At 41.8% G+C, this 144,179-nt stretch overlaps 2 protein-coding genes and 1 non-coding gene across 4 annotated transcripts in view; all 3 read left to right on the plus strand.

Moving 5' to 3' along the window:
* Nucleotides 1–34,155: 34,155 nt before the first annotated feature.
* On the plus strand, nucleotides 34,156–114,838 carry LOC125721158 (gamma-aminobutyric acid receptor subunit alpha-2-like). 2 transcript variants are annotated; one of them, XM_048997185.1, is made up of 11 exons: nucleotides 34,156–34,161; nucleotides 34,334–34,360; nucleotides 34,694–34,772; nucleotides 37,789–37,904; nucleotides 43,941–44,008; nucleotides 62,143–62,363; nucleotides 68,226–68,308; nucleotides 68,943–69,086; nucleotides 80,055–80,207; nucleotides 97,257–97,459; nucleotides 114,299–114,838. In XM_048997185.1, the coding sequence occupies exons 3-11, from the start codon at nucleotides 34,696–34,698 to the stop codon at nucleotides 114,596–114,598; spliced, it is 1,365 nt and encodes a 454-aa protein (XP_048853142.1). In that variant the 5' UTR covers nucleotides 34,156–34,161; nucleotides 34,334–34,360; nucleotides 34,694–34,695; the 3' UTR covers nucleotides 114,599–114,838. The 2 variants fall into 2 exon arrangements, with proteins under 2 accessions (XP_048853142.1, XP_048853143.1); XM_048997186.1 differs by lacking the exons at nucleotides 34,156–34,161; nucleotides 114,299–114,838 and adding an exon at nucleotides 109,568–109,672 and having other exon boundaries at nucleotides 34,224–34,360.
* Nucleotides 39,590–39,753, plus strand: LOC125721224 (U1 spliceosomal RNA). The gene has a single exon (XR_007385739.1). It is a non-coding gene; the product is annotated as a U1 spliceosomal RNA (small nuclear RNA).
* Nucleotides 114,839–131,738: 16,900 nt separating the features above from the next.
* Nucleotides 131,739–144,179, plus strand: part of LOC125721192 (gamma-aminobutyric acid receptor subunit gamma-1-like) — a 13,952-nt gene continuing 1,511 nt past the window's right edge. Inside the window, exons 1-9 of the mRNA XM_048997255.1 lie at nucleotides 131,739–131,842; nucleotides 135,539–135,703; nucleotides 136,613–136,676; nucleotides 137,333–137,553; nucleotides 137,884–137,966; nucleotides 138,839–138,976; nucleotides 139,181–139,333; nucleotides 139,844–140,043; nucleotides 142,202–144,179. The exon at nucleotides 142,202–144,179 is cut by the window's right edge and continues 1,511 nt beyond it. Of these exons, the coding sequence (XP_048853212.1) occupies nucleotides 131,754–131,842; nucleotides 135,539–135,703; nucleotides 136,613–136,676; nucleotides 137,333–137,553; nucleotides 137,884–137,966; nucleotides 138,839–138,976; nucleotides 139,181–139,333; nucleotides 139,844–140,043; nucleotides 142,202–142,480 (1,392 nt within the window). The 5' untranslated portion in view covers nucleotides 131,739–131,753 and the 3' untranslated portion in view covers nucleotides 142,481–144,179. The remainder of the gene's footprint in view (nucleotides 131,843–135,538; nucleotides 135,704–136,612; nucleotides 136,677–137,332; nucleotides 137,554–137,883; nucleotides 137,967–138,838; nucleotides 138,977–139,180; nucleotides 139,334–139,843; nucleotides 140,044–142,201) is intronic.

Genomic DNA, 144,179 nt, shown 5'->3' on the forward strand with positions numbered 1-144,179 from the left:
CTGCTCATGGAACTGTCTGCATGTAGAACCTCACGGGACGTGGAGGGAAGAGGAAAAATCAATCATAAAGGTCTTCAAAGGCTGGTGCAAACTGTGGGGAAAAGACCATGTAAAACATCGACAGAGCTTAAGGCAGCCCTGGAGCAATCTGGGGTGATGGACTTCAGCCCGTGCCATACGGCTTTATGAGCAAGGCCAAGGCGTAAAAGAAACGCGGTCCTATCTCACCCAGGAGCAAAGCGGCGTCAGACGCCTTGGCTAGCATGAGCCACACACGGCTGTCGTTTTCTCATCCAGTACCCATCCGCTCGTAGAATGTGGTGGAGTCAGGGGCAGCGTTGGCGCATTGCTATTTTGAGAAAGCGATTGCACTTCTGACCAACGGACACCAGGCCAAACATTAACGGGACACTATTTCACCACTATTCTAAGGGAGCTTTATCAAGCGGGTTGTAAGTTTCAATCTGCTGACTAAGTTAGTACAGGATGTAAGCCATTAAACACCCACAAAAATGTTTTTTTCATAAATTTCTCTCATTACAGGTTATGTAAGGTACATGATACAGTATTTTTTACTGTAACATGGGCCTATGTTTTTCATTCGTTTGTCATTTGAGAGATATAAAAAGCATGATTTTCATTGGCTAATTGCACATTTTATTTCCCCTATTCCTCCTGAGGTACCTGGAGATCCCAAATTTTCAGGATATCCTGCCTACTCTGCTGCCTGCGATGTCCCCACTACATGTGACGCCCTTCCGGCCTGCTCGCGCTTCTGCCTGTAGTGTCTTCCCTGTTTACCCTGCTGCTGTACTACTGTCATCTAAAGCAGCTACAGCACTTGTGTCTCAAATATTAAGAATAGGAAAATGTGAATTGGGACTTTGACTTTCCCTGCCAGCCCCAGGAGGATGGGCCCCCCATCTGAGTCTGGTTCCTCCTAAGGTTTCTTCTTTCCATGGAGATTTTCCTTGCCCCTGTCTACTCTGGCTTGCTCACTGCGGGGCACTGGGCTGGGGAAAAAAAGCACTGTAAAATGATGTAAGCCAATGGTTGTTGTGAGAACGTGTCACAACTAACCAGAAAAGCAGGAGCAGGGAGATGGAGAATCAGGGAATACAGGATTTATTGGGAGTCAATTCTGCACAGGGCAAAGGAAACATGTAACGTCAATGACAGGACTGGGGAAAAAAATACTGGGACGCGGGCTGAAATACACAGGACTAATTAATAGCAACAAGAAACAGCTGGTAAACGCAGAGATTCCACAAGGGGTAGATGAGGGGGCAGGGCACACGGGAGGATTGGACGAGCGGGGCACGACAGAACGTGCTATACAAATAAAATTGAATGATATTTTTTCAGCGCAATATCATCTTTTGAGAATTAGGCTAAAATGTCAGATTTCCTTTCATTCAAGAGTACAGTACTGTAAATTATATAATACTGTAGTATTACTTTAATGTTGTATTGTGCATAATTTATCAATTAAACCATACGCATGCACAAGAAAATTACACTATATATGGGGTTCATATATCTACAGTTTCAGCTATGTCTGTACTAGGTCTTGGAAAGTATCAAGGAGGGAGCTTTGGTGGAATCCTGCTGTTGATGTAGATGGTCTGTTTCTGCACATTCACTTCACGCATGAGCAGATCCATTTCCTCTGCAGAAAAGCACTCTTTTCTACTACCTGGCAAGTCCACCATTATAATAGCAGTTTGCCAAAGTGCAAGTACACCTGGGTCTTAAAGGGAATAGGAGATGATAAACCCATGACTAAATTACAAGACAAAGACATCCCTTTTGGGCCGTGCGCCTGGTGCTGCAATTAAACCGGCAAAAATGGGTTGAACAAACCCTAAAAGAACTTCAGTCGTGCACTTCAATTGATAAAATATGGCTTAAACACAAAATCTTTCCTAAAACCTACCTACAGAAACCAAAATCCTTCCACTACGTTCACTGAGCAGATGAAAACAAAGTAGAGCTCCTTGGCAACAGACCAGCAATTTGTTTATATTAATGAATGTTACATTTATGTAGCATTTTAAGACCCTCAAAGCTCTAAAGAACCAATAAAAGTACTTCAACCAGCACCGCTGCATAGCATCCACTTGGATAGTGCAACAGCAGTCATTCTGCAGCAGTGCGCTCAGCAGACAGTAGCGACAAAATGTAGACAACGAAATGAACACCCTACCTACAGTTATACCTGATGAAGAATGGACAATCCATGTTGAGGCTCACAAGGACAGGACATTAAATTAAAAACAAACGGACCACAAGGTGTCAAAAACAATGCAAGTAAACCCAAATTGAAGTCAGGGGGCAACACAGGAACAACATTAGTAGACCAGCAGTAAGCACAGGGCAAGAACAGCTGCAAACACACAACGATCAACTAAGGAACAATGGTAAGTCTAAGCAGATATATACAGTACACAGGTAACGAGGGTAAGACGAGGGACAAGAGTCAGCCAATTACAATCAAACACAAAGGCTTGGAACAACAGACACAGGTGAGTAATGGATTCAAACACTAGGAAAGAGGTGACCAGCAACACCTGCTGGCCAGGTAGTGATTGATACTGGCACAAAAGAATAGTTGGAAAAAAAAGGACTGTTTTAAACTGGCCAACGATGAGTCCTGACCTCAATCAGATTGAAAATTGAACAGATGAAATCTCCCATTGAGAAAAGAGTCCTTCAAGCATTTAAGAGCTGGAACAAATTGCAACTGAAGAGATTACCAGAACACTGGTGCACAGTGTTAATTTTGTCAAAGAAAATTTTGACCATAAGTATTCGTTGATGACCTTTTATTTCATGACTAAATTGGATCGCCAACGTAAATGAAAAAATGGTTGACAAAGAAAATTGCGAAATCCCCGTTTGTTCTGATGAGTAAAGATTAGACTAAATTGCTGCCTCTGTTTTGGAAGACAATCTAGATCACAGTATCCATCTCAAAGCATTGGTTGTTATCCTTTTTAACCAATCACTTACATATGCTTAAATCTGCAAGTGCATGTACCAGTTCTCACTGTCTCCATTCCTCTTTCTCATTGGATAATTTGTTTTTCCCACATGTTACATGTCTGCGCAAATGCCAGCTTCCAGTATAACTAATGCTACATGATTTTGGCCCCGATATTCCACCCGGAATTTTTGGAAATTGCGGACAAAACACCCAGATCTGCGGCGAATCGGTGCGCGATCGCTATGTGTAAACTATCTACAAAGCGACCGAACGGCGTAGCCAGTGTGTCGCAGATGCCCGTCAGATACTTAGCAGGCTATGCAGGTGTGAAAGGCACTGTGGCAGGCGATGAGTGCAGCGACCAGCCTCAGGCAAGGAGAGCGCAAGATACGAGGTGAGGCGACCCCAAGAGTGGAATTTAAAAAGCTGTAACAAGTTCAGTTTGTTTAGGAACTGTTCTTAGTGTTCAGTGATACACACTCACACACGTGTGCAAGGGGAGAAGTATCCTGCTAAAACTAAACCAGGATAAGTAACCTGTATCTATTAAACAGAAGGAAAGACACATAAGATTAATCCTAGTCCTAAATGCCACACTTATATCCCTTTTTTTGTCATTTCAGCAATTTCACTGTATTATGTACTTTATTATAAGGATTATTATAAGTTGTGAAGACAGGTTTTGCACATGGTTAACCGGGTGTTTGATAGGTGTTTAGATGCCATAAAAACAAAAAATATTACAGTATAAAATGACCAAACAGTTAAATTTGATGGGTGTTTTAATGCCATAATAACAAAAATGAAACAGGGAAAGGTGTGTGTTTCTGATGTATGCAGAAAATAAATACGACCTGTGAAGGAAATATGATTGAATTGCACTTTACTAACAAGCTTTCGCCATTAATTTTTATATATGAAAGAAGTGCGGTAAGTCAGTAACACATTCCCAGCCTAGATGACTAATAGTCATAAGGTGTGCTTGCTTCTGAAGAGAATTTATACAGGCAGGAGAAATATTCTTCAGCAAAACCCATTTCAGTATCATTAACCTGTCTGAGAAAATTATGCCTAAAAAGGTGACTAAAATTAGAGTAAAATTAGCATATACTAATAATCCCATTGACTAATTCTTAACTAATACAAAAATATTAAAATGTGGCTAAAATCCAAATGCAATTTTCAGTAAGTGACTGAGACTAACGCTGGATTAAAAAGTCTTACCAAAATTAACCTTGCTGGTGCTGGAAGTTTACAGACAGCTACAAGAAATGTCTGGAAGCTCTCATTGTTACCAAGGGTTCTGCAACCAGACATGAAGGAGAGGTACCTTTAATGATGTCCAGCTACTTTGTTTTCTATTTCTGCAATCACTCACTACCTTTAAGTTGAAAAGACATTTCTTGTTAAATAACTTGTGCATACTATTGAATATGGTGATACAAAGCTGGTACATTTCAAATTATTTAAGAATATATTATACTATATGATATGCAAGAAAAATCAGAATTGCCGTCTGTTGTCCACAACTGTACATGGTAAGTTTCATAAAATCAATGAGGCATTTATGCATGTGCCTTGTTACAATTTTTTGGTTTTCTTTTATGTATTTATATAAACTTTGATTTGGCATAATAAGATACCAAGTCATATACTGTACAGGCAGTACTTGGGTTAAAAATGTCAGACTTATGGACAACTCATACTTACGAATGGACTACCATGAAGCCTATGTACTGTATGTTGTAATGTGTATCATCACTGTACAATAATAATAATAATAATAATAATAATAATAAAAATAAAATCTAATCACGTGACGCATATAAGAGAGGGATTCTCCCCCACTGAGAGAAATAAACTTTAAGCCATGCTAATTAGCAAGATAACTGTCTGCCCTCCACTAGCTAACTATTGCAAGGGTGTCCTCTGATGGTGGGAGGAACCATCAACTGGCCCAATTACGGAATCCAATTGGACACCCGAAGGCTTGGAATGCGTGTAGGTCCTTCCGAGCGCTCCTATGAAGTTAATTACCCTATAAGGTAAATCCGAATTATATCTGACTCCGGTTTAATAAAAGACCTTTTATGATGTTTTAGTCATGACATTTCTCTTATTCAGGTTACTCGTGGGCTTTTCTTTCTATTGCAGAAATTCCATTAATCCCGGACAGTGGAGTCCTGCTATGTAGATCTGCTATGTAGGACTCGCTTCAGAGGCGGGAAAATCACTACGGCTACAACTTAACACAATGTCAGCCTAGATGACCGTTCAGGACCGGCGACTCCTGAGGCTCAGTCGACGCCTGAGCAGTATCTGAGCTTGTGAGTGCCTCATAGGCTGAGCCGGTGTTTCCCGTAAATCAGCATGTGCGCACCTCAGAGGCCGAGCCGGTGTTTGCCATAAATCAGCATGTGCGCGCCTCAGAGGCTGAGCCGGTGTTTGCCATAAATCAGCGTGTGCACGCCTCAGAGGCTGAGCCGGTGTTTGCCGTACCTCAGTCTGTGCGTGCCTCAGAGGCTGAGCCGGTGTTTGTGGTAACTCAGCATGTGCGCGCCTCAGAGAATGAGCCGGTGTGTGTCATTACTCAGCGTGTGCGCGCCTCAGAGGCTGAGCCGGTGTTTGTGGTAACTCAGCATGTGCGCGCCTCAGAGAATGAGCCGGTGTTTGTCATTACTCAGCGTGTGCGCGCCTCAGAGGCTGAGCCGGTCTTTGCCGTAACTCAGCGTGTGCGCGCCTCAGAAGCTGAGCCGGTGTTTGCCATAACTCAGCGTGTGTGCGCCACAGGGACTGAGCCGGTGTTTGCCGTAACTCAGCATGTGTGCGCCTCAGAGGCTGAGCCGGTGATTGCCACAAATCAGCGTGTGCGCGCCTCAGAGGCTGAGCCGGTGTTTACCGGAACTCAACGTGTGCGCGCCTCAGAGGCTAAGTCAGTGTTTGCCGTAACTCAGCGTGTGCGCGCATCGGAGGCTGAGACAGTGTTTGCCATGACTCAGCGTGTGCGCGCATCGGAGAATGAGCCGGTGTTTACCATAAATCAGCGTGTGCACGCCTCATAAGCTGTGCCGGTGTTTACCACAAATCAGCGTGTGCACGCCTCAGATGCTGAGCCGGTGTTTGCCGTAACTCAGTGTGTGCGTACCTCATAGGCTGAGCCGGTGTTTGCCGTAGCTCAGTGTGTGCGCACCTCATAGGCTGAGCCGTATGTTTGTCATAACACAACGTGTGTGTGCTTCAGAGGCTGAGCCGTATGTTTGTCATAACACAACGTGTGTGTGCTTCAGAGGCTGAGCCGGTATTTGCCGCAACTCAGCGAGTGCGTGCCAAAGGGACTAAGCGGGTGTTTGCCGTATCTCAACGTGTGCGCGCCTCATAGGCTGAGCCAGTGTTTGCCGTGACTCATCATGTGCGTGCCTCATAGACTGAGCCGGTGTTTGCCGAAACTCAGCGTGTGCGCGCCTCAGAAGCTGAGCCGGTGTTTGCCGTGATTCAGTGTGTGCGCGCCTCATATGCTGAGCCGGTGTTTGCCATAACTCAGCATGTACGCGCCTCAGAGGCTGAGACAGTGTTTGCCATGACTCAGCGTGTGCGCGCCTCATAGGCTGAGCCGGTGTTTGCCATAACTCAGGGTCTGTGCGCCAGAGGGACTGAGCCGGTGTTTGCCGTAACTCAGCGTGTGTGTGACTCATAGGCTGAGCCGGTATTTGCATTAATTCAGCGTGTGCGCGCCACAGGGACTGAGCCGGTGTTTGCCGTAACTCAGTATGTGCACGCCTCAGAGGCTGAGCCGGTGTTTGCATTAACTCAGCGTGTGCGCGCCACAGGGACTGAGCCGGTGTTTGCCGTAACTCAGCGTATGCACGCCTCAGAGGCTGAGCCGGTGTTTGCTGTAACTGATCATGTGCGCGTCTCAGAGGCTGAGCTGGTGTTTGCCATAACTCAGCGTGTGCGTGCCTCATAGAATGAGCCGGTGTTTGCCGTAACTCAGCGTTTGCGCGCCTCAGAGGCTGAGCCGGTGTTTACCGTGACTCAGCGTGTGCGTGCCTCATATGCTGAGCCGGTGTTTGCCGTAAGTCAGCATGTGCGCGCCTCAGAGGCTGAGCTGGTGTTTGCCGTAACTCAGCGTGTGCGTGCCTCATATGCTGAGCCGGTGTTTGCCGTAACTCACCATGTGCGCGCCTCAGAGGCTGAGCCGGGGTTTGCCATAACTCAGCATGTGCGCGCCACAAGGACTGAGCCGGTGTTTGCCGTAACTCAGCGTGTGCGCGCCTCAGAGGCTGAGCCGGTGTTTGCTGTAACTCAGCATGTGCACGCCTCAGAGGCTGAGCCGGTGTTTGCATTAACTCAGCGTGTGCGCGCCACAGGGACTGAGCCGGTGTTTGCCGTAACTCAGCGTGTGCACGCCTCAGAGGCTGAGCCGGTGTTTGCCGTAACTCAGCGTGTGCGCGCATCGGAGGCTGAGACAGTGTTTGCCATGACTCAGCGTGTGCGCGCATCGGAGAATGAGCCGGTGTTTACCATAAATCAGCGTGTGCACGCCTCATAAGCTGTGCCGGTGTTTACCACAAATCAGCGTGTGCACGCCTCAGATGCTGAGCCGGTGTTTGCCGTAACTCAGTGTGTGCGTACCTCATAGGCTGAGCCGGTGTTTGCCGTAGCTCAGTGTGTGCGCACCTCATAGGCTGAGCCGTATGTTTGTCATAACACAACGTGTGTGTGCTTCAGAGGCTGAGCCGTATGTTTGTCATAACACAACGTGTGTGTGCTTCAGAGGCTGAGCCGGTATTTGCCGCAACTCAGCGAGTGCGTGCCAAAGGGACTAAGCGGGTGTTTGCCGTATCTCAACGTGTGCGCGCCTCATAGGCTGAGCCAGTGTTTGCCGTGACTCATCATGTGCGTGCCTCATAGACTGAGCCGGTGTTTGCCGAAACTCAGCGTGTGCGCGCCTCAGAAGCTGAGCCGGTGTTTGCCGTGATTCAGTGTGTGCGCGCCTCATATGCTGAGCCGGTGTTTGCCATAACTCAGCATGTACGCGCCTCAGAGGCTGAGACAGTGTTTGCCATGACTCAGCGTGTGCGCGCCTCATAGGCTGAGCCGGTGTTTGCCATAACTCAGGGTCTGTGCGCCAGAGGGACTGAGCCGGTGTTTGCCGTAACTCAGCGTGTGTGTGACTCATAGGCTGAGCCGGTATTTGCATTAATTCAGCGTGTGCGCGCCACAGGGACTGAGCCGGTGTTTGCCGTAACTCAGCATGTGCACGCCTCAGAGGCTGAGCCGGTGTTTGCATTAACTCAGCGTGTGCGCGCCACAGGGACTGAGCCGGTGTTTGCCGTAACTCAGCGTATGCACGCCTCAGAGGCTGAGCCGGTGTTTGCTGTAACTGATCATGTGCGCGTCTCAGAGGCTGAGCTGGTGTTTGCCATAACTCAGCGTGTGCGTGCCTCATAGAATGAGCCGGTGTTTGCCGTAACTCAGCGTTTGCGCGCCTCAGAGGCTGAGCCGGTGTTTACCGTGACTCAGCGTGTGCGTGGCTCATATGCTGAGCCGGTGTTTGCCGTAAGTCAGCATGTGCGCGCCTCAGAGGCTGAGCTGGTGTTTGCCGTAACTCAGCGTGTGCGTGCCTCATATGCTGAGCCGGTGTTTGCCGTAACTCACCATGTGCGCGCCTCAGAGGCTGAGCCGGGGTTTGCCATAACTCAGCATGTGCGCGCCACAAGGACTGAGCCGGTGTTTGCCGTAACTCAGCGTGTGCGCGCCTCAGAGGCTGAGCCGGTGTTTGCTGTAACTCAGCATGTGCACGCCTCAGAGGCTGAGCCGGTGTTTGCATTAACTCAGCGTGTGCGCGCCACAGGGACTGAGCCGGTGTTTGCCGTAACTCAGCGTGTGCACGCCTCAGAGGCTGAGCCGGTGTTTGCTGTAACTGATCATGTGCGCGTCTCAGAGGCTGAGCTGGTGTTTGCCGTAACTCAGCGTGTGCATGCCTCCTAGACTGAGCCGTTGTTTGCCGTAACTCAGCGTGTGCGCGCCTCAGAGGCTGAGTCGGTGTTTGCCGTGACTCAGCATGTGCGTGCCTCATATGCTTAGCCGGTGTTTGCCATAACTCAGCATGTGCGCACCTAAGAGGCTGAGCTGGTGTTTGCTGTAACTCATCATGTGCGCGCCTCATAGACTGAGCCGGTGTTTGCCGTAACTCACAGTGTGCGTGCCTCAGAGGCTGAGCCGGTGTTTACCGTCACTCAGCGTGTGTGTGCCTCATAGGCTGAGCCGGTGTTTGCATTAACTCAGCGTGTGTGCGCCACAGGGACTGAGCCGGTGTTTGCCATAACTCAGCGTGTGCACGCCTCAGAGGCTGAGCCGGTGTTTGCTGTAACTCATCATGTGCGCGCCTCATAGACTGAGCCGGTGTTTGCCGTAACTCACAGTGTGCGTGCCTCAGAGGCTGAGCGGTGTTTGCCGTCACTCAGCGTGTGTGTGCCTCATAGGCTGAGCCGGTGTTTGCCGTAACTCAGCATGTGCACGCCTCAGAGGCTGAGCCGGTGTTTGCTGTAACTCATCATGTGCGCGCCTCATAGACTGATCCGGTGTTTACCGTAACTCACAGTGTGTGCGCCTCAGAGGTTGAGCCGGTGTTTGCCGTGACTCAGCGTGTGTGTGCCTCATAGGCTGAGCCGGTGTTTGCTTTAACTCAGCGTGCGCGTGCCTCATAGGCTGTGCCGGTGTTTGCCGTGAGTCAGCGTGTTTGCGCCTCATAGGCTGAGCCGGTGTTTGCCATAACTCAGCGTCTGTGCGCCAGAGGGACTGAGCCGGTGTTTGCCGTAACTCAGCGTGTGTGTGACTCATAGGCTGAGCCGGTATTTGCCATAACTCTGCGTGTGCGCGCCACACGGACTGAGCCAGTATTTGCCATAACTCAGCGTGTGCGCGCCTCAGAGGCTGAGCCGGTATTTGCATTAATTCAGCGTGTGCGCGCCACAGGGACTGAGCCGGTGTTTGCCGTAACTCAGCATGTGCACGCCTCAGAGGCTGAGCCGGTGTTTGCATTAACTCAGCGTGTGCGCGCCACAGGGACTGAGCCGGTGTTTGCCATAACTCAGCGTATGCACGCCTCAGAGGCTGAGCCGGTGTTTGCTGTAACTGATCATGTGCGCGTCTCAGAGGCTGAGCTGGTGTTTGCCATAACTCAGCTTGTGCGTGCCTCATAGAATGAGCCGGTGTTTGCCGTAACTCAGCGTTTGCGCGCCTCAGAGGCTGAGCCGGTGTTTACCGTGACTCAGCGTGTGCGTGCCTCATATGCTGAGCCGGTGTTTGCCGTAAGTCAGCATGTGCGCGCCTCAGAGGCTGAGCTGGTGTTTGCCGTAACTCAGCGTGTGCGTGCCTCATATGCTGAGCCGGTGTTTGCCGTAACTCACCATGTGCGCGCCTCAGAGGCTGAGCCGGGGTTTGCCATAACTCAGCATGTGCGCGCCACAAGGACTGAGCCGGTGTTTGCCGTAACTCAGCGTGTGCGCGCCTCAGAGGCTGAGCCGGTGTTTGCTGTAACTCAGCATGTGCACGCCTCAGAGGCTGAGCCGGTGTTTGCATTAACTCAGCGTGTGCGCGCCACAGGGACTGAGCCGGTGTTTGCCGTAACTCAGCGTGTGCACGCCTCAGAGGCTGAGCCGGTGTTTGCTGTAACTGATCATGTGCGCGTCTCAGAGGCTGAGCTGGTGTTTGCCGTAACTCAGCGTGTGCATGCCTCCTAGACTGAGCTGGTGTTTGCCGTAACTCAGCGTGTGCGCGCCTCAGAGGCTGAGTCGGTGTTTGCCGTGACTCAGCATGTGCGTGCCTCATATGCTTAGCCGGTGTTTGCCGTAACTCAGCATGTGCGCACCTAAGAGGCTGAGCCAGTGTTTGCCATGACTCAGCGTGTGCGTGCCTCATAGACTGAGCCGGTGTTTGCCGTATCTCACCGTGTGCGCGCCTCAGAGGCTGAGCTGGTGTTTGCCGTAACTCAGCGTGTGCGCGCCTCATAGGCTGAGCCGGTGTTTGCCGTGACTCAGCGTGTGCGCGCCTCATATGCTGAGCCGGTGTTTGCCATAACTCAGTGTGTGCGCGCCACAGGGACTGAGTCGGTGTTTGCTGTAACTCAGCGTGCAGATTCTTCTAAAAAGGTTTCAATTATTGATTTGCATATAAAAAACAATGCAATGCAAAATTTATACCTAGAGACAAGAGAAACTTCTGGAGAACCAGGCTTTTATCATTTCCATACATGTCTGCACTTTATGCCCTTCATACAGATTCTGTTGCACTCTACCTATATGTACATATAAAAATGCCCAATGTACTTAATCCACATAAATTTCATAATGCCCACTGTTAAATAAGGATGTACTATGTAACATCTAAATGGTATCAAATGTTACTGCTTTTTTCTATTACAAATAACAGACTTTAAACTGTTGATACTCTTTTTTAGTACCTCTTTTTATTATTTGATACATTTTATACCTCTTTTGTTACTGTAACTATTTTTTAAATCCTCTTTATATCTGTATGCCTGTTGCTGGATAACAGGAATTTCTTCCCTGAGGGGCTCAATAAAGTCTCTAAGTCTTTTCAACAGATAGATGAACCACTTTTCTGCTTACATCCCCCCAGCAGGCCTCTGGCCTGGGTAGCTGATCCTCTCACCTTCACGCCCAAGACTCAGCCATCAGCCATTGCTTGTTTTGTTGTTATTGGCCTGAAAACATATTGCAAGTTTGAATGATTGTATGATGTTTTACTCTCATTCTCACTTTACGAGAGCTCAGAAGCTTCCATACCTTTCCTGGTCAGATGATTATGGCCACACAGTGTGTACTTCATAGACGTGTAATTATGTAATTATATATAATTTGGATATCATTCATAGATACTGATGTTAGATACAATAAATTGTTAGAGCCTTTGGTCAGTGGTAGTGCTTTGGTCTTGGTTAATTATAACAAATGATAGTTGAAATTGTAGAGCAAAACGTTGTTGGAGATGTGGTTAAGTAGCATGTAGATCTGTGCCTGAGCAAGGCTTTGCGGCCAAACAACAGAGCTTTAATTACGGTGCAGAAGAGGACAGGGTGACTCATCTATTTGCAGCAGGGAAGCACGCCTGAGCTGACCTGAGGTCATTTTTATCTTCTTTTAAAGTCTCTTGTTCAAACGCCCTGTGTTTTGAATTAGTTATGAATGAGGCATAGTAATACAGGTAAAATCTACAATGTTGCTTCACATATGACTTAAACTGAATTCAATCTGCAGGATTAAAAATGATCATTGTTACATAAAGCAGCCACATTTGACAGATATTAATAAAAATGCTGCTCATGAATGTTATATGAATGCATTATGAAAGACATGGAGGTACGGCATAATGTAAAGCATTACCCAATATTTAATCTGCCCACTGTTGATGGAAGAGAATACAAATAAAGGATTAAAGTATGTTAGGATCTTAAGGTGTACTTACATACTGCTCATGAATGTTCTATGAATGCAGTATAAACACATTATGAAGGTGCACTGAATGTTCTATGGATGTATAATGAAAGCATTATGAAAGTGCACTGAATGTGTCATGAATGCATAATGAATGCATTATGAAGGGGCCAGGGTAAATATGAAGCGTTACCCTTTATTATCTTATACAGCTAAGGAGACAATAATGGACCAGCTGTAAAAACTATTTCAATACCAAGGACAAAATAACAAAATCTTACTACTTGATTTTACATAAATACACAGTGACTGCTATAGCCAGTTGTTGTTCTTCTACAACTCTCATATAATTACATATGTAACAACTACAAAATGATAATGAACCTACATGCAAGTTTCTATGTTATTTTCCTAGAGTTCCCCAGGAAGTGGCCTCCATTCCAGCCCATTTTGATACCTTGGATCTCATTATAGTTTGTTCGTTGCTCCCTACAGGAGAGTCTTAAACAGCAAAGGAAGGGAAAATCGGCAAAGGGCAAGTCTGACATGTTTTATGTTTTCATCAAGGCTACGGCTTAATTCATTCACAGTCTCATAAAATCCGACACAGCGAGAATAAGGCTTAATTGTCACGCATCCGTGGAAAGATAAAATAAATAACCTTTTGGAAACCATAGTATAGTTCAGTAAGAAGCATTTCGACTGTAATGCACACACATCAGCACACAGTACAAGGAGCACAGCAAATGTTTAATACCATGCAAACTATGGGCATAAATTACAGCAGGGATGGGGGGGTTGTAGCCCCTTCAATAATCAAAACCAACCAGTACAACTCCCTGGACCCCCTCAAACGGGTGGAGACCTCAACCTTCTTCAATGCTCAACCCAAAGTTATGCCCTGGATGCCAATAAATTATTGACGCAGTCTAAAACACAAATATGAAGTATGGGGCACTTTCTATACCCAGTAAACCTTCTCACTGATACATGAGTCAAACCAAGATGAGTTATACGGTGATGATTCTGCTTTAATCCCTTCAATATCATATATCAGTGCTCAGTGTTCAGGCCCACAGAACTGGCCTGTGTTCAGTAAGGATGACTATATAACCTCATACATTTCCCATACATCTCTAGGTTGACTGGGCAATACAGTATGATCAAAACGGTTGTGTCTGACAGGTGTGTGTGTGTGTGTGGTTAGATAAACTGAAGGGAAAGTGCTGTTGAGAGAAAGATTTTTCCTTCACTTTCATTCATTTGGTCTTAGTAATGCCAAGGGTCATTAAAAAAAACTGAAAATATGTAATTGCATCTGTAGCACGATTTTATCACCAAGTGCCCCCTGATTTTCTGTTGGCCCACCCATGCTGGTAAGCATGTTTCTAAATAGCTATGGATGGAACTGAGTGAATGACTTTCTGTATCATTTTTTGCTAGACAGCAAAACACTGATCAGGAGGAGTGTATTACCCAGATGGCAGATGTAAATTGAATCAATGTTGATTTGTGATCGCAGTTTATCGTTTAATGTTGATGATTGAAAAATAACCTAAATTCACACCAAATGAGAATTAACGTAGATCACAAACAGGGTTGCCAACTGGTCAGCTGGCTGGAGTGAGATTTTCAATTTGAGACAAGTCTGCACACACATGCACATGCATTTAAATGAATGTAAGTTTCATTATTTTATAAATAGTCTCTAGGGTTTGCAAACTGCCCTAACGTTTTTGATGTAGCTAATTTTAGGTTTACGATGGAATATTATAGGTTTGCCATGAGATTTCTTGCATGAGAACCTGAAAGTGTGAGTGTCACACCAGATGTGTAACAGTTGGCAACCATTTGCTAATGATTCCTAATTCAGTGAAATAAAAAGTCAAATGGTGAAGATCAGTGTTTTCTGCAGACATGCACTTAGTTATTAGTTAATGTTCCTCATGCACAGTTTATCGAAGTTTCTCATGGCATCATTTAAATTTTATATGACAATAAGTCGTAATATATTGAAACATGGCAGCCACCAGTTGATTTCTCTGCCCTCAATCAATCCACTCCCCCTAATTTTAGCTACATCTGTAAACCTCATCCTATGGGACAAGGTGGCGGGTCTTGCTGTAATTTATAACAACAATCTCAGAATCACTGAAGTTAATCTTATTATGGTTACATCGTTTTAATATCTTGCCTTTAGATTACCCTGTTCTGTTATAGTATTGCTATACTGAACAAAAATATAAACGCAACACTCTTGTTTCTGCTCCCATTTTTCATGAGATGGACTTAAAGACCTACAATTCATTCCAGATACACAATATTACCATTTCTCTCAAACATTTCTCACAAATCAGTCTAAATGTGTGATAGTGAGCACTTCTGCTTTGCTGAGATAATCCATCCCACCTCACAGGTGTGCCACATCAAGATGCTGATCTGACATCATGGGTAGTGCACAGGTGTACCTTATACTGCCCACAATAAAAGGCCACCCTGGAATGTGCAGTTTTTTGCTTTATTGGGGGTCTGGGGACTCAGAACCGGTCAGTATCTGGTGTGACCACCATTTGCCTCATGCAATGCAACACATCATCTTCGCATAGAGTTTATCAGATTGTCAATTGTGGCCTGTGGAATGTTGGTCCACTCCTCTTCAATGGCTGTGCGAAGTTGTTGGATATTAGTGGGAACTGGTACACGCTGTTGTATACGCCGGTCAAGCACATCCCAAACATGCTCAACGGGTGACATGTCCGGTGAGTATGCTGGCCATGCAAGAACTGGGACATTTTCAGCTTCCAAGAACTGTGTACAGATCCTTGCAACATGGGGCCGTGCATTATCTGTCTGAGTGGCTGGTCTCAGACGATCTTGGAGGTGAACCTGCTGGATGTGGAGGTCCTGGGCTGGTGTGGTTACACGTGGTCTGCGGTTGTGAGGCCGGTTGGATGTACTGCCATATTCTCTGAAACGCCTTTGGAGACGGCTTATGGTTGAGAAATGAACATTCAATGCACGAGCAACAGATCTGGTTGACATTCCTGCTGTCAGCATGCCAATTGCACGCTCCCTCAATGCTTGTGGCATCTGTGGCATTTTGCTGTGAGACAAAACTGCACATTCCAGGGTGGCCTTTTATTGTGGGCAGTATAAGGTACACCTGTGCACTACCCATGATGTCAGATCAGCATCTTGATGTGGCACACCTGTGAGGTGGGATGGATTATCTCAGCAAAGCAGAAGTGCTCACTATCACACATTTAGACTGATTTGTGAGAAATGTTTGAGAGAAATGGTAATATTGTGTATCTGGAATGAATTGTAGATCTTTAAGTCCATCTCATGAAAAATGGGAGCAAAAACAAAAGTGTTGCGTTTATATTTTTGTTCAGTGTAATTTACCGTCTACCAAAATGTAGCTCCACATTTCTCTCTGAACTGTCCGAACTCCTTATCATATCTCTCTCTCTCTCCTCACGTCTACTATTTTGTGGTGATTTCAATATTCATGTCAATCAACCTGATTGCAAGACCTCAGGTGATTTGCTTTAACTGCTTGACTGCCACCATATTACACAGCATGTGACTCTCCCTACCCACTGTAAAGGCCACACACTTGACGTGCTGTGCTCCTCTGGTTTGTCTATTTCCAACCTTCGTTCCTCTGTTTTCCCGCTCTCTGATCATAAGACCATCTGGATTTCTTTCCCCCTGCTATTTACTCATCAACTTCATAAATGCTGTATGTCTTTTCATTACATAAACTCTGTTGATTCATCCGTCCTGTCCCAAGTTATTTCTACAGCTCTATCAATGAAATGTATCCCTTCCTCCCCTGATGATCTTGTCTCCACTTTAAACACAATCCTATCTGACTCATTAATTTATTTGCCCCCTTGAAAACCAAACTGGTTTCCTTTGCTAACCCTGCTCCATGATATACTCCTGAGCTGCGTTGCATGGAACAGAAAGGCCAGGAACTTGAGCGACTATTCAAGAAAACTCACCTTTCTGTCCGTGCTGAATCATACAAAGAACATATGGCCTGTTATAAGGATGCCTTACAAAATGCTAGATCTGCCTATTGTTCCAGTGTTATACAGTAAACAACAATAATAAGAACCCACGCATTCTGTTTTCTACTGTCAGAAGATTATTCAAGTCCCCTGACCACAATATTTCTCCCATCCCGGAAATCTGTAATGCCAGCTCCAACAAAATCTCTGCTGCTAATTCTGTCACTTGCTCACTAGACCCTCATCCTACACCTCTAACTAAGAAATGTCTCTTGGTGCTAACTCCCCTCCTGACCACCCTGTTCAATTTATCCCTAGCCCACAGTCAAGTTCCCACTGCTTTCAAAGTAGTGGCTGTCTGTCACCCCCATCCTTAAAAAGCCCGGCCTTGACTCGTCTAACCTTGCTAACTATCACCCGATCTCTAATCTTCCTTTCTTTTCTAAAACACTACAATGTTTAGTTTACTTTCAGCTCCTTTCCTTTTGCAAAACAATAGCCTCCTTGAACCACTTCAGTCTGGTGTCCCCCAATTCCACAGCACAGAAACCGCTTTAGTTAAAGTTCTAAATGATCTACTAGTTGCAACTGATACTGATGCCATAAGCATCCTTTCTTTTACTCGATTTAAGCGCTGCCTTTGATACAGTCTCACACGCCATTCTTACCTAGAGACTCCACTATCTAGGAGTTTGTGGGGCAGCGTTTAACTGTTTTATTTCCTATCTCACAGACAGAAAACATTTCATTACCCTATCCAGTCAAACATCAGACATAACAGCTATCACACATGGTGTTCCCCAGGGTGCTGTCCTGGGGCCACGGCTCTTCATCATTTGCATTCACTTCATAGGCCGCTTAAACCTAATCTATGTTAGTTCCAGCTCCATAAACACCCTTCCACTTGCACATACTGTATAGAATCCTGCCTCTCTGAAATCAAATTATGGATGAGCCATAATTTTCTAAAACGCAATAGATATACGTCTGAATTAATTTTCTTTGGGACAAAATCCACACTTAGCAAAGTTAGCCCGATAACCCTCAAATTGGACCACACTACCATCTCTTCCTCTCCTTTGGTCCGAAACCTTCGTGTCACCTTTGACCCAACCCTCGCATTTGACATACACCTTCGTGTCATAGTAAAAACAGTTTACTTTCACCTCCGTAACATCACCCGTATTAGGCCATACCTTTCAAACTCTGCTGCCGAATCTCTCATTCACTCCTTTATCTCCAGCCGTCTTCACTACTGCAACTCACTACCAGAGGTGGGTAGAGTAGCCAAAAATTGTACTCAAGTAAGAGTATAGTTACTTTAGAATAATATGACTCAAGTAAAAGTACACATCCAAATAATTACTTGAGTAAGAGTAAGAAAGTACTTAGTGAAAAAACTACTCAAGTATTGAGTAACTTAGAGTAACTTTTGATTTATTGTTTCAGAGCATGAATGTAGTCAAATAGACAAAAACAAAATAACAATGCAAATTCTTTAACTAAAACAATAATAAATAACGTTTTCACAAAATGACAAAATATTAACAAACATAAATTAAGGCAAATTCAACCTCAGGAAATGCTAATAACATCGTAACAATAACAACAGGCTCAGCAGGCATAGATTATACGGATTATAGGCTGTGCATTGTGTGTGTTGCTGAAAATTCGTGTTCAACAGCAGTTGGCTCTCAAGGTTCTTCCAGTGAAGCTGTGATCTTTTAGCCGTGAACAGGAGTCCTGCATGACTAAAGAGTCTCTCACAGGCTGCAGATGCTGGAAGACTGGTGTTGACTTTGAGTGAGAGGTTCTTGATTTGAGGAAAGGAATGTAAGATATCCATACCTCCATTGGTTGAACATGAAAGGTACCGCTCCAGCTCTCCTGTTTCTGATTTTCCTGCCCTCATGGATGCAAAAAAGTCAGCTTCATCAGAAGGGCTGCTATTTGTGTGGGCATCATCATCCAACTCAAAGTCAGTTTCCAGGTGATTTTTGATGTAGTCAAAGCCTGTGGTACAATAAATTGTTTTCAAAAGAATTAGGTGCAAAAGAATTAGATTCATATCCACTCACTGGCCACTTCATTAGGGATACCTGTACAGTATAATGCAATACACTACAAAGGGTCTGTCATGAATTCTATTTTAACAAAGCTCACAATTTTCCTGTTTTTGTTGACACCGTCAAAAGGTAACAATTTTACTTTATTACTATTATTATTATTATTATTGAAGTCTGTCTATAGTGGGTGTTGTTGTTGTACTGCAGTACTGTATATTGACTGGTGTTTCTAATATTCTGGCCCTCTCAGGTGGCCGAAATATTAGAAACATCTCAAAACAATAGTCCATTTAAACACTACTGCAAACTACTGTACAACCTCAACAATAAACATGGTCATCTGCCAGAATCTATGGCAGAGCTGTTGTAATGGATCAAATTAGATTGTACAAGTGGACCTAATGAAGTGGCTGGTAAGTGTATGTCAAGGTATAGCTGCAGCAATCAGCTCAGGTTCTTTCATCATCTCCCCAAAACGTTTCTGGATACCATCCTGCAGCGTGTCAATGAGTGGTCTACACACATTGCAAGCTGGCTCCAACTTCTTCAGCTTGTCCTGCAACTGGTGAAGTGTTGGCAGCAGGAAGCCCATATGCACAGATGTTTCCCCTTGGAGGATGTTAAGGGCCATGGCAACAGGCTTCATTACAGCAGCGTACTCAGCCAAAAATCCCATTCCCGCTGGATTGAACCTACACTGAAAAAAATGACTTGTAGGATTTACTTAATAAAATCCTCGTAACAATTTGCACTAGCACTTCTAAGTAGATTTTACTGCTGTAAAATGAAGTACAACTCACATGCCAGTATCAATGTAAATTTACTTAGTACTGAACATAACATTTATGAAGATAATAAATAAATGTTACATAATTATACTTAATTAGCAAGTTTTAATTAATTAAATTAATTAAGTAAAATCAATTAAAAAATCAAGTAAAGTCAGTTTATGGAGAAGAATATTACTATGAAAATAGTAAGTATATCTTACTTAAACTAATATAATAAGTATTACTTACTGTTATGATATAAATAAATATTTTTTATTATGTTTTCACTATTGGACTCTTTCAGTTACTTAATTGTATTAAGTTAAATTACTCAATATAATTATGAAAATCTTACAAATTCTGTCCTGATAAATGTTACCAAATGAATGATTTTTTTCTCTGCATTGAACACAATTTTATATCAGACCACACAACTAAAATGCATTACAATTACAGTTTATTGTCAAACATCATCAATACAGTTATCACAAATCAGTGTAAAACATTTCAAACTAAAACATACAACCACACTCTCACTCTCTCTGTCACACACATGTATTAACAATGTAAAAAAGCATTTCAACACTTCAAAAAAACAGCTCATATATCCCTGGGGAGCACCAATCTTATTTTAAACAAATAAAACATCTCTCTGACAAAGCAATCGCACCATTCAAACCATTAATTTTCAACACACAGTATGTCACGCTCACACACACAGACACACAGAGAAATTAAGCATGTAACAATTAAAAAAACTCCTTAAATTTCTCTCAGGACTAAAACCCTTATTTTACACAAAATGTCAACAGCCAGAATTAAAACCTTAAAACTCGGTTACAGTACAACTACAACATTTAGACATTCCTGCAATTTAACATTTAAACCATCTTACAAACAGGAATATAGTTTTCAAAGCCAACAATTAGATATTTAACATCTAAGAGAGCAATTTCAACTTTAATGCTTGCACTTTGGGGACATCTTGATCGCATCTAATTCCAGAAAAAGTTTCTGAAATACCTCAAATGTGTAGCGCAGTTTTGGGGGGTGTCACGGATTGGAACCTGACAATATTATGTCACTGTTTGTTAATATTAATTGGCCAACATTTTATAAAGTTAAGTATAGTGATGGTGAGGATGCGGATATCTTGGGTATTTCCCTTCCACTATGGATTCTGACCAAGATTGTGCATGGATTGTACCATTGCGATTGTGTGATTTGGGAGGGGAAGGGTGTTCACAATTTGTTGGGTAAAACCAAGTGGGGAGGGGGGGCAGAATTTTACATAATACAATAAAACTGATATTTTAGTCCTTGTTGGTATTATGATTAAATCTGAATAAAATTGTGGTTTTGGATGGTATATTTTAGAATTGTGTATGTGGGATGTATTGTATCGAAGAAGATAATTGTTAGATTAATTGTCCCAAGGGGAGGGGTTGGAATCTATATAAACCCCGCAGAAGGTGGTAAAGGGAAAAGTTGTTATGGATCCAGAGGCTGCCAGGATATAGCCTGTTGCGATTGTATGATTTGGGAAGTGGTTATGGATCCAGGGCTGCCAGGATATAGCCTGTTTGGGGTAATTTTTTGTTGTTAATACTTGTATTTGTGCCCTCTTGTGCGAGAGGACAATAAATGTTTGCACCTTTTGAAACTACATGGCCTTCTCTGGATCCTGAAGCCTCTGGCCTCTCAGCCAATCCTAACAGGGGGGATGCAAGGTTGAGGCCATAAATGAGCCTTATAAGCAGCATGCAAGCTTTTGCAGTACTGCCACATCCAGACAACATCTCCTTGCCTTCAAGAAGGATGGACACATCCACTGGCTCCTCTCGATCAGCACCATGGACGACCAGGATCTTGAGGACGTGTTGAGTGGCATCACTGCAACTGTCCTCCTGATCATTTAACAAAGATCAGCTTACATTAAATTGAGTCAGCATTAATAAAACATCCTCTGAGTGAGAGTTGCTTTAACATTTCCCTCAGCCTCTGCTGTGAGCAGTCAAAGGCTCCATACTTTACAGTGGCAGAAAACCCTAAGACCTTGTAACCCCCGAGCAGGTTTATTTTTGTCATTATGCTTGTCAATCATTGACAAATCTCTCTAGTTTGTTCTTCCAGATGATATATTTTGTTGGCTTTTCCATTGTCTGATTTGGTTGAGCAGAATACTTCCATCCCCTCATCTTCCTTCCTTTCTTATTTAAGAAGTGACTTGCTTTATTTATAATACATTAAGTTTTAAAATTGTATCATAAAACAATTAAATTATGATTTACCAGGCAATCTTCAAGAAGCTCCTCCCCAAGGTACATGATGATGCTACAGATGACAGCTTCACGTCTGATCTCAAGTCTTTGGTTCTGTGAACAATTTATGATGTCAACACTAAACAACTATTTACATACAATGAACAGTCAATTGAGAGCAGACATGTGCAAAGAGCAGTGATTTCTGCATGTGAAAAGCTAAATTTACAGAGTGTAAGGGCTTGTGCTATGCATGTGGACATACCGCATATAAAGCATGAATCTTTGCGCTCTATAGCTTCTCTGCCCCTGCACCTCATCTTTTCAAACATGGCTCTTGCTTCATGTGTGTTTGAGAGAGAGACCACAGGTCCTTGTCTGTTCATAAAAATATAAACAGCCAAATTTTGAACAAACTTACCTGGCTCAGTTTGTCCAGGATGGGCCTCAGCTTTGTCCCTATGACACCTCCCTTGGCCTTCATCAGGGCAGTAAGTTTTGGTGTGTAGTGCTCAAGTTTAAACATGAACCTCTGCTCCAGAGAAACTGTTGTTATTCTTCAAAATTCCTCCTTGACCTGAATTGACAAAAGATTCAAAAGTACAAAATTAAGAACCAGGTCAAATACACACTCATCACTTTCTCTCTCACACACACTCACTCGCTCTCACACACTCTCACACACTTGCAGTCTCTCTCTCACACACACACACATTAGGAACCAGGCCAAATAGTCTGATGCGAAGTAAAGGAAGGGTAAATTCTGCATAAAGGTGCACATATGATGCTCAGCTTAAAAAGAGTAATTTGGTCTACAGTTGTAACTGGGAAACAAGTACATTTCCAGTATATATTATATAACGGTAGTTCATAATATCCATCCATCCATTTTCCAAACCGCTTATCCTACTGGGTTGCGGGGGGTCCAGAGCCTATCCTGGAAGCAATGGGCACGAGGCAGGGAACAACCCAGGATGGGGGGCCAGCCCATCGCAGGGCACACTCACACACCAGTCACGCACACATGCGAGCAATTTTAGCAACTCCAATTAGCATGTTTTTGGACTATGGGGGGAAACCGGAATACCCGGAGGAAACCCCACGACAACATGGGAAGAACATGCAAACTCCACACACATGATCCAGGCGGAGACTCGAACCTGGGACCCAGAGGTGTGAGGCAACAGTGCTAACCACTGCACCACCATGCCAGCCCTAGTTCATAATATATCATTCTAAAATCTAAAATTGTTACTGGCCTACACAACTTTAAGGATTTAAAAATGTATTTACAAAAAAAGCAGGCCATCTCTCTTTGAAGTCATCGGCTCCTGGACTACCACTCACAACCTCAAGCCTTCGATAGGAGAATGTTTTGGCCATTTTTTCTTGAATCACCCTACGGTTGTTCTTCTTTACCTCGTTAAGAAGCTCCTGTCTCTCCATTTCCAATGTGTCATTAGTTTCACCACTTGGATGTGGTGGAAGATCGTTAACCCTGCAAAAGTTGAATATACATTAGTACTGTAGTCACAATCTTTAAAAACACAATGAACAGTTTCATACTTTTTCAGATAAGCTCCAAGATGTTCAAAATATTGCGCCTCTGTGTGAAAACTACACGAATTACATACATGACAATTGTCTGTTCAGTATGTGTATGATCTCTAGACAAATGGGTGCAAAGTGCACCCCAACTTTTAAATGAACAAGGACAGTCTGTGTAGAAACAGGGTAGTGCCCGCCCTGACCAGCATGTAAATGTTCCAATCTATAATTCCTTAATAGCTCTAAATGCTTTGATGTCCTAAAATTGCAGGCACTCTGCTTCTTCCAACAGATTCGAACGCCAAACTTCAGATTTGTGATGAAAACGCGGGAATCTAAAACGCATACTGCGTTTGAATCCACGCATGCGTATTTGAATGTCAAAAGTGCGCATATGCCAATTCAAATGCGGTATTAATTTTTTAGATTACAATTTACATAGTATTTCTGTGTTTATTCAGTGACAATTAAATAATTAAACAGTACGAAAAAATATATAGTAAAGCTTATTATTTGCATACAGTTCACTTACTAAGTGAATAAAATGTGTAAATATTCTAAATTTTACTTCAGAAATTCTAGTTCTCACTGAATCTTAATTGTACAATGTAGAAGTTACAGTTAATTTAATAAATTTTACTACACCACAAAGTTCTTTTTTTCAGTGTACAAAAGATCCATGTTAAATTAAAAAATAAATACAAAATAAAAATAAGTTAAACTATTTCAATCAAATCAACTACAATTATCACACAACCATGTAAAGAACACTAAATCATGTTGCAATATATTAAACTTAAGACAGGAGGATTCACCGACATTAATCAGCAATGCTGACATCCATTTCATTACTCTTTAACAAACAATGTGAGTTCTGCCAACTTACATCTTTATCTTCAATGCTGTACATACATTGCGGATTGCCTTTTCTCCTTGCTCCTTCTGAATGCGCACAACCCTTTCTACAGCGAGGAAGAGGGTCTGATTGGGTTTCAGGAACTGCAGTTTGCATTCACGTTGCACTGTTTCAAATGCCGTGGTTGACCTGCTGGTTTTATTCCACAGAGCATTGTATTTTGCAAAAGCAGACCGAGACAGCCTCTTGTATGTTTCGCTTGCAGCTCCTGCAGCAGTGGTGTCAACTGTTGATATGAGATTGAGGAGATGGCATGCACACTTTTGGTGCTGTGGAAGTTGGTACTCCAGGCCAGTGTCATCATCCAAAATAGCGGACACATCCTGATACTCCACCTCTAACTCACTTTCATCTTCTGACACATCATCAACTGTGGAGTCTCGCTCCTCCTGTCCATCAGTAACCTTGTCCTCTTTCTCCTCCACACTATATATTCGAAAGGCCTTCAGGACGTTTGAGCCACTGTCTGTTGTTGTCCTGGTTACTTTCTCCCTGATGTGGTATTCAGAATGGATTTCTTCTAATGCTGCTGCAAGGACATCAAAAGTGTGTGAGCCTTTGACACGTCTAAAAGCCAGTGCAGCGGAGTGCCTCTCTAGAGAGTTGTGGTCTGTCCAGTGACAGGTGACACCTAAGTAACTACGTTGTCTGGCAGTCCAGCAGTCCGTTGTGGTAGCAACATGGTTAACAGTGCTCAAATTTTTGATGATTATGTTCTTCATGTCCTTTGCAGATTCCTGTATTCTACAGCATAACGTTTTCCTTTACTGTACACTGAGGTTGCAAGGTTTCTAACATTGACTTGAAGGATGGTGTCAACCACAGAAAATGGTTGGTTGGCTTCACAGACAAAACTTAGCACAAGCTTGTCAAGCTTTGCTTGTGTTACCTGCTGTGGAGGGACAGCAAAGGAATTTATGATCTTCACATTCTTTTTAGGAGGTTCGTCAGAAGAGGAGGATTTTCGCTTTCTGTGGGACTCTATTAAGTCTGTGTACCTCTTCAGTTTGTTGGGGTGAACCCTCTGTTGACAGAAAAAATATCTGGGCTACAGGGAATTTATCCATTCAGACAGACTCATCACCACACCACACCATGACGGTGGGAAATTCAATGAGATATTTGAAAAAAACATGCTCAGTGCCTAACAGAAAAAAGATTTTCTTTATTATAAATTGTTTTATTCACTGAACTTCACTTTAGTTTCCCTCCACCACGGTGACCGTGCTTTGCTGTTCACTAGTGTGTGTGTGTGCGTGTGTGTATGTGTGTCTGTCTGTGAGGCTGCAGTGTGATAACTTACTCAAAAGCAATGTACATTTAGCAGTTATTTATTACGTTATTAGGTTATAAAATCCACAGCCAAAACACATATACTACAACATACCGCAACGTGCTTCCTCAAGTTCGAAGTCGAGTTCTTGTAGGTTGAAATGTCGACACGCTTAGGCAGACGCGTAAGACAGTGCATGACATAGAACATGTTCTGTTTTATAGTCTGTAATGAAAACATTGATCGAATGTGAGGCCAGGGGTGTTCTGCTTCTTCTGGTTCAAAATCACACGCCGTTGTTTGCGCCATTGTTTTCTCCTTTCAGTCACTTCTCTGTGCGACGCCGTGTAAATTTTGTGTGGTCATGTGACTGTATGGCTCCATTTGATTGGTGAAACTGAGTGACGCGTTGTTATTAGCTACATTTTACTGGCGAAAAAGAATCATGTGACAGAACCCTTGGACTAGTATGACCAAAAATCACCTGTGTAGCGAATAACAGATTATTAAAATGAAAGTAGCGAGTAGCGAGCAACATATGTCTTAGAATAACGGAGAAAAGGACCGTTTCTTCTTGAAATTTCTTACTCAAGTAAGAGTAAAAGTATCATGCGTTAAAACTACTCTTACAAGTACAATTTTTCCAAAAAGTTACTTAAGTAAATGTAACGGAGTAAATGTAACGCGTTACTACCCACCTCTGCTTACTACTCCCTGGTAATTCTGCTAAATCTCTCCATAAACTTCAGATAATTCAGAATTCTGCTGTCCGACTCCTTTCTCACACTCATTCCTACCAATACATCACACCCGTTCTGTAGAGCCTGCACTGGCTCCCTATATAAGAGCGCATCCACTTTAAAATGTTGCTCCTGACATTAAAAGCTCTTAATAAGCAAAGCCCATCATGCCTTACTGAACTGCTTCTCCTCTACCAGCCTCGCCACAGTCTTAGATCTTCCTCTTCTGGCGCTCTCCTCATCCCCCCTTCCAAATTTCATAGCTATGGTGACCATGCATTCTCCTGTTTAACTCCCCGCCTTTAGAACTAAATCCCTACTGCCATTCGTTTATCGACCTCTGTTTCAGATTTTAAAACCATGTTAAAAACCTTTCTTTTTGCTAAGGTATTTAACCTTCCCAATGCATAATGTGTTATGTGTTTTTTGTGTACTTTCTCTATAAGCGTCTTTGAATTCACGTAAAATTGTTATATAAATAAAACGTATTATTATTATTATTTAAATTTTTTAAATTCATTTATTATTATTATTATTATTATATTGTTTGCATCGGGGAAGCCCTGGTTTCAGGATACTTTCCCAGACACTGTTACTCAAAATCTGTCTACAAACAGACACCAGACATGAGAAGGTTGCCATGGACTGGACAAACAAAGGGGCTCGGCTGTGTGGTCCACCAGAAGACGCTTTTCGATGTACGTTTAGCATATTCCCGTTTAGAGATGTAAAGGCTTAAATGCTTGCCCCCTGCAGAAGAAATTGGCATATTTTGGCTTTTGGTTTAAAGGTTTACAATGATTTAGCATTTTATATGCTGTAGGCAGTAAACAGTTTTATATTTGGCCTTTTTAGTAGTTTAATGTGGCACTCTCTCTCTGTATATGCTCCATAACTGTATGCTTCATCATACCATTGAAATAACCTAAAGACAAAAACCAGTGCCAGCCTTACATACACTGACCTTCTATTTATTGCTGTGGTGCTTGTGTTACAGATAACATTTTACAATTTGTCTGGAGGACATGACCCCTCAAGTATGGAAAGTCAAATACTTGTACAGACATTGGGAACTTTTCCACTGCACCAGGTGCAGTGATTTTGGTACCTCGAGAAAGTACTAAACGTACAGTACTTCAAGGTGTTCCAGTGGCGTAAAAACTGGTACCGGTGCTGAATGGCATCACAAAGGTGAGGCCAGGTGATTTGGACTGAATTTGAAAAATGGCTGTAGTATATTATAGAGCTGGAAGATGTGCAATATTAATACCAACATTGTGTGTTATGTACATGCAATTCTTAATTGCTAGTGAGTTCATCCTGTATATGGACATAATATTTCGTTGAAATATTACTAGTCTGTCTTAGAAAAACAAACCATAGCTAGCTTTGAGATTTTAATTATTATTCCTTTTATATTTTATATATATTTATATTCCTGTTTGCAAAATCATAATTATTTTCATCCTTGGTGTTTCAATCACTCCTAGATGGGTTTGTAGGAAATGTATTAGGTTCTTTTTGCTTTATAAACACCCACAATATGTTTACAACAAAATCACATCGCTAGGACAGCGACACTATATATGCGTACTGTTCTAGTATATTAAACAAAATTCTTATTAAATTTCTTGTCATGCCATCCTGATCTGTTTTTGTATCTGTTCTTCTAACCAGATTGCAATTCATTTCTGCTTATCGTTGCTTTCTGACTTTGAAACTTTTATAAAGATTTAAGTTGTATTGTGTTTAAGAGGAGGGTTATTTGCATAATCAGTCGCAAGCGTTTGAAGTCCCACCCAAAAGTACTGAAGTACCAAAGTGCCCCAGCTGGTTTAACACTTTCGGTACTGCAACTTTTTGGTACTGGTACTTTTGGTACTGCAACTTTTTGGTACTGGTACTCGACCAGAAGTCAATTGAAAAGGGAAAGTCCTGAAAGTACCATAGCAAAAGTACAATACTTGGTGTGGTGGAAAAGCGCCCGTTAACAAATGAGTTTGCTAGATCCCTCAACTGGGCAAGATGATGGAACAAATCAGGCTTGAAATGTACCAAATTACAGGACTGCATTTTCTGTAAGTTATGAATGATATTTTCATTACAGTTAATAGCAGTTAATTTTGGTCGATCAGTCTAATTAGATGAGGCTAATTACGCTTTCAGTCATTGTTCATTATTACACTCACCTTCAGCTTGTAATTACAACCAATTCACAGGCAGTAATACTTAAGTTGGAAGGCCTTCAGGAACGATGAGAAATATCTAAACTACTCTACGTAGACACTGTGCGAAAGGTATTTCCTTCAAGGACGCATTCTGAGTTTTCAGGTGATAAGCGTGGCTGTGGTATATGCTGGAGCATGAGGGAGGCAAGCAGCACAAAACTGCACAGTCTCAGTCACTTGTCACAAAGTGGACCATTTTTGTACATTTTATTTCAAATTTTGTTGCTATTCTATTTCTGTAGTTTTACTAAAAATAAGCATGTAGGTAAAATGTTTCTGATTTACACCGAAAAATAATTTCCACTTCTTATACTGCTTACGTTATTGTGCACTGTGTGTGCACCATTAGTTCCTGATACAAATTTTGCCTCATCAATAGAATAATATTAAATACTAAAATGGAGGGAACTTTATACTTAATATTTTTTTATTTTTATTGCTGCATTATACTGGTCCCAACCACCAAAACTGGTTTTGTTCATTTTAATTTAATTGTGAATTTAATGAAACATTGTGATTTGCGTACTGCTTTGAACGTCTTGTGTTACTTGCCAGTTACTACTGATTCAATATTAATTCAACTAGAAAAAAACTATAAATCAACTTTAAACTATAGTTGAAAATATACTGTTGTTGCATTGTGATGCATCAAAATATAACATTGAATCAACATCTAATCAAACAAAAATCAGGTCAGGTCAGGTCAGGTTGGGGAGCATGCACTGATGCAGGGTGTTTCCACACTCACCACACTGTGAAACTCCTCGAGATCGCGAATGGCGACCCCCCCTCAGGCACACACCCCTTTCCAACAACAACAAATCTCTCGACGAGGTCGACATTCTCTCCACAGACAGACACACTACTGATGGAGGTGCCTCAGAAGTCATTAAAGGTATCCAGGACACCTGTAATCCCAGACACTCAGACTCCTCACTCAGTCTCTCAAGAGCCCCGATCAGTAAATCTTTCTTCACCATCAGATACCCCACAACTGCTGGACCCCAAGACCCTGCCCAACCCCCAGTCTGTACAAGCATTGAACAAAGTAGGAGCAAGAACACACCTCTGGCGAACTCCAGAATCAACTGGGAAGAATGTGTAGGTTCTCCCTCCACTCTGCACAGCATTCACACTACCATTGTACAGGCTGGATATGATGTCCAGTAACTTTGGGGGGATCCTGCAAAGTCTCAGGATGCCCCACAGGGCAACTCGATCAACTGAGTCACATGCTTTATGTAAATAGACATAGGCTGCAAAGAACCTCTGCTGACATTCACGCTTGTGCTCGATGAGAAACCTCAGTGTAAGGATATAGCCAATGATAGGCTTTTTAGGTGTAAAACCAGACTGCTCTGGTCACTGAGAGGCAAGCAAGTGATCAAGAATCCTGTTAAGGATGACTCTAGAAAGGACGTTACCGGACACTAAGAGCAGTAGTATCCCCTTGTAGTTGTCACAGTCCAGGGGATCACCCTTCCCTTTCCAGATCGGGACTACTGTACAAACCCCGATGAATCAGCTGGTATCATGCCTGACTCCCAATTGGAAGCAAAAATTGCCTGCAATGCTAGGAGAACAGCCTCGAGAAGTTCACCCTGGATACCACAGATCCCTGCAGCCTTCCCTACCCTCAGTGAGACTGAGTGGTTCACAGATGTGGGTCACTAGACCACAGATGATATGTCACTTTCTCACAGATTCGTCGAACAAATGCCTTCTTCTCTGCCCTCAGAGCCATTCTCCTCCAGTACAGACTGGAGTTGCCACAAAGTCGTGCACTGTGACTCCTCTCTATAATATCCAGGGTGCCCTGCAAGATGAAACACCTCCTTCTGGGAACACCAGCAACACCAACACAGCCCTCGGCCACCTTCAGGGTCTTATCACGGTAGGTCTCCCATATCACTTTAGAGTTGGCAGTCGTAACCACGTCTGTAAGTTCCTTACACAAGCTGCATGCAAACTCATCAGAAACAGCTTGATCTTGGAGTCTATCCAAGCCCAGCCTCATTCTCCTAGTAGGTGGTAGCCTACTGGATCTAAGCTGAATCTTCAGAGTAGCAACAACAAGTCTGTGGTCTGAATTCACAAACAGGGAACTTCTGTAGACCCTGCAGTTCTGAAGGACCCTCCAGTGTCTGCCCACGCGGATTTGATCGATATCCCTCGCCGCCCCACCAGTATTGGAGTACGAAGTTCAGCAATGCGACTCAGGGAATTGGTACCAAAATCCAGCGACCCACAGCCCCTGACCTTTCAAAAAGTCAGGTAGCATGGATCCACTCTCACCCCGGTCTCCAGACCCATGGGGGCCAACACAATCCTCATTGAAGTCACCCATGACCAGAGGAGTGTCACCTCATGAGCACCCATCAACCATTCAAGTGAAGTCATGTCCCTCAATGAGACATCACTCATCACAGTCATAGCATACACTGAGGCAACAGACAAGACACCCAAGAAATGCCTTATTAGTCTCATAATATGCTCGTTGAAAGGAGTGACATCAGACACCATCGAGAGGACCCGATCCACTACAGCAACAACTACTCCCTGAGTATGGCAGCCATCAGACCACCTACAGAGATCTGGGCACTCCCTGGTCTGGGTACCCCAGAGAGTGCTGCCACCAAAATGCACAGTTTATGAAGCTCCCCAGACAGCAGAGGAAGATGGTCATCTTGCCGGAGAGACAATTGTTTTACGGTGGCTGGAGTGCCAATCCCGCCACCAACCTCAAAAAATGTCCCCTGCATGTTGGAGGACCGCTTGCATGACCGGATGCAGTTTAAAGTCACACCCAGGACATGATGTCTGTAAATCAATTTATTCTAATGTTTGCAATAAATGTTGATTCAAATTCAATGCATTAGCTGATGGAAAAAAGAATGTCGGTTGAATGTACTTTTGCTATCAAGGTGGTCCTCGTCTCTTCTACACTGATGTCAGACAGTGAATGGTACAGGCCTATTAGGAGTAGGATACTTAACTATTCCAATAAGACAAAACCTACTGCCATATTAAAGCCTTTTTCTGTGTCTAATGAGAAGGCTTATACAAGTCGAAAAGTAAAAAATCCTGGCCAGTGTTATGAGTAGGAGGCTACAGTGAGCCTATGATCTCTATTGCGTATATCCAGTACAGGGTTGAAGGGGGGGGGTGAGGAAGTGTAGGATACAAGGCAGGGGAACAGTCTGGAGATGCCAGTTCATCATAGGGTACCCACCCCCCCCCCCCCCCCCCCCCACACACACACACACACATTTTTGTATTCATATCTTTGTGGGGGCTGTTCATTCATTTCGACTGGCATAACCCCTACCCAGACCGAACCTTATCTGTGAGTAACCAGATGAAAAACAGTTTTTTTGCCATTTTTAGTTTCTTGATCGCAGTCATAGATTTTTATAAAATTGAAGCTACTCTTGTGGGGACCAAAAAATAACCCACAAGGTAAAAAGTTGCAGGTCTTTATCATGTTCTGGGGAAATCTGGTCCCCACAATGTAATAATTACAAACACACAGGAAAAAGTGAATGAAGTTGTATTGGAAAGTAAATAAGTCTGCCTAATAAACTAATGCAGCACTGAAATGAGTAGGTCAGGATTATAAAACTTGTTTTATCTGTGACAGAATGTGTCTTGACCAATTACAGAGTTAAGTTCAGTACGGCAGTTGATAAAGCAAGATTCTAACATCCACAATTCTTGATATATTGGCCGAGTACAAGTGCTTTGGAATGATTACTCAATCATACCTGGTGCATAAATATTAGTTTGCAAATAATGGACAATAGAGACTAGTGCAGTGAAATACCACTTAAAGCTGGAAGTGAATGAACGTCCTGAGGCTAAAATATCAGAGAAGAGAAATGCAGATTTATGGGAGACTAGAAAAAAGGGAGAGAACACAAAAGTTTTACTAGAATGAAAAACATAGTGTTTAAATGTTAAAATCCAGTAGTGGGCCAACAGTCTGTCATATTTCAGACTCGGCACTCATGTTAAAATGTTAATTTGCCTTCATAACACCAGGTCTGTGACAGAACATCACATGCCAGGCTGCCTATCAAACATGCCTGGTCTTCTCCCCTGAGATCCACTGTTAAAAATGGGGAACCAGGAGGATTTGAGCTGTTGACTGGATGGCCAGCCCCCAGTATGAGGCGGTGCAGAAGGCAGAGGACTGGAGAACCCCAACCAGGAACCTAAAGGGGCAAGAACTCAAAAAACCAAACAACCCCCCCTCCCCAAAGACAGAATGCCAGCAGCACAGCAAACCAGCTGTGGAATGATGGCCACCTAGGATCATGCGGCCCCACCACAAGCTGGATAACCGGAAGCCCAAGGCCAAATGCCAGTTAAGGACCATGAACCCCAAGCTGCCCCAACCCACCAAGCCAGTACCTGCTGGCTACTGACCGGCACAGAAAACACATCTACTGAGGCTACCTCCTGTAGCCCCAGCCCACTGCTCCAAGAGCAATACTAATATCAGTCACTGTTCTACTTAAATATGATTGAGCTCTAATTGAACCCATGAAAACGCTATCAAGAGCATGCCAAGCCACCAGGGTGGTGATATAAGTCTAACTGTAAAGCCATGTTGGCCAATCAGAAGCCTTCTTACCAGTTCTGCTAGACTAAATAGCGAATGCCACACATTCTGGTGTCAGACAAAGTAGATGACTTTTCACCCTAGATGCAGTTTTACAAAAGCTTGTAAAACGCTATTTGTCTGTGGCCAAAAGGCTGAAAAGGATAGAAAAAGCTACATTTTGAAATTACCCATATATATGTGAACAACGTCTTACTTTGGATTACTCAGTTTTGAATTGCATGATCATATGAAGTATCATTTTTGGGGTACTGAAGAAATCCTGGATATTTTCTGCTTCATTATTCAGCTGTTTAATGCTGTTGTAAGACTGAATCCCATGCATTTAAGGTTCCATTAATGCTACTTTGTTTTGGTCCTGATAGTGATGTAAACTTATTAGTATAATAATGAATAATCTTGAAATTTTGAATTATGATAAATTGACAGTACAGGCATAGATTAAAATATAAATGTGCATATATCACAAAATCCACAAAACTCATTAATTTTTAATGTAGTGTTTTGTACCTTTAATTAAGCAATGATAAACATGTTAAATTTAATATGAAAGGAACACAGGTACACGTGGTTCAGTGAACAATGAGCAGAACACATTTTCTGCATAAATCGTTCTTCTATAAATCTTATACGAAAACTCTCTGTACTGTCAGAACATGCCCATTTCTCTTACTAACGTTTTTATAATGACTCTCCTGAAAACATTTCTTAGAAATCGTGGCGCTAATTATAAGTTTATGGCGCGGTCATTAAGTGGATGATGGATCACTTGGTTAATTCGGGTTCATTTAATCTTTTGTATGTCCAAGATCGCCGTCATGACATAAATTCAAGGGCACTTAGTTTCCTGTCGTCTGCAAACGGAAAATTTGAATTACAAGCTTTCTAAATTACACTTAATAAATGATTGATTCATAAAAAGAGTCATAATTGTACCATTCTACCAGGAGTTTTATTTAAAACACGTATATTTGCATATATTGTGGGATTACTTGCTATAACAGGACATCCTAACGTAAAAAGAAAACTTATTTTGTAAGAATAATAAATATTAATTCCCCTTCCCAGCATTTTAAGTAAAAATAAGTAGAACAAACATTAATACAAATATATATGCTAGCTTTAGGACCCGGTGCTGCTTGGCGTGTTTCATTTACTACTTCTGCTTGTCGTGCTGCCTAATATAGATTACTGAGCTGAACGTGAGGAGAAAGTAACTGGAATGAGAATATACTGAATGAAAGACAATTGAAATATCCTGTAAGGTTCACGGTAAGCGTGATCACATATAAAGGATTTCGCGCTTTTGTCGTTCATGCGCGCTCGTCCACGGTAACCTCGCGCGCTCCCTGCACCCTCGCTTAGCCCTCACTGAACACTAGTTGACATCTACTCGCTGTTTCTTCGGCTCAACTTTCCTGTATTTTTTCATCCTCGAGAGCAGTGCACGGTGGCAAGTCCCCCATTTCAGGTAAGCTTCGTATGAAACATCATCATTTCGCTTACCTTGATAAATACATTAGGGCCGCAGTCTATTAACACATTACGGATTTTCCCCCCCATGCAACAGATGCGAGGTTACAACAGCCACTTGGAATCAGTATTAATAAATTTTTTCTGAAAGACATCGCTTGTGGAAAACAAGATCCGCTAAAGTTATTGTAAATCCGCCACGTCATCGTTAACGGAACAAATACTGGCTGCTGTGTATAGACAAGAAGACATAAATATAATGAAAGTTATATTTCTGAACAACTTAATCGATTTGAATTTTTTCCCCTCTTTTTTTTGGTGTGACTCTCAGCCATGAGGGAGCTGGTGAACAATGCTCATGGATTACTCATCTGGTTTAGTTTGACGGTGCTTTGCCTTTGGCAGATGGGGTAAGTGTCATTACCTTCTTATTTTAATGAATGTATTATAAGTAGCCCAGGCAGTGAGCGGTAGTGGCGACACCGATGAAAGACATCAGATCCAGTGCATGTTCATCAGCCTCCACGATTCACCATAATGAGTCTGTGCCACCTTAATGCCTGCACATTAAAGAAAAACGTGAACGCAAAGTGTGGACAACGGCTATTCTCAGCCCAGTGCACAACTGCGTAGATATGGAGCAAAGAGCTCCATTACATGGTCATATTTCAATCAATTCACTTTTAATGCAATTAAAACATTTATATGTGGTCACATACAGTAAACAACTGACTCTAGTTAGATTGTCAGCACTTTTCATTTTAAAACATTTTGAATTACTAATTGAAACTAGTAATAATGTGTCAACAGCTTACTTTAATAGAAATATTTATGATTTATGAATGGGAAGTTAACTATTCTATTTTGAATATTTTATGTTAAATGATAATTATTTGTGTTGTTGATAACTGTATAGGATTGAGCAAGAGTCACCCCATACAATATTAATTAACATTTAATATTTTCAGTGTTTTACCTTCCAAGTCCCGGGGGTTGGGTCCACAAAGCAAGATTTTTCAGCTGAATGATGCTGAAATTATTTTAAGATAATGTATGACGGGGGGTTTCACAAAGCAAGATTTCTCAGTTAGAGAAACTGTAATGGCTGCCATTACAGTAGGTGTTCTCTATCGCTGAAAATGGAAGATTGTGGCTGACGTTATCAGAAAGTCTCAAAAGAAAGCGAATCTCCTACAAGAAGAATGTAAATTCACCAGACTACATGCTTAGTGGCCTCTTAACTAGGTGCATCTATAAGACCCACTTCTGCGCCCAGAATTGCATAATGAGTTGTGTGTTTAAGGATGCTATTATGTTCACCACTGTTGTTCTTAGTTTCTTATTTTTACACTAGTGGCCTTCCTGTTGGCTTTAACAAGACTGGCCACTCTCCTCTGACCTCTCTGCTTAAAAAGGTTTTTATGAACACAGAATTGCAATTTAATAGATGCTCTGTGTTTCTCTCACTGTTCTCTATATACTAGGTAGTACATGATAATTTCAGGAAGGAGGCTGTTTCTGAGATTTGGGAATGTTTGGCACCAATAATCATAAAAATTTTAATTCTGAATATAGGAATATTTTATGTCTGGCGATATGCAAAAGAATAATTGCACTACCTAGACAAAAGGCTGCATTTTATATCAAGCCGGACGATGTGCCATGTGCCCGTGGCGGGAACCGCGTCAAGTGGTTCATACCAAGACGGACAATCTACCACGTGTCTGTGGCGGGAACCGGGTCGCATGGTTCATACCAAGACGGACAATGTACCACGTGCCCGTGGCGGGAACCGCGTCAAGTGGTTCATACCAAGACGGACAATGTACCACGTGTCTGTGGCGGGAACCAGGTTGTGTGGTTCATACCAAGACGGACAATGTACCACGTGCCCGTGGCGGGAACTGCGTTGAGTGGTTCATACCAAGACAGACAATGTACCACGTGTCTGTGGCGGGAACCGCGTCGAGTGGTTCATACCAAGATGGGTGATGCACCACGTGCCCGTGGCGGGAACCGCGTCGAGTGGTTCATACCAAGATGGACGATGTACCATGTGCCTGTGGTGGGAACCGGGTCGAGTGGTTTATACCAAGCCGTGTGATGCACCACGTGCCCATGGTGGGAACTGCATCGAGTGGTTCATACCAAGACAGACAATATACCACGTGTCTGTGGCGGGAACCGCGTCGAGTGGTTCATACCAATATGGGTGATGCACCACGTGCCCGTGGCGGGAACCGCGTCGAGTGGTTCATACCAAGGCGATTGATGCACCACGTGCCCGTGGCGGGAACCGCGTCGAGTGGTTCATACCAAGACGGATGATGCACCACGTGCCCGTGGCGGGAACCGCGTCGAGTGGTTCATACCAAGACGGACGATGTACCACGTGCCCGTGGCGGGAACCGCGTCGAGTGGTTCATACCAAGACGGACGATGTACCACGTGCCCGTGGCGGGAACCGCGTCGAGTGGTTCATACCAAGACGGACGATGTACCACGTGCCCGTGGCGGGAACCGCGTCGAGTGGTTCATACCAAGACGGACGATGTACCACGTGCCCGTGGCGGGAACCGCGTCGAGTGGTTCATACCAAGACGGACGATGTACCACGTGCCCGTGGCGGGAACCGCGTGGAGTGGTTCATACCAAGCCGGGCGATGCACCACGTGCCCGTGGCGGGAACCGCGTCGAGTGGTTCATACCAAGCCGGGCGATGCACCACGTGCCCGTGGCTGGAACCACGTCGAGTGGTTCATACCAAGATGGACGATGTACCACGTGCCCGTGGCGGGAACCACGTCGAGTGGTTCATACCAAGATGGACGATGTACCACGTGCCCGTGGCGGGAACCACGTCGAGTGGTTCATACGAAGCCGGGTGATGCACCACGTGCCCGTTGCGGGAACCTCGTCGAGTGGTTCATACCAAGATGGACGATGTACCACGTGCCCGTGGCGGGAACCGCGTCGAGTGGTTCATACCAAGCCGGGTGATGCACCACGTGCCTGTGGCGGGAACCGCGTCGAGTGGTTCATACCAAGACGGACAATGTACCACGTGCCCGTGGCGGGAACCGCGTCGAGTGGTTCATAACAAGCCGGGTGATGCACCACGTGTCTGTGGTGGGAACCCGGTCACATGTACCATTGGGAAACCGGGTCATGTACCACGTGTCTATGGTGGGAACTGGGTTGCGTGGTTCATACCAAGCCGGGTGATGCATCATGTGTCTGTGGCGGGAACCAGGTCACGTGGTTCATACCAAGCCGGACAATGTGCCCGTGGCGGGAACCGCGTCGCATGGTTCATGCCAAGCCGATTGATGTACCACGTGTCATGGTATCTAGTGGAGGGTAAGATTCTTTTCCCCAGAGATACGCACATTTACATTTTTTCAATTCTGTTATGTGCGCGTGCAGCTCCAAAGCAGATGACAGCACAACTGACGCATTTAAAAACAACATCACCCTCTTCACGAAAATCCTCGACAGCCTCCTGGATGGTTACGATAATCGGCTTAGGCCTGGACTGGGAGGTGAGACCGTTATATTGCCGATTATTGCATAATAGGTAATATGACAATGTTTTGGTGAAATTTATAGTGTCAGCATTTAGAATACTGAGTGAAAGCCTGATGAATGCTAGTCTTTGAAAAAAGCTGTAGCAAAGTAAAATCCACTAGAAATGACAACCAATGAAAATCTCTCTGACATGACACATGATCACGATGTTAGTGGTTTGCTCTGCTATAGACATTTCTGTGGGCTTAGATCCAAGCATAGGCGTATTAGGCAGCTGCCTAGGGTCCAGCCAGCTCTAGGGGGAACAGAGAGTGTCGGGGGGGGGGTCTACTCTGTGTGTATGTGTGTATGTATATACACACATTAATGGACAAAATACTTCAGAAATGACTGCATTAATATTGGCACTAATTGTTATAATCAATAATAGAATGTTATAAATATCCTACACTGGGTGATTAAATAAGTAACTAGAGTAATAGTTGAACAAAGTTCTGCAGTCTCGAACAGTTGAAAGTGTTTTGTGTGTGTGTGTGTGTGTGTATCCTGTATGATATTTTTACCGTGTGTGTGTGATATTTTATTGATATATATTTTTAAAAAGCAGTATTATGTCTGTTGTTTTCCAAAAAAACTTGCACAGTGGGGTTGGGGGTTGGCACAATATAGGCTGAACCTACCCAGCATCCTCTCCCCCCAGTACCCCCACCCATCCTGGGTATGTTTTGCTGAAGGATAGTTGCTAACAATGTTAGTGATGTTCATAGTTGGAACCATGCAGCTAAACGGTCTGACTGATGAGAGCTTTTTGGATCTGCACCCTCGGTTTTCTCTCATCCGCCTCTCAGAAATCAGTATGACGTAAGGTGTGTGTCTCTCTCTCTCTAATGTCTGTCCTATCTGCACTAGATGTACACATATTGGCTTAATTGTTTTTAAAATGACTTCCCATTCAATCTCAATATAGTCGCTGTGTAAACGAAAGTTAGCCCACCCCTTAGCTGCATCGTTTTACATACAGTGCTACCTCGGTATACGTCCGCTTTGGAATAAGTGCAACTTGGTATACGTCCTGTTTGGACGTGAAAAATTTTGCTTGGTATACAAACTTTGTTTGGAATACGACTCACGTGCTAGAAGTTGTATGGGTCAAAATGAATCAAGACACCGCGTGCTACCCTTGTTTACCTCTCTCGAGACAAAGTCACGACTGCCCACGAGCATCAGTTCTTATGGGAAAAATTTATTTGGTATACATCCTGATTGATATAACTCCAAGGATCTGGAACGGATTAAGGATATATACCGAGGTGCCTCTGTAATACGTTACACATAACCAAATACAGTTATGTTTTGTGAGCGTGTTGTGTGTTAGAGCATTGTGTGTTCACAATGCAATACATCAAGTTTTCACAATATTTATGTGTTAAAAATATACAATATAGCCAAATATTACTTATATTGGACAGTGGAAGTTGGTAATATGTTGGTGATGCCATGAGTTGGGCCAGCAGACACAAAGCAGTGCCGACAAAACTTACTTCTGCTCAATGTTGTCTGTATTACAAAATATTTCCATACATCGGAAGACGAATGTGTTTTCGTCACCAGTTTTCGTTAACTTTTCTCCTTTTCACTTATTTTTATAAAATTTTTTACAAACACGTCAAAAGATCTGTGGGTGAGACCTACAGCATGGATACTTTCCTGACAGTGGAGATACCATGATCAAGTAGGTGGTTCACCCAGGGTGAGGCCCAGCCATTGCACTGCGGCTGTGCTGAGCCCTGCCAATTCCCCAACTGTGGGAATCTCCACTGCATAATTTCTGATAGTGGGGGACTGCGTTCACGCTCTCCCCTGATTTTTTTTTTTTGTTTTTGTGGGCAGTGGTGTCTTAATGGTTAGGAAAGCGCACTTGTAATTGAAAGGTTGCAGAGTCGAATCCCTGACCAGCAAGGTACCCTGAGGTACCCTGAAAGAGATACCGCCCACCAGCACTGCTCCCCAGGTGCTGAATTAGCTGCCCCCTGCTATGTCATGGTGTTACATATGGGTTAAATGGTATGTGCTGTTGTGTGTCAACAATGACCACTGATCACCTAATTCTAATTCTCTAATTCTGGATGAGAATCATTATGTCTCGGAGAGGGCATGCAGTGGTCATGCGAAAACTTGTTAAGCTTTGTTTCCTATGACATTTTAGCACAACCTATTGCTGGTTTGAACGCAGCAGACTCTTGCAGTCCTTGCGATGTGATGATCGCATGGGCGTGGAATGCCTTGTCAATATTAATAGTGCACATCGTGCAAGCCTGGTGGCACAGTGGTGCAGTAGGTATTGCTGTCAACATACAGTGCCACTTTTTGCATGTGAAGTTTGCATGTTCACCCTGCGTGTGAGTGGCTTTTTGGCGGATTCTTCAGTTTCCTTCCACTGTCCAAAAACATGCATCTTAAAAGTAAATTGGAGTGCCTAAATTTCCAGCATGTGTAACTGAGTGTAAACCAATTGCAATGCATATAATCCATCCATCCATTTTCCAAACTGCTTATTCTACTGGGTTGCGGGGGGTCCAGATCCTATCCCAGAAGCAATGGGCATGAGGCAGGGAACAACCCAGGATGGGGGGCCAGCCCATCGCAGGGCACACTCACAGTAAATTCACAGTAAAATCGATTCGTTTGGTGGATGAGATTTTAGGTGTCTTACATGGCTAATTAAAGCAAACATTAAACATTAACATCTTCCTTGCAGTGAAGCACAAAACAAAGAACTGACTAACTGCACATTGCACAAATATTTGAGGGATATTAGAGATTTTGGGGCGGAAGCAATGGCGCCAGAGAGTTTGAGATTGGGACATGGGGATGCGACTTAAATATACAATTGTATTTAATTTATTATGGAGTGGATGAATGAAACAAAGTTAAATACCCCCGCCCTCCGGAGGTCCCTACACTCCAGAGCAGGACATCAGTGGTTTCATGCTTCTGTTTGTGCATAAGGCTCAGGCGTGTCTGAGTGAGACAAGGTTGAAAATGGGTAATGGCAGAGTCTCTGTGTTTCCATAGTTTCCCAGCGAGGCTTTGGTGCCATGGCAACACACTCTTTCTTTCGCATACTATATACTTCATTTTAGGTGGAGTATTTAGGTGGAATTTCCCTTATTGTGTTAATGTGTGTACCATTTGTTGCATTCTTATTTGTCATCCACCTTATCCAGAGTGTACAGGCTTTGCTTTCGAAGACTCTGTGAAACGGTGTACAGTAAATTCATGAAATATATATTAGAAAAATACTTTCCCTATCTGTATATCCAGGGTACATTATTTAACCTTTATAACAGAACGACATACTCAAAAATAACACAGGCCCTGAGATAATGCACTGCTTTCAAGAGATAACACAACATTCTCCAACCTGCAGAAATATTTCCATCAAAGGAAATTTGTTGGTGTCCAGACCAGGGATTATTTACTGAAAGTATATTTTTAGTGTGTAGATAAAGGGCTCTTTTCATTTTCATTTAATCTGTGGGCGTTTTTGTTGAGGCAGTACCTCCTGGTGCTTGTCTCTGTAACAACAACAATAATAATAATGAATGACAACAAACAGTGGCACGGAAAAATCGTATACAGATCTGTACATTCATTTTGATTTGTCAATATACTGTTCACAACAAATTAAATAAGTAGATAAATAAATGATGCAAATAATTAGGTGCAACGAAAAGTGTATAAAGTTTGGGCACAGCTAGTAGTTCCCATTTTCTTCTCTGAGTTTCAAGACGGTATATAAGAATAACTTTTATAGGATCATTCATTAACCAGCTATGGTGAATGAGTGGAGAAGCCCGCAAATTCAAGGTTGCAGCTGTACGTATAAACAGTCCCTGGTGACATATTATGCTGACTGGAAATGTACAGCTCTGCTCCGAATCCAATAAAGGAATAAATGTGATGTATGGATAGAAAGTTCATTGGCTTCTGAAGATTAACAGTAATAATTTCACGAGCAGCGCTTGCTTAAAGTTAGCTTTTGCTGACTCCTGCAGATCACAGGTAATTCTTCTAACAGGGCTGATGTTGTTTATTGGCATTAGAAGCTATTGTCAGAGTCGATGGAGGTTGGCCAGCACATTTATTACCGTTTATTGGAAGTGTTATTTTAAAGAAAATGATTTCATCACAGTTAGCTTGAGGTAAAGGAGTCATCGGTGCCGTAATTAACGTCTGGCTGTTCAGTTAATACATTTTGGTATAATTTCATAACGGCTCGCAATCTGCTGATTCCATGTGCTTTTCTGACCTCTCCTGTTTTTTTAATGGTTGTGTAGCGCAGTGATCATCATCCAAAACAAGGGTCCAGCACACCAGCTTGCCTGTGACAAATGACCTATTCTACAAACTCATTGTAGGAGATTGCATGGGCCATGTTGATTGATTGTTGTAGTGCTGCATCCAAAATGTTTGTGATATGTGATTGAGTTTGCTCTTCTTTTTATAAATGTTCGAGAGCCTAGTTGGTCTTGCACTTTGGGGCTGATAGAATCATCATGCGATGGCCTCCTTCACGTTGTCATCGACATTTTCCTGTGTGTGAGACCTATGATTTATTTCAATTATCCATCCATGAACCTACCGTCCATGACACTTATATAGCACATGATGCCACCAACACACTAGGAGAGCAAGTTTCCTTATTCATATATTTTACATGGGGCAATTTCAAACTCCAATCCTGGTGGGTGTTTCACAAAGTAGGATTTCTCAGTTAGCTGGGTTATTTTAAGGTAGAAGTATTGATCATCCAATGAGTTTAGGTCAGGAGCATTCCTATTGGACAATCATGAATTATAGCTTAAGTTAACCCAGCTAACTGAGAGATCCTGCTGTGTGGAACACCCCCTGGAAGACTACAGTGTGTAGCCTTTATTTTCTAATCTTGAAATTAACTTTGATTTAATATGCATGATCACATGGATATTCAGCAAGTAAAAGTAAGTTAAAGGATGGGATTTGTATGCGACCACTTCCAAATAAATAGGCAATGAGTTTCACTTAGGCACTGAGTTCATGCTGTGTACTGATTGGTTGGTGTCCTGTTATCATGTATGTGTCATTAATGTTAATGTGAAACAGCTGGATGAGTCTTTCAATGAAGGAAACAGACCAATAAAAGCGCAAGAGGAACTGAATTATTTAGCCAAGCACAGGAGCCTGTCAGTTTTAAAGTAGTTTGTAAATCCTGAAGTAGCTCAAAGTGTCCACCCTGACATGGATTATCTGCTCACCCTACTTGCAATGCATTCATTCTGAGAAGGAGATGAAAGAACCTGACTGCTGAATCATTTTGTAGCTCTGCACTGAAAACAGTTATTTTAATCAGAGCCTGTATTATACAGGATTATGTTTAATAAGGGCTACAGGTGACCATTTCATCCAGCGTGTCCAATCCTCCCATTTATGCATAATGCATGTTTAAAAACACAAAATAGGTTCTTATACATGGTAAAGTATAAATATATGCAAGATTCCTTTTGTATCCCTGGATCGATGATTTAGAAATGAAGCAGCACATCCTAATGTATTCATGATATATTTAAATGTTACATTTATACTTTATCAGAATAATGTTCCATGAATTATGCTAAAGGGCAGTTCCTTGTTTTCTGGGAACATTGGCCTTTTGAGAGTTTTGTTTATTCTAGCTTAAAATGTAGGTCAGCTTTCTGGGAACGTGTTGGGAGCTGTGTGTATTAGTTAGGCTTGCCACTGTGCGTGTTCTCATTAGGATGCTCTTATAAGCAGAGAGGGAAAATAATAGTGAAGAGCGTGCACTTTGAATGCATGGTGCTAAGCCAAAATGAATGCATTGTATGACTCACTTGTAGAACTGTTACTATGGAAGCACGGTTATGGGCTCTGATTTCGCTGTGAAACCCAAGAAGCTCCATGTTCTAAGCAGCTGTAAAAGTTGAACATCATATCATAGTTATTGTTAGTGCTATGAATCTCATGTTTTTTGTTGTTTGTGTCTTTTGTAGATCGTGTGACGGAAGTCAAGACTGACATTTATGTTACTAGTTTTGGTCCCGTTTCAGACGCAGATATGGTGAGTTTCAAAATTACGCCATGCTGTGTGTGTTAGGAGTAGTGTATCCACGGAAACCATCACCTTAATCCCTCTGATGTTTTTTTTTTCTGACAAAATGTTGTGTCTGGTAACTAAAGATATTCTCATCTAATGAACAGATAGGCTTTCAAGTTCTTGTGTTTTATTTTCTGTTCTCATTTATTTGTAGCTTTTATTCATTTAAAAGGGCAGAAAAATAAATCAATTCTTTATTGTTTGGTAGAAAAAGGACAGATATACTGTGCATTGTACACATGAGTGGTTTAAAGCACTTTTGATTTCTTTTATTGTTGTGATTTAGCAGGTGTTAAGTGTTTCTAATTGGTATTTAATTTCTCCTACCAAAATGTTTCCGACTGATTTTCTGCACATCTTATACTGAATGTTTTATCTTCAGCCAAAACTGAGTATTAGATTAAAAACCTGAACCTGGGTGAAGACAGAACCGAAAGATTTGATTAATGCTATTTCCTTAGTTGCACGATGTTCCTGTCTGAGAGGAGCCCTTTACACTCACAAATTACTCCATAATTAGTAGTGATGAATGCAGCCACATACATTCTGTAGTTATTGATTAATCTGGGTTTACAAGCATTAGGAATGTGAAGGCGAGTAGTTGGTCGTACTGTCACGAAATGTATGAATAACAAATGCATCCGAAACAAGGTATTCATTTCCTGGGAAATTGCATAGATATACATCTGTTTCTGTCTCCATTTTGTTTTTTTCTGCTGCCTTTTACAGGAGTCCGGGCAAACAATTGTTACCAGCCAGCCAAAATGAACACATTCATTAACAGAATTAATGGTTCATGCCCACGCCATAAGCAGAATCCCAAACAGGGTGGAAGTACATCCTGGGATCAAAATAACTGATCCCATAGCATGATGAATCAACAAGTCAAAAGACACATGGAAAACCAAAAACCCAGCCAATACTTCTATCCACCCTGAGAAAGAACCCATATCTTTATCCTGACTGAATAGAGGTTTCTTTATGCCAGAAACCCATTTGAGGGATATTAGGGATATTGAAGGAGGTTTACTCTGATGCATTGAATTTGTTTCTGTCCAGGAAAAAAAAACACTTAAAACACCATGTTCTACCTTCTCGGATGACTGATACCACCTTTTCCTTGGCAGAATCACAGTCAAAATAACTAAAATTGCATCTGAGCTCCGATGGTCTACATCCTTTTTTTTGTAGAACCACCATGGGAGTAGCATACACATTCGAGGACTAAGCCTTCCAACTGTGTGAAAGGCTGTTTACAAACCAATATCAGTATTATAATTTGCTAATAGATAGTTGATGAGTTAATGTAGCGCCAAGTCAGTGGTATCGGTAAATTTATAGCCATATGATATTGCTTTGTCTTAATAAACAGCTGTTGTAAAGCTATAATGTAAAGTACATAAGCCATATGAGTTTGGAGCTGGTTTTTGTTGGCTTGTCAACCATTAACACACTATATGGACAAAAGTATTGGGACACGTGGCCATTACACCTACAGGAACTTTAATGACATCCCATTCTAATCCATAGGCTTCTATATGGAGTTGGTCCCTCCATTGCAGCTATAACAGCTGTCACCCTTCTGGGAAAGCTGTCCACAAGATTTAGGAGTGTGTCAATTGTATATTTTCCCCATTCAAGCTAATGAGCATTTGTGAGGCCGCACACTGATGCTGGATATGCAGGCCTGGCTCTCGGTCTCTATTCTGGTTCATCTGTTACCCTGCTACCATTTGACCATTTTGAACATACAGACAGCTTGCTTAGCAAGCTAACTACAACACTAGCCAAAAGGCTTCTGTGCCCTTGCATGCGACAGAATGAACGAAATACTATGAGCCAACACCTCTGTCCACGGTGAAACTTGTCAGTCGTTTTCATTAATGTTATTGGTAGCAATAATGTTTTTATCCCATCTATTTGAGATGCTTACCAAACACCATGCAGACAAGCCTGGCTTCCAGGCGAGTGTGAAATGTCTGACTGCATGTCTGTCTGTCCAGTCAACGCTGCCTAAGCAAAAACTATGTATAAAGCTCTCATAGACTCCTAGTGAAGCATTCGTCGTCGAGCGAATAAGCTTTCAGCTATTCTCCATTTAGACAAAGCGTACAAGAATCGTCCATAGACTTCCTGAATCACTGTGTCAATGGCCATCTATGGGATGTATTTATCCTGGATTGAAAGTTAAAGTTAACGTATGTGTTGTCGAAAGCAAATCTTGTGAAATGATCAGCGCTGTGGTTCAGTTAGTAAGATAAATTAATTGCCGTTAAAGATGAATTAAGTTTAAAATAAATTAATTGCAGTTAAAATTTATTTACATTGGTACATTGATGAATTCAATTGTTTTGGCAATTTTATAGGGGAAGCTGAGCTTCCCATGTAGCCTTACAGCAATTGCTTGTCTTCTAAGCACCTACCATACACACAATCTGTCCATCTTCTGTATTGCTTTTTCCATTTGGGTTTGTGGGCAATGGAGCCTATTCCTGACTGATGGGAGCAAGGCAGGGACCAACCCAGGATGGGGCTCCAACCCATAGCAGGATGCGCATTCTAACGCATTCACGCAATACAGCCACCTTGGGAACCCCAGTCCAAAGTTGTATGTTATTGGACAATGGGCAGAAACTGGAAGATGTGGTGTAATGCCAGGCACACATGGGGGAGAATGTGCAAACTCCACACACAAAGCAGTTATCCACTCTGCCTCCCTCAATAGGCAATAGGTTCACAAAATAAAATTATACACAGCTATCAGAAATGTATTGTGAAAGATGCGCCTAAGCGATGGGGGTAGTCTTTGTTTTAGTGGCAGAATATCATTGGATACAGAAATTATGGAAAGTATATACAGCTAATTTAAGTAATGACACAAATAGGCTAGGCTACCCCAAGAGGCTAAAGGGCACATAGCTTATTGTGAAGTATGGCTAACCTCTCATCAAACCTGGTCTTCTTTTAACATGTAGTTGCATTGCGGTCATGCTGTTGCATCATTTAAGTGTGCTTTGCAGTACTGACATACTGCTTGAAAAATGGAGAAGGCAAATTTTAATTAATGCTTTTTTGAAAAGTCATTACAGTTCTAAGTTTGTCATGTTTTTCTTTTGTGGAACGGTTTCTACTTTGTTATACTGCTGTGTATCTCTGTTTTGTATAGTGTCCTTCTTATGGGGGAGCCATGAACGAGAGGAACCCCTAGATATTTAAACCTTGTTTGGTGACTCCGTGTTACTTCCTATACAATAATCTACCGTAATGTTATACAAGAAAAGCAATTCCAGAGATTCATTACTCTGAAGTGCAGTTGTCTCTACTTTAGATAATATGCAGATGTTATTGAGCCCCAGAGCCTTAAAATAACTTACAAACAGCAGGAGGCATAACCCCACCAGGTTTCGGTAATCATGCCATGGTAAGTGATCACAATCCCCGCTAATCTATTTGGTGACACCCATCCAGCATTTCTAGCCTTAATACTCATTAGGATAGTTTAGAGCAGTGTTTCTCAGCCTGGTCCTCAGGGACTTCCAGACGGTCCGCATATTTGCTCCCTCCCAGCTCGAACGTGGACTGTCTTCAGGTCCCCAAGGACTGAGTTGGAGAACACTGGTTTCGAAGGCCAGCTGGGTGGATTGAAGGAGGCAAGACAATTTAGGGGAAGGAGAAGCACCCTTATGAGAAGGATGTGCTGCATATTTGTTATTCTTTGCATTCAGCAGGTTATTAGCTTTGCTTTTTTATTTAGCGTACCTGAAAAGAATCTTTTTCCATTTTGTATTGATTTTAATAGAGCTTTTTGTCTACTTACAGCCTGTACTATAAATGTGTTTTGTCCATTTGGTGTCCTTTGCGATTTTTATAGACCCTTTAGACATTTAGTTTCTTGAGGGTATTTTCCTGAAATTCTCCTCAATTTCACAAGAAATTTCATGTTGTTGATAAACTAGCCAGCGTGTTTTGTGCAAGGTTGACACGGATGGGGCTGGATTGTTTGCCACAGTATTCAAACAGCTAACCCGATTCCCTCCGTTTGGGCTGAATTAATTGGGAGGGAGGCATTGGGCTCAGCAGTCTGAAGACTTCCATGTTTCATTTCCTTGTGTATCACAAAATTCAAAGAAACACTGAATGTCAGCGCCTTCTTCATTCCTTTTATTCCCTGTATGTGTGACTATGTGAGCTAAAAGATGTGTCCAATTGTAAGATGAAATGAGCATAAATGTGGAAAATTGGGCATTTGGCATGTACTTTCATGTAAATTTTTCGCAGTTTGTAATAATTGTAAGTTTCCAAGATATGAAGGGATCTCTCTTCTCCAGGATATGTTCCACAGCTAAAAGGCTTATTCTGTCAATCCAAGAAACAGGCATTATCTACTATAATGTGACTTCACAGAGCCCAAGGGTATCGTTTTCCTGAATATGTTACAGGAGCGTTTGGCAGTGGAAGTGGCCTCTTTATCCGCCTGTTTCTCGTTCCCTGTTCTTCACTTTTTTCAAATAAATGTTCTTTCTCTCTCACCCCACTGAAAGATCCCAAACCATAATTCTCATAGTAGTAGGTCTTTCTGTGAGCTTGCAGCCTCTTTGTTTTTGGGTTTAGGCCCCGGCTCTGCCTTCCACTATGTTTGCATTTTTTGTGTTTGTTGTTCCCCACTTCGTTCTTAAATCTGTATCCACCCCTCTCCCCAAAAATTGCATTTTTTATATTCCAACTCCAAAAATCGTAAATCTTCGAAATTGTGTGAATTGCTTTTCCACCACACCAGGTACCGTACTTTCGGTACTTCCATAAAAAACCAAAAGTATGGTACTTCTTGGGGGTGGCATGGTGGTGCAGTGGTTAGCACTGTCGCCTCACACCTCTGGGACCCGGGTTCGAGTCTCCGCCTGGGTCACATGTGTGTGGAGTTTGCATGTTCTCCCCATGTCGTCGTGGGGTTTACTCCGGTTTCCCCCCACAGTCCAAAAACATGCTGAGTTGGAGTTACGAAATTGCCCGTAGGTGTGCATGTGTGAGTGACTGGTGTGTGAGTGTGCCCTGCCCCCCCCATCCTGGGTTGGTCCCTGCTATATCATGACATCACATAAAGTATGGGTTAAATGCAGAAGACATATTTTGTTGTTGCACACTGTGTGCTGTGGTGTGTCAACAATGACCACTGATCTCTAAATTCTAAATCTGTTTTATAATTGTTGTGTTAACAACGCAAACGGAATGACAAGCCGCTTCAGTCTGAAACCGTGCATTTTACTTTTCATTTCAAATAAAACACTGGGGGGTTTCCTCCAGGTACTCCGGTTTCCCCCCACAGTCCAAAAACATGCTGAGGCTAATTGGACTTGCTAAATTGCCCGTAGGAATGCATGTGTGAATGAATGGTGTATGAATGTGCCCTGCGATGGGCTGGCCCCCCATCCTGGGTTGGTCCCTGCCTCTTGCCCATTGCTTCCGGGATAGGCTCCAGACTCCCCGTGACCCAGTAGGATAAGCAGTTTGGAAAATAATAATAATAATAAAATAATAATATAATTTTTGTGTGCTTATTTTAATTTCTTTTTCTTGTTTTAAGCACTTGTTACAGTGCTATGTAAATTAAGGTTTATTGGTTGAGATTTTTATATTAGCAAGAAATATTGAACAGTAAACTTTGGCACTATGATCTTTTTGCTATAATGCAACGTAAAAGTTGACACTTTTGTGATATACAAGTGAGGATCTGAGATCAGAGTCAACCAGTCCCTGGAGCACCCAAGGGTAGCGGTCTTAGTCAGGGGCCTAGCGGTGAATCAAGCCAACCTGGGGAAGTTGAACCAGCAACCTTCTGATCAAGTACTAATGTGCAGAGCCTCCAAAATACTGATAACGGTGAACATTCACATGCAATCAGCCATGTTAGGGTACGTTAAAACCACGTAGCTATTCTCCTTTCTGCAACTTTGAACCATTTTACTTGTAGATGATTACATATTCAGTTGAAGCTGCTTGAGTCTCATCTGCCACGTTGGGGCCTCCTTGTTCATCCACAAGCGATGTTGTCTGCTGTTTGTTTTTCTTACAGCTGAGGAGTACTCATCACTAGTTGTTATATTGGTGTTAAAACTGTGATCCAGCTACTGTGTTACCGGTGTGGATTTGCAGTGTTCATGCTGCAGTTCATATGTAGCATTTGTAATAGCTTTTGGATATTTTTATTTATTTATTTTTAATATTTATAAAAAAAAAAAATGTACGGTGGCCCAGACAGGTCAACGGAAATACAAAATCCAGAACAGAAATACAAAAGCTGCAACACGAATGAAAAAGCCTCAACGGAAATGGACCACAATGAAAATGAAGCAAAAACGTTACATCATTTATTACAGTAAAATCCCGTTATAGTGGACTCTCTTATAACGGAATATCGTTTATTACGGACAAGGTTCGCTGGTCCTGTCCGTGCGCCTTTAAGAACATGCAGAAAAAGTATCGGATATAGCGGACTTGCATATAACGGAATTTCGCTTTTAACGGACAAGCAATTTGGTCCCCAGGGCCGCTTTTAGCTGTGGTTTTGTTCGCTATAACGGACATGCAGGCTCCGCCGACAAGGCGCGTGGCGTGCCGGTGATATCCAGTGCATATACATAGTCGGGATTATTAATAGTCACGCATCTGGTAAAGTTGGATTACTACATGTACAATATAATAATCAATACCACAAGTGCGTCTGCTGGGGTGTGGCATGAGTAAATGGTCTGCTGTAGTTGTGTTCTGGGCAAACAGCAACTCTGGATATAACAGACTTTGGATTTAACAGACTGTTTTGCCAGGTCCCTTGTAGTCCGTTATAACGGGATTTTACTGTATTCTGTTTTAAACGAAAGATCGGTCTGCTGGCCAGATGTGATAAGAATCATAAACGTGTCGTGAGTAAAGTAAAATATAGATAAAAGGCTGTGTCCCGTTTTGATCAATCGATCCCCCCAATAACTAACAAATCATTAACTAACGAAGCGACTTATTTATCCTCTGTGGTTTTGACTTATAAACTGGGACCAGGTTCCTTAACTTAGGTGTGAAAGTGCCTTAAATAGCGTAATGTTTTGATTTCACTTAGGCCACTAGATCCGGATCTGCTGGTAAGAACGGAGTTAGTTTAGCCGAGTTTAATTTTAAGGTTGAAACCGAGCTGCCACCCATCCTGTATTTTATCGGATAATTCAGTATTTAAAAACCAATGTGGGACACTATTTGTCCTGTATTCGTGGTTTGACCCCTTCCCCTCAAAAATTTTATACTTTATCGTGAATAAAGTCCAGTATTTATTCAGACTGAAAGTGGCAACAACCATAGGATGGAATGACCTACAAACACTAAAAGTTTTGCATTGCAAGTAAATATTAGCTAGCAACACTTCTGTTGAATAGTATTGTGAGCCAGGATACTTTACCAAACTAGACTCAAAATTGAAGAAGATTTATTTGTCACATGCATAGCTATTCACCGTAAACTATGCACTGAAATGTAACCCCGAATTACTCCTGAGACATGGTAATATGGTACATAAATTTTATTATTGTTCCTTCTCAGTTATGTTAAGTCAATAGAGGTGCTACTGTATACTTGGTATACACAAACAGATACATAAATGACAAGCAGTATGTACACAAGTATGTAATATGTACACAAATAATTCAAAATTTAAAGTGACATTGTGCTTTGCAAAACAGATGTGCAAATGGCAAATTAATTTCTTCCCTCATTCTAATTATGTCGTGGCCACGTTTTTCAAATACTTACTAGAAATGATTCGCTAATGTTTATAGTCTGTCATTACTGTGTTTATACTGTTGACGTTATTCATATCATACCTATGAGTATACCATACTGCTGCCATTTTTATTCATATCTGTTTAATCAATCCTTCTCGTATGCGCGGTATGACACCGTACTGTTACTATACTTTACTGTGTCTACGCGTGTACCATATTTTAATCAATTTTATTGACCGTGTATTGGCATACCACGGAAAGCTTGACTGCATTGAAATCTCGGCACAAATTTTCCCACTCTTAAAAAGACATACCTTGGTCCAATGCTATTCATTTTTATGGTTTTTACCATTTTTCTCAAGTAACCTGTCACTTCGGAGAGTCACACCACTTGTATCAGATGAACAAACTGAAACAGAAAATGAGTGCTCGTTATCCATTTTTCCATTTTTGTTTGAGCACAAAATTGATTATGACATTTATCCATTTCCAGTTTTGTGCTCAAATCAAACATGGAAAAAAGTAATTATATATAGACATTTCTACTGTGGCTCTTTTCCATTATGGATTTTGTATTTGTGTTGCGGCTTGTTTACGGTGGCCGTAGAATACATATATATATATATCCATCCATCCATCCATTTTCCAAAGCGCTTATCCTACTGGGTCGCGGGGGGTCCGGAGCCTATTCCGGAAGCAGCCCATTACAGGGCACACTCACACACCATTCACTCTCACACGCACGCCTATGGGCAATTTTAGCAACTCCAATTAGCCTCAGCATGTTTTTGGACTGTGGGGGGAAACCGAAGTATCCAGAGGAAACCCCACGACGACATGGGGAGAACATGCAAACTCCACACACATGTAACCCAGGCGGAGACTCTCTCTATATATATTTAATTAGAGGGTAGGATCACTCAAGGCAAATAGGTCCTGGGTGAGGAACCAGACGAATTGCAGCTCAGAATACCCCTTATGAAGAGTAAAACCATGGATTTACTTTTTTCCTCCCCCGGACGCGGGTCACAGGAGCCCCCCCTGGAGCCAGGCCTGGGGGTGGGGCTCGATGGTGAGTGCCTGGTGGCCAGGTCTGCACTCATGGGGCCTGGTGAAGAAGAAGGCACGTGGGTTCCGCCTCAAGAAGGGGGACCAGAGGGTGTATTCCAACCATAGGTGGATCACACTCCTCAGCCTTCCTGGTAAGGTCTATTTGGGGGTTCTGGAGAGGAGGGTCTGTCAGATAGTCGAACCTCAGATTTAGGAGGAGCAGTGTGGTTTTCGCCCTGGCCGAAGAACAGTGGACCAGCTCTATACTCTCAGCAGGGTCCTGGAGGGTTTATGGGAATTTGCCCAACCAGTCTACATGTGCTTTGTGGACTTGGAGAATGCATTTGAACGCGTCCCTCGAAGAGTCCTGTGGGGAATGCTCCGGGAGTATGTGGTGCCGGGCTACCTTATAAAGGCTGTTCGGTCCCCATACAACCATGTCAGAGCTTGGTCCGCATTGTTAGCAGTAAGTCGTACTCGTTTCCGGTGAGGGTTGGACACCGATTCTGTTCATAACTTTTATGGACAGAATTTCTAGGCGCAGCCAGGGCATTGAGGGTATCCGGTTTGGTGACATCCGGATTAGGTCTCTGCTTTTTGCAGATGATGTGGTTCTGTTTGCCTCATCAGACCGTGACCTTTAGCTCTCACTGGAGCAGCTTGCAGCCGAGTGTGAAGCGGCTGGGATGAAAATTAGCACCTCCAAATCTGAGACCATGGTCCTCAGCTGGAAAAGGGTGGAGTGCTCTCTCCGGGTCGGGGAGGAGGTCCTTCCCCAAGTGGAGGAGTTTAAGTATCTCGGGGTCTTTCACGAGTGAGGGAAGGATGGAGCAGGAGATTGACAGGCGGATCGGTGCGGCGTCAGCAGTGATGCAGGCGCTGCATCGGTCTGTCATGGTGAAGAAGGAGCTGAGCCAAAAGGCAAAGCTCTCGATTTACCAGTCAATATACGTTCCTATCCTCACCTATGGTCATGAGCTATGGGTAGTAACCAAAAGAACTAGAAGGCTGAAATGAGTTTCCTCTGCAGGGTGGCTGTGCTCTCCTTTAGAGATCAGTCATTTAGGAGAGACTCAGAGTAGAGCTGCTGCTCCTCCGCATTGAGAGGAGCCAGAAGAGGTGGCTCGGGCATCTGCTTAGGATTCCTCCTGGACACCTCCCTGGTGAGGTGTTCCGGGTATGTCCGACTGGGAAGAGGCCCTGGGGAAGACCGAGGACAATCTGGACGATCTATGTCTCTCGGCTGGCCTGGGAACGCCTCGGGATTCCCCCGGAGGAGCTGGATGAAGTGGCCGGGGAGAGGAAAGTCTGGGTTTCCCTACTGATACTGCTGCCCCTGCGACCTGACCTTGGATAAGCGGAAAATAATGGATGGATGGATGGATGGATGTGTAGAAGGCACCCCCCACAGTCCAATCACATGCTGAGGTTACCAAATTGCCCATAGGTGTGCATGTGTGAGTGTGCCCTGTGATGGATTAGCACCCCATCCTGGGTTGTTCCCTGCCATAGGCTCCAGACCTCCCACCACCCTTACATAAGTGGTTTCAGGAAAAAAAATATCCAATCAATGTCAAATGAGGTGAGTAGCACATTACAAATATATGGCTGTCATGGAATTGACTAGGCATAAGTGCAGCTAGGCTGAATTTCTAACCATCTCTTGCTTTAAATATATGACAAACCACTTATTCCGGTCTTGAAATGAAAATAATACTTACTTCCAGAAAAGTGGGAAAAAAATCTAAAAGAAACTAACTTTGGAGGTATTAGAATGACTGGGTTTCATTGCAGTCGTCTATAACATCTTTTTGCCATTCATTCGACCCTACTTACTTAATTCTAATAAATTAACAGTCTCAGTTGTAAATAAACCAGGTGTAAAAATTTTATTAAAATGAACGTAGAGTGCAATACCAGCTACATGCTGATCAAAGAAAGTGGGTCATGGAATATGACCGTTTATTCTCAAATAATAACAAGTTCAGTCCATGTACAAATCGATCGTGATTAGGCTACTGAATGAGGGCAGCAGAGCCAAGGTGGATTTCCTCTAGGGTTTGTCATTTGCCACAAAGACAGTTCTGGGAAAGAAGCTGTATGAGAGAGTCAAAGGTTCAAATGTGTTCATTAAAACAAAAATAGGTGCAATAGGTCTCTCAGGCAGGCATTGAGGCAGGTTTGTTTATCTTGTTTTTGAACTAGAACAGTGGTAAAAGATTTGAAGCAGACAGAAATGCTTCAGAGATTAGTTGTCCTTTAGGACATCTGGGAAAGTATACCAGGAGACCACCTCAGGAGGCCACCTCAGGAGGCCACCTCAGGAGACCACCTCAGGAGGCCACCTCAGGAGGCCACCTCAGGAGACCACCTCAGGAGACCACCTCAGGAGGCCACCTCAGGAAAGTGGTGTAGAGGAGACAGTAGGGTCAGCCGGTCCCTGGAATAGCTGGGATTAAGGACCTTGCTCAAGGGCCCAGTGGTGGGATCACTGACCTAGAGATTTGCTGACAGCTTTCTGAGTCCCAACCCATGGCGCTACCCCCAACAATTTGTTTTTATTATATTATTATTTAATACTTTTTTGTCAGTGCATAATTCCATATACAGTGCTGTGCAAAAGTCTTAGGCAGTTAAAAGAAATGTTTAAATCTTTTCTCTGGCTTGTATGCGCACATTTTATCAGAACAAAAAATACAATTTAACATACACAAATCAAAAGTAACAACAAAAACTAGTAAAAAATTTCTTCTGTTCTCCAAAAAGTTACTGATATCTTATTGAATAGCTAGATGAACACCACTTCAGTTCCCAAACCTCTGGGGCATCCCAGCCATTTCATGTGCTTATTAAATTTCACCCCCAGCTCACTTAATTAGTTAAAGTCAATTAAATATTAGCTATACAAGATGTGCTAGTGGTCAAGTCAAAAAGTGCATGGGTGTGTTGTATAGTTGCCTGAAAAATTGGGATGATTTTAGCAGAGGTTCTGAAATGGCTAAGCTAACACTTTGACAGATATAATAGCAGTTTTACACCAACATAAAGATCATTTAAACATCATTTTCTTTGCCTGCCTAAGATACTTGCACAGTACCATATGTTATTGTTATTTTTTAGTTGTGATGTCTTTATAATTGTTCTAAAATGTAGAGAATAATACAAATGAACCTTTCTATGGGTAGGTGTTTCCAGACTTTTGGCTGGTACTGTATCTTTGGAACCTTACAGATAGCAAGTCAACAGGGTCTTTTTTATTGTTGCAATTGAGACCCAGATTGGGGTTACATTCTTTTTCGCAGGTCTGTTTTTTCAAAGGCTTCCAGATCTTCAGTTATGTAATCTGGATGGAGAGAAATTGCTGTTAATTTTCACAATTGGTTGAAGAGGGCATACTGAAGCTGATGATAACCTTTTTGAGGTGTTAGTTTGGAGGGTGAGAGCAGTTACTTTCTCATTTTTAGTGACAAATTTCAGTTGTACAGTAATTTTATAACAAGTATGGTAATTTCAGTAAGTGCTTGATAGGCAGTGACTGATTTTCATTGGAATTTCTTTGGAATTATTGATGACTTCCAGACAGTGGATTGGTTGTCGATGGTCGACTAGATTATGCTTGAATTCTTTCACTTGTTCCTGTTAAACTATTTCTGCTTTGTTTTGGTGGTTTTGTCTTTCAGTACTTCTCTAGGCTTGCTGCCTTAAAGTTTTTGGGCCATTAAGCTTATTGTGTAAATGTTAGAGATGCGCTGATTGTAATTTTCTTGGCTGATTCTGATTTTCGATTATTTTCCAAGTGTCACCTGCCGATACCCATTTTTGCTGATTCCGATTTTCTTTCTAAGAACTATAATTCATAACATATTAAAACAAAAATCAACTTATCTTTCAATGCAAAATTATTTTCATAATAAAAGAAATTAAGCTTTACAATTTCCCCCAAACTGCACTAAGTTACAGGATCTTCTCTCACTTAAGAGAGAGGAGAGGTAAAGAGCATGCACTGATTACAGCACATTGCCACACCCATCACATGACAAACCACCTCAGGTTTGAGAACCTGGGTGCAGCCATATGGTGGGTGATACCGCAGCACCACACCAGTCTGAATGGACCACTGTGAGTTTTTTTCTGATGGCTGGAGTGCCAATCCTGCCACCAATTCCCAAGTTATTCCCTGTATGTTGGAGGACCTGCTTGTAGGGCTGGATGTAGATTAAAGTAGAAGCAAATACAGATTTAGGCTCTTGCTCAAAGTAGAATTACTCCAGGCCTTCATGGGATTTGAACCAGCAATCTTCCAGTTTGCTGGCACAGATCCTTAGCCTCAGAGCCACCACTCCTCTCACTTCAACAAGCCTCAAAATAAGTTGCTGTACATCCAGCTATATCGGACATATTTTACTTTACCAAACAAGAGCAGGTGCAACACATTTAAATACCAACACAAACGTCAGTTACTTTTATCATTTACCAGTATGTTTAAATACGCCGGATAACATGACGATTAATTTTTAATTTTTTTTACTTAATATCCATAGTCCATAGGTTACAAAGCTCCAAATAAAACTGAAGTGTACTATTCCCTTCCAAATAACAATAGGTGCAAGGTAATATTTTTCATACCAACATGGCATGTGTCATGACCTGCGCATCCAGTCCTCGTGTGTGCCACACCCCCTGATCATCCATGTGTGCTCCCCCGATTGTGCCCAGCTGCTTTCTATCAGTCTGTGTGTCTTAGTCCGCATCTGAGTCCGTATTCCCCAGATCTGTCATTGATGTTGTTTGGCATGTTCTCTGATCTGCCCTTAAATAAACCCTCATATGCTGAGTCCTCGCCTGCCTGCCTCATCCTTCCCCGCTTCCTGCCTTTCCGTCTGCCACCGGTCATAACAAAATGACAGATCTTGAAGGGAAAAAGCTCCTCGATGCTGAAGAAGAGTACCTTGCGATCTCCAACGAGGTATTCCATTGGCTGCGACAGCCCGGCATTCGGGAAGACCCTGAAGCCAGCTACGCGCTCGATCGATGCTGGGACACCCTCGAGGGGATGTCCCTACCCAGCAAAGCGAAAGCGTGGGAGGAAGTATTGGAGAACCTCCTGCGGCTGCGGGAAAGAACATGGGTTTGGCTGGTGAAGCAGGCGGCCGTCGAGGATGGACTGCACGACCAGCTGTCAGCCGATGCGTCCCGGAGCCCGGCTAAAGTGGAGAGAGAAGAGACGGAGCCTTCGCCAGTGGGAGGAAACATCGGAAATCTTTGTGGACGCTACCCAGGTCTCTGCTATCTCCGCTATCTGCGGCAGCCATGCCAGCATTTCTCCCCTTGGTTAGGATGCGCCTGACTTTTAAAGGGCCAAGGGCGACCGAGGATGCCATTCCCCGGATCCCCAGGACCCTTAATGGGGCAGTGCCTGCCCTTAAGGCATCAACCCTAGCCGCTGCACCTGGCAGTCCTGTTTTGCCTGTCCTACCCGTGCTTGATCGGCCTATCCTGCCCGTGCCTGATCGGCCTGTCCCGCCTGTGCCTGATCGGCCTGTCCCGCCTGTGCCTGATCGGCCTGTCCCGCCAGCGCCTGACGTGGCTGTCCCACCTGATCTCGAGCTGCCCAGCAAGGCTCCGGCTCCTGTGGCGCCTCCTGCCGGTCCTGAGTCGGCAGTTCCTGCGGTGTCCCCTGCCGGTCCTGAGTCGGCGGTTCCTGCGGTGTCCCCTGCCGGTCCTGAGTCGGCGGTTCCTGCGGTGTCCCCTGCCGGTCCTGAGTCGGCGGTTCTTGCGGTGTCCCCTGCCGGTCCTGAGTCGGCGGTTCCTGCGGTGTCCCCTGCTGGTCCTGAGTCGGTGCACCTCCTGCTGCTCTGCCCATCCCTGAGGCTCCTGCTACGGCGCCTGCACCTCCTGCTGCTCCGCCTGTCCCTGAGGCTCCCGCTCACTACGCCCGAGGCTCCGCCAGATGTCCCGGCGACGCCCATGCCTGCTGTGGCACTCAAGGTTCCACCGGTATCAGAAATCCATGAGGGTCTCCTTTCCAGGTTGAGCACACTGAAAATCGACCGATTCCGGTCCCTGGCCGGTCACTCGGTGCGTCTATAGTAAATCTGCTTTGTAATTGATTAAGGTCTCAATAGTATAGGTAGGGATATGGTTCCCTTCATAAAACTCTCTAAAGTAAGTCATGATATTTTATTGATCTCTGTAGGGGAATTCTCTTTTGGCCTATTCCGTCTTGGCAGTCACAGCGCAAGGTCATCCAGCGTCCAGAACCCCTAGAACAATTGGCGTTAAGAGCCTTGCTCAAGGGCCTAGTTGCGGTATCACTATACTGGCAACCTTCCAATCACAGGCACAGAGTTCTAACTCACAAAGCTACACACCATGGCTATGGTCTCATGAGGATTTTATGAAGCTTACTATGGGCTCTATCACTGTGCTGTGTAACACATGGCCCAGAGACCTGTGTTTCTGAAGGCATCCTGTGAGAACATAAAGTTTCATCTTCCATAAACATCCTGTCTTGTGTAACACCAGACAAAGCAATATGCCCTTGGTAATATAACATATCTGCTTAAATCTAAGCTAAACAGCAACACGCTGATTTCGTTTGATGTAGACTCAGTTTAACCTACTGAATAGACCCCACATTGACATGACTATAAATGTAAAAACTGGTCTAGAACGTTATGTAGATGTATGGGGCCGTTTTTAAAGTTTCTAGTGAGAGTCATCTAACTTTTAAAATGTTGCTTTTTTTTTTTTTTTTTTGAGTTTTAGCAATTTGATAGAGAAAATTCCTGACCACCACCAGATCTCAGTTATTAGAAGCTGTTTGCCAGTTTCTTTGTCTAATACTTATGTTATAGTTCTTTCTCTCCCAAGTAGAAACTGGTTTCTTGCTTTAATTGCTGTATCACACTACAAAGTGAGTTGGATTTCATACTGGCTTGAGACCCTGATGCTTAATCTGTGTCTGTACTACTCTGACATTGATTTGATACTAAAAAATTACAGCAGTTCCTAATATATCACCTGGTCTTTTGATCTTCAAACAAGTTATAAAGACCTTGATCTTTTAAGCCTGACTAAGGGGCATCTTGGAGATATTTCCCCTTTATCCTAAAAGCTTAAAACTATTAATCCAACCAATGATATTTTTGCTACTTGTCCAAACCACAAGTAAGTCTGTCCATTTCTCTGTGTTTGTGGAACACTCTTGCGGTCAAATGGACGCTGTTCCTTAGTGTTTCTGCTTTAATTTACCTGCTTCCTTTTCCCATGTTTTTGGTAGTATGTTACTTTCCTACTTATCTTAAAAATAACGGTCTGCACCTCAGTCTATCCCTTTCGTACATGGTGTTCCTCTTCACATTGATGTTCTACCAAGCCTGCTGATGAGCTTTCAGTATTTGTCATCCGTAAAATTATGTTTATGTCCTGCAGCTCATCTTTAATGTTTGTGATTCTGCCCTTTGCACGAACAGATACTGTGACTGAACCTGTCTGTTCAATACTTATTCATAAATACTCTTTGAATAGAGGGAAACTTCAATTTTCATTTGATAGTTTGTCACTTACCAGCATAAATCCTGTAACAGGTCAACATCGTGGGGGTAGTTGCACAAACCTGAAGGAAGGATTTTAAAATGTTACAGAGAGGTGGAGAAATAGCTTCTCACTTATTGCTGCCAAGGGAGAAGTCTCTGAAGTAGTGGACAGTTTATTAGGCAGTGAACACTTGCGTATTAGAACAATAATGTATGATATCCAGCTGAATACATTTCAGTGGATGTACAGTCAGGTCCATAATTCTTAGCAACCTTTTTGAAAATTTGAAAAAAGGCAATATAGGCCTTTGAGTAGCTCCAGCAATTATTTACATGTTTTAATCTCTGTTCTAATATGTGCTTTTGTACTAGAGTTACACACACAATTATAATACTGATTTTTCTCAAACGGGGATATGTAGGGTTTATGACAAGTCTATCACAATTCATTATCTTTTCCAAAGTAGTCTGTCTTCCAAAACTGTGATCTGACCTTTTAATTCGTCACTAGGGTATAAGAGAGAGAACACATGAAATATATTATGATGTCCATAATATTGTCATCCATCATAATCAGGCAAGTCAAGTAATCATCACTTTAATAAATACAAGTACAGAAAAAGAGAAGTGGGTAAACTTAACCACTTTAGGGCAATTAAGGTGACTCCTACCACCATGAACACTTGAAATTTCTTAGAATAAAGGCAAGAGTATTTGTGTGTGTGTTTGTTTGTTTCAATCATAGAATAGATAAAATGGTGGAGTAGAGTTTCAGATGTCAAGACCTTCAGTTCCCATTTTATACACTAATTGTCTTAGAGATCAAAAATGTAACATTAAACCGTAAGACTCCATGTCATCGTACTGCCTGGAACACAGTGAAAGTCCTTAATCACTGAAACGGCACAATAAAATATCATTCATCATTTGAATCTTCTATCAGCATGTTTTTGTGATTCATACCCACCATCACATAAAATAAAGGGTAACTTAATCCACATGGATAATGCACATGAACAAATATCCAGATAACTCTGCCAGGACACTGAGGCGAAGAGGTATTCGATGCTCCATAGACCCTTAACACATAAATGGTTTTGTGTTTATCAGTCACCTCAGTCTTCAAAATTCTGTTGAAAACCCTTTATCTGAACTCAAGTGGACAGTGGATGCAAATGCGAAGACAAGCCGTGATGCCTGGTGCAGATACTAAGCCAGTGTTGTTCTGACCAAAAAAACATTCTCTCCAGACATGCATATATCAGCATCATATGAAAAGGTACCATTTCACAAGGAAGTCCTATCACAAGGGAAGAAGTGAGATTTTCTAAACCCAAAATGTATTTATTGTGGATATTAGATGTTGTGGTTTTTCTCACACTTTTCTGCACCAGAAATTGAATCTTTACTCGTTTTGCATCAAAGTAGTAAAACAGTGACATTGTTATTGTTGTTGTTGTAATGCACTATGTAAATTAAATGTTTGACAAAAGAAATAAAGAAATAATATATATTTAATCTATGCAGTGCTTTTCCAAAGATAAAAAGAGCAACAGGACCAGTAAATATTTGGACACCCCAGTTGCTCCCCAGTTCTGCCCAACTTGTTGATCAGTCAGTCATGGCATATCTGCAGCTAGTGATCCGCAAAATATACCAAGGGAAACGCAACAAGAAGTGCAGCTGCAAACACAAGAAGGATCAGCACAGTGATACCGCTTCACGTTTTCTTGTCTCTCCTCCACAGGAATACACAATAGACGTTTTCTTCCGCCAAAGCTGGAAGGATGAACGGCTGAAGTTTCACGGACCAATGAATATCCTCCGTTTGAACAATCTCATGGCCAGCAAGATCTGGACCCCAGACACGTTTTTCCACAATGGGAAGAAATCCGTGGCCCATAATATGACCATGCCGAACAAACTGCTGCGAATTATGGATAATGGCACGTTGCTGTACACAATGAGGTATGGTTCTGCCCGAGAGTGTTTTTCAGAAAGACATGCTTCTTAAGAGTTTTTGTGAATTTTAAACATCCATCCATTCATCCATTTTCTGTACCTACTTGTCCTATTATTGGTCACTGCGGTCCGGAGATGAGAGGCCAGTTACAGCCCCCTCCAAAAGTATTGAATCAACAAGGCCAATTAATTTGTTTTTGCCGTGCACTTAAGACATTTATGTGTGTAATCAAAATATGAATACGAGACGAGAGATCAGAGTTTCAGCTTTTACTCCCTGGTATGTACGTCTAGATACATTAAAGAACATAAAACCTAACACATTTTGTATAACCCATCCAGTATTTCCAGTGAGCAAAAGCATTGGAGCATGACAAGCGACACGTGTTTCTTGTTACCCAGGTGTGTCATATAAGATTGATTGTTTAATCATTACTATCCCTGGATATCTAATCTCAGTTTAAGCTTTGGCTTTCACCTGTGAAGATTGCATTTGTGCTTCAGAAGGGTAGACTAACGTGAAGACGGGAGAGCTGTCTATGGAAGAAAAGCATACCATCCTGAAGCTGAGAAAAGGGGGAGAATCCATCAGAGGTGTTTCAAAGACATTGGGCATAGCCAGCAGCATCATTTTAAAATGTTCTGAAAAAGAAACGAATGAAACCCCTGGTGTACTGAGCAACAGACATCAAACTGTTCATTCAAAGAAAATGACAACAGCCGATGTCAGACAAATGGTGAGAGCAGAAAAGAAAAACCCCCAAAACAGCAGTACGTAATATGAACAACCTCCAAAGAACAGGGATGGAAATATCACAGTCTGCTGTTGAAAGGAGACCACAATATAGAGGCCATACTACAAGATGCAAAGCACTCATCTGCAGTAAAAATCAGAATGGACTTTGCCAAAAAAAAAAAGATGAACCACAACAGTTCTGGAAATTTTATAGACTGATGAGGCAAAGATTAACCTTTACCAAAGTGATTGAGAAACCAAAGTATGGAGAAAGGAGGGATCTGCTCTAAACATCTTAAACATAGTGTGTAAAGCATGGTAGAGTAATTGTGTTAGCAGCAGAATGAACAGCGGACGTCTTTAGAGACATTGTCTGCCAGTTTACAGAGAAATGCATCCAAACTAATTGGGAGGAACTTTATCATGCCCCACACCCCAACCAGGCTAACATTATAGAAAAAACACAGTAGAGCATATGTTTACTCTTCATAAATGTTCAAAAGTCTGCATAATCCTTCTTTAGAGATGGGGATAAAACACGGTGTTTGTTCTCTTGTTTGTGTTAAATGTCCGCTGTACTAGTGTGGATATTGTTACAAGACGCTCCATAATCAAATGGAGATCGTTATCATTGCTGAACCCTCATCGACATTGGGAAAAAATTCTGTTTCAAATTGGACGAAGGCACGCCGGAAAATCTGCACCACTATTGAGTTCTCCGAGCACCAAGGCCAAAGTCCCTCACCTCACCCGGCACTGGAGACCGACTGGAAAGATGCTGGAAGCTCTGTGCAAGAGGTGGAAGTTTCAAAGCGTGCAGGTATCCATGCTAAGCTAAAAGCTAGCCCTGGCCATCCAGGTCTCCTGTCAGTTTTTGTCTCTAATTGACAACAAGATGGACAATATAAGACTTCTTCTCATCTCTCAGAAGGAGATGGAACGCTGTAGTTTTAATCTTCCCTGAGATGTGGCTGCCTGAGGGCATCACCGACACCACTGTTCAGCTACACAGGCTGACGCCATTCCGTTCGGACAGGAGTGCAGCTTTGCCCAGCAAGTCGCAGGGCGGAAGGCTTTGCGTTTATATCAGCAAGGAACAGCTTTTGTGGAGATCCTAGCGTTCAGATTCAGACCGTTCTGTTTACCCGGAGAGTTCACGTCAGCTATTGTTGTGGCTGTTTACATCTCCCCCATAGGGCCTTTGCAAAAGCTAATGGTGCTAATGCTAACAACGCCCTGGATGAACTCTAGGGGAAAATAAGCGAGCTGCAGACTTCTCTCCCCGACAGCTTCATCACCGCGGGTGTAGGATCACACACACACACACACACACACACACACACACACACACACAAGACGATTCAGATTACACGGAAAAGAAAGGTCAGCATTCCAACTTGTATGAGATTTAGAACCATGGGAATAACCTGGGTTTTGATTTAACGATCTGTGCCTAGAGCAGACCGGTACCTCCAGTCTAAGGGGGGGAACTGATGGGAGTACAACAAACACTGCTGGTGTTTTAGGAATGCAACATGGAACCCTCCCCCCCCCCCCCCCCCCCCTTCTCACACACAGTACCTCGAAGGACTTGTTTCAAGATTTACCTGTTGTGTGTGTCTAGTCTAGGTCTTTACTATTTGTCAGCATAAATATCTAAATGTTATGCCTGTATGTTGCTTTAAATGATTTTAACAAGTTTGTTACCCTTATAAACTTGCCTCATGGATTATTACCTTTTTAGGATCAAGGGCTCAAGCAGAACAGTATTTCCCTTAAGGGCACCTATTTAAATTCAGTTACTGCCTTCCCATATTCCATCCTGATCGCTGATTTTTATTTAATTTTTTTTTTTGTTATTTTATGTTCTGTGTTGTCTGTCGTGTGTTAGTTGTAGTGTTAGGAATAATTTGCATGCCTTTCATACATTTTGAATCCCTGGCTGAATGATTGCTACCTAATTAAGTAATTTCACTAGTGTGAAATCACTACTGAGGCTCTGAATCACTAAGTCTTAAGCTTGTGCTAAAGTATGGCGGGACTCTCTCTACAGCCGTGAGCAGTGTTTTGCTATAGAGCTACTACATACCTGGTGAGAGTTACGTTACCAGGCAAACGTTCTAACTCAAGTAAAGAAGTTACACTAATTAAAGAATTCCACTCATATGCTGGAACTAAATCTTCCAGTAACTGAACAATTGGTAGTTCTATAACATTTATTGGAGAAACACACCGTTCAAGGATTGTAATTAATTAAATATTAATAATTAAATAATTCACTTCCCGGGGCGGCATGGTGGTGCAGTGGTTAGCACTGTCGCCTCACACCTCTGGGACCCGGGTTCGAGTCTCCGCCTGGGTCACATGTGTGCGGAGTTTGCATGTTCTCCCCGTGTCGTCGTGGGGTTTCCTCCGGGTACTCCGGTTTCCCCCCACAGTCCAAAAACATGCTGAGGCTAATTGGAGTTGCTGAATTGCCCGTAGGTGTGCATGTGTGAGTGAATGGTGTGTGAGTGTGCCCTGCGATGGGCTGGCCCCCCATCCTGGGTTGTTCCCTGCCTCGTGCCCATTGATTCCGGGATAGGCTCCGGACCCCCCGCGACCCAATAGGATAAGCGGTTTGGAAAATGGATGGATGGATAATTCACTTCCCTACATATTGGTGGACACAAATTATTTGAGCTAATTTTTCCTATACGGATGACTTCAACAATGTATCTGTAAAGCCACCTCCCCAAATTTCATCAGCACATAGATTAGGAAATCATACTGGACCTTGTTTACACATTCCCTGTGCATACAAGGCTGCTCCTCGGCCCCACCCTGGACAATCGGGTCACATCTCCATCTTTCTCACCCCAGCCTGCAGACCCATGCAGAAATCAATCAGACTGGTCCTGAAAGATGTGAGAACTTGAGCCCTAAGGATCCATCTCTGCATTGCAGGATTGTTCTGAATGTACAAACTGGGACATCTTTAAGGAAGCTGCCACCTACAACAGCTCAGTGGACCTGCACGAGTTTACAGCCTCAGTGACTGGCTACATTTGCAAGTGCCTTGAAGATGCTACTGTCTCCAAAAGCATCACAAACTGGGCTAATCATAAGCCCTGGTTCACTGCAGAAGTGCACACTCTGGTGAAGACCAGAAATGCCGCCTTTAAGTCTTCTGACAAGGAGGCTCTCAGTACAGCCTGAACTAAACTGTCACAGGCCGTCAAGGCAGCAAAGCGTGCTTATGCACAGAAAATCCACAGCCATTTCAAGAACCCTAGAGACACAGCACATGTGGCAGGGAATTCAGTCCATCACAACTATAAGCCAACTCTTCAGCCTTGTAGCAGTGATGTCTCCCTGCCGGATGCATTAAATTAATTCTACATACGTTTTGAGGCACAGAACAAGGGATCAGTGAGGAATGCCGTCCCTCCTCCCAATGCGTGGGTCCTCTGCCTGCCCAGGGATGATGTCAGGAAAACTCTAAGCAGAGTTCACTTACAAAAAGCCACTGCACCAGACAACATACCAGGACGTGCTCTCAGAAAATGTGCTGAGCAGCTTGCGGATGTCTTCACAAACATCTTTAATGTATCCCTCAGCACAGCAGTGGTGCCCGTCTGCCTCAAGACAACTAGGATCATCCCAGTGCCCGAGAAGTCAACTGTATCCTGTCTGAATGACTACCGGCCTGTAGCACTCACTCCTATCATTACCAAGTGCTTGGAGAGGCTGATACTAGGACACAAGGCCCTCTTCCCAGAACAACTTGATTATTAACTTAATTTTTTATTATTAGCTTAAGTTTAATCTTTAAGTTCTCATTCTTGCATTACAATATAGGCGAGTTAATATTTTGATAGTTTCTCATGCGGTAATTGTGTGCCATATGTTTTAAATCTATCAAATCATAATAATATCTGTCAGAAGAATTGCAATTAAATACAGTGCTGTGCAAAAGTCTTAGGCAGTTCAAAGAAATGTTTTTAAAGCTGTTTATCTGGGTAGCAAGTGTACTTTGGCTTAGAACAAAAAACACAATTTAACATTTAACATGTGCAAATTAAGAGTAACATAATAAAAACTAGTAATAATTTCTTCCGTTTTCTAAAAAGTTACTGATATCTAGTTGGATGGCTAGATGAACACCACTTCAGTTCCCAAACTTCTCCTCAGGGGAACCTCAGCCATTCCATGATTTTGCTAAATTTCACCAACAGCTCAATTAAATAATTAATTATACTGGTTTAAAAAGTCAGTGACAGATTGACTAGCTGTATGAGGTGTGCTAGTGGGCAAGTCAAAAAATACATGGCTGCACTGGACGGTCGCTGCAAATACTGGGTTGATTTTAGCAGAGGTTCTGAAATGGCTAAGCTGACACACTTTGACAGGCATAATATCATACAATACCAACACGAGGATAATCTAAACGTCATTTTCTTTGCCTGCCTTAGACTTTTGCACAGTACTGTATTTTCCCTAAAATGTTCAGCCCAACTATAATGTGTTATGCCTTTTTATAAATAATTATAGCCATGTTTATAATGCTTTATGAATCCCCACATCAGGGGTCTGGACAGAGGTGTCCTTTTATGATGCTTTATTTAAAATTTACTGGCCTCGAAGATGTTAGAGGTTCTGGTAGTCAGTATGGATTTTTGTAGCAGATGATAGCTAATAAATTTAATTTATTTGTAAAGCATTTCTAGGATGCTAGGTTTTTGTACAAAAAAATTCTTTGCGGTCCAAGAATTAAGAGGATGCTTAAGGATGAATGCTTCATAAAGCATTCATAATACAATATGAGGATGGCTATAACGTGTTATGAATGTTTTTGTAGACTCCTATAGAAGAGGTGTTCATAGAAAGTGTTACCGTTGCTTTGTACTGTATGTTGCCCAGTTTTCATGAATCCAGATACATTGCTGAGAGCCTGATTCACATCCGCAGACAGGCCTTGGCTTATTGGGCTAAATGATGGATACACTGACTCTCAGCCCCTCTTTCATGTTGCACTGAGGTGACCTTCCCACCAAACTATAATTTATTGCGGGTCTGTGTCCTGAACAAGCTACATCCAGTGTAACTGGTGTGTAGGAGAGTCTGACTACACTGCACCCACCCCCCCTTAGGCTGACCGTTCAGGCTGAGTGCCCCATGCACCTAGAGGATTTCCCCATGGATTCTCATTCCTGCCCCCTGAAGTTCGGCAGCTGTGAGTACACACACACATATGTTTGTATTCCTACCTTATGTTCATAAGGAAAAAACCAAAATCCAGTAATGATGACCTTAACCCCTTTCCAGCCCTAACCTTAACTATACGGAACCAAGCAAAATACAAGACATTTTGCATTTTTAGTTTTTTGATTGCAGTTGTGGTCACCGATTCTTATAATATTGAGGTTATCCTTATAGGAAGCATAAAATTGGTCCCCACAACATCCAAATAATGTGTTTTTATCACATTGTAAGGGCAGGTTAGAACATCAACACAAAACGCTGAAACTCCAGTCTTATGCTGCATTTGAACTGACAGAAATTAGGGCCCTGCCAATGTGGGGTAGCTGGACAAAATAAGATGGTTTTGTGTTCTACACTTTATTTAGCTTATAAGACTTATGATGACATTGCAAAGATTAAAAAATGCCTCGCAGAAGTCTAGATCTTCATCCATCTGTCCATCTACTTTACAACTGCTTAACATTGTCACGATTTTAGGATTGTTTGGCGAGTGGGACCGGGGGCACATCAGATGTAAACAGACGTGTGGGGTGATTTCCCTTTTATACAGTCAAGGGTGACTCTCAGATTGCCGCTCTGGTCATTCTGGGCCTTTTTCTCGGCAGATGCTTACACAACAACAGAGGTGACATACATCTGGACCCGCAACGCCTCCAAGTCCGTCGAGGTGGCGCCAGACGGTTCCAGACTGAACCAGTATGACTTGCTGGGGCAGACCGTAGGAAAAGAGACCATAAAATCCAGCACGGGTAAGTGCAGACTGGGAAGACTGTACCTTCAGTGAAACAAGCCATTAAAGGTAGTATACAGCAAGTGGAGTTTGTAAAGGAGCATATTGGACTCCATTCACTCTGAGTTACAGTTACATGCATGCCAAAGCAATGTTTATTTTTCATCATTTGCTAGATATCTAAGGTTTTTCTTTATAATTGTCACGGATCCGGGCGGATTTGGAGCGAGGCCGAGGCATAATACAGGGAGTAATGTGGATGATCCACTTGTGGCTGAAAGGGACAACTGGGGTTTATTAACCGAATGAAAACACAAGAAAACACTAACAAAATCAAAAGACCACGAGGGGGCAAAAAACAATAGATAAACAAAGACTAAAGTTACAAACGGGTCAGGTAAACAGGCAGGTAGTCAATATACATCTAACATCAAGAATCACAAACAACGAACCACTAGAGAACACAACTCGGACAGGAACTTAAACAGGAAAACTGAACTGGATAATGAGACAGCAGGAGTGAGACAGACAATTAACCAATAGGGGAAGGTGCAGGACAACGAGCAATCAGGGAAACACACAAGGGCAGGAACAAGAATGAGCAACAGGTGGAACTAATCAGCTCAGAGAACTGGGAGGGGAAAACCTAAGACTGACAGAAAGAAGGGAACAGAATCTGCACTAGGGGAGCAGACATGTAGAAACAAGCACAAGACATGAAACCAAAACCAAATACAAATCACAAGACAAAGGAACAAGAAAACTCATACAAAATACAAAAACAGAGGTGGGATTCAAGCACCGCGACGAAAGGGATTTGTAGGTAGCCGCATGCGGCTGACAAGAAACCGAGGAAACACAAAGACTGACAGGAGGGTCAGGATAGCCAGCGAACTATGAATGCTAATGTAAATACCAATATCTGGTAATCAATAATTACAATTATGGGTATGACGATGAAGATGATATTTTAAATGGAGGAGAGAAGGTCAAAGGAGGTTCCTGATGACAGTAGGTAATTTAGACAGTAAGTTCTGCAGAGAATCATCACCACCACCACATGCATGAAGAAAATCTTGGGGTTTAAAGTCAATGAACTTTTTCTGCAAAGTCAAACTCTTTTTGAACAATGAAGTTGCCAGTCGAGCTGCAAAGTGCCACTGAGCTGAGATGGCAGAGTCACTTCACCTAAGACACTAAATCTTACTTTACATCTTAAATTTTTATAAAATACATATAGATGAAGAGTTTTAGCATATGAGTGATTAAATGTTTATCAGTTAAATGCTAAATATACCTTTGATAGCTAAACCTTAGATGAAAAATTTCTAACTTGATTATTGTCAGGGTCAGCTTCTGTTGTCTCAGTCTTTTGTGTCCCTTCCCCGTTTGGCCATTGATCATTATTGAAACAATTTTGTTTATTTACACCAACTCTAAGTAAACCAGAAATGTCCTTCCACAGAATCAAAGTCAGACTGAAATGCTTTTGAATGGGTTATTATTCTTTATATTGTCAAGTTATGTAGAAGGGTTGGACGAAATAGTGGGGAAATGAAAAAGAACTTTGAAGTCCTGTGGAGTAAAGTCCCACCTCATGTTTAACTTTCGGGCCGGGAACGTCGTCCACGTGGCAGCTTATGTTCATGCTACACTTGGCTGCGGGTGCGGATGGTTGCGGTCGGTGCTGCATACAGGTGTGATATTCCACCAGACCAGGAGAGGGCAGATGTATTGCAACAAACACAAATATAAGCAGTGTAATGAAATGGGTAAACTTTTATCAACGGTTTTAAAGTTTTTAGTCAAGGCTGGGCGGTATTACAGTAATAAGGTATACTTTGGTTTTTTGAAATCCTTACGACTAAATTAGCCGGGATCGAATCCTCCCACCACCTGCTCAGTAATTTAAATTGACAAAATTTCAAAATGACAGAATAGTATTGCTTTTTAAAATACTATATACTGTAAATCGGACATGTATGTACCTCTGACCCATAACTCACCGTAACTACAACAAACTATTCTTTCGTTGTTGGGGCTGCCACCTACTAGAAATAACTAATTAACTGTCTTGCACATACACGGTTGATGTGCATGGATGCGCTATGTTTCCTCTAGACAAATTCTCAGTCATCAGCGGCCAACCCCTGATGATGACATTTGTTACGTCCCCTTGTCCACAACCGAAAGCGCACACAGAAAATTGAAGTATGAATTGGCCTTATCTGCATCACAATTATAAATGGAGATGCAAAGGTGAGCTGTATTAGGCTGAATGCCAGTTAGCAGTGTTTGTGAGCTATAAAAGAGGTGTAACAATTGGCACTTTGGTGTGTGAGTTCTCAAAGTAACATGAGGTGACTAATAGGGTTTAATAAAAGGTCAGATAGTTGGTGCTATAGATGCATTGGTCATAAAAACAGTAAAATTACTTAATTTGTTAAGGGGTACAGGCCCAGCAATTGTGACGGCGTATGAGAAATATGGACCAGCTGCCTCAGCTAAAAGGAACAGTCTTTTTAAGTAGAAACTCAGCAACAGGCATGTGGTTAGATACTTCAGAGCTTGTATCCAAGGCTAGAGCATTAAAACCTGGACTCCTGTGCAACAGAGAAAACGAATAGTCTGACAAGTCATCTTTTCAACTTTTTACTGCATCTAGATGGGTTTACGTTTGGGGGAAACAATGTGGGAGGTTTGTAATGGTGTGAGCAGGTGTTTTACGGGAGCCATTAGGTCCAATGATTACTCTGCATGGTTATATACCGACCACATAATATGAGGTTATTTTAGAGAACCACGTGTGCACTATTGTGCAACCAATGTCCCTCATGATGTTCCCATATTTCACGATGATAATGCCACCTTACAGACTTTTCTCGAGTTTCAAGATTTTGCTAACACTGTGTTATCGTGTACATTTACTTATGCATATTTTGTTATTTTAGCAGACACTGTTGTTTAAAGTGACTTGGTTTGCAAAATTCTCTGAATTTTTGAAGTTGGAAACTTTCCCTGGGAATATATATGTGTAGGAAAAATTAGCTCCAATAATTTTGATCTCCATCGATGTTTAAGGAAATTAATTATTCTTTTATTATTTATTATTTGATTATGGGGGCATGGTGGTGCAGTGGTTAGCACTGTTGCCTCACACCTCTGGGACCCGGGTTTGAGTCTCCACCCGGGTCACATGTGTGCGGAGTTTGCATGTTATCCCCATGTCGTCGTGGGGTTTCCTCTGGGTACTCCGGTTTCCCCCCACAGTCCAAAAACATGCTGAGGCTAATTGGAGTTGCTAAATTGCCCGTAGGTGTGCATGTGCGTGTGTGTGTGTGTGTGTGTGTGTGTGTGTGTGTGTGTGTGTGTGTGAGAGAGTGTGCCCGGCGATGGGCTGGCTCCCCATCCTGGGTTGTTCCCTGCCTCGTGCCCATTGCTTCCGGGATAGGCTCCGGACCCCCCTGCGACCCAGTAGGATAAGCGGTTTGGAAAATGGATGGATGGATGGATAGTATGCCAAATGATTGGTTCTTCCAAAACAATGAGTCTGCTAATGGGAGACTTCAATGGGATTCACTAATTACCAGTATCGTGCAGTGACCTTGGTTAGAATGATTGCCCACCGAACATATTTCACCAGGTGATGTAGCGATTGCATAGCTAAGGTCTTCTCACGACCATTGAGAGAGAATCTTGGGGTATTTTAAGGTAAGCTTAGCATAGAGAGCTTAGGAGCAAGTTAGAATCAATGATTATTGTGAGCACTGAATGAAACTGAGATTGAAGTTGTATAAAATGCATGCATTTATTTCTAATTAACACTGCACTAACATACGACAGACATTACAGAAACATCAAACACAACACACATAACAGAATAAAACACAGAAAGCACACAATTTTTGAAAGCATGACCTTAAAGTTATAAAATAGGTAAAATTGCACAGATTAGATAAAATGAAAATGAATGGAATATGACTGGAATTTGATTTACTTGGCTGCAGAGGTGATGAAGTCTTTCGTAGTTGGTCGCAGAGGTGTTGAGCTGAGGAGGTGGTGGCATTCAAGAAGGTGCGTCATCTGTGGTGAAGCTTTTAAGGTGGCAAGCTTTCTCTTGGTGTTGGCGCTTTTGTCTGGGCAGCAATATTCACGGGTCAGACTTCACTGGAGGGCTTCGCTCCTCTGAATCTGACGTGCCAGGTTTTATGGTCTAAGGTCCATTGTTGATTATCAGGAACTTCACACCTGGACCAATGGCATGGGCCATCTAACTGGCGGGCTGGTCCGGGGAGGTCTGTAGCAGTCCTTTTGGGATTTATGACCCACTGATGCCATTTTACACTTGATTTTCATTCAGAGCGTGCAACTTTGGATACATGCCATTTTATGACAATACCTGGGCAGATTTGAACCTAGAGGTTCACACCTCATGCAATCTACATTAATTCACAATTTCTTACACCGTGCATGTTGATGGCTCACATCAGTATACCGTGTGGGTGGTTATTGTTGCACATCACCAGATATTGACACTTCATCGGTTACATTCCAAATTCCCATCCAAACAGTACATCTTAACCCTAGATAGAGTTAGGTGTGGCCGTTAGTTCACTGTAATCCCAGTCTCAGTTAAACATCTGTAAATGTCAATTTGTGGTTGGCTTGGCTTTTACACTAATCAGCTATCCATACTCATTAATACACATAAAAAAGTTGAAAAAAAGACAACACTAGGTAATCGTGCATGATACACTTCCTTGCACTGAAGGAACCGACTCAAGTGGTTAAGTAGGCGGGGCTATGAGAGGAAACTGAAAGCGGAATGACAGCTGATTCAGAACTCTAAGGATGGACACCTCAAGGGGGCGTGGCTGCGGGGAGTGATGTCACACAATAAGAGCCAGCTTTTATTTCTAGGAACATTTCCTGAACGTTAGAATTGAGGTACGGGAACATTCAAAGTGTCCAGTCTTTCCTTATGTTCCCAGAGTGTTATCCCATTACTACAACTATTACTACAACTAAGACTAATAACATAAACATAAAGGGCGTGGTAGAGCATGGAGTAGCACTATGGTCATGGGTTCGAGGCTTAGTGCTGCATTTACAGTATACGCATATTGCATAAATACTTTTATTATGAAACAATATTTTAGTATGATGTTAAAAGGATGTTCAGATAATGTTATTGTACCAATATTGATAGAACTTTAACTTTTGTTAATATATAAAACTTAAAAAAAATTAAAAAAAGATTTTATATAACGGTAGCTAAAGTTCAGGGAACCTTCCCTGTTGGCTGGGTATTGGTATGAATTTAAAACTGGAATAAGTACCATTTGTTGCTAGTAGTAAGATTGTTATGTTTAACTCAGAATTTACAAGTTAAACCAGCATCTTTCTGTAATGGTATTCATCTAATCATATGTAAGTACAAAAGTAGTTATATAACTTTATCATAATAATGTTACTAATAATAATAAATGAATATTTTTTAAGTCAACCTTTGCAGAAAAAAGCTTGGACATACCAAGTCACCTTCAAAGGAGAGTAATACTGTGTTGCATCACATGACCTGGCCACCTAAACCCAGTAGAGCTGGTTTTGTAAGAGTTTGACCAGAGAGTGAAGGAAAAACAGCCAATGAGTGCTCAGCATATATTTGGGAGCTCCTTCAGGACAGCTGGAAAAGCATCTCAGGGGGGCACCTCGTGGAACTGACATACAGGAGACAGTAGGGGCAACCAGTCCCTGGAACAACTGGGGTTAAGGGCCTGGCTCAAGGGCTCGATGGTGGGATCACACTGGTAACCCAGGGATTTGAACCAATCCCAACCCTCAGAGCTGCCACCCCAACAAATATATATTTTTTCTTTAATATATTTTTGGTCTGTGCATAATTGCATATATGTTATTTTATCATTTTAATGTCTTTATAATTATCTAATATTACTAAAACAGCAGGGCCTCTCCTAGGATGGTGGAATTCTCTTCTTTACCATTGCTGGACATTTCAGTATCTTCTTAAAACCTTCTCAGATTCTTTTCTTTAATCACAGTGACGCATTGCATTTTAGCTTTGTTCCAACACTTAATAAACAGATATTTCTCAGTCCACTCATCAGTGAACTACATTCAACTTTGACTTTCGTCTTTTTTAAAGTAGGAAGAGACATTGTGTATATGCGATGACTCACCCACCTCATGACAAAACTCCTCGGGACCCCAGCCGGCGATCCCCCAGGCAGACACACGGTCCAGTCCCACTCTCAGGAAATGGCCATCCATCTGCCGCAGCCAGGTGTTACGTGGGCGTCCCCTCGGCCTGGTCCAGCCCCTTGGCTCCTCAGCAATGAGGATCCTGCGAGCTGGATCACCCTCAGGGAAACGCGCCACATGACCGTAGTGCCGTAACTGACGCTCCCTCACAGTGCAGGTAATGTGCCTCATTCAGTACTCCTCTAGCAACCACTCATTCAACACAAAGTCAAACCAGTGGTACCCAGGGATTCTCCAAAGAGACACAGTACCAAAGGAGTCCAATCATCGTCTCAAAAGTAGCAGTGAGCAGTTCACGCAGAACCTGAAGTCATTAGGGGTGCGACATAGAGGACTAAATACAACTGTGAGTGTTCTTGGCCAAAAATACATATCAAATTTGATTGTCAAAATTAATCAAAGGGTCTGACAAAATATAGTCAGAGCCCGGATTGGCCTGTAGGCCATGGGTTGAAGTGATATTTCATACATCATTATGCTTATAATGCACTGTCTGCCTTGTGTGATTTTCTGCTAAATAAATAAATGTAAATGTGCAGTTAGTTGCCCTACCAGCTGTGCAAAAATTAATTAATTACTGTTGAGGATGCCTGCCAATTTCCCGGTGACTCGAGGATTAAGGGGCTTTATAGGTAACACCAGCCGCATCGTGACAGAGGGGTGGAGTGTTTCACAATTAATTTGGGTAAAAACTATGCTACAGCTGTACTGTGGCTGGGTGACTGGGTGTGATTGGATGATTTGATGTAAGTAGTAATTACTTGGTAATTGGGTAGAGAATTTGTGTTCGACTAAATGATAGAATAGGTAGATTTAAGAAATTTAATGTAGCAGGGCTTAAGCACTAGGCTTTCTTATGTCAGTGCATCAGAGAAAATGAGAATATCAGGAAATTTATGATAGAGCACAAACACCCTGGCACTTTCCTCTGTGCAGTGACAGGATTGGTACCTGGAGTTTGGTAGAAGAAAATGGTTCCTACACTAAACTAAACAAAGTCTATGGATTTTCTTGGGTAATGATTTCTGGTAAGAGACGTTGCTGTTGGATTTTTCAAATGTATTTTCTGGTGCTTTAATCACTGCAGAAGGAATGCCGTTCAGTCCCATTATATGAAATGAGAACGCCGACATTTCTACGGCCGACATTTCCAAAACTAGGCAACTCCTGTTTCATGCAATGTAGGGCCAATGAAATCACTTCTGAAGGCTTCACTGTTGCAACTTCTGATTGGTGGCCGAAGTTCCAGCCAAGCTATAAGAATTTTGATACGAAAAACCATCTCCAGTTGCTTGTCCAGTGCAGCATCTTGGGGGCGGCCTGTAGCCAGTCACAGGCTGCACAGGACCGAAGGTGGGGAAACTAGCTGGATGGCAAGCACTGGCACTGCAAATGGTAAATTACTGTATGTATAAAGTATGTAAGTCAAACTTTTTTATCTAAGTAGTTAATCATCCACCTGCTATCCAGCAATAGCCACTTTACTTTGCTGACTTACCGACAACAAAGACCGTAAAACTAGAAAACTGTGAATCCACTATGTTTGCACTGCCTTATTGTCTTTTCCACAAAGTGTTTAATTTAGTTTAATTTTATTTTTGAATATCTGTATCTGTCTTGGTCATCTGTCTTGGAAGTCTGGTTTGCTTGTCGTTCTTAGTGCACTCATCTTAGGGTCTGAGAGTAAAGTGATTTCAGTTCTCCGTCTGATCTGTGCATATGGCAGGATTGACTTTTGACTTAATATTGCTGTATTTTACTTTAAATTGAGTTGATTAAAGTTTACATTATTTATGATGTACAAGTCAAATATAAAATCATGAAAACAAATTCCTTGATAATTTAACAAGCCATCAAACTGAAGATCACTAAGTGCTGTGTAAGATACAGTGAAACTCGAAAGAGAACGTGTATTGGAAAAACTTGTCTTGTCAGCACATTTGAGTACAGCTTTTGATGGAAGCACCTTAGTGATAATGGCTGCAATTTTTATAATCAGGTCCCATTCAGGATACATTGCGAGTGGTCTCTCAAAGACATCTCTGCATTCTCAAATCACTGCAACAGAGCTTGTATTGGATTATTACATTTATCCAGTGAGTAGGTAGAAATCTTCAACCCCATTAAACAAACTACAGTGGCACATTCAGGTAATTTTATGGTTTATGGTTTTAGGAAGAAGTACTACAGGGTACAATAATTTGTGGTCGCTCTGTAGGTTTATTCTGAGTGCACAGTGTAGAAATGAGCATAGATATGAATACTAATGAGCAAGTCATGGTATGCAGTATGAGGGTGTGAGCAGGCACTGCTTACTATGATTTAAGTTTTTTATTTTGTAACTATGTATGATGCTACAGAAAAGATACATTTAGTAAAAGAGCATTTCCACAATGAGTAGGATTTCCTTTATTTGAAAGCCAAGTGAACCTGTTACCTGCTGTATTTGAGCAATTCTGCTTTTATGAGTTTGTGTCTCCCAGTGGTTCCTAAATTTTCACTTAATTTGTCTGTACAGTATGACAGACTGACTTTTCCAGATGCCCACTTTGAATGTTCCCATACCTCAATTCAAACAGTATGAAGATTCTTAATAGATTTGTGACAGCTTTTTTAGGTTTATATGTGTAATCTGTTGCAGACGTAGAACATGTGGTTTTGAGACAGTTTGTCCATCTCATAGACAATTTTCATCAATGCAGTACCTCAGAGTTGTTGGCTTCTCTTTTTCAAACAAAGCAGAGACAAAGCCTGGGTGAACAATTGGAAGTGATTAAATTGAGACATATCACACCAAAATTGAAGCCGCACTCATAACAATGAGATGGGCTGTTTTGACATTTGACCTTGTGTGTGATAACTTAAAAAGTATTTTATGGATCATATTACTGCAACACAACAAATATTATATGAATGAAGATCTACACCTTATTTCATTTTGAAGAAAATTGCACCAAAATTGAAGCATTGCCTCTTAGTGGCAGCAAAGTGAAGGGTGGCTGTAAAAGGTGCTTGACCTTGTGAAAAGGATCATTCTGATTTTATTACTCTATTTACTGTTATTGATCTTTGGTGGATCTTATTACCACTTCACAAAAACATTATATGGATTAAAATCTATACCTGATATGCCCAAGACAAATCACCCCCAAATTGAAGCAGCAGTGCTAGGTGGCAGTAGAGGATGGAAAGGTTGGCTGCAGAAGCCATATTCTGAACAGTGACAGTCGGAAAGTATGGATCTTTTTCAAACTCCAAAGGAACATTGTATTGGTCAGTGGGCCTGAAAGGGTGGAGCACAAGATGATTTTCTAAATATTCTAAATACAGTTGATATTTTTTTCTTGTTTCCACCCTCCTGCTCGGCAGATTTTATTTGTAGCAGTCCAGTAGTCAGCCAGCAGAATGTATTATGGGGAACTTGGCAAAATGTTAATCATGTCATTTAGCCCTAGTAAGTGATGACACATGAAAGAGATATGTCACCTAAATTTGGGATTTTGATAAGGATTTTTGGAGAAGCAGCGTAAGTGTAGGATGTAAAGTGTAGGAAATTTCTTGTACAGACTGAACCGCGCACTAAAATACCAGAATAGCCGTGCTTTTGAAAATAACATCAAAATGATATATACCACGGTATGACGTATGGATGCTGTGACAGTTTTAAAAATTAGATACTGCCCAAGCCTAGTGTAGAAGGCTAAAGATAGAGGTTGGAGAACATGGGAGGAGCACCTAGTATGACCAATGTTTTTGTAAGAACAACTCAAGCCTGAGGCGTGCTCTCTTTCCATTACATTTTGGACAGGGAAGGGAACCGAATTGATGAACAAATTATCATGCTAAACAGGATCTAACATGACTAAAACCCCTTTGTCTTTCACCACACGATGTCACTGACCTGCAGGTCAGCTGCTAAGCTGAGAGAAGCAGCAAACACATCTCATTAACTTTTAAACTCAGTTTTGGGCATGACTAAGGAAGAATGCGCTTCTCAAGCACCAGCTGCCTCACTTCTGATCTGTTGTATAGATCATATAGTTAGGATCAAACCAGTTTAATATGCGCTGGATCTGTGACTCATAATAATGGTCACATTTTATCCATCCATCTGTATCTTAGTGCAGAGCAGTGGAGTTGTCATATATTAATATGTCATATATATTATAGTAGAATTCCAACAGAATATATATTGTGTAACGCAATACAGGGAGATAAAAAATACAGTTGTACAGTTTCTCTCTGGGGCAACTTTTAATAAACAATTATGATGTGATCAAATTGCAATTACCATTATAGTTATATCGATACTAACAAGGGATTTGAAACAGCAGCAAAAAGTCCTAGAAAAATCTAATGAGACACAGGAATCACATCATCTTAACTTTAAATACTGGCACATGTGAGACAATGAGGCTTTGAAATGTGCAATGGGTGAGAGTATTAGTACAGTATCAGTAACCACCTGGATTTACGCAATCAGAAATTTGATGTGAGTTAAACCAGCCAGCGACTGGCAGTGTGCAATTATGTCATCCATTGTAGGTTTCAAAGAGTAATTTCACCCATCAGTAGCTGAAGCTGCTGCAGTAAATGACTTTAGGCACACAAGTAAGTTTCCAGCATTTTGTCCCATGTCTCAGTCTCCGTGCGATTCTCTCTCAGCCCCACTCATTCCCTCTCCATCCCCTCCCTTCTTCTCCAGGAGAATACACTGTCATGACAGCTCACTTCCACCTGAAGCGTAAGATCGGTTACTTCGTGATCCAGACCTACCTGCCGTGCATCATGACTGTGATCCTGTCCCAGGTCTCCTTCTGGCTCAACAGGGAGTCTGTGCCTGCCAGGACCGTCTTTGGTGAGTTTCGTGAGGTTATAGGGGTTCACAAAGTTCACAATCCTGTCTCGAAGGTCTACAGACAATTCCTTTGACTTCATGCTTGGTTTGTACTCTGGCATGCACTATCAATCTACAGACAATTACCTTATATAGACAGGTGGGTGCCTTTCCAAATCATGTCCAATCAACCAAATGTAGCACAGGTGGACTCCAATTAAGCTGCAGAAACATCTCAAGGAAGGCCATAGGTGGAAATTAGCGGGAGAACATTTCAAACTGGATTTAAGGAAGCACTTCTTTACACAGCGCGTAGTCAGAGTATGGAATAGTCTTCCTGATAACGTAGTGCAAGCTGAATCCTTGGGTTCCTTTAAATCAGAGCTAGATAAGATTTTAACAACTCTGAGCTATTAGTTTAGTTCTCCCCAAGCGAGCTTGATGGGTCGAATGGCCTCCTCTCGTTTGTATAGTTCTTATGTTCTTATGTTCTTATGATCAGTGGAATCAGGAATACTTTCCGGATGCGCTGTGAATACTTTCTGGATGCACTTTATGAGTATGTGCACATGCAGTATGAGCAGTCAAGCTTGTCACCAGAAGCCTCTGCAGTTAAGCTATTTGTCCACAGATCAATATGAATTTTACATTTCTGATGATACTTTTACCTCATGCAGTTTTAACCTTCCACTAATTCTGTAAGAATATAATTTATATCAATTAAATAAATATATTTATTTAATCGGTTCCTTTAATATTATAATAACTACATATTTATAATAATTACATATTTCAAGAGCAAGACAAATAAACAAGTATATTATTTTTGCTGTTGTTGTTGTTGATGTTTTCCAATATTCTAGGTTGTTGTTGAACTGGCTTTTTTCTGTGTACAGATTGCACAATAAGACACTTATAGTTGATCCCAAATGACACTTTGATCATGGGATATCAGTATCAATGATCATCAGTATCTTACCTTCAAATTGTAAGGAGGCTAGAATACTGTTGGTGACAAGTGGCATCTGAAAGAAAAAAGCAGAAAGATTTAGTTTCTAAGCCATCAGACCAGGTAGACTGAACCTTTTCCACTTTCCTGCAGTTTTAATTTGTTCCTGACATCTAGACTAAGAGCAAAATTGTTCAGTACACTATGCATATATTTGCACAACTAATGAGATGGAGAATAATCCATATTATGCTAAATTGGGTATTTTGGGAGGGGGGGCGCGTTCATAAGGGGACCACAGTAGGTTTCTCTCATTGACAAGATCTCACTATTTTTTATATTTCTTTATTTCACCAAAGATAATGCAAAAAAGCAAGCTTCAACTGTATTTATCTTTATAATAAGCTCATTTATCTTTCAGATTGTGACAGATGCTGTGGTAAACGATAGTGCCTCATTTCTGTCAGTTACACTTCAGGGGGGAGAGGATTAGTGTATTTTGCTGCGTCCCGCAGAAAATGGGAAATATTCACTCTGTATAATATGCTGCCGTATACGTGAGTGGCTATCAATGTTACGGGAGCATAAACTAGGTTAGATGATATCAGACACCATTCCCTTCCTGCTTACCCAAAGACAGTAAAATATAAGCAGTAACAATGTCCTATATTCATAAAAACACTGTAAAAGTTGAAGTGACCAACCAGAGTTGAGGTCATTCTCATTGTTTATGCAATAATAAGTCTGAACTTATCATGGTCATTCTTGAATAGAATGAAGCCAGCTATCTTTAATACCACAATGTTGTTCTCCAGATGGCAAGGGTGCAGGAGTCTTTGATCGCATTTAGGACTTTACTTGGCAAGCGACAGCACAATTTTGTGCCTTTTGAAAACTGTCTGGTGTTTGGACAATGAACGAACTACAGAGGCTTGGAAATGAACAAAAGATTTTTTTTCTTTGTGTTACAATGACACCTCTGGACCCCATATATGCTCACTCTCCCAAATGACAGACCACAGCCACATGTCGAAACCGTAGAGCTTGTGTTATGGATACTGCAAAGAGCTGCAGAACTCGGAACCACAGGAGGTGACTGATTGTACCAGCTGAAACACATCTACCAGGGTCTTAAAGGGAACCACTACCATGGAGCATAGGGTTCATGAGCAATCCCACAAAAGACGCGTTCCCATTGCAGGAACTTTTTCAGGAACCAGGAAATTCTGTCATATTTCCTACCACAGGAACTCAGCCCAGTTGTAATTCCTGGAAGGAAGTTCATTCTCTGGGTCTGGTACTTTTATACTGACCAGGAATTACTGGGGTGGGGCTTATAATGGTGAACTTTGTTGATAGGGTGACCACAAGCAACAGTGCTACCTTGGAAATTACACAGAGGTGCAGCAAAAAGAGAAAGAAGTAGTGGAACAAACATGATGCAGATGGAATTATTTTGAAGCTGCAGAAGTTCTCTTGTGAACCCAATGAATCTGAAAGTATGAACCTTTTTGGGATTCCCCGGGAACATTGCGTAGGCCAGTGGATCTGGTCAGTGGGTGTGAGATGATTTTCTGAATATTCTAAAATACAGGTTTGGAACTCAGTTACACGAAAAGCTTTAATGAAAAAAGTTCCTGAACTTTAGGGTGAAAAGTGCCTAATGAAGCACTGCCAACGGATCCAAGCTTTAGATCAGCTCCTAGAAACCTAAAGCTTGGCTAGTTGGATGCATCCTGCAGTGGCAGATCGTGCTCCCCCAAGAACTTGGGTCAAGCTCCAGGGAAATCCTGGAGTGATGGACTATGCAGTGATGGACTTGAGAAGCATCATCATGCCGGCCCAGGCTCACATCCTACCCCTAGGGCATGTCCCAGAAGACTGGCTGCCCCTCACCTGCATGAATGAAGACATTTGTCAGGTAACACGGGGCCAACATCCAGCTGGAGGACTATAGAAGGAAGTGGTGGTGCCCTCGTTTCATTCCGCAAGATGCAATGTGCCAACAGTTTGGAGCATTCCAGCCAGCTGAGGTGGCCATGCGGAAAGGACAGCACAACAGAGAGCGGCCACATCCGGGTTCAGACAGCTGGTCAGCACAGGGCTGTGAAGACCTTGCCCATAAGTCACGGCACCTGGAGATAACTGATGGTGGTAGCTGCTGCCGCACGCTTCTGAAATTGGCGCTGGAGTAACTGCCGAGCAACCGTCTGGTGGCTGTGGGCAATCGCATGTTGTTTTTCTCTCTTCCTTCCCTTTGGACAACATCACTGCTATTTATCTCCCTCACACCCACCTTGCTGTAGATAAACCTGGCGTCAGCTGCTGCAGGACCCCCGTACCTGGCCCTCCGAGCCCTGTCCCACTGAATCTACCCTCACTCCCTTTCTCTTCCCCTCATGATTTCCAAGTGTGAATAATGTGTCTCTCTGGGGCCTATCCCAGTGAGGTCACTGTGGTCTGTGTGTGCATATTCACACCTCTGGGGATTGAAGGGAGGTTAGGAAGAGTACAGGTGCTTTCAAAAGCAATCGTTTGGTAAGGAAGTTTGTGTTGTGCTGAGGGGAGGCAAACGAATCAAAGGAAATTGTGATTAGAAAAGTTGGGATTGCTGTCATCACAACTGTTTGGGATAGTAGGAACTGGATAGGTCACTGCCTTCCCAATGACTATCATCTGTTGGCTTTTCTATGTTTTTTTATTAATAGCTTACTGTAAAAGATTCATTTTGATCTCACACTTCTGAGAAGTCCAGTAGCTTTGTGGACGTGCCGCATAAGCCAACCAAAAGTAAAAAATACAGCACTAATATAATGGCAATAGTAAAGACAGACGTGTATAAACACAATTTCACAATAGAACTGAACACCCTGGCAGCCATTGGCCAACTACCTTAATTAACCATTTTTAAGTAAAATGCAATAGGAGAATCACAGGTTGAGTCAGATCATAGTGCTTGAGATGGTTAATTCTGTGAAGGAACTTGGTACATAACACATGTGATGAATCACAAATATGATGGTTTATGATGTGTGGGCAGAACGGAGGCTCAGCAGGTACCACAGTTGCCTTAGACCTCCAGGGTTATGATCTTTTTACCCAGAGTTTGCATGTTCCCCTCATGTCACATGGTTCCAGTGCCATGCAGTTGGGTGAACTGGCATCTCTCAATTGCCCATAGTGTGTGCATGGCTGTCATTCCCATTCAGAGTGTTGTCTTGTGTCCTTTTCTTCCCAGGATACGGTCAAGGTCCCCCTGCAAACTTGTAGCAGATATGAGGTTGAAAGATCGGTAGTAGATTGGAAAATAAAAGTGGGCTTTAAGTTAATGCATTTAGATTGATGTTTAAATCATGTGAATCATGCTGCGGCAGTATCAGTCCTATCTGATGTGGCATCCTAAGCGAGCGTCATCCGAGATAAACTGAAACTGGCTGACAAGTCAGCATCTGCTCAGAAGATGTCACCCTAGGCAGCAGCCTATGTGGCACGAGACCATGTGTTACACAATAGACTAGCATTTCTTCCAGGGTGTCTTGAGCATTATGCTGCTTGGGACTGGCTCCAATTTCGCTATTATTTTGTACTGGAAAAATGATTGGAAGATAGATGGAGGGAGAAATTGATAACATGCTTATTCGCCATTTGTGTAATTGCATAGGATTTTTTTTTACTTTTCACATATCCCATCCTGGTCTCTTATTTCATGCGCACAAACACACGTCCAAGCAATGCCCTGGGTCAGAGCACAGGGTCATCCATTTATAAAGTACCCCTAGAGCAGTTTTTAGGGCAAAGGGCCTCGCTCAAGGGCCCCGCAGTGATTATTCTGCCAGTCACGGGATTCAAGCCAGCAACCTTCTGCATACTGGCACAGACTTCCAACTCAGAGAGCCATTTCAATCAGTCTCAGTCTCAGATGAACCAAAGACCCAGATAACCACCAGCTCAGCAACAGTATAGCCCAAAGCCAGTCTACCACCTCCTAAATATATACATAAATGTGTGTGTGTTTGGGTGGGTGGATTATGTCTATATTACATTGTGGGGACCAAATGTTCCCCACAATGTAATAAAAACCTGTTATTTTGATGTTGATGTGAGGTTAGGGCCAGGTAGGGGTTAAGATAATCATTGTTAGAATTAGGGTTTTGCCGATAGAAATGAATGGAGAGATCCCATGAAGACATAAAATAGCATATGTTTGTATATCTTTCCTTCTGAAAAATTGCTGCAAATAAGTGACTATTTTTTGTGTCATGTGTATTGTCAGAATATGTGTTCAGTTGCCGAAATGCCGAATAAAAATCTTTCCTCAATATTTGTCTGATTGACTCATAGTGCTGGCACTGGAAACTCAAATTTAAAGTTTACATTTAAGAAAATACGGCATAAATATTCTATCCAATTATCCTTCTGCCATTACTTTTACAAAGAAAATAATGAATAAATGTTCTTTCTAATTATCTTTCTGCCTTAAAGGTCCCGCCCCCACAGTTCTTCGGGGCACTGCAAATGTGTTGGTAGATTCCGGAACATTCCCATTTTGTCTGAAATGTGGAAGTAGAGAAATTCAGATGCAGCCAGCTGATAGTATGAATCAGGCCTCATTCCCTAGAGACAAAGCCGTGCTTTACTACAGTCCTTAAGCTAGCTTTTTATTATAATGGAAAATATAAACCCAGGCATGAAACAAATCTGGAGTTGCACTTATTAAACATTGTAGTATATTGTCTTTGTCACATACTACTAATGACTTGCATTTATTCCAGCTTTAGGTTAGAGAAGCAGGGTTGTGTAACAAAATGTAAAATATCACTATTTCCCAATTTTTTTGGCATGACTTATAATTATTAAACAAAAAACGTGAGAACAGTCTTCTTAAAGCTTTAAGCTTTACAAGATGCTGGCACTGCAGACAGATATTCATCATAGTTCTAATTTTAACTGGCTGCTTAGAAAAATGAAACTGCTCACTTAATCATTATATTTTTAGAACTTGCAATCTTGCTTTCATGGGAATCGAGATAAGTGTCAGTGTTAGTCCTCACACTTTGACCATTGGGCTGTGATGATACATTTTCAAAGCTCTAAAACATAAAAGATATCAAGTGAGCTGATTTGATATCTTTCTGTCTTGCAGTATTGATAAAGCCATAGTGTGTGCATGCCTGTCATTCCCATTCAGAGTGATCTCTTGTGTGCTTTTTGTTTGGTCATTGTGCCCTTTGAAGTTAGTTTGTATGTGTACGACAGAAACAAATCTATATTTGTCCAAAACATTCCCAAAAATGACAAAACACTTTCTGTTTTGGTTTTCCTGCAGTCTGAAAACAGCTTTCTGATCCAATGATGTTTTGTGCATCAGAATTGAGCCTGTTGTTTTTGTGATCAAAGTAACCATCTTTTTTGCTTTCTGTTGTGCTTTTGCTACATTTTATTGTTGTGTTAAAAAGAAAATGCTTAGGGCTATTGTGTATATACCAGCTCAACTTGCTGGCCATAACAAAACCTATGCTCTTTATGCTATAAATGACATCTGTTTCCTTCTTTCTGAGTCCTGATCATTCCATCCAGAATGGATGCCCTTATTAATATTTCATTTCTTTTATTATTGCGGTGCTGATGCACAGAGTGACAAAATCAGGCTATCGTAAGAACGGAATAGTAATCAGATTCATTCTCTCAGTCCAGATTGTTCCTCTGTTGATGGGTTGCATTCCTTTTCCTTGATGAGCATGCATTCTGGATTAAGGATCCTTTTGCGTGATAAACAGCTGCAAGACTCCATGAAATGCAACTGTCTTTTTTTCTCTGATCATTTCTTGATTCATTGATCCATAATAACTGATGAGATGGTTAAAGAAAACTAATTTTCCTATAATGCAATCTAATCCACAACAAACCTGGAAAATTGTTTTGGGTTTTTTTTTTCTTTTTTTCTTTTTATGATAAAAATGAATCCCTGTAGCTGTGCTGAATGAGGGGAACGAGGGCTACTTAAGATGACAGGTTATGTAGATCTCTATACTCCTTATTGACTTTTTACTGAATTCACTTGTAATATCGTTATAACTGAGTGATGTGGTGGTTAGCATTGTTGCCTCACACCTCTGGGACCAGCGTTCATGGATCCATTTGTGGAGTTTGCATGTTTTCACACGTGTTGTCATGAGGTTACTGCCCAAAACATGCTGAGGTTAACTGGAGTTACCAAACTGCCCATACTGTAGTTGCGCATGTTTGAGTGACTGGTGTGTGAGTGACTGGTGTGTGAGTGACTGGTGTGTGAGTGACTGGTGTGTGAGTGACTGGTGTGTGACTGACTGGTGTGTGACTGACTGGTGTGTGACTGGTGTGTGAGTGACTGGTGTGTGAGTGTGCCTTGTGATGGGCTGGCCCCCTCATCCTGGGTTGTTCCCTGCCTTGTGCCCATAGCCTCTGGAATATGCTCTGGACCCCCTGTGACCCTGAATAATGGCTGGATGGATATCACTATACCTAACCTTCTATCATTAGAGGCTAATACGCTTTAATCTGGTTACTCAAATGAAAGATTAAGACTTTTTTGTGTTCCTAATAGCAAATATTAATGACAAATATTTAACAGGATAAAGTTGTAGGAGAAATTGTAATAAACAAGTTTACCTGTAAAAATTTAAAGTTATAGGTAATTATATTTTTTAATTGCAAGGTGAGCACCTTTTGTACTTGACAAAACTCCTTGATGGTAAGAGTATAAAGAGAAGCAGAACAAACGCATTTAATGTTTGGCTCCAGAATAAATACGAATCACATATTAGCATTTCTAAGTGTACGTGAACTGTGTGGCGATACTCAGTCTTGCTTTCAGGTTGTTGTCCTTTATAATGACAGCCGCAGGCCATTCACCAGTCACAGGACCTGAACGTGCCCCCCACCCAAAGTCATTTTTCCAACAATCCGAAGTTTCACTTTACTGTTCCTGGACCCTAGATGTGACTGACACTTCACTGGCAACATGTTACGCCCAACGGATGGTATGGTGAAGTCAGATGTACATTAAACATCACCATCCAATTAAGCACAGATAGTTTATCTTATCTTACATCCCCCAGTCAGCAAGGACTTAATTTAAGCAGTCCGGTGTAGTAACCAAAAAAATGTCTTTGTTTTAATTGCTTTAATCATTATTTATTTTCTCCTCATCTTTTTTCCTAAAGTCACTTGGCTTAATTCACAGTAATTCCATAATAACCATTTAGCTTTTTGATACTCCGAGGTCTTCCATACATTAGACACTGAATTCTGCTCTTTGTCTGACTACCAAGAAACTTGCATTGTTCTTACAGCTTGTTTCCAAATATAAATAAACTTGTGCCAAACGCATCACTTGTTTTTTTTTCCACTGAACTGAATAGTAGACAGATGCACATGGTAATTTTGTATCGATGCTATATGAAATATTTAAAATGGAAAATAATTGCAGTGAAATCTGTTGAGTTATTATGACTATGCTGTCTGGAGATTTGTTAATGCGCTTGCCAAAAAATTGGATTCATAATTAATCTCAATTATTGAAAAGAGAAAAAATACATTTCCACCAACATCCATCCATTTTGTGAAACCGCTTATTCTGTTCAGGGTCACGGAGCCCATTCCGGAGGTTACAGATGATAAGTGGGGAACAACCCAGGATGGGGCACCAACCCAGCACAGGGCACATTCATACACACTCATACCTATGGGCAATTTGGTGACTCTAGTTAACCTGAGCGGGCGGCATGGTGGTGCAGTGGTTAGGACTGTTGCCTCCCACCTCTGGGACCCGGGTTCGAGTCTCCACCTGGGTTACATGTGTGTGAAGTTTGCATGTTCTCCCCATGTCATTGTAGGGTTTCCTCCGGGTACTCCGGTTTCCCCCCACAGTCCAAAAACATGCTGAGGCTAATTGGAGTTGCTAAATTGCCCATAGGAGTGCATGTGTGAGTGAATGGTGTGTGAGTGTGCCCTGCGATGGGCTGGCCCCCCCCATCCTGGGTTATTCCCTGCCTCGTGCCCATTGCTTCCGGGATAGGCTCCGGACCCCCCATGACCCAGTAAGTTAAGCGGTTTGGAAAATGGATGGATGGATAGTTAATCTGAGCATGTTTTTGGATTGTGGGGGGGGGGGGAACCCCACGATGACACAGGGAGAACATGCAGACTCCACATACCCAGAACCCTGATTCTGAAACCCTGGTCCCAGAAGGGTGAGGTGACAGTGCTACCCACTGTACCACCATGCCAACCTTGTCTCCAGCAATGTAAAATGTTCGATTGTAGCTTAAATCAAAATAAAATCATTGAAGTTGATAGATATACAGATGTAGCCACTTGAATTTTCCACTGTTTCCATGATGGGGCCTTGGCTGGTCCTTGGCTGGTCCATGACAGGTCCCTGCTGGGTCCTGAGTATGACCTTGACTATAATGAGATCCCCCACGATGATGTAATGAACAAGGGGGGCAGCATGATCCACCCCTTACCTCTCTGTGTGTAAAGTACTTGCAATGATTTATCCATCCACCAGGGAGAGCAGTGATTATGAAAGCTGAAGTGACTTACCTGAAATCAGGTACAATACCTGATTTCAGGTATCTTAAATTCACTACAAGAAATGAAAATCTAAGCAAATATAATTTCTTTATATTTAGACAAAATTCCAATTTCATTAATAAACTGACTACACTGCAATAAATGGCCTGTGAAATTTAAGAAATTGTTTCTGTCGTGAGGCAAAGATGGCCTAAAACTAGCAAAATGTATTTTTAAGCAGTTTATTGTTGAAATTAGAATTTTGTATTTTACTTCCCCTTTTGGAGATGAGACGGACCCACGATGTGTGCAGTATAATAATTACAGACCTAAACAAAGTAATAAGATTGATATTGTCAAGCAATGAGGGACAGTGTGGTATATGAAAAACAGATTAGTAGCCCATCGAGCTTGTTTAGCACATGATGAAATACTTCATAGGCACGGAGGCCAAACCAGGTACAAAGCAGCAGCGTGTCCAAGTAATAGAATTATTTTGGGAGAGGAGAGTGACCCAAGATGTGTGTAACAGACTAATTACAGGCCTAAACAAAGTTAATACGGTTGACTGTGGAGAATAAAGGTGGACAGAGTGGAAAATGAAAAATAAAAAAACATATGGTTCTGTACTGTGCTTGAATAAAACAGACACATTCCTTAGTGTGTTCTGTCTGGCTAACAGTCTGAAAGGCTGCTGATGGCTGCATATTCACGGGGTGGGGATGGGGGGCAGTCACAATGATGTGTGAATGTGTCATTAACTTCTCTGCTTGGCCACAATGAAAAGAGATGTGTTTGCAGGGGATCAAGGTGAGGTTGCTTTCTTAACCTAAGAACACTGAACCAATGGTCAAGCAGGGTGGTGGTAGTATCATGCTGTTTTGCTGACAGCACTTTACATAACTACATTGCACAAAGAGGATGGAATGATGAAGAAGCACTAGATAGATAGATTGGGAATTTTTTGTCATAGTACCAGACTCAAAAAGAGGAACATAAAAGAAACATAGCATAATAAGTATTTACTGTGACCCTTTGGAGTCTGAGGCCTCTCATCCACTTTCAAAGTACTGTAGTCTGACATGCCTTAACATTTTACAGTTTTTCTGAATTGCTAAAACACATTTCCTAAAATCTCCTCTCCTTTAATCAAACCACTAAGCACAAACCCTAAAATTCAAGCTAAACTCACAAAAAAGTTAAAACACTACCAGTCAGAACTGTTGTTGGCATGTAAATTAGAAACCATAACACTATAGTAAAAAAAAAAGTATGGTCGTCTACCAAAAATATTTGTATACTGTACAGTTATGACTGATAACTAATATGTAACGTTTCCCGTATTCAGTACTCCAGAAAAGTTACTGTAAAGGACAAAGCCAAAAAGTAAACAAATGAGAGTCATATTACAATAAAATGTTGTGCAACTGCCAAGCCAGAGTCATGGAATAATATTCATTCTGCCTCATCACCATGTCTCAGGGCTGGGTATACCCAAGCTATCCCTTGTTGGGTGATGCAGAAAGAATCCTCTGTGTGACCCATTTGTACCTTTACATCGAAATTCAACTCCTATTCACCTATGACACATATTCTATGTTCTATTCACTCTTTGGCATTTAATGTTTAGAAATGTGTGTGAACAGTTTTGAGTCATTGTGTTTAAATGACTACTGTGTGCTGGCTGCGCTTAACCTCTGTGGCCTGTGTTTTCTATTTTGCATCAAAGTTAACCATAGCGCAAAATGTGTTTTGATGAATGAGAATGTGTTTTGAGTTTTGCAAAAAGGGTGACTGAGATCTGCAAGTTGTATCTAATTAGGTGAGCATGGTTTAAAGTTTCTCCAAACAAGTGACTGATAAATGACTTTTGGCAATTGGCATGCAGTTTTGTTCCCAAAATGATTTTTAATATTTCAGCAATTCGATAAAACTGAGAAATATTTCACTTATCTAAAAATCATTTATCCCAAAGTGCTACAAATGCTTTTATTCAGCACAAACTCAACACAAATAATCTGAGATCATTTAGAATGTGATTATTCTATTTTTTTTGTTAAAATCTACTTTAAACATACACTCTTCAAAAACCTATTTTCAGTGGTGCTGACAAATTGTAAAAATCACATTATAAACATTTCTAGCCAAGACTTTTGAACTCTGAAGCATAGGGGCTGGCTACACAAAGGTGAATGAGACATTCAAAGAATTGTATGAGGTTTGATTACTAAAGTGTTACAACTTTGAAGTGACTTTGGAGTCACCAGACCTTTGCATACTGTCAATGGCCCATCAGTCTGGAATGTCTGTCACTGCTCCTCACACTAATCAGTTTGGAAAGGCAGTGTGAATTTTACAGTTTTTTTCAATTGCTAAGACAGATACTGCAATACTGAAGTTGCTTTCTCAAAACTCTTCATACAGTCACCACAACATTAGCTTATGTGGGGTAAACCGTTAAGCATTTTCGCTTTGCTTTCATACAATTCATACATTGCATAATATCGCACTGAACACCGCAGCAATTTCCTGATGTTGTAAACCTGCTCAACATTTGGCAATAAAGTCCATTCTGATTCTGATTCTGATACAAAATGCAACCAATGACTAAACGCCTCAAAAATCATGGATTCCTGTCTCACTCACAACATTACATTTTCAGAGGCCATTTTGCACATAAGTACATACTGACCCTAAAACTGCTAGTAAAACAGTCAAAACTGACATATGTCATGCTAAATTACTATCAAGACCCTTTCTAAAATAGATTGTACAAACCACATAATATAAACAAATTATGTTAATTGACACAAGATCAAACAATGAATGCTGGATGTCAGGATATTTCTCCAGAGCAATGCCAAGGATGGATCAGGCATGTGAAGAGATACTACCCTAGATATTACCCATCTTAGCAACTGAAAAAAACTGTAAGAAAACACACAATACTAGCCTTTTTACAGTTTATAACATGCAGCAGATTAAATGTTCATGAATAAAATGTGCATAAAATGTACAAAACAATAAATGAATATTAGAACAACAAATTGGCACTCCTGATCAAGATGCCAAGCTTCAAAACAGTTCCTGTCTGGTTGAAGGCAGAGATAGAAAGCACATGCTTTGCACTTCCGAGGGGTTTTTGTATGTACTGTATAATATTATTTTGCTGGATTAGTATGTACCGGCATACTCGCTAGCCCTGTTTGTCTCTGGTGTTGTAAAACGGCTGTCTCTTCAGTTTACCTTAACTCCAACAAGTTATTCGGCTAAGCAAGAAATCCTCCTTTGTGAAATACCTCCAATCTCAACCCTATTGAAAATTTGTGGGTTATGCTTAAAAGCCGGGTCCATGCAAAGAACCCAACTAGTTAAAAAAATTGAGGTGGCTGCATCTGTACGTAATAGCAGGAAAATGAGGCTTCAAAACTGTGAAAGCGTCTAAGTAATAGCCAGAGGTGGCTATGCCACCCCCACCCCCCCCGCCAGTAAATATGTGGCCAACCCAGTTGCCATTCCTTACCAAAAAGTAAAAGCAAAAAAAAAAAATGTAAGTAAAAACTAAATATGGGGCATTTTATTCTGTAAAGCAGAGCTGGCCAACCCATCGATCAGGCAGCTGTGGCATGTCTCCACCTTGATCGCGAGATGATTAATGGATAAGGCTCGCAATCTGCAAAATGCTCTCCCCTGTACCTGGGGGGGGGGGGCTCCTTACCTTTTCATTAAACCAATCCCGTGGGATGTGGCCTTTTAATGATATCATTTTTAGAATGAAGGGGTTGAAATAATAAAGGGGGAATCAAAAGGAGAAGAAATAGGTAGAATGAGTGGAGTGAGACCTGGACATTTTAGATTCGTATTCATATATGTCTTCATGGTGTGGGGGTGGGGTGAACAGATAATAATAATAACTACACCCAGAGCTGAGCTACTGATATTTTATTCTAGCCTTACAGAACTTGTGGTTTCTATCAGTTATATCTTGCAAATCTGGAAATATATGAGTCCATCTGCGCAAGAATATTTTCGTACTCTTTTTCCTGACCACTGGCCTCTTTAATAACCTCTAAGCTTTTTTTCTTCTTTTCTTGCATTAAGAAGGTTCTCCGGGGAATCTTTGACGCTTCTGGTCCTTGTCGTACTTCACTGGTCGCCCTAATGCAGCCCTAAGCACCCAGCTTTGAGAGGTGCTATTTTTACACGCCTAAGAAGTCATTAAGCTGGGACCACTGCTTGCTAAAAGCAACTTTTCCTCCTCAAGCAGACTGACTGACTGCTAAAAGTGTGCTGTTTTTACAGCCGTTATAAATGCTTACTCACCACTTCAGCCATGTTTCTTTTGTAATTCATAAGTAGTTTTTTTTTAATTGCGAGTTTTCCTTGGTTATTGAATTTGAGACATTTATATGCACAACATAAACTGACTGAACATCCTTGTTAAGTGTCCATCTATCCCTATAGATAAGCTTTGATGACTGCTTCTCTTTGTTCAGGTACCTTGTCCATGGCATGTTTGAGGCTGTTTCCCTCAACATATGAAATGATTTTTCATTGTTCTGAGTGATGCACTGCCGGCACAGACTGTGAATTGCCTCATATCATTTTGAAAAATCCCATAGTGTTGATTGTCAGACCTATTTTACAGCCGACGCCTCCTGGCATTTAACCGAATATGACTCACCTTTGTAGCCATGTTTGTAATTATGATTTATAGACTTCAAAGTCAGAGTGCCTTTCATGTGATGATTCCATAATTTGTGTCCACCGACATAATGAATCGCTGTAATTGCCTGACACACCTTAATTTAAATATAATACATGAACAGAAAGTAGGCATTCCATTGAAAAGGGTTATATTTTCTAACCGTTATCTTTATTTAAAGAAGCATAACCTATTCATGTTTATAATGATGGACATTTTGTATGGAGTGATTCAGGTTAAGCACCCCAAGGTACTCCTGGAGACAAGGGCATAGGTTAGGTTTCTACGTTAGTCAAATCAGCCCCGAACCTCAGCCCCCTAAACAGACACAGTTCTCCCACAATTGCTAGGGACATGTCCTACCATCCATACCCAAACGCATGCGTTTTGTTTGAGGCTTAAATTTTAAAAATGAAAACTGATGCTGAAAGATCTGTGCCCATGTTTATTTCAGTGTCTCAAAGTAGAAAAATCATTTTAAGTGACTTAGGAAAGTGCTCATAACTTCCTAGTATTGATGAGAGCTTGAGTTCTGTCTGAACCCGTTAGGAGCTACCAGACGATGGCATTCAGGTATAGATTGGCACACACATTCTGGGAAAGAAGGAAGGTTTTTGAAACGCTGGACAACAATGAACTTCTAAAAAGATATTGGCTCGACAAAGCTAGACTAGAATTTCTTACTGACCTTGTAAGTGATGCAATTACAACATCTACAAGGAGGAGTTAAGCACTGTCAGCTGAAATGAAAGGGCTGGCAACTTTGCAGTTTTTGGCCCCTGGGAAAATGCATCTATTCAGCAGTGATGATCTGGGTACATCACTGGTGTTGCGGCAGCGTGACAAAAGTCAGGGGAATATAAAAAGAAAAGATTATAATTACAGCTAAAAGGTTTTAAATGCCTTGCAATAGTGGAGAGAGAGGAGAGGAGAGGAGCGGTAAGAAACATTTGTTGGTACATTGCTGCCGCACCCTCTACACAACCAACCACCTCAGGGAGGAGAACCTGAGTGCAGCCGGTGATTCTCAGCACCACACTAGCTCAAATGGAATGCAACAGTGTCAAGTTTTTTTTCTAGTGGCTGGGGTGTCAATCCTGACACCAACCCTCAAATTTTCCCTGAAAGTTGGAGGACCTGCTTGTAGGGCTGGATGTATATCAGTGTCATACCCAGGAGGGAGTAATTGCAGGTTAGGGGTCTTGCTCAAGGGCCCAACAGAGCAGAATCATTCCAGGCATTCGAACCAGCAACCTTCTGATTTCCAGCACAGAACCCTGGCCTCAGAGCCACCACTCTGCCCGAATATGACACACAAATAATCAGTTTAACTGGTTGTTTTAATGCATCTCATTTTACAGTACATACAATGAAATATACTGAAATAACCAATTAAACTGGTTATTGCTGATATTTACACTATACGTTGAACAAGGTGAGATTGCACTTGTAATTGACCTTTATAACTGTACCTGTACATTTTTACATGAATATCATTATTACTACTACTGTTTATTAATAGTAATAGAGGTAGTAGATGCAATAGATTTTTTATTCATCAGACTTTCTTTATATGCTAAGACTTTAGCAGCAGTATCAGAAAACTACAAAACATTACTATCATTACCAATTATATGGTTAAACTCATAGAACCATCCATCCATCCATCCATTTTCCAAACCGCTTATCCTACTGGGTCGTGGGGCGTCCGGAGCCTATCCCGGAAGCAATGGGCACGAGGCAGGGAACAACCCTGGATGGGCGGCCAGCCCATCCAAGGCACCCATAGGACCACATATTGTCAAACTAAAAGTTCTACTTGCTGAAAGTGGGTGTCGGAAACTTCGCATCTGTTTCTCGTGTCCTATTCTGAGCTCAGACAAATTCTTGTCCTAGTCACATTTTTAAGATGATCCCTAGAAGTGATTCTGAGACACCGGACTTGTTAGCTAAAGGTAACTCCTTCACCTCCTATGAGATGTTCCGCTACTGTCATCTTCTCAGGGCCATTGCACAGGGCCCTTAGCCCTAATTGTTGCAGGGGTGCGGCACGGTGACCCATCCTGTCCTGTGACTCCAGAAACTCGTTCTCACCTGTATATAGACCATATGGCCAAAAGTATGAGGACACCCTAATTAATCAGAGGAATTTCTTATTTAATCCTCACCCACTACTGACAGAGATGTATAATTAAGCACAGTGTTATGCAATCTCCTGCAGCAAATATTATCAGCAGAATGGTGGTGGTTGTACCAGACAGACTAGTTACTTTCCATTTGGTAACATTATAGAATGTTCTTTCCATCAAGTCAGTTCGCCACATCTCCGTCCTGCTGGTCAAATGCAAGTGAAGTGATTGTGGAGGACAAAGCATCTGGGAACTAGTTCAGTTGTGAAGTGGTCAGTCACCCAAGCTCACAGAAAGGAACCTGATCACCCAACATCAATACTCAACCTCAATGGTAGCAAATCATGCAATGTTCCAGCATTTAATGGACAACTTTGCCAGAAAAATAGAGGCTCTTAAAGCAACAATGAACTGTCCAAATTAATAATAATAGCCTTGGTTTAATAATGAGATGTTGGACAAATTGGTGTCCATATACATTTGGGCATTTAGTGTATGTCAGTGTGTCTCTTGAAAAACAAGGGATATGCAAAATATGCCTATTTCCTCACAGGGATAAAGAAACACTAATTTGCTTTGGTAAAATATCCAGCTACATACATTTTAGAGAAAATCATTGTATAAATTCTGACACTTATCTCTTACTTTACCTGTTGCATTGGCAATAACATTCTCATTTGCAGCTTTGTAAAATCTGTCTCACGCAATCCTGTCATTGTTCTGTTGTCTAGGTGTGACCACGGTGCTGACCATGACCACCCTGAGCATCAGCGCTCGGAACTCCCTGCCCAAGGTGGCCTACGCCACAGCCATGGACTGGTTCATCGCTGTCTGCTATGCCTTCGTGTTCTCAGCCCTCATAGAGTTTGCCACTGTCAACTACTTCACCAAGCGGGGCTGGGCTTGGGATGGAAAGAGCATCGTGAATGACAAGGTAACTACAGTAGCCTCAACACCAGTACTTTAGGACTAGATTCTGAACCGTCCTGTACTGAAGTACTGTACCTTTAAATTTGTCATATCCTTCAGCATATAAAGCAGGTGAAGAATGCAGAAAGAACTTGACTAGCACTTGAAAGTCATGATGAGGACACTAGTGATTAACCCATCTAACTTCCATGCACTCAGTGTGTGGTCTATACTTAAAGGTTGTCTTGATGTTTTAAGACTTGTTGGCTACATAATACTTTCCCATTGTCATTTGATATTGACACACAAAGACGAAGCAAAAAGGGAAAAATTGGTCTTGTGAATGTAAGTAAGTTTCTGATGAAACAACGATTATGGATAGTCCAGCTTAACACTCATTATAGTCACAATTAATATACTACAATTTTAGGTAAACAAAGACAATGACATTTCTGTCCATTTTGCACAGAGGACTGACAATACTGATTTTAAGATGCATATGTAATTTTGTCAGCTTAATTATCTAAAATATGTAAATCAAAACTGTGGCAGGCTGGAATTCAGGATAAAATCAGACAAAATACGAGCAAAGGAATATTAATCTGCAGCTCTGAAAATCTATTTTCCCTACACATTCTCTTTACGTCTGACATCTGACATGAATACTCTACCTATCAGAGAAATATTAATGAGCTGAGAGCATACTGCACATGGACAAGACGACTTGGCTATAAATCATAAAAGCATCACATGTGCCAAACCCAGGATTTTACAATATTCATACACTTAAGCCAGCAAGCTTACCCACTTTCAACACCTGGATCCCGTTCTTGGTTCCAGTTAGAAGGAACATTTACACATAATCTGAAATAATGCTATTTTGGTATAAAGGATTCCAGGTATGGGGCGGCATGGTGGTGCAGTGGTTAGCACTGTTGCCTCACACCTCTGGGACCCGGGTTCAAGTCTCCGCCTTGGTCACATGTGTGTGGAGTTTGCGTGTTCTCCCCATGTCTTCGTGGGGTTTCCTCTGGGTACTCCGGTTTCCCCCCACAGTCCAATGAGATGCTGAGGCTAATTGGAGTTACTAAATTGCATGTAGGACTGTATGTGTGAGTGAACCCTGTAATGGGTTGCCCCCCCCATCCTGTGTTGTTCCCTGCCTCATGCCCATTGCTTCTGGGATAGGCTCCGGACCCCCTGCGACCCAGTAGGATAAGCGGTTTGGAAAATGGATGGATGCATTCCAGGTACATGGGTGTGAACACAAGGGGGTCCAGTCATTTGTAAACTGTTTGGGTCTGAGAACACATGGAATTTATTGTAAGCTTATTCACAGAAATGTTTATGGAAGGTCACGTTGAAGTACTCTTGATTGGAAATGATACTAATTATCGTAGACCATGTGACACTTCTGAATGGAGGGTAATAAGGTCATGTCCGTGCTAATTATATTACTGACATAAATTGAAAAACTGTTTACAGATCACATTTCTCCCTTTGGGGAAGAAAGAAAAATGTTTTTATTATTTTTTAATTATATGCACAATTTTTTGGGATTTTATTTAACAGATTGTCATTTGTGAATTGTTATTCAAGCTAAACAGTTGATTACTTTAAATTACTTTAAAATACTGTTTGATTACTTTAAATTACATTTTCTTTGTTAAATTTTCTTTTAAGTTAAAATGTTCAGTTATCAGACATTATTCTTAAAGAAAATAAAAAGCTATTGGGGAGGGGTGGGGAAATGGCAATTTAATTTATTTAAATTAATTTAATTAAACACTTTCAAATTGATTATTCTACCAAAGACATATGAAACCAATCAAAGGGTCAGACCAACAAGCCATAACAGTCGAACAAGCGAAACTATTCAAACAAACCTGATGAGACTGATGTAAGTGATTAGCTAAGGTTTCATCCTGATTAGAAACCCGAATAACAGAAAAGTCGGCTTTACTGGCTGACTGTTTACTATCCACTTTAGCTCATTAACCGTAAGTGCCGCTGGGTATGACTGATTTGCATAACCTCCTGGAGCAGCCAAGCCCAGAAGTAAATTCCACTTGGAATTTACTTTGGAAACATGCAACAACCTCACTCTGAACTGAAACATTTAATTTTCATTACAAAAATAACACAGGCCCCTTAAGTATTGAAGATTATTAATCTTGTAAACAGGAATATAGTAAAATACCACTTTCTGCTGCAATCAGCTGAAATATTTGCACAGTGCATTGTAGCCATCAAGAAAGACATTGGCTGTTAACATCTTGGAACAAAGTTACATTTGCTAAGATTTTGATAGGGTCCATATACAATTGTATATGCTACTTTAACTTTTTCCTGTAAACAGTAAGCTACTATTTGCAGGTGATGTTCACTTACATATTGTAGGGATCTATGGGTGTAACGATATACTCAGCCCACGAGACGAAACACGATATTGGGTTCACCAGAATGAGACGAGACGATATTTTAACAATATTTTAAGGAAAGGCCTTTTATTAGATTAATTTCAAAGACAAAAAATGCTAAATACTGCAGATGTATGGAGAAATGTTTTAAATAATCACCATCATCATATGCAGTAAAGAACAGAACAAATATCTAGCACCATAAACTATTTCACCACAATCGCAAATGACAGGCTTCTCTCCTATTTGACTACTCAATTGAACATAAAATACAATATAAATAAAACAATATAAACAACAAACATAAAACATTTTTTTTTTATGTTTTCTTCACCGGTGCAGTGGATTTAAGTAAAGAGCTATGATGGTGTTCAAAATGGCTTTGCATAGTAGTAGCATTAGTCGCTGTGTACGCCATTATTTTCCTACAATGATTACAGATGATTCGTGTTTTTTGTCTGTCACCATATCACTGTTTATATTTCCACCGGGTACCCAAAATGCTGCCACGTAAAAGATTTAAAACTATCTGGAGCATCTACTATGGCGATTTTGTCAGTCGTCCACAAGCTTACATCAGCTGATTTGCAGAGCCTTCGTGGGACCCGCTTTTCACTCAGACGAGAGATCTCGTCATGTTGTAATATCGCGAGATCTCGTGACACAAGACCAAAGATTTTGCTAATCAAACTCCATTATCACTATATTTCACTGGAAAAATAAAAACTCATTCTTAGGCCTAAAAATAAACCAGTTAAAAAGATAAAAGAAACAAATTGTCAAAGAAGCACAAGAGTCGCAGTGTGCTTCAGCGTTGACCTTATGTTATTTATCCAGGAGTTTGCTGAGACTTTGAAATGTACCTCAGTCTGTCAGTACCCTGTTGTCTCAGCAGTTTAGCTAATTTGCTTCCTTTGCACAAGACAAAATATACACAGTCGACTTATGCTTAGCTATAGCCCAGCAAATATATATTTAGTGTGCTTACCACCCTTCAAACACTTTATGACCTCAAGATTAATACTGAAAGGCATGGATTTTCTTGATCGCTTGTGATTATCTACATTACCATAAGTCTATTTAGAGGATGTTTTTTTTATCTTAAGTAATGTTCAGTTGAGAGGGCAGTGTCAGCCAATCCCTGGAGCAAGTGAAGTTAAAGGCTTTGCTCGAGAGCCCAATGGTGTCATTACTCTGCTGACCGCAGGTTTTGAACCAATGACCTTCCAGTTGCAAGCATGGAGTCGGAACCCACAGACCCACAGACCGCCCCTAATCTCCTGCTTTAGTCACTTCCTTTATTGCTTTGCATGCTGCAAAATTGAATAATAAATTTTTTTGTCACAAATCCCATTTTCTAAACTAGTTAGCGTGTGGTGACAGTGTACTGGACGCTTGCTGGTTACAAATGTATAGTATCACAATATTCTTTTGGATTTTAGCCCACTAACGAGTTTTTTTTTTTTTCCTTTACTCTTCTGATATTTTTCTGGGAGAAAGATTTAATAATATTCAATTCAATTCTTATGCAATAAGAAACTGCTTCAGACTTGCTATATCTCTGAGATGCAGGGAATTAACTTGAGGAGGAGGTAACTGGAGTAATAAAGGATTAGCATAACCTGAAAACTGAAATGCTGAATTCTGTATTCTTAATAAGTGTAGACAGTCCCCGGGTTAAGAATGTCCGACTTACGGACAACTCGTAATTATGGATGGACTGCCAAAGGTACATTAGTGGGCAAAATTGCAGAAAGGGTTCCTGTTTTTTGAGATGACAGAACTTTATTCCAGTTGCTCCAGTTACATATTTAATCAAATGTATGATGTTTATAATATTCTTTGATTGTTTAAAAACCTCTCCACCAAATCATCATCACATAGTTAGGTGTTTGTACACACCGGAGTATAACCTGATGTGTTCGATGGATCGTTCTCTAACCTGAGCCTGGACAGTAAAATGCCTGTCCCAGCTTTTGTCGTTCTCTTTTGTCTCCCCCCCCCCCCCCCCCCCCCATACACACATACAAACATCTATGTTAGCAAGATTCCAAAGAACCTCTTGTTGATTGGCCTGTTTTTGTTTATCATGATTCTCTTCAGTGTTCTGTCCTTAGACACTGCCAGAGGTAGATTAGTGTGATCGGCATAAGAATTAAATTCTGTCATATGCTTTTTATGATCATATGTCCTTGTGATGGATGGTGGAATCATAAAAATATGATATAGATGCGGTATCATGTCCCCATTCTGATTCTTCATGGCTGATGACAGTAGGAACACAGTACCTGTCATGATTTAAATGATTACATGCATGCAGTATATGAATAATTTTACTATGTGTTTATATCTCAGAACAGAAAATAGCACAGCCTTGATTACATCCATCCAAATATTTTCCGTAACCGCTTAGATGGAGAACCTGGAGCCAATCCCAGGAAGCGAAAGGTGGGGGTATCCTGCAGTGGGAGTTGGTCTGTCACACACACACACACACACGCACACACACACACACGCACACAGTGGCCAATTCAGAGATGACTTATCTTTGTAAACAGGCTGGTTTTTGCACTGCGTTAGGATATCAAGGAAGAAGCACGCAAGTATGCAAACTCGACCACAAACAAAACACGGAAATGTGCTGACCAATCACTGATGCCAGAGATGTCCGTGTCACTTTACCTTAGAATGCTGAACCAAGCTCTACAGCTTCAAAAGTGCATATGTAACACATATTATAAATGAAGAGTTGCATTTTTTTTATAGGTATTCCCTATAAGCTGTAATCTTATGCATTTTATAGGCAAAGGGTTCGCAAAAATGAATGTACTCCCAATTCTTTCTAACAATTTAACTAACTGCACCATGTGTCTTCATGCATTGAAATTGACAGCTTTTATATTTAATAAAAATATATAGATATGTACATGTTCCCACTGAGAAGAATGTCATATAGTTTTGGGTCAAGTCTCACTGAATAAAAGCATCAGCTAGTCTGACTGGAATGTAAATATAAGGATAGTTGATATTGTCCTCAATTTTCAGAGCCTCCATCTGGCTGAAATGGACCTGTCCTGGTTACAGAAGGGGTTTCTCATACCATTGAGATAACAATATTCAAGCTTAACAAGGTTTTAAAGAGAAGTCTGGTAGTGGGGGATGGGTTTTGGCTAGAGAAATAAATGGAGTGTGACCCAGGTCTGCGTGCAGTGGGGATGGCAGCCAAGCCTATAGGAAGGGGGGCCAGTGATCCAGCCATCTGATTGGCTGGTGGGCTATGGGGGGGGTGCTGAATGGGTAGTGAAAGTAGGAAAGATATAAAGAATCAGGTCTGATGGGCAAGTATGCTTACACACACACTCTCACACACACTCACACACACACACACACCGGGAATTTGTCTCCGGTTGTCAATGACTGTCCAGCTTTCTTACACGACGAATCAACATACAGCAGAGAAGTACACAGTTAAAATTATACAGTGGTTACATACATACATGCATACACACATACATACAACATGCTTGTGCAGTGTATTACCATACAGAAAAGTGCTAAACTTCATGTCAGTGCAAGGAAAGTTAGAAAAAATACTGTGGATGGTACAATAAGTTAGTTATTTACAACAATGAAGTATTGTGTGGTAACATGACTATAATGCAAGGATAAATAGTCTCTTTGGAGGTACCAAAAAATCTGTCCATACTATTTTAGCCTATCTTTGTAAAATAGACAACCAATCATTCCTTTTCGCAATTTTATTGGTTCACTCTGTCACATACTAAAGGCACGCAGGTATACATTAGACAATTGCTTGATTGAATCACTTTTCAGGAGAAATGAAACATTGTTTCAATGAGCTGTAAGGGCACCACCAAATTAGTCTACATCTAGTGAAGGATATGATGGAGAGAACTGGTCTGCTCATCGACATGTCTGTCCCCAATGAAAGAAACCCCTCCCTGAAAACTATAGAAAAACTCTCCAAAATACAAAGCTCTAGAAATAGAAATTGAGAAGTTGTGTGGCTTGAAAACCAAAATCAAGAAAGGGGAGGGAAAATTACAGCAACAGAATCCCAGGTGATATCAGATGGTCCAGAATATCATGCTGCTTGGCACTGCTCATGTACTGAGGAGGACATTAATCCATCAAGTGAACCATCACCCCCTAATGGTAGCTCCAAGTTCAAAGGATGGACTTAACTTGAATAGAGCTGAATAGAGCAGAATTTAAAGGATGATAATGATGATGATGATGATGATGATGATGATGATAGGGGGTGGCATGGTGGTGCAGTAGTTAGCACTGTTGCCTCACACCTCTGGGACCAGGGTTCGAGTCTCTGCCTGGGTCACATGTGTGTGGAGTTTGCATGTTCTCCCCATGTCGTCGTGGGGTTTCCTCTGGGTTCTCCGGTTTGCCCCCACAGTCCAAAAACATGCTGAGGCTAATTGGAGTTGCTAAATTGCCCGTAGGTGTGCATGTGTGAGTGAATGGTATGTGAGTGTGCCCTGCAATGGGCTGGCCCCCCATCCTGGGTTGTTCCTTGCCTCATGCCCATTGCATCCAGGATAGGCTCAGGACCCCCCACGACTCAGTAGGATAAGCGGTTTGGAAAATGGATGGATGGATAATAATAATAATAATAATAATAATAATAATAATAGCAGCAATGACGACACTGTTTTTACCCCTGTGGGGAAATTCTTTTTTTGCTTGCCCCATCTTGCTCTCACAGACACACTATATGGACAAAAATATTGGGACTGACCTGTTAATCATTGAATTCAAGTGTTTTATTCAGACCCATTGCCACAGATGTCTAAAATCAAGTGCCTATCCATGCAGTCAGGTTCACAAACATTTGTAAAAGAATGGGTCGTTCTGAAGAGCTCAGTAAATAAAAGCGTGGTACTGGCATAGGATGCCACCTTTGCACAAAGTCAGTTTGTGACATTTCTTCCCTGCTAGATATTCCACAGTCAACTGTAAGCGGTATTATTGTAAAGTGGAAGCATTTAGGAACAACAGACAAGCATGAAGTGTCAGACCGTGTAAAGTAACAGAGTGGGGGCGCTGAGTGCAGAGGCGCATAATGAGTAAAAGTCATGTTCTGTTGACTCAATAACTGTAGAGTTACCAACTTCCTCTGGCATTAACCCCAGCAGAAACACTGTGTGCTGGAAGCTTCATGTTATGGGATTCCATGGCCAAGCAGCAACATGTAAATCTCACATCACCATGCACAATGCCAAGAGTCGGATGGAGTGGTGTAAAGCACACCGCCACTGGACTCTGAAGTGGGGAACTTTGTGGGGACAGTTGAGGGAAGGCCCTTTTCTGTTCCATCATAAACATATGGACCTGTGCAATACGTCCATTTGTGAAATTCCCTTGCTAATGGATATTCCACAGTGAACTGTTAGTGGTATTATAACAAAGTGGAAGCAAATGGGAACAACAGCAACTCAGCCATGAAGTGGGAGGCGACATAAAATCACAGAGTGGGGACAACACATGCTGAGGCGCACAGTGTACAGAAGTTACCAACTGTCTGCAGAGTCAATAGCTACAGACCTCCAAACTTCATGTGGCCTTCAGATTAACTCAAGAATAGTGTGTAGAGAACTTCATGGAATGGGTTTCCATGGCTGAGCAGCTGCATCCAAGCCTTACATCACCAAGTGCAATGCAAAGCGTTGGATGCAGTGGTGTAAAGCACGCTGCCACTGGACTCTAGAGCAGTGAAGATGTGTTCTCTGGAGTGATGAATCACGCTTCTCTGTCTGGCATGAGTCTGGGTTTGGCAGTTAGCAGGAGAACAGCACTTGCCTGACTGCATTGTGCCAAGTGTAAAGTTTGGTGGAGGGGGGGGGGTTATTGTGTGGGCTTGTTTTTCAGGGATTGGACTTGGCCTCTTAGTTCCAGCGAAAGGAACTCTTAATGCTGTAGCATTCAAAGCCCTTTTGGACAATTTCATGCTCCCAACTTTGTGGGAGCAGTTTGGGGGTGGCCCCTTCCTGTTCCAACATAACTGCGCATCAGTGCACAAAGCAAGGTCTATAAGGACATGGATGAGTGAGTCTGGTGTGGAGGAACTTCACTGGACTGCACAGATCCCTGGCCGCAACCCCATCAAACAGCTTTGGGATGAACTAGAATGGAGATTGTGAGACAGACCTTCACATCAGCATCACTCCCGACTCCACTCACCAATGCTTTTCTGTATGAATGGGCAAAAATTGCTGCAGACACACTCCAAAATCTTGTGGAAGAAGAGTGGCAGCTGTTATAGCTGCAAAGGAGGGACCAACTCCATATTGATGCCTATGGATTTAGAATGGGATGCCATTAAAGTTCCTGTAGGTGTAATGGCCAGGTGTTTCCGATACTTTTGTCCATATAGTGTATATAGGTGAGAGCAGCTTGGCAGCAAAGATCAGCGACCTGCAGCGGTAGCCATGGAGCTCGGGGTTAGTGACCTTGTTCAAAGACCCACAAATGCTATTCTGCTGAGCGGCAACCTTCTGATCACAGGCACAGAGGTTTAGCCCACTGAGCCAAAAAGAAAATGTAACAAGAAGCTGAATTGCCAGTCATGTTGTTATTCTGTATTATTAGTCCATAATTATATTAAACTGCAGAACACAATAAGTTTAAACCATTAGTTAGGCCTGCTTTCTGAAAAATTAAATCATAAGGGGTGTCGGATATCGGGCTTTGGGTTTCTGCACTTACAGCTGTATCGGGCTTGGGGCCTGTGCACTTACGGGTGTGTCGGGCTTTAGTCCTCTGCACTTAATTGTGTGTCGGGGTTTGGGCCTGTGCACTTAGGGGAGAATCGGGCTTTGGGCCTCTGCACTTACGGGTGTGTCGGGGTTTGGGCCTGTGCACTTATGGGTGTGTCGGGCTTTGGGCCTCTGCACTTAAGGGTGTATTGGGCTTTGGGCCTGTGCCCTTACAGGTGTATCGGACTTTGGGTCTCTGCACTTACGTGTGTATCGGGCTTTGGGTCTGTGCACTTACGGGTGTGTCGGGCTTTGGGCCTCTGCACTTACAGGTGTATCGGGCTTTGGGCCTCTGCACTTACGAGTGTATCGGGCTTTGGGCATCTGCACTTAAGGGTGTGTCGGGCTTTGGGCCTCTGCACTTACTGGTGTATCGGGCTTTGGGCCTCTGCACTTAAGGGTGTATCGGGCTTTGGGCCTGTGCACTTACGGGTGTGTCGGGCTTTGGGCCTGTGCACTTAAGGGTGTATTGGGCTTTGGGCCTCTGCACTTACGGGTGTGTCGGGCTTTGGGCCTGTGCACTTAAGGGTGTATTGGGCTTTGGGCCTCTGCACTTACGGGTGTATCGGGCTTTGGGCCTCTGCACTTACGGGTGTGTCGGGCTTTGGGCCTGTGCACTTACGGGTGTGTCGGGCTTTGGGCCTATGCACTTAAGGGTGTATTGGGCTTTGGGCCTCTGCACTTAAGGGTGTGTCGGGCTTTGGGCCTGTGCACTTAAGGGTGTATTGGGCTTTGGGCCTCTGCACTTAAGGGTGTGTCGGGCTTTGGGCCTGTGCACTTACGGGTGTGTCGGGCTTTGGGCCTGTGCACTTAAGGGTGTATCGGGCTTTGGGCCTCTGCACTTACGGGTGTGTCGGGCTTTGGGCCTCTGCACTTACGGGTGTGTCGGGCTTTGGGCCAACTGTCTTAGGGCCCCCCGTAGTGCACGGTGGGATGTTCTGTGCCAGAATTGCATCTTTAGTGTGTGGGCTGCTCACTGAATACTTGGCAAAGAAAAGAAGAAAAGAATTATTCAGAGGATCAGTCCAATGCCGGTAAATGAGAGATATACATAGAGGTGACTCCAGCAGCCATGTGCCTTCAGCTAAAGTAAAGTGCCCTTCTGAGATTCTGCATTTAGCCAATGACAATAGGGTAGGGGGTAGTGCCAGCGGCTGCAGAACATCAGGTATAAAGCAAGGGAGTCATTTATTTCTGTCCTTTTTTGTGCTTTGGAAAGCCACCAATAGCTATGCTGTCAGCAATATACAGTCGGCATTACTATAGCCTGGTGATGTAATGATATCTCAGCAATTGTTATGTTCAATGTGTGTCCCCTAGGAACTGCAAATAAAAAAAACCAATGCATGCTGATTGTGTTTCTTAAGGTTACTAGCAGTTAACTATCCCATTTTTGTTTTTCCAGAACCTTCTCATTCTTATAACTTTAATTTACAGCTTAATTAAACCCCAAGCAGTTAACTATAATAAAATAATGGCTCAAAACAGAATTTAACGAGGAATGCTACTGGATGAGCTGCATTTTGCTTGGCTGGGTATTTGAATATGCATGTCACCATGTCACAACGCAGCCTGTCAGCATCAAAACAGCAATTTAAAATCACAAATGTAAATTGACTCAAGACATATCCTTAACAGAAGCAAACACCGTCTCTAAACAACTTTGATTTTGTGCCAATTGGGCAGATGTAACTTTTAGTGCATTCAGACTAATATAACGTTTTAATGGCCATCGTATTCCTGCAGCGCCTCCCATAATATATGTCTGGCTACACTCTCGTATGGATCCTCCACAAAGCAAGTCAACAAAGTGCATGTAGACCAGGGTTCCCCAATTCCGGTCCTGGAGGACCGGTCTGCAACACAGTTTGCAGATTTGCCTGCCCAGACACACCTACTAAACCTGGTAATTAGTTGAGTTACAGATGTGTTTGAGCAGGGAAATCTGCAAACTGTGTTGGATTCTTGGACCGGAGTTGGGGAACCCTGCTGTAGATTGTGAACATGTTCCTGGTAGCATATTGCCACAAAACCCTTAAACAACTATGGGAGGGAGAAGAGTCATTCCATTGTTCCACCATGTCAATATGTCATTGTCAGGTTTTTTTATAAAGTACTTTTAAAACAACACATATTGACAAAGTGTAAGTGCTGTACAGCATACAAACCAATAAGCACATTTGTAAAAATAAAAAATAAAATAAAGGTTCAATAATACAGAATAACATAGTAAACCCAATAAAAACTATCAAGAATTTCCTCCAAAAAGTTACTAACATCTTGTTGAATGTCTAGATGAAGACCACTTCAGTTCCCAAAGCTCTGGGGCGTCCCAGCCATTCCATGTGTTTGTTAAATTTCACCACCAGCTCACTTAGTTATTTAGTTAAATTAGTTTAAAAAGTCAATGAGATATTGATTAGCCGTAGGAGATGTGCTAGTGGTTGAGTAAAAAAATACATGGGTTTATTGGATGGCTGCGGAAATTACTGGTGTGACATTAGGAGAGGTGTTGAAAGGGTTAATATGTTTTGCCAGACATTATATCACACCAACATAATATTACACCAACATGAAGTTCATTTGAGCATCATTTTCTTAAACTGCCCAAAAACCTTTGCATAGCACTGTATATGGAAATAAATAGAAATAATACAAATAGTAATCATGAGAGTAACTGAGATGATCTAAGCAATAAACCAGTTCTCTAATCCAATGAAATGCAACTGAGTACACATGGACTTTGAGTTATGATGTAAAAGGAGGCCGTGGTGTAGACCTTATGTGGGGTCTATTCTCCAGTATGCTGGCATGGATTTTCCCCGGTAGGCCCAGAATTGTCGTACACCTATAGATGGAACACATTCTCTGGTCACCTTTTTTAAAAAAATAAGGACCATCACCCCGTTTGCTATTCCTGAGGTACCTTCCAAATATAAGAGGACAAATCCACCAGAGATGCCCTATGTTGGTCATCACCGCCCCATTCCTACTTAACGCAGCCCGAGAAAGGTCACCATTATGGCTTTGGATGAGGCCTACAGTAGCCAAATTTGTAGGTAAGTTGAAAAATTATAATTCAGTGCATAATAATTATACTATAATAATAGAACTGTATACAGTGCTATATTCCAAGTCAATGTTTTCATGTCAATATTTTCATGTGTCACAAAATAAGTTTCAGTATTATGAACTGTTATATTTAATTCGAATTTAATACGATAGGCATGGCTGTCCTTTCATAGGTATGTTCTTAACCAGGGGACTGCCTGTAATGTCATTGGTTTTACCTACAGGTTTCGGATAGTGCGTGATGTTTTAAAAGAGCAGTAGTCTCCCTACCCATTAAAGCCAAGAACAACCTTACCTCCTATTTCCTGTTTTATAGCTCTTCTTACAGGTATACACTGTGTATGTCATTCACAGTGGGAGGAGACAGGCCATGTAAATCACGTTTTACCGAAACACAAATTAATAAATTAATCAATGTTCACATTCAGTATTTCTTTGAAGAGCTCAATGCCTCCTACAGTCCCCACTAAGGTATCAAAGGGTTTGCAACTTGGTCTCCCTCCATGGTATCTCCAAACTCCTCCCATGCAGGAGTTTTTCCCTGTACAGTTGCTAGGGCAGGGTGATATCATATCGATTTTATTCGGCACATGTGCAGTAATCACCAGGGCTTCATATCAAAGGCGAAGCATTTGGCCGGACACCAGCTTTTTGATACTATACGGGCATTTATTTACGCCCAATATTTGGTAAGCAGATTAGTAGTACAGCTAAAATATTAATGAGGCATTTTATGACACCCAAAAGTTAGCAAATTAGGCATATCCTTATGTTTAATAAACGTGACAGACTTTAAACTGCAAAAAGTACTACACCCACCACACACACCACCAGCGTCTTTTTACCTCCTCTTTTAAAAGATATCGTGGCTGCTGAGCTGTTCCTTTCTTCACTAACACTTCAGTGAAAATCGCACCAAGGTGTACGAAACATGGTATACCAAAACATCATGATGTGGTGGGCTTTGCTAACCACATTTAATAAAGATTACTAAGTTTTGGGTGTCACAAAACGCATCCCATTAATATTATAGCTGTACTACTAATCTGCCTACCAAATATTGGGCGTAAATCGATATGATATCGCCCAGCCCAAACAGTTGCTGTCATTGTCTTTCTCACCCGTCAATACCCATCTCCATCTCTGGAGATCTTTACTTAAGCATTTCCCTGAAGGCCTCCTTCCTCAGCTCGACAGCTTCCCTCTCCAAAGGTGTCGAGCAGCGGGTTGCCGCTGTGACTGACACCGGCTGCCACCTTGTCATAGCTCTTGCCGATGCAGCAATGATCCCCAGCCTCACTCAGCACACGGAAGAGGCTTTTCAGAATGTGTAAGCTGAATCAATCTCACATAGACGCTTCAGGCAAACGTTCCCAGTAAACCTTGTTCGTCTGGGTCTTCTTGGCCCATCCATCATCTTCCCTTTTTTCTGAATTCAGCTCAACACCAAGTTCTAAATGAATGATATCTGTCCCCCTATCTTCACTCCATCCCACAAAGACCCCCAATGAAAGGCGCCAACTTGCTGCCAGTTGCCGGAATCAGTCTCTGAACCTTGGGCCAGTGGCTGGAAGTCCGACCACCCATGTGACCTAACTGGCTTCAGCCAAAAAACTTCATGTGGGTTCCTGACCTGCAAAGTGAAATGTGGGGCTCCAATGCACTACCATTTGGCAGGTTCTGTAATTGTGTTTCTCAGAATGTGTTAATTTCCATTATATTCATTAGTTCCTTAGAGTAAAGTTTTCTTTTTAAAGCTATCACTAAATCTTGAACAGACGTTAACAGCACAATGTGTAGGCTGTTGGTCTTCCTCGTTCAACAATCGAAAGGCATTGAAACAGAAATCTACTGCTGAATTGCAACAAATGCAACAAAGTAATCCTTCATTTAATGCACTGTGACAGGTGCACTGAATGGCCCAAGCAACCATATATTGAATGGAAACAATTTAATTACATAGCAACAGCTTTCCTCTATTTATACTGTGGAAATGACAATGACAAAGTAAATATATTAATAAAACCACATTATGGGATATATGAAATGAACAATAACCAGGCAGTGTTTCTTATGGGAACTGGAGGCTTTCGTTACATTCAGCAATTTTGAAATTAGTTTTTTGTCCTATTGGCTTAGTCTTTGACTGAATGTCAGCATTGGTCACCTGGGTTAGCTAGTCCTAGTAACTTTTGAGTCTTTCTTTTGTAGTGATTTATTTATTTATTTGTTTGTTTTAATTTATACTACGGGACCGTTGAATGTTTGAATCTGATTGGCTGACGAACGTTCTGAGGTGTGCAATTATTTTCAGATAAACGCATGGCGAACGTAGTTCCAGGTAGCTCTCTTGACCGCATTACAGTTCCATATCACTTCGCATAGTTAACTGTAATAACGGAAATAGCATACAGTACCTATACAGCACACAGGACTAACAAAAACAACAACATGACAGCCGATTTTCCGAAAGTAAATTTTAATATTTACGGTGAATATGAAACTTTCAACAACTGGGCTGCAGCAGTATTAGTTAGCCTAGTGTACCAACTTAAAGGCTACACATGACATTTCTCACTAGCGAGGTAATAACAGCGCTGCATCTTAAAGCAGACTTACAGTTTAGAGACGGTGCTTCAGAACACTGTTGAGGGACACACAGAGGTAGCCTAATTCATACAAGCTCTCTCTGTTTCTCTTTCTCTGTGTCTCTGTCTCTCTCGCTCTCTTTCTAATAACTTCATTATTAACTGTATTAGTCTGCTATCAACGGCTCAAGCCTCCATTGCCAGCTTTAAAATGACGTTTTGGAACTAGCAAAAGAGTCGTTGGATGAGATGCGGAAGAAATAATCCTACTCACAATAGCGATTTAAGTAGAAAAACCGGACGAATCCCTTGAAATATATCATCTGATCGATGTCATGAGGTGTGGCAACCGTAGTATAAGCGGAATAATTGACTCCGGACCGTTGAATTATTAGAAAAATAATGCACACCCGAGGTGTAACGGCCACTCCGCTTCGCGTCGTGGCCACATCACCACCTCGGGTGTGCATTATTTTCTAATAATTCAATGGCCCGTCGTCAATTATTCCTTACTTATTTTACCACACGTTTCTGTTTTTTTTATATTAAAAAACTGTCTAGTTTCCTTTGATGGTAATGGGACTGATTTGATCAAGTAATGAAATTATGTTTTTTTTTTTTTAATTATTTAAAAACCAGTCACAATTCTATATGTCACATAGACTCCTATGAAGAATGACCGAAGGGTCATGTGACCCTATTCCAGATTGGGGAGACTGGGCCCCCATCCTCAAGCCAGGTGTTGGTGGATAGGTGGGGGGGGGGGGGGGCTCGCTGGCAAGTGCCTGGTGGCCGTATCTTTGCCCATGGGGCCCAGCCAGGTATAGGCTATAACATGTACATGGGTCCACTTTCCTGTGGGCCCACCCTGTGCAGGGGGGTCTGTAGGGGTCAGGTGTGAGATAGATTGGGTGGAAGTGGAAAGGGCCTCAGCAGACCAATCGTCAGCTACCAAATCAGACACACAAACATTTGTGTCTGTGTCTGTGTGTGTGTGTCAGTTTAAGCCAATTTAATTTCCAGGTACTGCTTTGGTATCTTACAGGTCAATTATTTTTTTCTTCCTAGGTTAGGGATAGGCAGGCTTGATCCTGGTGTACCATTAACCCAGCTGGATATTGGCAGTCCAGGATCAGGTTGCCTACCCCTGTCCAAGGTCTTTTTTATTTATCATTGAAAGAGAAACTGAAAGTGTACCAGACAAAGGAAAAGTTTTTGTTCTGCTTAATCAACACTTCTCACCATAACAGCACAACCAAAAATCCCAACATAACATCAAAAAGTATTCTAAACTAAGAATGTGTAAAGTTGCTGAAATTAATAATAAAAAAATGCAAAAAAGAAAAAAAATTAAAAGAGGTAATAAATTATTTAAAAATTGTACTTAATTAAAAAGGGCTACTCAGCCTTTGATTGAGGGTCTCTCAAGAAATGTCAAGAAGACTTGTCACCTTTTGTAGAATTTGTCCTCTGTTCCTCAGGTGGTAGGTTAATCATTTAACTGAGATGTCTGTAAGACATAGGACTTTAATGACATTGAATCACCATACTGCATGCATCCAGATCAGGGGGAATGTAATAGAAGGACTGATCGTTAATTATCTTACAGTTGTGCTGGTTCTATTAGCGGCGTGGGTGAATAAATTTGGACCTTCCTGTGAAAGGGTGACAGGGTTCATTAGTGTGTCATCAACGCTGTCAAGCTGACCTTCAGCTGCAGGACCTTTACTTTTGGATATTGATCACTTGATCTTTCTCCAGTCCCTCTAATAGTCACTAGGGACGATAGTGTCATTTAATTTACACTTTGACGTACCATAAATGCCTTGTTGTGTATTTCATCATAATAATATTTCCAGAAACCTATTATCAGCTTCCTCGGGTGTGGTTGAGTAGACTGCAGTTACATTTTTTGTACCACCTTGACTGTTTAAGAAGAGGCCCATGACATCCTTTAAAAAACACGCATTTAACACGTAACTCCTTCCTGCAGAAGAAAGAGAGGGACTCAGTGGTGAAGAAGAACAATGCCTACGCAGTCGCGGTGGCCAACTACGCCCCTAACTTCTCCAAAGACGTGACCCTGCCCACCATCTCCAAGGGCATCCTGGACCCTGGCAAGGTCAGAACAGACAAGCCAGCAGACAACAAAAAGACATTCAACAGCGTGAGCAAAATTGACAGGATGTCCAAAATAATGTTCCCTGTTCTGTTTGGAGGCTTCAACCTGGTTTACTGGGCCACCTACCTCAACAGAGAACCTGTGATAAAGGGGATGGTCCCCTCAAAATGAAATAAAACGTATCCTGGACATGCACCATAGGAGGAGTTTGATGTTTGCACTTGGGGGGCAAAAAAAATACATCTTGCTTACCTCGTGTGTTAACCTGTGTATCTGATGCACAATGTGAACCAATTTACTTAATGCAGGAGAAGTTGTCTCTCTTCCTTCCCCCCCCGCCCCAAACTCTGGCAAAATGCAACCATCAAACTGTACATGCTTTGATGTTTTTACATAAACAGTGACATACTCTAAGACTTCTTTTAACGTTTTTTAACCCTTAAAATGCTCACTGGATTGAAAATCAGTTAATATGTTAACCATTCTCATTTCATCACATAAAGTTTGAGAATACATCAAATCATCTTCCAGCTGTATACAGTTATCTAGTTTTTTGTAGAAAGAAATATTTACTTTATATTCCCCGTATTTAAAAAAGATTTTACTCTGATACTATGCTATATTTTTGCTTACTATATTTTTTACACATTTGAAATAAGGTGGAGGGGGCGGCATGGTGGTGCGGTGGTTAGCACTGTTGCCTCACACCTCTGGGACCCGGGTTCAAGTCTTCGCCTGGGTCACATGTGTGTGGAGTTTGCATGTTCTCCCCATGTCGTCATGGGGTTTCCCCCCACAGTCCAAAAACATGCTGAGGCTAATTGGAGTTACTAAATTGCCCATAGGTGTGCATGTGTGAGTGAATGGTGTGTGAGTGTGCCCTGCGATGGGCTGGCCCCCCATCCTGGGTTGTTCCCTGCCTCGTGCCCATTGCTTCCAGGATAGGCTCCAGACCCCCCACGACCGAGAAGGATAAGTGGTTTGGAAAATGGATGGATGGATGGACAGAAATAAATTACAGAAATACATTTCCACAAAATAACACATGGTGCAATTACGAAGGTAAAATACCCAAAACGCTTAATGAGTGCTGTTATGTAAACTTAGGACGCACATCCATTAATAATAGAAAAGGTAAATGTTAACCACGATGTCAATGCTCTTTTAACTCACTTTTTAATCCTGTTTCATGTGAGCCCTCTGTACACACAGTGAGTTCCTGATCCATTATGCAAAAACAATCAGCAGTAGAACAGCATGGTGAAGCACCTCATAACTGGATCAGCGTGGAAAAGGGCCTTCTTATCCCATATCAGTCCAAGGAAAATTAGCGTCAGAGCAGGAATATGGTAAATTACTACATTCTATGGATGTAAATATATTCAACTGATTTTTTTTGCACGATAAATGGACCTAATCACCAAGTGCTTTAAATCAAGACTTTAACGGCACATTTACAGCCAGGCTCCGCAGCTGATTTTTTTGTGTGTATGCTATGTGTCCAGGGTAATTATTTGATTAGCTTTAAATTTGTCTTATATAAACACTTTTCAATTCAACATGTCTTGCATACTAAAACTGAGGAGTTTTCACAAACATTTTCAGTAGCACCGAAGTATACTGTAAGATGTGTATTAAATCATTCCGGAGTGACTTATTTCAAATATTTAAGTCATTTTCCTATTTTTGTTTGTTCTGGCACTGAACAAGATAATACACTGAACAAAAATATAAACGCAACACTTTTGTTTTTGCTCCCATTTTTCATGAGATGGACTTAAAGATCTACAATTCATTCCAGATACACAATATTACCATTTCTCTCAAACATTTCTCACAAATCAGTCTAAATGTGTGATAGTGAGCACTTCTGCTTTGCTGAGATAATCCATCCCACCTCACAGGTGTGCCACATCAAGATGCTGATCTGACATCATGGGTAGTGCACAGGTGTACCTTATACTGCCCACAATAAAAGGCCACCCTGGAATGTGCAGTTTTGTCTCACAGCAAAATGCCACAGATGCCACAAGCATTGAGGGAGCGTGCAATTGGCATGCGGACAGCAGGAATGTCAACCAGATCTGTTGCTCGTGCATTGAATGTTCATTTCTCAACCATAAGCCGTCTCCAAAGGCGTTTCAGAGAATATGGCAGTACATCCAACCGGCCTCACAACCGCAGACCACGTGTAACCACACCAGCCCAGGACCTCCACATCCAGCAGGTTCACCTCCAAGATCGTCTGAGACCAGCCACTCAGACAGATAATGCACGGCCCCATGTTGCAAGGATCTGTACACAGTTCTTGGAAGCTGAAAATGTCCCAGTTCTTGCATGGCCAGCATACTCACCGGACATGTCACCCGTTGAGCATGTTTGGGATGTGCTTGACCGGCGTATACGACAGCGTGTACCAGTTCCCACTAATATCCAACAACTTCGCACAGCCATTGAAGAGGAGTGGACCAACATTCCACAGGCCACAATTGACAATCTGATAAACTCTATGCGAAGAAGATGTGTTGCATTGCATGAGGCAAATGGTGGTCACACCAGATACTGACCGGTTCTGAGTCCCCAGACCCCCAATAAAGCAAAAAACTGCACATTCCAGGGTGGCCTTTTATTGTGGGCAGTATAAGGTACACCTGTGCACTACCCATGATGTCAGATCAGCATCTTGATGTGGCACACCTGTGAGGTGGGATGGATTATCTCAGCAAAGCAGAAGTGCTCACTATCACACATTTAGACTGATTTGTGAGAAATGTTTGAGAGAAATGGTAATATTGTGTATCTGGAATGAATTGTAGATCTTTAAGTCCATCTCATGAAAAATGGGAGCAGAAACAAGAGTGTTGCGTTTATATTTTTGTTCAGTATAGAAAGGCTTACTCCAAGCTATACAGGGGTATGATGAGTATTTACAGCCGGGGAAAAAATTGAGACCACTCTTTAGTTTTAAACAAATCTGCATTTTTAAATCCTGGTTGAATCGTAGTTCTGCTGGCAGAAGGCTACGCTGAGCAGCAGGTTGCTTCAAGGTTCAAAAATTGTAAGACAGCAGAACACAAGTACAAAGTGAAGCAGGAGACACTGGGAAGGACCAGAAACCAGCCAGGTAAAAGGCGAAAGCAACATTCTAATGCCAGAGATGACCGTTAACTTATCCGACAGTCTCTCATGAATCGGAGGATGAAATCAAATGACCTTCAAAAGGAATGGGACACATTAAGCGCAGGTATCAGGTTGGACAGTTTGTATCAGCCTCCTAGAAGCAGGACTGAAGTCCCGTAAAGCAAGGAAAAAGCCCTTCAGTAATAAGAAACAGAGAACAACCAGGCTGCAGTTTGCAAAAAAAATGTAAATTATTCAGACGCACACACATAAATTGAGAAATGAGTGAAACAAAAAATTGTGCTGTGGTCTCTTAATTATTTCCTTGGCTATATATCGTATATTCTAAAAATTGATGTCAGTTTTTTTAAATACTTAATTCCATACACATCAGCACTTCAAAGTTACTAAGTCACTGTGCTGGGACTGTCGTCCTGTTTTGCATATGGGCAAAATAACATTGTAGGGAATCTCTAATTTTCCATTTTGGCAAGTGGAAACCATGATGAACCAAAGGGAAAAACCCTGAATTTCCTCTTGCTTTATGTAAGCTTCTATGGTGTGGACTGTTTTGTTAACCTCTGGAGAGACAACATTCTGTATAAACAGAAATGCTCTGAAACTGCAGCATTTTATTTATTTACTGCCTATTTTTGCTGTTGAAAAACATTTCTATGATTCATAAAAATGTACTTGCTTGTTACTGTACAGTGCTGTAAGATAATTTATTATGTTGAAAATTGTGATAGCATTAAAAAATATATATTTTACTCTCCTATACATATTTTTCATATAAATTATGCCATGACTTTAGTGCATAAGGTATGTGCATAAGTTATAACACTGCATCCTACTTTAAAATATATAAAAAAATTAAAAAAACAATATTTTCTTCTTAATATCGGCATGTTGTCCATCAAAGCTCTTAATTTTTTTGATATGTCTCAGTCATAGTACGAGTGTCATGGCCTGCTTGTTTGATCCTCCTATGTACCACGCCCCCCTCATTAACCCCGTGAGGATTCCCCTTGTGTACCAGCTGTTTCGAATTGTCTTCATTAGTTCTGTGTATTTAAGTCCACGTCAGAGTATGTTTCCCCAGTCCTGTCATTGACATCATTAGCTGTGTGTTGCCTCATCTGCTTAATAAACCCTGTATTCCCCGACTTTCTGTGTCCCTGCCCCTGATTTCCTGTCCTCCCGACATCGCTTCTGCCAATGAGGCCTCAAAAGTCCAGATTGTCAAATGTTACCAAAGAAAATAGTCAAAATGAAGAAGTATGGTATTTTTTATTTCTTTTAGGGAAACTGTCTGCTTTAGGAAAAAGTTCTGCTAATCTGGAAAACATCCTATATTTAAAAATTATATTGCTTGTTTCAAAGAGTATATAGTTTATCTGAGAAATATTTAAAACAGGTTCAAGATCTGTCTTGAATCAGTGTTATATAAATTCAGTGCTTGCTTCACAGGAACTGGGCCACATGGAAGTTAATCCCAGTGAACCTGCAACAGCAGCTTTCTGTTTACGATACTGACTATTTTCACCTCTTACCAACAAACATCCATTCATCATACATAAACACTGATTCAGAACAGGGTTGTGGTGAGTATGGATTCATTTCCAGACAACCCTGGATATCATGTCAGTCCATCTCACTCACACGTTTATAGACATCAGTTCATCTAAACAGCAAAGCACTAAAATATACACATTCCACCCCCAGAGCCGGGGCGGCAATATAACACATCCGTGGAGCTGACGTCCCAATTGCTTATCAGATATGTTTTTGATTCATTGAGCTGAGACATTCATTGGACAGGGCTGTACTATTTTGGTATTTTTCAGGGGTTAATTAAGCATTTTGGAGATTTTGAGAGCAGGTGGCCTTTTATATTCTGTTGGGAGGATTACAGTGTAGCACCAACCTACTTCTTGCTGGTCGTTTTATTTGTTTCCCAAATCAGGCAGTGACTGATGGGCCTTTTAAAGTGTTATTTCTTCCAGCAGTCAGTTTTATTCACTAATAAATTGCTTATGATGGTGAGAATGAAGATTTCCACAAAAAAATAGCCCCAGCGGCAGTTTGCTACACTTCCTGTTCAGCCGTACAAATCACACCATTAGCTAAAACAAGTAACTGTTTATTGGCTTCTGTGAGAATAACTGTTGTCCTTAGACCTATTAGACCAGAGATGGGAATTATGCATCTTATCTAAAGGGCTTCAGCACGCAACACTTAAAACTTGCCTTTTTATTGTTTGCATATATGGCCATGTATAATTTTAATTATGGTACTGAATTTATTTTGGATGAAGGCATCTACTATTGACAGTCATTAGCCTATCACATTAGTGTCACACCGGTTTGCTTTCATTAAATCCAATTAGAGCAAATCGCTTACTGCTTTGTTCACTGTAATACAGACCTGCAGAGAATGCAGCCGCAGAGTAGATAAATGAGCAAAAACAGCATCTAATAATGCAGTAAGGGCCAGAAGGATGCACTGAAGTGCAGGTATAGCTAGAGGCAGTTGTTTGTCAGGCTGGGCTGGAACTGACAGACGACGCATTTCACGCCTTGTGCTTTGAGATCCTCAGCTGAGCTTATGTCTTCCTTGCACATGCATTGGTGTCATTTATGCTAAGGATTAGCACTAGCATACCGATCTTACTATGCACACTGCTGGAAAAGGCAGAATGGCAAAGAGGAGGCGTTGAGTGTTTTTTGTAAAGGATGTCCTCCCTATGGACCTGTCCGTTTATTATGATGCATCATAGCTGCATCTTAGCTGACGATATGACAAAAACCATATGTCCCCAAGCTGTTCTAGAAGCATCTGCAGACAGGGAACCGGCAGAACGTTTATGGATTATGTTGAAGCGGGTTGCATCAGTCTTCGTTCCCCTTCCAACACAATGTGTCATGGCCAAACAGATCATAAGGACCACCTTGTGTTTCACTTAATAATGCGTTGCTCTACTGCAACGTTCAGGAATGTTCAAAGAACCAGCAGCCCTGGGGAAATGATCCAAACCTTCGCTAGCAGTATTTTCAAAATCATTTTTCTGAAGTTTATTTTGCAGGAAAATTGTGGGCACTCTCTTTTCATTAATCAATAATTTCACCCCTGCAATGCAGTGTCAGAGTGTAACATATTATGCATGTCACATTGCATTGTTAACACTGTTAACTAACACTATACATTGTTCTTCCGACATTCTTAATTGCATCCTTGACCGCCCACATGTCTATGTTGCCTCCTGTTTGCTAAAGGAAGTGAATCTTTTTCTTTGCTACCTTTGCGGGCCCATCTGCCAGCCCTTCTCTGAGTAGGAAGTGAGGCACTGTGATCCCATTCCTCTTTCATATGGGGAAGAAGGCGGAACGAGTTGATCGCAGGTAGGATGCATCTTCTGAATGCATCTGATGGAACAGAAGTTAGTGGTAGCTCAGCAGTCACTCCTGCTGAGTCTCAGAGCTGCCGCTCTGCAGAAAGGTGTCAGGCAGGACTGTGAACAGTATCTTGTACTCCCTGTTCTGTACTGGCAGGCAAAAGATATAAGACGTAATCTGTGTACATTCGAAAATCAATAGGTACAGCCTTTCTACTCCAGTAAAATACGACTACTATTATTATTATTGTTATTATTACTATCATTATTATTGTTATTACTATGAATAATAATACTAATAATAAAGGTCTAGCTAACATTGCATAATATAAAATTGCATTCAGAGTTAACTTAGTCATGATTTGCAACATTTGAGAACATCCATGATTTATGTCTTAGGTAAACCTGTAAATAAAATTGATTTATAATGGTTTGTCCTTTACAACTGAGCCAAAGCACTGAGCCTTGAAAGACATTTATTGCTAAGAAATACCCATATTCAGCTTGTGTGCTCTGACCAGCTGTTTCCTTACCATCCTGCCTTAAAGCATTTTCCTATAAATCACATTTTTCTGTTGCAATGCGTACGGACATCTGCCCACTTTGTTGATTGTGGTAGATCTGTTAATTTAATATATGCTAAGTGCATTAACTGGCATCCTGCAATAGCGAAGAGCAGTACATCAACCACACTAATTACTGAAAGAAGCATTTCAAATTTATTGAGAAAATGCACTCAGCTTTGGTGTCTTTCTTTAAATATAACACATTGTAACACACCAGCCTGTAAGCAGACTTTTATCTTGACTTACATTTGTGTTGCACATTGTTTTATAAGAATTGAAAGAAAATGAAGGATGAATTGATGAATGGATGACTGAATGAATGAATGAATGAATGATCTTGGAATATATGCTGCCAAAACTGAAAAAGAGAAAACAATCCACAGAATGATAGAATGCCCCATTAGCTTTCAGTCCCAGTTGCTGAATCCCAAGGAGAAACTTACATTATAAAGTAGATTACAAATATTCTGCTTCACTCATTAACAATTATATGCAGTCTTGTTGATATACATCAACAAGTGTGGTGAGTGTGTGAGTGTGCCCTGTCCTGGGTTGTTCCCTGCCTCATGCCCATGGCTTTTGGGATAGGCTCCGGAAGCAATGCAGCCCAGTAGGATAAGTGGTTTGGAAAATGTGTAAATACAAACCTGGCAAAGCTTTTCACCATATATATATATATATATATATATATATATATATATATATATATATATATATATATATATATATATATATATATATATATATACACACACACACACACTTTACTTGAGAAAGTAGGGTCAGACAATTCCCAAGCAATCGGTGGTTAAGGGCCTCATGACAAAATGGGAATTGAACCAGCAAACTTCACTCTGGTCACTAACTCACTGAGCGGCACACATCACATTGAGTGATGCATTGCATTGTAATGCTGGATCTTCATATGGTTTACTAAGGGACGAAAAGATCACACCAAAGTCTGCATGTCGCTTGCAATAATATACAAATGGAGCCTAATAACATACAAACCTTCCTCTCTTCATCTCAAACCGGTTTCATGCCTTCTTCTAACAGTGGTGTAACAGAAGCACTGTGCTGTATTTGCTAGTTTCGTTTTAGTCACTAAAACTGTCAAAAACAGCATGAACGGTTCCCAAATGCAGGTGCATTTATGTGCATTATATCTCATTGATGTTTAGGATGCATTTTACTACTTTTCTTGCTTTACTTGCCTTTTTTCCAATTAAACTTTTATTATTTGCAAGCAACTTTTTCTGCAGTACAGGAGAGGAGCATAGTTTCAATTTGTCAGCATTCTTACCGCACAGCTCCCCAGTTTGTACTGCCTCCTGAGACTCCCTACCCTGTTTTGACACCTCGTGGTCCATTTCCTTTTGTTTTGCTTGGTGTTTTTCAAAAAAAAAGTCCCTTTTGGTTTTCCCTAGGGGGCGGCATGGTAGTGCAGTGGTTAGCACTGTTGCCTCACACCTCTGGGACCCAGGTTTGACTCTCTGCCTGAGTCACGTGTGTGGAGTTTGCATGTTCTCCCCATGTCGTCGTGGGGTTTCCTCCAGGTACTCTGGTTTCCCCCCACAGTCTAAAGACATGCTGAAGCTAATTGGACTTGCTAAATTGCCCGTAGGCGAGCATTTGTGAGTGAATGGTGTGTGAGTGTGCCCTGTGATGGGCTGGCCCCCCATCCAAGGTTGTTCCCTGCCTCGTGCTCATTGCTTCTGGGATAGGCTCAGGACCCCCCGCGACCCAGTAGGATAAGCGGTTTGGAAAATGGATGGATGGATAGTCACGTGACACATGTAATTGGAAGGTGTAATGTGTAATATTTTCAAAATACAGATGCTCCTCAACTTACGATGGGGTTATGTTCCGATGAAATATCATAAGTCGAATATGTTGTTGAACACAGTACAGTATGAGATATATGTATGTACACTTGCAGTGGTTACAGAGCCTGGAAGCGTGGCTGCATAGAAGTTGCCGTTGCCCGGCATCAATAGAAAGTATTGTATGGCATGTCGCATGCCCCCGGGAAAAGATCAAACCTCATTTTGGTCTGATGATGGGGGCAGTGGTGTAACATGAGGTTGTGAACATTTGTATTGTGGTTTTGGTCTTGGATTCAGTCCTGTTACAGCACTAGTATGTGTGCCCTGGGATGGACTGGCGTTAGGGCTCTATGCTGACCAGGACAGGTGCCAGATTCAGTCCAGTACTGGATATGTGGTTATAAAAGAAGGATTTATACTCACAGATGGACCTGTTGTTCTATTCTAGGTATCAAAAATAAAGTCTACATGAAACATCTTTTGGGCTTTTAAAAATCAGCATTATCTCTAGCAGTTTTATTACACATTAATCCAGGGTGGCTAGAAAGCATTTTACTGTCGAGTTGTTATACTGCAATATACAACCTTGTTAACAGCAACACAGTAGCATACGGTTGCTCAAATAAACTGCAAATTAGACTATCCAGACCATCAACCTTTCTTAATGATGTCATTGTTGTTTTCTTTTTTTGACATGTACAACTTTCCAGAGATCATGTGACTTGTTTTATGCCAGAACCTGTTAAACCTTTAAAGTGTTTTTTTTTTGTCCTAAAATGATTTGGGCTTAAAAATATTAACTATAGAAAATACAAACCTCTTTTCGTTGTTGTTGTTGTCAGGAGCTGAAGGCATGATGGGAAGGGAAGCACAGGAGTCCAAGTATAAGGGGTAAACTCAGGGTTTATTAGAGGAAAAACACAATCGGGGGCACAGGGAAACATTAGCAACTACAAGACTTTAATGACAAGACTGAAGAAACACTAACTGGGAAGCATTTAAATACACAGACTCCATTGGACAAGACTAGGAACAGCTGTTAATCAAGAGGACACAGGAGGGGCGGCGTGATTGGGACATGACAAAACCCCGCCGAAAGGCGTGCACACCAAGCGTGTACAACCAGACCAGGAAGGGCCAGACAAAACACGATGCAAGACTCGGGAATGGGCCATAAAATCACCTGGAGGAAAAACAAGAGCAAAGACATCAATGGGACAACGGGAACAGCACCGACACGCAGAACAGGCACAAGGATAACAATCACGACAACAACTGACAGACCATGGGGAATGCAGACGGACACAGGGGCACCAAAGACAAAAACACAGGACACGGGGAAACCAAAGCAAACGATACAGGGGGAAACATCAACCAGAGGAACAAAGGGACCAGGCGTGAACAAAGGTGAAACAGAGGGATGGGGGAGCAAACACAGGGGGCACAAATCCACCCAAAGTGGGAGCCGGAGGGACCCTCGGCAACTGCAAGGCAGGAGCCAGAGGGGACATCGAAGGGGGCGAGGAGGAAGGTGGAGGGACTGCAGGAGGAGGCGAGGAAGGAGGCGAAGAGGACACTGGTGGAGGGGAGGAGGCAACAGAAGCCACGGCATAGCCGCAGCCAGCAAAGGCGCAAGTAGGACTGTAGCAGGCTGAGTTACCCTAAGCGGGACCGCGTGCAATCGCTGAGCAGGGGCTGGAGGACCCGTAGGCAATCACCAAGCCAAAGCCAGGGTAACCAAAGGTGAGCCAGGGGGCCGGGCGGGTGGGACCCGAGCCCTGCCCAGGTGTCCTCTCTCTCTGCAGGATACAGAGAGACGACTTCCCCATTGTAGACGGGGTCGGGATGACTTCCTGGAGGGGGTCCCCGGGGAAGGTCTCAGGGAAAGCACGAGAGGATCCCATTCCAACTCTTCCTCTAAGGATGAGGGAGGGAAGGCAGTCAGGAGGACCAAGTCTTTTGGGGCTTGGCTGGGTCTCTCGGGGATAGGGTCCGGAGGTAGGGGGGCTGGAATAGGGTCCGGAGGCAGGAGAGCTGAGTCAAGGGCCGAAGTAGGAACCGTAGAGGGCGGAGCAGGAACCGTTGGGACAGGAACCACAGAGGGTGGAGCAGGATCCGCTGGGACAGGAACCACGAAGGGCAGCGTGGGAACCGCTGGGACAGGAACCACGGGGACTGGTGCAGGAGCCATGGGGAGATGCACCTCTGGGGAAGACACCACAGGGAGTGGAGCTACAAACATCGCCTTTCTAGGAAACTTGAGGATCCTAGTAATGGTGTCCTCTGGAGATCTGGCACCTTTAAGGGCCAAGCTGGTACCCCTAAAGTTACAGGCTTTGGGTGCACTCTTGGGGGAAGTGGCAGCACTGTGGGCTTTGAGTGCAAATGCAGGGCAAGTGGCTTCAGCGCACACTTCCAGCACCAACAAAACAAATGCCGCCAGCTGGAGGATCGGGAGGGGCTGCTCCTGATTCGCCACCAATTTGCTACCTAATACTAGTCCAACCCAGGTCACACATTCTAGTGGTGTAACAGTTCTGATTCCGAGACCAAAATCACGATACAAAAACCGCTCCTGTGCTTCCCTTCCCATCATGCCTTCAGCTCCTGACAACAACAACAACGAAAAGAGGTTTGTATTTTCTATAGTTAATATTTTTAAGCCCAAATCATTTTAGGACAAAAAAAAACACTTTAAAGGTTTAACAGGTTCTGGCATAAAACAAGTCACATGATCTCTGGAAAGTTGTACATGTCAAAAAAAGAAAACAACAATGACATCATTAAGAAAGGTTGATGGTCTGGATAGTCTAATTTGCAGTTTATTTGAGCAACCGTATGCTACTGTGTTGCTGTTAACAAGGTTGTATATTGCAGTATAACAACTCGACAGTAAAATGCTTTCTAGCCACCCTGGATTAATGTGTAATAAAACTGCTAGAGATAATGCTGATTTTTAAAAGCCCAAAAGATGTTTCATGTAGACTTTATTTTTGATACCTAGAATAGAACAACAGGTCCATCTGTGAGTATAAATCCTTCTTTTATAACCACATATCCAGTACTGGACTGAATCTGGCACCTGTCCTGGTCAGCATAGAGCCCTAACGCCAGTCCATCCCAGGGCACACATACTAGTGCTGTAACAGGACTGAAGCCAAGACCAAAACCACAATACAAATGTTCACAACCTCATGTTACACCACTGCCCCCATCATCAGACCAAAATGAGGTTTGATCTTTTCCCGGGGGCATGCGACATGCCATACAATACTTTCTACTGATGCCAGGCTATGCTATGCTTCTATGCAGCCACGCTTCCAGGCTCTGTAACCACTGCAAGCGTACATACATATATCTCATACTGTACTGTGTTTAACAACATATTCGGCTTTCGATATTTACAATTTACTCTCCGCTTCTTCTTCCTTTGGGCTGGCGTTGCGGGGGCTTCAGCAAGATCTGGCGGCTCGCAGTGCGAGGGAGGAGGCAGACCACAGTCGGCACTAACCTGCCGGATCATCTCCCCCGTGACCCAGCTCCTTATCTGGGTTAGAGTCCTCCACACCTCTTCTGTGAGGTGCGGATCCTCGGAGGGGGAAATCCTTTGGAAGATATCCCTCAACCAGTACATGAGGGTTCGGGCAGCTGGGTCCTCTCTTACCTAAGGCTGCCAGAGCCAGTAGATCAGTTCGTCCACCATGATCATATAGTCCTCAATGGTGAGCTGGTGTGTTTTCTCTTGGAGTCTTGTCATTCTGTCAGGATGCTGAAGGCACGACGGGAAGGGAAGCGCAGGAGTCCAAGACTTTAATGACAAGACTGGGGAAAGACTAACTAGGAATTACTTAAATACACAGTCCCAACTGAATGAGGGGGTGTGGCACACAAGAGGAGCGGCATGATCAGGACGTCGCAGTTGTTCTTCATGATGGTATTTAGAAACTCTTGAGTCTTGAGATAAAACATCCTCAAAATGCAATATGCTCTAGCACAGCGACGCTCAACGGATCATGCAAATGATCAACTTTTTCAAGTATGCTGGGGAAAAATAGGAGAGCAGTGCCTACAGCATATGCTTCCGTGGTCTTTTGAAAATGTATTTCAAAATTGAGGAGCATTTGGTGACTTTTTACAGGTCCTACAAAACTTTTTCATCATTGTGCACTGATCCTTAAAATTGCACCATACTATAGGGAGGAAGTTAGACTGCTAGGAGAACTTGATGATTTGGTCTGAGATTGTGTGTCGGAGATAAGAAGCAGCATGTGAATTAGCCGGTACCGCAGCGGAGGGGCAGGCTGCTGAAGCCCAGCCGGCATTTGTAAGCCCAGTCAAACGTCTGAGCATCAGCAGTCCTATAGCAGACGCAGCACCGTCAGCGGGACAGGCGGTGACGGTGCGTGCCGCAGCAGAACCGCTCCCAATCGATGCTAGCTACGCAGACGTGCAGAGACGGGCGAATCTCACATTTACGTACGCAATGGCCCTTCACTAATTTTTTCTGCCAGTTCCCACTGCCTACACGTCCTGGTGTCTTTCTGATGACTCAAATGACAAAATGAGTCAGTTCTTAAAAGCTTCTGGCTTTAAACTCGATTTAAACTTGATTTGAGGGTGGTTTATGATCTAACTGAATATTATATGAGCCATATTAGCCATATTAACCATGAACGCCGACCTAAGATAACTTGTACGCAGGGAAATGAGTCACGCGGCACGTCTCTCAGCGGAAACAAAGGGTAACACTTCAGTCTCGGCCTCACATTCGCTGTGATACGATCGTTTGTTGGTGATAGTGCTTTTTTTATTGAAAATACTGTATCAGGTAATACACTGTACTTAATATAATTTTGGTAGCCATTGCTCACCAAAAAGTTACACAGTAATTGTGCAATATTTTTGTTTTAACTTTACACGTTGTTTGAGTAGATTTATTTTCTTACTTTACAAAGTGTTTAGTATATGTTCTTCTTGTTTCATCCTCTTCATTTTGTGTTTAAATGCTAAAAAAACATATTTAGGCGTCATTTTTTGGGCCAGGAAACAACAAACATTTGTACGCTTAGTATGCCTTTGGGAACCAATGACTACAATAGCAATTTAATAGCAACATAGCAAGAACAGAACTGTAAATAAGACACTTAAAAAAGAAGATAATGCGCAGATATGTTAAACATCAGTTCTCAGTAGTGTTATGTAAGAAATAAATTTGCAACATTTCTACAGAATTAAGCAAGCCTCCCTAAACTTTCTTTGAGCTCTGTAAAAGTATATATAATAATGTAGGTGTGTGTCTAATGTAGCAAAGGCACTCAATTAAATCTGCAAAAAAATCGGAATTAGATCTGCAAAAAAATACGAAGCCAACTGTAGCTACATTCAAAAGACAATTATTTAAATCATGCACCTCATGACTAATGATCTCAGACACATATGTATAGTGATCAGTGAAACTTTATTACTTTTAATAAAGATCTGTATTTACGCACCCAGAGCTGCACAGGCCATCCGCCACATTGGACATGAGGACTGATACGGTTGTGACATGGCAAAATTTGGCATGCCCCATGTGGTGGACCTGCATTGGTATAACTCCAGGGCTGATTTTTAATCAAACTCCAGGCCTGAATGCGCCTGGTCATTATATGAGTAATGCAAATGACGAGTATAGCATTTTGTTCTTCAAACCAGACTTATTCCTCAGAAATACGCAGATCAGCAGGCCTGGAGGTTATTGAGGTAACAGCGAGAGCATGGAGCACACAGCTCCTATGGGGACCATAAAGTGTGCGAGCACCGACCTACCCAGCCGTCCTGGGGCAGTCACAGGGATTTGTGGCCGTTTGCCTGAGGCTGTAAAATGCTATGAAAAAGCTCAAAAAAAATATAAGAAAAAGAAAAATGACACTTAATATCTCAGAGGACATCACAGTCTCGACAGCATAACGATTTATGTATAGATTATTGAACTTGTCACAGTCTCCCTGTTTGATTGTAAACATGCAATTTAAGCAGCATTGTGCAGAACAATTACACATTATCTGACCATTTAAAAATAGATAATGATAAGCGGTGACCAGACTTTAAACAGTAGCTGTGTATTAAAGCTGTTATTGGCAGGGGACACCCAACAGGAAGTTTTTACACACTGCTCTGTATCCTGTCGATTGAATGTGAAGTTAAGTGTGATGTGACAAGAGAGGCACAAACATTTTGGTTTGGTACAGAGGTTGACGGAAGCAGTTCAGCTCTACTATCATCATATTGGCCTTGTCGGTTGAAATAAAGATTGAACCCACGCTCTGCAGCTGGGCTTTACTTATGTTACGAATATATACCCTTAACCACTACATTAGCCGCTGACTCTTACTCCGGATCTCATCCCCGGCACATTTTCAGATCACAGGGTGTAGGATTTCATGGGCACAGTTTCTACTGAAAGAGATATAAGAAGTTAACGCAAAGAGAGGGTGCGAGACTCGAAGATCCCATAAGTCATGCTTGAAGAAGGTGGCGATAATGTTGCCTAGCAACTGTGGATGCTGCAATACTGGGCAGATGCTGAACATACAGAAAAGCTGCAGAGCCCTGCAAAGGTGTTTAAACCAAAATGACATTTTACCTTTTTTTTATTACGTCTATAATTATTTTCTAAAATTACTGCTGCATAATTGAATAAGAAATACGGCTTGATAATGTGAAGCTATTCATCATAAGCTCTTAGGCTCCAGTGAGGGGAAATCTTTACCCTGTTGATTCTGTTATACACATCGTAATTTTTACAGTGTTCAATAATGATCTGTCAGAAAGTAACATGCTTTCTCTGTGTTTAATCTTCTCTGTTTGTGGTTATGATTGTAAAGAGTGGTCAGCCTGACTGGCTCTGCTGAAGCTCTAATTCACGCCCCCCCCCCCCCCAAACCCCCAGACCCAGAAAACCAGGGGTTTATGTTCTATTCCTACCCTAAGTGTCACACTCATCAGAAGAATTAGCTGTGTTGGACACTCTATTAATCACTGCCATATTGACATTAACAAGTGTGTAAGCCCTCTCTATGCAATGACACACTCTTCATTTTTGATATCCAGAATTAATCAATAATTCAGAATTTAGCCATTTGTTCAGGTCACATTAACACATTCAGTTAGCATTAGGAATGTTTACTTAAAACATTACATGGAGATTAAAGGGTGGATCAGAAAGACTTCAGAACCAACAAGTCAGGGTATTTAAAAACCTTTAATCAAATGGACAGTAGGTGGCGTAGTAGTTCAAGTAGTTTTAAAAATCTCCAGTACACTCCAGCTACAGTTTTAAACAAGGGTTTAGGGGTTGGTGTTCTACCCATGAGAAAACAGCAGATTGTTAAATGTGTAATTGTCAGATGTTAAGGATTTTACATTTTAATAGTATTTTCAGAGAACTGGTGAGAGAATGTGTCAGTCTGTCATGTAAATGGAAGTGATCACCATGGTAACACCTGATTTCTGGCCATTATGTTATGTCTTGCAGAAGCTATATCTGTTTAATGCTGAACATCAGTTCCCTACATCAGATTTCTTTCAGCACATGTGCCATTATTGTTGAATTTAAGAATACATAGATCATTGCACCGAAAAGCACGACTAGATAATTAAAAATTAACATATATGCATACCTTTTTGTTCTACTGCATTCTAAAACAAAAGCATACAAGGACAAAAACATTAAATGTATTGGGACAAACAAAGCATTTATATCACTTAAGGTATCGACGTCCATGTTATGGCAAATGGATTATGCATTGGGTTTGTTTTATGTAGTTCATGTGGTTTCAATGAAAATTTGTATTTAAAAAAATTGTTATGACATCTCATTAAGGTAACACCTTATATCCATTAATAAAACTAAAGATGCGAAAACGGCGCACTGGAGTTAATAATTCAGTTCTAGTTAATTATTAGCTGTCTGATTCACTACATAATGAGGATGTCTATTAGTTGCGATCTACTTATTCAAATGAAAGACCCACAACCCAGTCTAAGAGCAGAGCCATCTCGTCCATTTAAGGGGAAGCTAAAAATGGTTTGTGATTATCCAAACCCGACATGATGCTCCATCGCCTTACTGCCTTTTTCACCGAGGGATGCCAAGCGGATTCTCCGGAGTGCTTGGGAAGCCCAGCCTCTTTCCTCCCACCTGATTGGACGAGGACAGGCTATGGACATAATTTATGCAGGCATCTGACATGCTGATTGGTGGTTTTTTAATCATGAGTCCCGCACCCCGATCGGATCGCAGGCGAATTTCACTAATACACTTAGGCAGGTGCTAGTAGGGAATATATATATTTATATTTATATACATACATATATAAATATATATAAAGATTGAGTTTTTGGTTTGTGGAGATATAATTCTGATCTCTAAAGAGATCATGAGCTGTAGGAGTTTAGCCCTGAGTTGTCAGCCTTGGCAGCATCGTGTGTCGGCTTTCTGCCTGATGTTCGCATGTGTCGGAGTCAGGTAAGTTTGCGCTGAGATAACGGATAAATGGTGCAAATAAGTGTGCAAATGATACCCGAAATGTCAGACAATTTTAAGTTAATTTTTAGTATGTATATCCATAGCGTGCTTTTTAATTAGTTTTTTATTTATTTTTTATTATTTTTAATAAACTGGGATGAACTGAAAAACGCTTATCCATATGCTGGAAATACACGTTTTTTTTGCAATACCCTCCGGAGATAAAAATGCGTGCGGTTCCTTGCAGAAAACGAATAGCAGTTTCTTTTACCATGAAGATTACAGTGTAAAACCCTTGCTGTAAAGCCGTGTTTACGTGGCGATTGATCGGTCCCTTGCCGAGGCGAATATCTCCCATGTCCGTTTTCCGTGCAATGTCACAGAACGGAAACAACCTTGGAAATCCAGTTTACTCTATTTGAAATAAACACACAAAGTCAGATAATGGGAGAGCATTTAATTTTTAATTAACTTGGATGAAATATTTTTCGGAAATTGTGCGGATTTCACTGCCGTTTATTAATACTGTATAATGTACATGAGCGTTTTTCGGCACATGTGGAGAGGAAAAGTGTTTCATTCATTACACTGTCCGTCTAAAACGAAATCGTTTAACGTCCTAAAACAGACCATCTGTTGTAACCTTCAAATATATCAGCATCCGTGGCGGCATGTTTGAATGATTTGGAAAGGCTTAGAAATGCGGCAAAAGGGCTTTTTTCCGTGGCAATGCCCCCAACCCTGCTAAAAACGAGCTACGTGATTTACTGAACTGAACAAAATACCTAATACATTTACAATTGGTGAAATATGATTATTGATTTATGGATTGGTTTGGGATAATATAAATAAGCAAGAAAATCGGTTATTATTAGGTTGGCAATAATTCTGTCATAATACTGATAGGGAAATTGAAGTTAAGCATTGGTTTGAAATTAATGAGGCTTGCCAGGTTATTTATAGATTTCTTTCTTTGTTTATCCTTGTATTTATTTATTTAATAAAATTTTGCTTGCAGGCTGTTTTCCGTTGGCCAGGGAAAGGACAGAGAGAGAGAGCTCCCTAGACGAATGGGTAAAAAGACCTTCACGTGTTCCCTGGTGACTGCATATAAGGGGTGCATCCTATGGTGGGATTAAACTTTAAAATGATGTGTCAGTGAGCTGTGGGACAGGTCACCTGTCTTGGGAGGGACAGTTAGGGCACGGTCCCTCTTTACCTTGACAGGTTTCACCAGCACCAATCTTGCGGCTTGTCTCTTTGCATGAGTGCAGGTTCCTTGGTTGCATAGTGTCTTAATTGAAGCAGTGATAGTTTATCTACTAGTTTTGGTTGTTCTCCAAACTATTATTGCTCTTTGCTCAAGCTATATTAGCATGCTTCTGTAGAATAAGCTGTCAATAGCTTTTTTGGTCCAGATTAATGCAGCTGAAAGTGTAAGTTGTGTAGAAGGTCTGCTAGATTGATTAGTAGATCAGTAACAATGGCAATTATCAACTCTGGTTCACTCTAGTCACCCGCAGTCAAGTAGTGTGACATCTTGATAAACTTACATCTGTTCCCTTTGCTCAGGGGAGGACAGTCTGCAGAGATGTCTTGTATACTACAGGGGCTGGCCTTTGCCAGAAGGTCATGACCTCTCAATGTCTTATTGTGAGGTCAGAGCTGCGCCCTGCATCCCTGTGCTTAGCCTCATAGCCCTACAGCATGGTAAGGTACTCTTCTCCAACTTACAGGTGGATGGTCAGTGTCAATCTCCAGGCTGTAGTTGCTTGAATAACTAAGTAGACCTCATGCAGTGGTCAGTGGGGTAGCCAGTGCAGTTCTATGATTTTTAGAAGAGTCACTTTGATAAGCTCCTGAGAGGCAGCTGAAACGCCATAATGGCCATAGTATCTGATAAAAAGCTATTGGAAGCTGAGATGTAACCCAGGGCTGTTTGTGACCCCGCCAGCAGAGCTTTGGATGTCTCCATAGTGTACAACCTTCCCCCATGACAATGTCAGCGAGACTGCCCTGCATGTGTCCAAACCAGCCGTCTCTGGTGGGCTTTGCTCATCCAACACATTCAGCAGACATTTCAAAGATATAAGCGCTATATATATATATATATGTATGGTAGATAATCAGGAAAGGGGAATTGACATTTAGCACCAGGTATGGTTTTCTAATTGCTATTTGCTATTTATATATAGTCATGCATTGCTTAACTACAGGGATACATTTTGAAAAACACATCGTTAGGTGATTTAGTCATTATAAAGTGTGCTTACTCATACGTAGGTGGTATAGCTCACTACACACCTAGGCTGCCATATTTTATATATATATATATATATATATATATATATATATATATATATATATGAGTATACTTTAAAATAATAAAAAATACAGTATAATAAATACATAATCCAATAACATAGTTTATTTTCATTATGAAGTACTATGTAGTGTACATAATTGTACGTATATATGACTGGCAGCGCAGTAAGTTTCTGCACATCAGCATCACCACAGACACGTGAGTAATGATGTAGTAATGTTGCGCTACGGCATTGCTAGGCGATAGGAATTTTTAGCTCCGTTATAATTTTATGGGATCACCGTCATATAAGTCATTGACCATAACATCCTTATGCAGCACAGGACCGCATAATAAAATATCATGATAATTATAATACTTTACTTTCTGTTTTATTATTTATAATCATTTTTTCATAAAAAAAAAATCTCAGACATGCAGTTTGTCAAATGATGTTGAATGAAGACAGCTGAGATTTTAGTTTAAACACAAATTGTTCCATTATACATTTTCCTATGATCCTACTCAGGGGTTGTTGGAGAATGGGAGGATGGATGGAAATTCTGCATATTTTTCTTTCCTCCAGGAGGGCGGCGCAGTTAACAAGCCCATTTCCATGTATCTCACGGTTCATCACAGCGTCGGCTAATTCAGTTCCCGAGAGATTCTCCAAGCATATTCCCTCCACGGTGTCTGGGAGGATCATGGGCTGTCCCGTGTATCTTTGGCGTGGCGGGGTGAGGGTGGGGAGGGACTTCGGCTGGGGGGGTGGAGGTGGGTGATTGCGAGCACGTTCACAGCTACTCAGTCATGCTTGGAAGGAGCAGTGAAAATGGTCTGGCACTGGTCCAAGCTCTTGGATCCACAGCAGTCTCTCATAGCCGGGTAATTAGCCCCCCCACCCCCACATCCACCCCCTTTTCCCCCGCCTGTGTGCGACAGCTCCCGTGCTGTGATAGGAGTGAAGCGTGGGGGTCAGCATCTGAGCTGGCAGAAACGGAGCCCCAGGTCATCTGGGAACCTCGACTTTCACGTCTCGGGATCTAAAGCCCGACAGCTGAGGAACGTCACCCTTGGAATAGCTCAGACCGACATAAAAACAGTGCAGTTCCTGCAAGGGGCTCTTTCCTTGTTAATTTTCTCACGCGGACGCTCCAGAGGGTCACATTTCCTGGAGCGGGATGAGGTTAGAAGGTATGGTAGAGGTTAGAGATGTTTTATTAGCGCCTGCAAGCCTTCGGGTGAAATCCTTTGAACGCCATGTCCGCACCATGGCCAGAATGATCTTGTAAATGTCTGTTTCCGGCTCCCATGAGTTATAAGGGTTGCTTGTGTTTACAAACTCCTTTACTGAGATGTGTTGTTTGTTTTTTTTGCCCCCCCCCCCCAAGTGTGGCTTTCGGTCCAAATAAACTGGAGGAGGAAGATTATGAAGATGTCCCCATAAATAAGACCTGGGTACTATCGCCCAAGGTCTATGAAAGTGATGTCACCTTGATCCTAAACACGTTATTGCAGGGTTATGACAACAAGCTCCGGCCTGACATTGGAGGCAAGTTGCTATGGCTTTGTATTATAAATCATTGTTTAGTTTCTCATTTGAATTTGCGTCATGAAACTGTCAGAGACCTTGTGCTGTTAAATGAGCACTGTTTCTCATTCTCAGTGATTTGGCTCTGTAAAACTCTACAAACATGACGTGCAGTTTTCTCTTTGCAGTACAGACTGCATTGTGTGGCTCCTTTTACATTGTAAGCGGTATATCTATCCCTGTTAAATGCATTAGCTTGTCAGTAACATGTCCAATCCCAGGTATTGAACAAGGCTACTCACTTGCTGCGCTGTAACTGAGCCAAACAAGCTTCGATTGATTTGTAATCTATTACCTTTTACATACTGAGTAAGAATAAATAACTTGGGTTGTATTGTTTTTCAGTGAATGTTTTAGAAATGACAAAAATGGTAATATTTTACTTGAGGGGGCACAAATAGTGTAGTATTGTTCTAACGTATGTATTAAGCACAAACTAAGTTACATACTGATCTCATGTTCGTTGATCATTAGCAAATTCTGACATCTTTTATCTCAATTGTTATATTTATTACTATCATTGTTTATTTTATAAACTACTGAAGAAACAAAGTAATGAATAACAAGTTACATGCTGATCTCTTATTCATTCATGATGCATCTTTAATCTCAAGCACCTGCTATATTTGTCCATGATTTGCACTTCAGTAGTAACTGAGTTTTATACACTACTAAGTATTTGTGCCCCCTCAAGTAAAGTATTACCCAAAACATGATAAATGTGACTGAAATGTAAATATAAGAAATATTGCGAATCCTGTCATCAAATTTGAAAAAACTTTGGTTGAGTTTATATGTGTCATTATGAAAATCTCTGACATATTATGTTTTACATGTATTTGCTTAAGCTACTTTTTAAATGTCTTACAGTAAGACCGACGGTGATTGAGACAGCGGTATATGTTAATAGTATTGGACCGGTTGACCCCATAAATATGGTGAGTGAGTAGCCTCTTTACAGACAGCTTGCGGATTCCAAGTGTTAAATCTGTTGTCTGACGTTATCCAAACAGCGTGGAAACATACTGCCTATTTAATTCGAAAGGCACACGCATTGTGCGATGCAAAATCCACCAAGATTGATCACAGTCTTCATCCCGGCTACATTTCAGCTAGTGAATGTGAGTGGAGTACAGATAAAAGATAAAAATAAAGATAAATACTGTTGGCTGCCCGAATTAGGCTTTGTTGATTCAGACACCTGGTTACCTGAGGTGAATGATTCCAGAAGCCTGCTGGAGGCCTGATACAGACCTTGCCGGGTGTATCTGCTTTCTGAGAGACAGTCATAAGCTCTTCGATATCTCACTTTGCACATATTGTTTTCTGTGCTGTGGAATCTTCCATAATCAGAATCCCTGTGTGCCTATTGACTAACTGCTGGCAAGGTTATGACCAGTCAGCATCTAGCTCAGATCTTTAGACATTCTGATGTTGAATATTGTTCTGATTTCTGTGCTTTATTCTGTTCTATCTTAATGGGCCAAGCAGATATCTGACCTGCTGCTGTCTTCAAAGCAGGAGAGGCGCTAAAACAGTTCCCACGTTTGTCTCAGTTCTGAGTCAACTCTGCCATGTTTCCATTTCATTTCAGGAGTACACCATTGACATATTCTTTGCCCAGACGTGGTATGACAGCAGGCTGAAGTTCAACAGCTCAATGAAGCTCCTCATGCTCAACAGCAACATGGTTGGAAAGATCTGGATCCCTGACACCTTCTTCCGCAACTCCAGGAAGTCAGACGCCCACTGGATCACGACGCCCAATCGGCTTCTGCGGCTGTGGAGCAATGGGCGGGTCATGTACACATTGAGGTGTGGCTGCTGTGTCATCACCCAGTGTCTCATTCTGATTGGTTGCCTGTCTTTACTGCTCAGTGTCTGCGCAACTTTGATTTGTGCATCTGTATTCTGTGCTGTAGGGCTATTTTTGATGAAAAGTGTGCTATTTGTTGACACATAGAGCTGACTCTGTTGTTATTTTTAGTTTCAGTGCATAACGTACAAAAAAGGTTATCCATTACTATGTTCTTTAGCGATTTGTTAAGTTGCTCAGACATTAATGCAATATTGCACAGCTATACAATGCACAGGTGCAACCTAATATCTTTTTGTTTTTTTCTGTCATAATTTTGTTTTTGTCAGGTTGACAATTAATGCGGAATGCTACCTTAAACTGCATAACTTTCCTATGGACGAGCACTCGTGTCCGCTGGAGTTTTCGAGCTGTAGGTGTTCGATCTTGATCCGCTGACGCACGCAGCACACCCCTTCAGGTTCAGTAGCAATGCAGGAGAAGTGTGCAAAAGTTTGAGCCATTCTGTAGTCATGAGCCCCAGCCTCACACACCAGGGGGGGGGGGCTACTGGCACTGTTTGTAGGGTGATCTAGTCAAACCCAGTCAGGCAAATAAATAAGAGTGCATGCCCTCATCATCCACACCGTCACGTGTCTCATGTTAGTTGTGCTGCCATGCCATGTTCCCGATTCCTACAGTGGTCATTTCCTTGGTTTAAGAATAGGTTACTGACCTTGTTATCACAGAGTGGTGGTTTTCAACCCTGCCCTAGTGTCTGCCCGATCTCTTGATTTAATTTTTTTTAAATCGACAGTGTTAATAAATTAATTTCTCAGTTAAAAATGTGTTATTATGGATTTCCATTTGGATTATTACCTGCAACAGACACTTGAAAGCATGAAACAAAAAGAAAAAAAATATGAAGAAATATGTGCCCTTTGTTTTTAGAATGTTGAAATTTAATATATTTAATAGCATTCGTTATTTGCTTAAATTTCTAAAGGTCAAATTTTTATGAAATGAAGAAATTAGGAATAAAATGAAAAATCTTGACCATTAAATTTTCTCATGGATATGATCTTGAAAGAACAAAGTAGGATATGGAATTTGCAGTAATATGTTTTTAATCAAACCCGGGTAGCCGGTGAATGAATAATCACCGTAAAGCAGGCGACGTGTTGGAAACCACTGGCTCACAGCGTCTGGTTCTGTGTGCTGATTTACTGCGTAGCTACAGGCTGTACCCAGTCGCCAAAGGTTCAGCCCGGTGCAGCCTCTGGTCTCCCCTCTGTGCCTCCTCAGATGGGTACCCAAAAAACGAGATTCTCTACCGCTGGCAGAGGAGGTCCGTGGAAGTGGCTGATCAGCGGTACTGGAGGCTGTACCAGTTCGCGTTCGTCGGCCTGCGCAACACGTCAGACGTAGCACACACTCAATCGGGTACGACCAACAACTATTATTATTATTATTATTATTATCATTATTATTATCTACTTCCCACAGCAGTGCTCAGGATAAGCTGGAAGATGGATGGATTGAAAATCAAGCCATTTTTCATCATTTTACAGATGAAGCCATAATTTTTAATAGATTACTATCATGATGACTATCATTTGCTTTAAAGCACTCTGCATTATGTTACAGGGGAATATGTCATCATGACCATCTTCTTTGATCTGAGTCGGCGGATGGGCTACTTCACCATCCAGACTTACATCCCCTGCAGCATGATTGTGGTTCTGTCCTGGGTCTCTTTCTGGATCAACAAGGATGCCGTTCCAGCCAGGACATCGTTAGGTATGCATAAATCCTATTAAAAGCACCATTAGCACTATGATATGGTAATTTTGGGGTGGCTCTGTGGGTTAGAACATGTGCCTGTAATCAGATGGTTTTCGGTTTAAATCCCATGGCTGGCAGAGTGATGCCACCATTAGGCCCTTATCTCCAGTTGCACTGCTAACAGACCAGTCCTGCTGTCTCTATTTCTCAATATGCTGCCTATAAAAGTTCCGCCTAAACAAATGTGATGTTATTATTATTATTGAGAGAGTACATAGACGTAAAGTGCATTAATTCACATTTTATAGCATGTTGTTTAATATAATAATTTATTGCCTCTAATCACATTTGGTGGTCCATACGGGCTTGGTGTTTCCCCCTGCCCAGTGCGATGGGTAATTGCCCCCCCCCCACTTTCCCAGCCAGGATACTCAGTTGATGGGTGGATATGTTACCTTTGACTGTATTTACTGCCCTAAATATCACGCCCTGCCCTCTGCACTCCCCTTATATATTTACACGCAGGGATCACCACAGTATTGACCATGACCACCCTCAGCACCATATCCCGGAAATCACTCCCCAAAGTGTCGTATGTGACGGCCATGGATCTCTTCGTCTCCGTCTGCTTCATATTCACCTTCGCTGCGCTCATGGAATACGGAACGCTCCACTATTTCACGAGCAACAGGCAGGCAAAGAAATCCAAATCCAGCAACGTACAGGTGAGCTGGCATGTACCAGCGGCGCCCCCTAGAGGCCTCGTTACACAACAGCAATGCAGACATGAGAGCGAAACCTCCATCTCTGACATTAAAACTACAATCGGCCTCCATATCCATGAAAATATTCAAAATAAAAAAAAAAAACAAATCAGAAAGTTCCAATAATCAATGCTTGAATTTGGCGCACGCCAAGCACTACACTGAATCCATGACAATAAAGTGATGTGTGTGTGTGAGAGAATAAATTAATGTTTTCTCTATATATAATTATATTGTCTGTATGTATTATAATAGTTGCACTTGTCATAATTCCCTAAACAATACAGTATAACAACTATTTACATAGCATTTACATTGTATTTAGTATTACAAGTAATCTAGAGATGATTCAAAATATTTAGGATGTGCATAGGTTATATGCAAATACAATAGCATTTCATATGCATATGCAGATTTCTCTATGTGGATTTTTGCAACTAATTCCCTGAGGAGGATCCAGAGGGCCCACTGTACTACTTCTTTAATTCTTCTTTAATATTGATATTAAATGTCACTAGGCTCACACACTATGGGATAAGAACTGTAGAACCTGACAGAATCAACTACCCCTTACAGCAACCTTGCAATTGCACAGGTGGATATTTCATGCCAGGCCAGGGGTATTTCATGCCATATCCTGGTGGGGGGCCGGGGGGGAGAGGGGTTTAGCTGGGAAACTCTGCCTGTGATTCAGTGGTTGTCGGTTCTGATCCCAGGCTCAGCGGAGTAATGTCACTGTTGGGCCCTTGAGCAAGGTCCTTGACCTCAGATTGCTTCAGGGACTCCTCTCAATTGTGCATTGCTATGGATGCATGCATTTGCCAAACGGACAGACAAATAAATAAATAAATAAATAAATGAGTAAAAAATGAGTAGATAGATAGATAGATAGATAGATAGATAGATAGATAGATAGATAGATAGATAGATAGATAGATAGATAGATAGATAGATAGATATGCTTGCGATTTATGTCCTGCCCACATTATAACAGTTAATCTACATAGCAGGACCTTAAAAGAACAGCAGCGATATGGACACTTAGTACTGTAATTTAAATAGCCAGCTTTCTGCAGTGCACCATCTAATTTGCTTCATTAATAAAATATATATGCACTTTAGACTTTTAAACACCTGCAATTTTTTCGGAACATTCCTGTAGCATTTACAGATCTCTTTAAGGGCTGTGGGTGTATAATTTCAAATTAAAAGTTATTCATTCAGAAGAAGAATTTTCCATGATATCATTATATAAGCATAGAAATACAGAAAAACATTCCTTACAAGAGATTAAAGCCTAATAATCGGTCCACATGCTTAGTAACAGCAATAATGGCTGACATTTTATTTGACTATTTACATGTTAAAATCAGACCTTTAATTTGTGTCGTTACATTAATCTGAAAATCACATAAAATGCTAGACTATGTGATGAGTATAACTCAAAAGAATTTTCGGTATACAAGCTTGTGCAAAAAGCCAACATACTAGAAACGCTCAACAAATAAAGTGATTTACTTGTTACCTGCTACAAAAATGCAGATGACTAACTACCAGAAAGACTTCTACTTCTAACATTTCTGAGGCCAGTAGAATAATGAAATAAAAAAATTGTCGTTATCGTTAACTAGGCATCATAAACGGAGATCTCTGTCCAGAAAACTGATGTGTGGATAAGGTCCATTTCATTTATTGGGTGTACAAAATGTGAACCTTTATCAGAAAGTACAGCCATAAGGTTTATGTTAAAAATACAAAATGACATGCCTGTTTCTTGAATTAAATGAAGACCATGGGGACCTACAGAGCTATAAATCAATGAGTTGATGGTTTAGATCTGGTCTTGATTCTCTTGATAGTTCTTGCATTGGTTTCCTTTTTTGTTCTTTTCACTTTTTCCCTGGGTTTCAAAGACATGTGGTTCTGCTGAATGTTTACAAGCTCAGGCGAATGTTTACAAGTGCCCTATGCATATAAGTGGCTATGTGCCTTAATTTTGGAAATGCCCTGCTGACAACTTATATTATGGCTCCTGGGAGAGTCTCATCATTCTAACATCTGGATCGTCACACGACCAGCGATATTCATAAATTAACCTGGCCCTTCCCTGTCTCCCCAGCAGAAATCCACTGTGGTTAACATCCGGCCAGGGCCATCGCTACTGCAGATGAACAACATCGCCCCCTACCATGAAGAGGACGACTATGCGTATGAATGCCTGGACGGCAAAGATTGCACCAGCTTCTTCTGTTGTTTTGACGACTGCCGCTCAGGTGCTTGGCGAGAGAATCGCATGCATGTCCACGTGTCCAAGATCGATTCCTACTCACGAATATTCTTCCCCACTGCATTTGGCCTCTTTAACCTCGTCTACTGGGTTGGGTATCTCTACTTATGAGATGCAAAGTCAGTTATTCAAATAATCAAATATTTTATGATGATCTTTCTCCTCACTACATCCCATATTAAAAAAGAAATGGGGATTCACAAAATAAATGTATTGATACTTACGAGAAGCAGCGTTTTTAGTCCAAAATGGCAGGAAATAATAGACTCTGACCCCATTAGAATTGAAAAAAAGAACAAGGAAAAACTATGTAACTGATGTAAGAACTCTGACGATACAGTGTGATGTTTTAGAGGCAAAATAGAACTTGTTAAAGTTTTCGGTTTAGCAGTACATACCGAAAAGAATTACGCTGTCAGCCCACCTATTAAAAAACTATGAGAACCCAGATGGCAGCCCAGCAAAAAAAAAATAATAATAAAAAAAAAAAAACCAACAGCTGTTCTCCGTCATAAAATCATTGGGGAAGAAATCAGATATTTCACTTTGCCTACAGAGCTACACATTGCATCGCAAAATCGGCACTGTGGCTGGAGTCGGATTTCCTGAGTACGGCCTGGTCATTTCCTGTGGGCTGCATGCTCCCCCATCTCAGCTGAAATTGTACTGACCATAGCAATAACAACAGTATGGATCATGTTATCTCTTCTCTGTTTGTAGCTTTTGGTTTGCGGTTTACAGCACATTCTAGGAGCTGAAAAAGAGTGATATGTCGTTATCTTTCCATCAGCCTTTTTCATTTGTTTTTACTTCTGTAGTCTTACATTTATCTATGATGAAAAAGAACTGTGAGAGTAAAGTCTGATTCCTAGCAATTTAAATATAATATATATCAAAAAATAGCATACAGAAACTCCTAAGCATTTGTTTTTGTCCAAAAATATTTTTCTCCGCATTTGTCCCAAAGCTTTCCATAATTTAACACGCGGATGCATTGACACTCAAAACCAGTTCTGTTTTGCATCTTAAATTTTCAGCTTTTGTTTTTTTTATTTGTATTATTTTAATAAATATTGGACATCTGATCACATTCAGCCATGATTAGTCTGCTTGCACCCAGACTAATACCATTATTACTAAACTTAGTTTTTTTCTTAGTATTATACTGATGATGTTTTCTGTATAGTTTCCATGTATTCATAAAAGTGAAAATATATTTTTTCAGTGTTAACAAGGTCTAATTTTGCTGGTAAACAGTAGGGGTGGTAAATTTAAAATAGGTAAAATGATGTGTGATAGAGGTTATAGTACTTATGTACCCTCAGGATATTTCAACTTTATCGCATTTGGGAAAAAGCTTTGATGTTTGTCAAAAAAACATATATTTATGGTGACATATTTCACTATGAATAGTACTGAACAGACATTTCTATTATGCAGCTAAGATTAAACTATAGAAAAAAACTGAACAAATGGAATATGTATCACATATAGAAAAAAGTAATAATTTTATTTTGATATTCATTTATATTTCAAGCTGCTATATATTACAAGCTTGTCATTGAACCATATAACTGTGAAAAATGCATTAACCCACTTTGATTATTACTGTGAGGTGAGAATGTCATGGGGGTACTGTCATGAAGTGTTTCTGAGTCCTGTTCTTACTCAGTGCAATGCGATGAATTCATGACTCCCTCAAAGCCATAAAGCACGACACAGTTTAGGTAGAACCTGAACACCCATTAACAGAACCTGAACACCCATTAACAGAATTGACAATGAACTTTGTGTGGTTTTGTATTTCTTT

Source organism: Brienomyrus brachyistius, unplaced genomic scaffold, assembly GCF_023856365.1.
Source record: "Brienomyrus brachyistius isolate T26 unplaced genomic scaffold, BBRACH_0.4 scaffold32, whole genome shotgun sequence".
Classification (NCBI taxonomy): Eukaryota; Metazoa; Chordata; class Actinopteri; order Osteoglossiformes; family Mormyridae; genus Brienomyrus; species Brienomyrus brachyistius.

Excerpts from the sequence above, each read along its gene's own strand:
- LOC125721158 (XM_048997185.1), top strand. The coding sequence starts at position 34,696 with ATGAGGGAGCTGGTGAACAATGCTCATGGATTACTCATCTGGTTTAGT. Across the intron at positions 44,009-62,142 it reads CCGTTTCAGACGCAGATATG|GAATACACAATAGACGTTTT; the intron begins GTGAGTTTCAAA and ends TCTCCTCCACAG. Across the intron at positions 69,087-80,054 it reads GACCATAAAATCCAGCACGG|GAGAATACACTGTCATGACA; the intron begins GTAAGTGCAGAC and ends CTTCTTCTCCAG.